Here is a 132,562-nt window from a genome sequence, read left to right on the forward strand (position 1 = left end):
ATTCATTGAGCTCGTCGAAGCCGTGCTACTGCTGCTGCAGTCAGCCAACAATGATTTGCAATTTTCTGAAATTGCTGCAGGCCTGCTGCTGCCTGGGTACGAGCTGAGCACCTGCTGCTGACGTCACTCACAATGCACTTTTGCAGCCAGACACGTGTGTTGTGCCTGAGTGTGTGACAGAGAACATCGTTTTTGTGTCATTTAGCGGGGAAAATGCGTTTTAGCGTTTGAGTCACTTTTCAAAAGTTGCTAAAGTTAAAAATACATTTTTTTTAAAGTAGCTAAATTTGTTGCTAGGTGCTGTTTGAAAAAAAAAAAGTTGCCAGGGTAGTCTGAAAAGTTGCTAAATGTAGCAACAAAATTGCTAAGTTGGCATCACTGATGATATCACTTCGGGAAACAACCCATAATTCAATTCACAATGATTGTACATCCGCTAAGAAAAGTCAACCAAAACTTAAAATAAACATTAATTTGGAGAAGTCAAAATACAACTGTAAGTAAAACCAAATGTAAATAAGTTAGACATTTTGCTACTAATGCACATGACGGTTCAAACACGTATCATAAAAGTAATGATGTTTTTGTTTGGTTAGCTTCTGGAAACGCTCACTTTCCCTGACATGACACATTTACCTGATATAGTCGGATGGCTAACATTCGATGTCTACAGATGCGTTGTCTTCTAGCCAAGATAAGAAATGCAATCATAATTTAAAAAAGGCACACACACACACACACACACACACACACACACACACACACACACACACACACACACACACACACACACACACACACACACACACACACACACACACACACACACACGATGACTGACAACACAACCGTGGGATGAACGAGTGACACATTTTCCGACCAAGAACGGTCCATTTATAAAAAATGTATTCATTCCATTATTCCCTCGCCCCCCTCGTGTCAACTCGTCAGACGTCATCAGAAGTGTCCACTTCATTTGGGGGCTGATGGGAGAAGGTGTCTTTTAAGTGTTTGGTAGGCCGCACTGGTTTTTCGAATGAGCAGCAGAAAAACAACGCTGCCAATCGGCGTGTTCAGTAGCTCTTTTAACAGTTATCTTTCGTTTTATGCCTGTGTTGTTACTATTATAATTAGACATGTACTAATGCAAATCTACACAGAGGTTGTAAAAGGTAGAAGGCCACAGAACTGATAGAATGGTTCCTTACCTGTGCTTCTCCAACTCATTATGGACTGTCCTGTGGGCATAGAAAAGCACAATTCATTATTAGTGAGTTTATAAAGCACTAAAGCATAAAGTCATTATCATGTTATTACGGATTAAAAACAAGTCTAACACACGTACATGTGACACAGTATTTCATGTTCATAATATAGCATTTTTAACAACAATAAGTAGACTAATCACACGTTCCTTAGTGCGACCAAACGATGAGCAGTCATACCCCGTCCCTAGCTAGCTGTCAGACAGACTAGTAGGTTCAGAGAGCCACACCCCGTCCCTAGCTAGCTGTCAGACAGACTAGTAGGTTCAGAGAGCCACACCCCGTCCCTAGCTAGCTGTCAGACAAACAGACTAGTAGGTTCAGAGAGCCACACCCCGTCCCTAGCTAGCTGTCAGACAGACTATTAGGTTCAGAGAGCCACACCCCGTCCCTAGCTAGCTGTCAGACAGACTAGTAGGTTCAGAGAGCCACACCCCGTCCCTAGCTAGCTGTCAGACAGACTAGTAGGTTCAGAGAGCCACACCCCGTCCCTAGCTAGCTGTCAGACAGACTAGTAGGTTCAGAGAGCCACACCCCGTCCCTAGCTAGCTGTCAGACAGACTAGTAGGTTCAGAGAGCCACACCCCGTCCCTAGCTAGCTGTCAGACAGACTAGTAGGTTCAGAGAGCCACACCCCGTCCCTAGCTAGCTGTCAGACAGACTAGTAGGTTCAGAGAGCCACACCCCGTCCCTAGCTAGCTGTCAGACAGACTAGTAGGTTCAGAGAGCCACACCCCGTCCCTAGCTAGCTGTCAGTCAGACTAGTAGGTTCAGAGAGCCACACCCCGTCCCTAGCTAGCTGTCAGACAAACAGACTAGTAGGTTCAGAGAGCCACACCCCGTCCCTAGCTAGCTGTCAGACAAACAGACTAGTAGGTTCAGAGAGCCACACCCCGTCCCTAGCTAGCTGCCAGACAGACTAGTAGGTTCAGAGAGCCACACCCCGTCCCTAGCTAGCTGTCAGACAGACTAGTAGGTTCAGAGAGCCACACCCCGTCCCTAGCTAGCTGTCAGACAGACTAGTAGGTTCAGAGAGCCACACCCCGTCCCTAGCTAGCTGTCAGACAGACTAGTAGGTTCAGAGAGCCACACCCCGTCCCTAGCTAGCTGTCAGACAGACTAGTAGGTTCAGAGAGCCACACCCCGTCCCTAGCTAGCTGTCAGACAAACAGACTAGTAGGTTCAGAGAGCCACACCCCGTCCCTAGCTAGCTGTCAGACAAACAGACTAGTAGGTTCAGAGAGCCACACCCCGTCCCTAGCTAGCTGTCAGACAGACTAGTAGGTTCAGAGAGCCACACCCCGTCCCTAGCTAGCTGTCAGACAGACTAGTAGGTTCAGAGAGCCACACCCCGTCCCTAGCTAGCTGTCAGACAGACTAGTAGGTTCAGAGAGCCACACCCCGTCCCTAGCTAGCTGTCAGACAGACTAGTAGGTTCAGAGAGCCACACCCCGTCCCTAGCTAGCTGTCAGACAGACTAGTAGGTTCAGAGAGCCACACCCCGTCCCTAGCTAGCTGTCAGACAGACTAGTAGGTTCAGAGAGCCACACCCCGTCCCTAGCTAGCTGTCAGACAGACTAGTAGGTTCAGAGAGCCACACCCCGTCCCGAGCTAGCTGTCAGACAGACTAGTAGGTTCAGAGAGCCACACCCCGTCCCTAGCAGCTGTCAGACAGACTAGTAGGTTCAGAGAGCTACACCCCGTCCCTAGCTAGCTCAGACAGACTAGTAGGTTCAGAGAGCCACACCCCGTCCCTAGCTAGCTGTCAGACAAACAGACTAGTAGGTTCAGAGAGCCACACCCCGTCCCTAGCTAGCTGTCAGACAGACTAGTAGGTTCAGAGAGCCACACCCCGTCCCTAGCTAGCTGTCAGACAAACAGACTAGTAGGTTCAGAGAGCCACACCCCGTCCCTAGCTAGCATGCTCTTCCTCTGTAGAGAGAGAGAGAGAGAGGAGAGGAGAGAGAATCGTTTCAATGCGACGTTGTGACATAAAGTCCTTACTTTGGGTTGCAGTTAAACTTATGTTTTCACAGACTATTGCCTTGGGAAATCAATGACAGGCAAAAATGTACAAATCAAATGTGATTGTAAACACGAAGTTCAATTTTAGGCGTTTGACTGATGCATTGTCAGGTTCTGCCTCTGGATAGAAAAGAACGAAGGGACTAGTTTTAATTGACACTCACAGAGCCTTCAGAAAGTATTGATACCCTAGACTTTGTCCACATCTTGTTGTGTTACAACCTGAATTTAAAATGGATTACATTTTTATTTTTGGGTCACTGGCTTAAACACAATATACCATAATGTCAAAGTGGATTTATGTTTTTAGACATTTTTTTAGATAAAAAATGAAAAAAATGAAATGTCTTCAGTCAATAAGTGTTCAACCCCTTTGTTATGGTAAGGAGCCTAAATAAGTTCAGGAGTAAAAATGTGCTTAACAAGTCACATAATAAGTTGTATGGACTCACTCTGTGTGCAATAATAGTGTTAAAACATGATTTTTTAATGACTACCTCATCTCTGTACTCCCACACACATACAATTATCTGCAAGGTCCCTCAGTCGAGCAGTGAATTTCAAACACAGATTCAACCACAAAGACCAGGGAAGTTTTCCAAATGCCTCGCAAAGAAAGGGACCTATTGTAGATGGGTAAAAACAATTAAAAGCAGACACTGAATATCCCTTTGGCTTTGAGCATGGTGAAGTTATTAATTACACTTTGGATTGGTGTATCAATACACCCAGTCACTATAAACACAGGCGTCCTTCCTAACTGAGTTACCGGAGAGGAAGGAAACTGTTCAGGAATTTCACCATGAATTAATTACAAAGCTAATGGTGACTTTTTAAAACAGTTACAGAGTATAATGGCTGTGATAGGAGAAAACAGAGGATGGATCAACAACGTTGTAGTTACTCCACAACACTAACCTAAATGACAGAGTGAAAAGAAGGAAGCCTATACAGAATAAAATTATTACAAAACATGCATCCTATTTGCATCAAGGCAATTAATAAATACATTAAAAAAATGTGGCAAAGCAATCCAATACAACACTGTCTTCTTGAAAATCTATGGCAAGACCTGAAAATGGTTGTCTAGCTATGATCAACAACCAATTTGAGAGAGCTTGAAGAGTTTAGAGAAGAATAATGGGCAAATGTTGCACAATCCAGGTGTGGAAAGCTCTTAGAGCAGGGTGTGAATTACGGGGAAGCCAGGGGGGGCAATCCAACAAAAACTTACTTTGGGGATGGTCTCTAAATAATGACATTTAACCATTCTCCTATTTATTTAAAATGCAGTGGTAAATATGTTTTATGTAACTATGAAACGAACACACCCACCTCTCTGTCATGGTTTAGCAAGACATTTAACCCTAATTGCTCCCTATAAATTACTTCGGATAAGAGAGTCTGCTAAATGACTAAAATGTAAAAGTTGAAACCATTTATTTCTATGTGGCTGCACAAACCGTCTCCTTGTCCACGAATGGTACTGCACTCAGTAGTGCTAAATTTGTGCTTCTACTGAGCTCCTTTAAAAGTATATATTTCAGTTTGAAATTCCTAATTTTCGCCATTTGTTTGCCATGCGTCCTTGATAAAAGATAGCCTCTGCCTTTATTCCAATGCATAGGATGTATCCAGTGATGTATAATTGTTTGCTTTTGTCAGTCAGCTGTATAGAGCGCTCATTGTTTTTTCAGGTGCACCATGGGTAATGGTCTGCTCCGTGCCATCCGTGACCAGCAGTAGTAGACCATTTATTTAGCTTGATTATTTTATATCAATATTTGTTTTATTTCCTGGATCAGCTGATGATGGTCACCAATATCACTAGACAACTAGCCTACAGCTAGACACCAATATCACTAGACACCAATATCACTAGACAACTAGCCTACAGCTAGACACCAATATCACTAGACAACTAGCCAACAGCGAGACACCAATATCATCAGACACCAATATCACTAGACAACTAGCCAACAGCTAGACACCAATATCACTAGACAACTAGCCTACAGCTAGACACCAATATCACTAGACACCAATATCACTAGACACCAATATCACTAGACAACTAGCCTACAGCTAGACACCAATATCACTAGACAACTAGCCTACAGCTAGCTAGACACCAATATCACTAGACACCAATATCACTAGACAACTAGCCTACAGCTAGACACCAATATCACTAGACTACAGCTAGACACCAATATCACTAGACACCAATATCACTAGACAACTAGCCTACAGCTAAACACCAATATCACTAGACAACTAGCCTACAGCTAAACACCAATATCACTAGACAACTAGCCTACAGCTAGACACCAATATCACTAGACACCAATATCACTAGACAACTAGCCTACAGCTAGACACCAATATCACTAGACACCAATATCACTAGACAACTAGCCTACAGCTAGACACCAATATCACTAGACACCAATATCACTAGACAACTAGTCTACAGCTAGACACCAATATCACTAGACAACTAGCCAACAGCTAGACACCAATATTACTAGACACCAATATCACTAGACAACTAGCCTACAGCTAGACACCAATATCACTAGACACCAATATCACTAGACACCAATATCACTAGACAACTAGCCTACAGCTAGACACCAATATCACTAGACACCAATATCACTAGACAACTAGCCTACAGCTAGACACCAATATCACTAGACAACTAGACTACAGCTAGACACCAATATCACTAGACAACTAGCCTACAGCTAAACACCAATATCACTAGACAACTAGCCTACAGCTAAACACCAATATCACTAGACACCTAGCCAACAGCTAGACACCAATATCACTAGACAACTAGTCTACAGGTAGACACCAATATCACTAGACAACTAGCCTACAGCTAGACACCAATATCACTAGACACCAATATCACTAGACACCAATATCACCAGACAACAGCTAGTCACCAATATCACTAGACAACTAGCCTACAGCTAGACACCAATATCACTAGACACCAATATCACTAGACAACTAGCCTACAGCTAGACACCAATATCACTAGACAACTAGCCAACAGCGAGACACCAATATCATCAGACACCAATATCACTAGACAACTAGCCTACAGCTAGACACCAATATCACTAGACACCAATATCACTAGACAACTAGCCTACAGCTAAACACCAATATCACTAGACAACTAGCCTACAGCTAGACACCAATATCACTAGACACCAATATCACTAGACAACTAGCCTACAGCTAGACACCAATATCACTAGACACCAATATCACTAGACAACTAGTCTACAGCTAGACACCAATATCACTAGACAACTAGCCAACAGCTAGACACCAATATTACTAGACACCAATATCACTAGACAACTAGCCTACAGCTAGACACCAATATCACTAGACACCAATATCACTAGACACCAATATCACTAGACACCAATATCACTAGACAACTAGCCTACAGCTAGACACCAATATCACTAGACAACTAGACTACAGCTAGACACCAATATCACTAGACACCAATATCACTAGACAACTAGCCTACAGCTAAACACCAATATCACTAGACAACTAGCCTACAGCTAAACACCAATATCACTAGACACCTAGCCAACAGCTAGACACCAATATCACTAGACAACTAGTCTACAGGTAGACACCAATATCACTAGACAACTAGCCTACAGCTAGACACCAATATCACTAGACACCAATATCACTAGACACCAATATCACTAGACACCAATATCACCAGACAACAGCTAGACACCAATATCACTAGACAACTAGACTACAGCTAGACACCAATATCACTAGACACCAATATCACTAGACCACTAGCCTACAGCTAGACACCAATATCACTAGACACCAATATCACTAGACAACTAGCCTACAGCTAGACACCAATATCACTAGACACCAATATCACTAGACACCAATATCACTAGACAACTAGCCTACAGCTAGACACCAATATCACTAGACAACTAGCCTACAGCTAAACACCAATATCACTAGACACCAATATCACTAGACAACTAGCCTACAGCTAGACCCCAATATCACTAGACACCAATATCACTAGACACCAATATCACTAGACAACTAGCCAACAGCTAGACACCAATATCACTAGACAACTAGTCTACAGCTAGACACCAATATCACTAGACACCAATATCACTAGACAACTAGCCAACAGCTAGACACCAATATCACTAGACAACTAGCCTACAGCTAGACACCAATATCACTAGACACCAATATCACTAGACAACTAGCCTACAGCTAGACACCAATATCACTAGACAACTAGCCTCCAGCTAAACACCAATATCACTAGACACCAATATCACTAGACACCAATATCACTAGACAACTAGCCTACAGCTAGACACCAATATCACTAGACACCAATATCACTAGACACCAATATCACTAGACAACTAGCCTACAGCTAGACACCAATATCACTAGACACCAATATCACTAGACAACTAGCCAACAGCTAAACACCAATATCACTAGACAACTAGCCTACAGCTAGACACCAATATCACTAGACAACTAGCCAACAGCTAGACACCAATATCACTAGACAACTAGCCAATAGCTAAACACCAATATCACTAGCCAACAGCTAGACACCAATATCACTAGACAACTAGCCAACAGCTAGACACCAATATCACTAGACAACTAGCCAACAGCTAAACACCAATATCACTAGCCAACAGCTAGACACCAATATCACTAGACAACTAGCCAACAGCTAGACACCAATATCACTAGACAACTAGCCAACAGCTAGACACCAATATCACTAGACAACTAGCCAACAGCTAAACACCAATATCACTAGACACCAATATCACTAGACACCAATATCACTAAACACCAATATCACTAGACAACTAGCCTACAGCTAGACACCAATATCACTAGACACCAATATCACTAGACAACTAGCCTACAGCTAGACACCAATATCACTAGACAACTAGCCAACAGCTAGACACCAATATCATCAGACACCAATATCACTAGACAACTAGCCAACAGCTAGACACCAATGCGCATCTAATCCATCCAACAAGTACACGTGTATGACAGCAGGCCTGTAGTTGACTCTTTCTGTTAGATTGTGCAATGGCATAGACCTACATTATTGTGGATTTGTTTTCACGGAGATGATTGGATTTTCGTTATTGTGCCCTAGCGGATTGACAAGTGAAGTTGACAGACAGAATAGAAAACGACCTCCGACATCCTCCTCGACAAGCGCTCCCTTGTTTTCCAGCGGCCTCGGTCGGAGCGGGGCGCGATTCTGACTTTCAATTATTCACAGCCTATTAATAGAACAGAGTTGATCGACTAATATTCTGGAAATATGAACTTTAACGATAATGTTTTTTTAAATCCAGAACATGGTTGTATTGACATCTAAAAAAGCCGTTTTTAAAGTTTTGTTCTTTATAATGAGATGATGTACCTACAGTATTTATGCATATTGAAACTGAAAAGAACTTCAAGAGAGAAATTGTTATGCCCAGTCAGTCATTTTGTCTTCTAATTAGAATTGTGTTTTTATATCAATAATTGTTCCACAGGTCTAGGACAGGTATCATCAACTAGTTTCAGCTGCTGGACGATTTTTTCTTGAGTAGAAGGTCGGGGGCCAGAACATAATTACAAATCATTTTTACACTGCAAATTGACCGCAAGAAACACAAACAGATATAATGTTTGACTAAAACATAATCATTTCAAACCTTGCTTACATTTGTATACATCCCTTGTCTATTATGCGTGGGAATACTTGGGAACCGATTTTTTAAATGAAAATCATTTGGGGCTGTTTTTACAGTCTTTTATGTCCAACAATGAAAGAAAAAAAAAATTCGCCAAAAACTTTGTTCTCCAAATGCAAAATTGAATGACCTTTAGGTACGGTATGTTCCCCACAGGGAACATATATGGCTGAGGGAACATAGGGCTGAGGAAACAAAAGGCCCAGGGAACATATAGGGCTGAGGAAACAAAAGTCCCAGGGAACATATAGGGCTGATGTAACATATAGGGCTGAGGGAACATAAAGCCCAGGGAACATAGACATGACCCAAACTCTATGGTTTGAACACTTGAGCAACTTTTCACAAGATTACAGTGGCATATTGAAACGCATATGCAAATGTATGGCTGCATCAATCTGAATTGTTATTTTCCAGTTTACATGCATATATTAGACAACATTTAGATATCTTAGACATATAATGCAATTCATATAATACCTGTCTAATAACATGACGTTGAATGATGTGGTAGCCAATCATTGATAGATTCATTATGCCAATAAATGCACTAATTTGTGGCCTGTAACCAGAGATTTTGTACAACATATTATATACTGTGTGACTAACCTGGAACGGTTGCCCTCACTCAACATGGCGACTGCTTAGCTTCATCACGGTGAAGCCATTTTGCCAGCACTATCTTTGACCTATGAACCCCCAGAGTGTGGCAGCGCACCGCCATATTGACTGTTGTCTTGACTGGAGAAGATAGGGAACATTTGTGATCCTAGAAGAATCGAAACCGTGCTTTTAGACATCTCTAAACTGGTGCAACCTTGGCCAAAGGATATATATCCGACACCTGCGTGATGGCGAGGAAGAAAAGCAAACAGCAAGGAGTCGGAAGCAAGGAGCTGGTGCCCGGACAACAGAGCATATCGAAGAGCCCCGTCTCTCCCGGAGATACAGCTGGCGGTGGTGGCGGAGATGCAGGGCTGGATAGACTGGCGGCCAGGGCGAATCAGGTAACTAGCCTAGCAAGCAGCGAAAACTACTAGCGGGCTAGTTAACAGGTTAGCTAACCTACCAATCAGTTAGAGCCATCCTGTATTTCTGCTCATTTCTTGGGGTTTTAGGTGGTTGATTGGGGGAATTCTAGCTAAGTTGCATAACTAGCTAGTGCTCCAGGTTTTGTATTTTTGTTACTTTACTATTTCTGATCGGGGCGGAATGATAGCTAGCTTCACTAGCATAATACATCATTAACATTTAGCCAGCGTTGTAAATTGCGCAAGTCGATAATAAAGACCCATTCGCATCAGTTTTAACCAACTAGGCTAGCTACAGTAACTAACGACATCCAGTCTGCATTTAGCCAACTAGGCTAGCTACTGTAACTAACAACATCCAGTCTGCATTTAGCTAAATAGGCTAGCTACTGTAACTAACGACATCCAGTCTGCGTTTAGCAAACTAGGCTAGCTACTGTAACTAACGACATCCAGTCTGCATTTAGCCAACTAGGCTAGCTACTGTAACTAACGACATCCAGTCTGCATTTAGCCAACTAGGCTAGCTACAGTAACTAACGACATCCAGTCTGCATTTAGCCAAATAGGCTAGCTGCTGTAACTAACGACATCCAGTCTGCATTTAGCCAACTAGGCTAGCTACTGTAACTAACGACATCCAGTCTGCATTTAGCCAACTAGGCTAGCTACTGTAACTAACAACATCCAGTCTGCATTTAGCTAAATAGGCTCGCTACTGTAACTAACGACATCCAGTCTGCGTTTAGCAAACTAGGCTAGCTACTGTAACTAACGACATCCAGTCTGCATTTAGCCAACTAGGCTAGCTACAGTAACTAACGACATCCAGTCTGCATTTAGCCAACTAGGCTAGCTACTGTAACTAACGACATCCAGTCTGCATTTAGCCAACTAGGCTAGCTACTGTAACTAACGACATCCAGTCTGCATTTAGCCAACTAGGCTAGCTACAGTAACTAACGACATCCAGTGTGCATTTAGCCAACTAGGCTAGCTACAGTAACTAACGACATCCAGTCTGCATTTAGCCAACTAGGCTAGCTACAGTAACTAACGACATCCAGTCTGCATTTAGCCAACTAGGCTAGCTACAGTAACTAATGACATCCAGTCTGCATTTAGCCAACTAGGCTAGCTACTGTAACTAACGACATCCAGTCTGCATTTAGCCAACTACGCTAGCTACTGTAACTAACGACATCCAGTCTGCATTTAGCCAACTAGGCTAGCTACAGTAACTAACGACATCCAGTCTGCATTTAGCTAAATAGGCTAGCTACAGTAACTAACGACATCCAGTCTGCATTTAGCCAACTAGGCTAGCTACTGTAACTAACGACATCCAGTCTGCATTTAGCCAACTAGGCTAGCTACAGTAACTAACGACATCCAGTCTGCATTTAGCCAACTAGGCTAGCTACAGTAACTAACGACGTCCAGTCTGCATTTAGCTAACTAGGCTAGCAACAGTAACTAACGACATCCAGTCTGCATTTAGCCAACTAGGCTAGCTACTGTAACTAACGACATCCAGTCTGCATTTAGCCAACTAGGCTAGCTACAGTAACTAACGACGTCCAGTCTGCATTTAGCTAACTAGGCTAGCAACAGTAACTAACGACATCCAGTCTGCATTTAGCCAACTAGGCTAGCTACTGTAACTAACGACATCCAGTCTGCATTTAGCCAACTTGGCTAGCTACAGTAACTAACGACATCCAGTCAGCATTTAGCCAACTATGCTAGCTACAGTAACTAACGACATCCAGTCTGCATTTAGCCAACTAGGCTAGCTACTGTAACTAACGACATCCAGTCTGCATTTAGCCAACTATGCTAGCTACAGTAACTAACGACATCCAGTCTGCATTTAGCCAACTAGGCTAGCTACAGTAACTAACGACATCCAGTCTGCATTTAGCCAACTAGGCTAGCTACAGTAACTAACGACATCCAGTCTGCATTTAGCCAACTAGGCTAGCTACTGTAACTAACGACATCCAGTCTGCATTTAGCCAACTAGGCTAGCTACTGTAACTAACGACATCCAGTCTGCATTTAGCCAACTAGGCTAGCTACTGTAACTAACGACATCCAGTCTGCATTTAGCCAACTAGGCTAGCTACAGTAACTAACGACATCCAGTCTACATTTAGCCAACTAGGCTAGCTACTGTAACTAACGACATCCAGTCTGCATTTAGCCAACTAGGCTAGCTACAGTAACTAACGACATCCAGTCTGCATTTAGCCAACTAGGCTAGCTACAGTAACTAACGACATCCAGTCTGCATTTAGCCAACTAGGCTAGCTACTGTAACTAACGACATCCAGTCTGCATTTAGCCAACTAGGCTAGCTACTGTAACTAACGACATCCAGTCTGCATTTAGCCAACTAGGCTAGCTACTGTAACTAACGACATCCAGTCTGCATTTAGCCAACTAGGCTAGCTACAGTAACTAACGACATCCAGTCTACATTTAGCCAACTAGGCTAGCTACTGTAACTAACGACATCCAGTCTGCATTTAGCCAACTAGGCTAGCTACAGTAACTAACGACATCCAGTCTGCATTTGCTTGTAGTAGTTAAGTGTCATCCGCAAGATTGACATTGTTGTAAGCGCCTGCCACAGACAAGTCGTAAAATGTTGCCATCTAATTTGTATCTAGCTTGTTAGCTCCTTGCTCGCGGTGCTATTGCAAGTTTGCTTACATTTAATCGCACTTAGCTAGTACATAATGTTTATGTGCCCCTGTGCTGTAACTACATGTTCTATTTAGTTGGCTAACAGACTACATCACAGGGGTATTCATCTGGCTAGCTGTAAATGGTTTTAACGTTTAGCAAGCACCATGCGTGGCTTGCTTTGTTATGTTTGCACTTTGCATGTGAGATCAGTGTCTAGTATTTGCGTACACTTTCTCTGCGCACATTTCTACTCTGAAGTGTCATATGCATGCGTCGAAGTTGTTACCTAAACATTTACATGGACGCCCTTGTAGGTGTATGGGGTTTTGTGGTCAACAAAGCTTTCTTTACCAGCGGACTACTAGCTAGTGTGGACCTGGGCCACGTTAAATCACTACAAACTTGCCACTGTGCAAGTGCCAAGCTGCCTCCATGACCAACTTTTACTTCCTCTTTGCAATACAGATGTTGTGATCGTTGTCAACATAGTCAGATCTTACTCCTGAAATTCTAGTCTGTTATTAAAAACCTGACCTTAGATCAGTGTCCAGGGGGCAACTTCATCATGCTCCATGTCCATCTCACTGACATCCACCTCTCCTCATATCCCATCCTTTCCCCCCCCACACCTAATCTTATTGATCAAATCCATCCTCCTCTCCCCCAGCCTCCTCTCCAACCCTCTCTTCCCCTTCTCTCTTCCTCTCCTGTCCTTCACCTCCTCCTCTCCGCTGCATTCCTAATATCACTGGCTCACCTCTCTGTTGCTCTCCCCCAGCCAAGGCACACCTGCTGTCTCCTGTGTCACCGTGAGTTTAAGGACTGGGGTGCGAGCTCTGCCAACGGTCTGCCTGGGGGCCACGAGGCGAAGCTAGCTGACGCTGTCCCAGCCCTGTCCCAGGCCCTGCTCCGAGAGGTGCCGGGCCAGAAGCTGTCCGACACCGTGCCTTCGCTGAGCCAGTCTCTACTGGGAGAGGTGCCGCTCTGGATCTGCCAGAGCTGCCGGAAGAGTGTTGAGGAAGAGGAGAGACAGAGCACCCAGGAAACGCCTGTACCGGTAAGAAGGGGAGGGGAGAGGAGGAGGTAGGGAGGAGGAAGGGGAGAGGAGGTGGTATGGGGAGAGGGTGGAAGATGAGGAGAGAATGAGCGCCCAGGAGACACCTTCACCGGAAGGAGAAGGGGGGGGAGACTGAGCTGGTAGGAGGTGGGGAGACTGAGCTGGTAGGAGGTGGGGAGACTGAGCTGGTAGGAGGTGGGGAGACTGAGTTGGTAGGAGGTGGGGAAAGTAGGGGGGGGAGACTGAGCTGATGGGGAAAGTAGGGGGGGACTGAGCTGATGGGGAAAGTAGGGGGGGGACTGAGGTGGGGAATGTAGGGGAGTGGAAGAGGAAGTTGAGTGAGAGGAGAAAAGGGAGGTGAGGAGACACTGCTGTATATGACAAGACCATGCATGCACCTCAAGCCTAGTATTAGCACTATCTACAGTTACGTTTTACATTACCCATGTTACAGCTTGCTAGCTATGGGTTGTGTTTATGGAAATGGCTGTTTTTCGGAAGGTCTTAAAAAAAAAAAAAAAAATACATTACAATAGTGTGTATGTTTGGTCACCTTATACGCCAACAAGCTGAAAGGCACTGGATTTGGTGGCGATGGAGACAGGCAGCTTTAGGACTGTTATCCTGTGGCTGTTTGTGGAGTTACGGTGCTCCACTCTGCATGACTAAATGAATACCACATCTAAGCATCCTGACATGAGATTAGTCTCTTCTAAAGCTGTTTGTTCTCTGTCAGACTTGGCCTTCTCTCGTCACAAGCAGAGCTAGTCTTATTCATGTGGATTCTGGAGAAAATATACTATTCGTCTCGAGGCGTTTTTTATGTCCGTATTTTAAATGCATTACAAATTGAGGAGATTGTTCTGTGCTCAAGGTAGTAGTGTTGTCAGTGACAGAACGGCCCATAGGGTTTGAGTAGAGGGTGACAAACCTTAAATGATCGACACCGACCTATCACTTATCAGAGGCGTTAAGCTGATATTGTTCGTTATGATAAGTAGCTCTATACTAGAGAAATGTAAACTTTTTTTTTCTTTTTTTTTTTAATGAAATAAGTTTGCTAATATGAGTGATTGTTAATGAGACAATGAATGACTACAGCTATCACACTGGTAGTATTACTAGTTCAAAAGGATTATATTAAAAACAACTGTGGGGCTCATTAGTGTTATATAAACTGTGGGGCTCAGTAGTGTTATATAAACTGTGGGGCTCAGTAGTGTTATATAAACTGTGGGGCTCATTAGTGTTATATAAACTGTGGGGCTCAGTAGTGTTATATACACTGTGGGGCTCATTAGTGTTATATAAACTGTGGGGCTCAGTAGTGTTATATAAACTGTGGGGCTCAGTAGTGTTATATACACTGTGGGGCTCAGTAGTGTTATATAAACTGTGGGGCTCAGTAGTGTTATATAAACTGTGGGGCTCAGTAGTGTTATATACACTGTGGGGCTCAGTAGTGTTATATACACTGTGGGGCTCAGTAGTGTTATATACACTGTGGGGCTCAGTAGTGTTATATAAACTGTGGGGCTCAGTAGTGTTATATAAACTGTGGGGCTCAGTAGTGTTATATAAACTGTGGGGCTCATTAGTGTTATATAAACTGTGGGGCTCAGTAGTGTTATATAAACTGTGGGGCTCAGTAGTGTTATATAAACTGTGGGGCTCAGTAGTGTTATATAAACTGTGGGGCTCAGTAGTGTTATATAAACTGTGGGGCTCAGTAGTGTTATATAAACTGTGGGGCTCAGTAGTGTTATATACACTGTGGGGCTCAGTAGTGTTATATACACTGTGGGGCTCAGTAGTGTTATATACACTGTGGGGCTCAGTAGTGTTATATAAACTGTGGTCTCAACGTCAACAGTGAAGAGGCGACTCCGGGATGCTGGCCTTCTAGGCAGAGTTCCTCTGTCCAGTGTCTGTGTTCTTTTGCCCATCTTAATCTTTTATTTTTATTGGCCAGTCTGAGATATGGCTTTTTCTATTGCAACTCTGCCTACAAGGCCAGCATCCCGGAGTCGCCTCTTCACTGTTGACGTTGAGACTAAGTTTTGCGGGTACTATTTAATGAAGCTGCCAGTTGAGGACTTGTGTGGCATCTGTTTCTCAAACTAGACACTCTAATGTACTTGTCCTCTTGCTCAGTTGTGCACCGGGGCCTCCCACTCTTTTTTCTATTCTGGTTAGACCAGTTTGCGCTGTTCTGTGAAGGGAATAGTACACAGTGTTGTACCAGATCTTCAGTTTCTTGGCAATTTCTCGCATGGAATAGCCTTCATTTCTCAGAACAAGAATAGACTGACGAGTTTCAGAAGAAAGGTCTTTGTTTCTGATCATTTTGAGCCTGTAATCGAACCCACAAATGCTGATGCTCCAGATACTCAACTAGACTAAAGAAGGCCAGTTTTATTGCTTCTTTAATGAGAACAACAGTTTTCAGCTGTGCTAACATCATTGCAAAAGGTTTTTCTAATGATCAATTAGCCTTTTTAAAATGATAAACTTGGATTAGCTAACACAACGTGCCATTGGAACACAGGAGTGATGGTTGCTGATAATGGGCCTCTGTACAACTATGTAGATATTCCATAAAAAATCTGCCGTTTCCAGCTACAATAGTCATTTACAATGTCTACACTGTATTTCTGATCAATTTGATGTTATTTTAATGGACAAAAAAAATGTGCTTTTGGAAAAAGGACATTTCTGAGTGACCCCAAACTTTAGAACGGTAGTGTAAACAGACATAAATAATGCAAATGAACTAACATATCTCGTTTCTCCTGTCTCCTCCTCTCCCAGGTACCAATCAGACAGCTCCAGTTAATGTAAATGAATAGCTTTGTGTCTTCTTCCATTTCTGCTCTGTCTACAGCATCAAATGTTAGTGGGGAAAGAAAGGTTATACCTAATCAACCATGTCCTGAACTAGCATCTTCTCTCTCTCTCTCTCTCCTCCCCCACAGGTTCCGTTGTCCCACTCATCGTCGTGTAAGGCTCAGAGTTGTGGGAATGGTTACCCAGAGCAGAGCTCCATAGACTGGGACCCATCTTCCTTCCTCTCAGCCCACAAACTTTCTGGTCTCTGGAACTCGGCTCACAGCAACGGAGGGATCCACTGCAATCACAGCACTGCCTCGCACGCACAGCAAGGTAAACACACCTCGACCCCACACCTCTCTGCTCGCGTCTCTCAAGGTTAAGTCATACACAGATGCAAACTACTGTAGACATTCATTATTTGACATGTTTTCAGTTCATTTACTTGAACAGAATTGTAACATTTGCAGACATTTACACTGACAAAATGGAGGAAACTGTACTCCAGGGTGTATCTACTGGCTACCTGGAAACAGAAACCTGTTACTCCTCTGAGTAAAACTTTCTTCAATCAATCAATCGATCAAATGTATTTATATAGCCCTTCTTACATCAGCTGATATCTCAAAGTGCTGTACAGAAACCCGGCCTAAAACCCCAAACAGCAAGCATTGCTGATGTAGAAGCACGGTGGCAAGGAAAAACTCCCTAGAAAGGCCAAAACCTAGGAAGAAACCTAGATAGGAACCAGGCTATGAGGGGTGGCCAGTCCTCTTCTGGCTGTGCCGGGGGGAGATTATAACAGAACATGGCCAAGATGTTCAAACGTTCATCTTCCTCCTTTTCATTATCCTTCCCTCCTCTGGTCCAATAGGAACAGGGGGACCAGCGTGTCACGAGAAGCGAGTCTCTCACGAGGCTCCCGGGAAATCTGCTAAAACACCTGGGGCCAAAGTGTGCCCCTACAGTCACCCTTCCCAGAATTCCAGTGGTTCGTCTCCCGGGAACCCGCTCTCTACCTCCGGGGACCTCTGTAAGACCACCCCAAAGCACTTCAAGACCATGTGCCGACGACCAGCTCCACCTGGTGAGATCTCTTTTTTTTCTTTTTCTTTTTTTCTCACAACCTTTTTTACGACACAGAGAATTCAAGACATACCGGCAACTAACCCCAATTACTGTTCACATGTCCTGTTGACAATAGTGCATTATTAATGCATATACACACGCAGATCTCAGGGAAGGATTGTGCCCATAGATTACACTTCTAGAGAGAAGCAGAGATATGGCCTACAGGTTATTAATCTAGAGAGAAGCAGAGATATGGCCCATAGATTACACCTCTAGAGAGAAGCAGAGATATGGCCCATAGATTACACCTCTAGAGAGAAGCAGAGATATGGCCCATAGATTACACCTCTAGAGAGAAGCAGAGATATGGCCCATAGATTACACCTCTAGAGAGAAGCAGAGATATGGCCTATAGATTACACCTCTAGAGGGAAGCAGAGATATGGCCCATAGATTACACCTCTAGAGAGAAGCAGAGATATGGCCTATAGATTACACCTCTAGAGGGAAGCAGACGTCTGTATCCACCGGGAATCACAACTATGTTTGTCCAATATCCCACTCAAGACTTTTGTCTCTCCTCCAGGCGAAGCATTCCACCCCAGCGACCACCACCAACACTCAGACCTGTCTGTCCCCCCCAACAGCCCCACTGGCCTCTCCTCCTCTCAGCATTCCTCTCTCCTGCCCCTCAAGCAGAGCTCTGGGGGGCAGCAGCACGGCCATGTCACATCGTCCTCCTCTCCCGGTCTAGCTGCTCACGCTCCCTTCTCCCCGCTGGTACCAAACCTCCACGTCCCCGCGGCAGGGGCCAAGCTGGGGGCCCTGGGTGGCCCTGACTGCCCGACAGCGGCCCTCCATAAGCCCTTGGCATGTAAGAACTCACACATTCCTCCTGTGAACGGTCAGCACAGCAAACTGGGCCCCTCCGTTATGGGCTGTAACCACCCCTGCAACGGCCACAGTGGGGGGGCGCTGCCCTCTTCTAACGCGGGACACCTGACCGCTGGGCAACACCTGACCGCTGGGCAACACCTGACCGCTGGGCAACACCTGACCGCTGGGCAACACCTGACCGCTGGGCAACACCTGACCGCTGGCGCCTGCAGGTTGGTAGTTTGGTAGATAGTTTCACTGGTAGGGTGATGTTTCTACGGTAGCGGGATTCCGTCAGTAGGGTGATGTTTCTACGGTAGCGGGGTTCCGTCGGTAGGTTGATGTTTCTACGGTAGCGGGATTCCGTCGGTAGGTTGATGTTTCTACGGTAGCGGGATTCCGTCGGTAGGTTGATGTTTCTACGGTAGCGGGATTCCGTCGGTAGGTTGATGTTTCTACGGTAGCGGGGTTCTGTCGGTAGGTTGATGTTTCTACGGTAGCGGGGTTCCGTCGGTAAGGTGATGTTTCTACGGTAGCGGGGTTCCGTCGGTAGGTTGATGTTTCTACGGTAGCGGGGTTCCGTCGGTAGGTTGATGTTTCTACGGTAGCGGGGTTCCGTCGGTAGGTTGATGTTTCTACGGTAGCGGGGTTCCGTCGGTAGGGTGATGTTTCTATGGTAGTGGGGTTCTGTCGGTAGGGTGATGTTTCTATGGTAGTGGGGTTCCGTCGGTAGGGTGATGTTTCTACGGGGTTCCGTCGGTAGGTTGATGTTTCTACGGTAGCGGGGTTCCGTCGGTAGGGTGATGTTTCTACGGTAGCGGGGTTCCGTCGGTAGGTTGATGTTTCTACGGTAGCGGGGTTCCGTCGGTAGGCTGATGTTTCTACGTAGCGGGGTTCCGTCGGTAGGTTGATGTTTCTACGGTAGTGGGGTTCCGTTGGTAGGTTGATGTTTCTACGGTAGCGGGGTTCCGTCGGTAGGGTGATGTTTCTACGGTAGCGGGGTTCCGTCGGTAGGGTGATGTTTCTACGGTAGCGGGGTTCCGTCGGTAGGGTGATGTTTCTACGGTAGCGGGGTTCCGTCGGTAGGTTGATGTTTCTACGGTAGTGGGGTTCCGTTGGTAGGTTGATGTTTCTACGGTAGCGGGGTTCCGTCGGTAGGTTGATGTTTCTACGGTAGCGGGGTTCCGTCGGTAGGGTGATGTTTCTACGGTAGCGGGGTTCCGTCGGTAGGTTGATGTTTCTACGGTAGCGGGGTTCCGTTGGTAGGCTGATGTTCCTACGGTAGCGGGGTTCCGGCGGTAGGCTGATGTTTTCATGGAATGTGCAGTAATAGACAGCTTGCCTAGTATAATGATATATACTGAATCAAAATATAAATGCAACCATTTCAAAGATTTTACTGGGTTACAGTTTGAAGTAAATTAGTCAATTGAAATAAATTCATTAGGCCCTAATTTATGGATTTCACATGACTGGGCAGGGGCATAGCCATGGGAGGGCATAGGCCCACCCACTGGGGATCCAGGCCCAGCCAATCAGAATGAGTTTTTCCCCACAAAAGGGCTTTATTACAGACAGAAATACTCCTTAGATAGTCCTGCAGGTGAAGAAGCTGGATGTGGAGGTCCTGGGTTGGCGTGGTTACACGTGGTCTGCGGTTGTGAGGCCGGTTGGACACACTGCCAAATTCTCTAAAATAACGTTTTATGGTAGAGTAATTAACATAAATTATCTGGCAACAGCTCTGGTGGACATTCCTGCAGTCAGCATGCCAATTGCACGCTCCCTCTAAACATGAGACATCTGTGGCGTTGTGAGACAAAACTGGACATTTCAGAGTGGCCTTTTTAGTGTCCCCCAGCACAAGGTGCACCTGTGTAATGATCATGCTGTTTTACACCCTAGAGTCGATTTCTGTGTCCTCTGAATGTCCCCCGGTACCATTTGGGAAAAATGAATTAGTATACTGTATATGGAGACTGTTTTAATGACCAATAAAGGATGAAATATCGCTGCTGCTCTAGAATCTAGGGATAAGACATGGTCGTGGTTCTACCTGTCATCACTGCTGATTTAAAAATGTCACCTCACTTAGCATGGTCTGTCTGTCTGTCTGTCTGTCTCTGTCTGCCTCTCTGTATCCTGTGTCCATGCTCCAGGGACCAGGCGTGTAAAGGACATAAGCTGTCTAACGGGGCAGGGGGGTTGTGTCACCCCCCTTCGGAGCTGGAGGAGGGAGAGGACGAGGACTCGAGTTCTGAGAGGAGCTCCTGTGCTTCCTCCTCAAACAACCAGAAGGATGGGAAGTACTGTGACTGCTGCTACTGTGAGTTCTTCGGACACAACGCGGTATGTATAGTAGTGATGGGAGGAAAAATACATACAGCTACGCATCAGCCATATCATACAGCTACACCTCGCTCCATATCATACAGCTACACCTCGCTCCATATCATACAGCTACGCATCAGCCATATCATACAGCTACACCTCGCTCCATATTATACAGCTACGCATCAGCCATATCACACAGCTACACCTCGCTCCATATCATACAGCTACACCTCGCTCCATATCATACAGCTACGCATCAGCCATATCATACAGCTACACCTCGCTCCATATCATACAGCTACACCTCGCTCCATATCATACAGCTACGCATCAGCCATATCACACAGCTACACCTCGCTCCGTATCATACAGCTGCACCTCGCTCCATATCATACAGCTACACCTCGCTCCATATCATACAGCTGCACCTCGCTCCGTATCATACAGCTGCACCTCGCTCCGTATCATACAGCTACACCTCGCTCCGTATCATACAGCTACACCTCGCTCCGTATCATACAGCTACACCTCGCTCCGTATCATACAGCTACACCTCGCTCCGTATCATACAGCTACACCTCGCTCCGTATCATACAGCTACACCTCGCTCCGTATTATACAGCTACACCTCGCTCCGTATTATACAGCTACACCTCGCTCCGTATCATACAGCTACACCTCGCTCCGTATTATACAGCTACACCTCGCTCCGTATCATACAGCTACACCTCGCTCCGTATCATACAGCTACACCTCGCTCCGTATCATACAGCTACACCTCGCTCCGTATCATACAGCTACACCTCGCTCCGTATTATACAGCTACACCTCGCACCGTATTATACAGCTACACCTCGCTCCGTATCATACAGCTACACCTCGCTCCGTATTATACAGCTACACCTCGCTCCGTATTATACAGCTACACCTCGCTCCGTATTATACAGCTACACCTCGCTCCGTATTATACAGCTACACCTCGCTCCATATCATACAGCTACACCTCGCTCCATATCATACAGCTACACCTCGCTCCGTATCATACAGCTACACCTCGCTCCGTATCATACAGCTACACCTCGCTCCGTATCATACAGCTACACCTCGCTCCGTATTATACAGCTACACCTCGCTCCATATCATACAGCTACGCATCAGCCATATCACACAGCTACACCTCGCTCCATATCATACAGCTACACCTCGCTCCGTATCATACAGCTACACCTCGCTCCGTATCATACAGCTACACCTCGCTCCGTATCATACAGCTACACCTCGCTCCGTATTATACAGCTACACCTCGCTCCATATCATACAGCTACGCATCAGCCATATCACACAGCTACACCTCGCTCCGTATCATACAGCTACACCTCGCTCCATATCATACAGCTACGCATCAGCCATATCACACAGCTACACCTCGCTCCGTATCATACAGCTACACCTCGCTCCATATCATACAGCTACACCTCGCTCCATATCATACAGCTACGCATCAGCCATATCACACAGCTACACCTCGCTCCGTATCATACAGCTACACCTCGCTCCGTATCATACAACTACACCTCGCTCCGTATCATACAGCTACACCTCGCTCCGTATCATACAGCTACACCTCGCTCCGTATCATACAGCTACACCTCGCTCCGTATCATACAGCTACACCTCGCTCCGTATCATACAGCTACACCTCGCTCCGTATCATACAGCTACACCTTGCTCCGTATCATACAGCTACACCTCGCTCCGTATCATACAGCTACACCTCGCTCCGTATTATACAGCTACACCTCGCTCCGTATCATACAGCTACACCTCGCTCCGTATCATACAGCTACACCTCGCTCCGTATCATACAGCTACACCTCGCTCCGTATTATACAGCTACACCTCGCTCCGTATTATACAGCTACACCTCGCTCCGTATCATACAGCTACACCTCGCTCCGTATTATACAGCTACACCTCGCTCCGTATCATACAGCTACACCTCGCTCCGTATTATACAGCTACACCTCGCTCCGTATTATACAGCTACACCTCGCTCCGTATTATACAGCTACACCTCGCTCCGTATTATACAGCTACACCTCGCTCCGTATCATACAGCTACACCTCGCTCCGTATTATACAGCTACACCTCGCTCCGTATCATACAGCTACACCTCGCTCCGTATTATACAGCTACACCTCGCTCCGTATCATACAGCTACACCTCGCTCCGTATCATACAGCTGCACCTCGCTCCGTATCATACAGCTACACCTCGCTCCGTATTATACAGCTACACCTCGCTCCGTATCATACAGCTACACCTCGCTCCGTATCATACAGCTACACCTCGCTCCGTATCATACAGCTGCACCTCGCTCCGTATCATACAGCTACACCTCGCTCCGTATTATACAGCTACACCTCGCTCCGTATCATACAGCTACACCTCGCTCCGTATTATACAGCTACACCTCGCTCCGTATTATACAGCTACACCTCGCTCCGTATTATACAGCTACACCTCGCTCCGTATCATACAGCTACACCTCGCTCCGTATCATACAGCTACACCTCGCTCCGTATCATACAGCTACACCTCGCTCCGTATCATACAGCTACACCTCGCTCCGTATCATACAGCTACACCTCGCTCCGTATTATACAGCTACACCTCGCTCCGTATCATACAGCTACACCTCGCTCCGTATTATACAGCTACACCTCGCTCCGTATTATACAGCTACACGTCGGTGCACCAAAACCTCAGTATTTCTCCATCTTCTTTTAGATATGGAGCCGATTTGTTTTCAGCACTTTTTAATTTTTTTTAATTTCCATGACTGATCAAAACTTGCTTTATCATGGCTCTCGTTATTCTGCAGCAGATACGTGTAGCGCGACTGCTGGTATTGTTTGCTTTAAATAATCAATACTAGAACAAATGATTATACTGTACAATAATAATAATAATAATAATATACAGAGAATTCGGAAAATAATTCAGACCCCTTGACTTTTTTTTGTTACAACCTTATTCTAAAAGGGATTATATCGTCGTCCCCCTCAATCTACACACACTACCCCATAAGGATGAAGTGAAAACAGGTTTTTAGAATTTTTTGCAAATGTATATAAAAAATACCTTATTTACATAAGTATTCAGACCCTTTACTATGAGCCTAAGTGCATCCTGTTTCCAGTGATCATCCTTGAGATGTTTCTACAACTTGATTGGAGTCCACCTGTGGTCAATTCAATTGATTGGTCCTGATTTGGAAAGGGACCGAGACAGGATTGTGTCGAGGCACAGATCTGGGGAAGGGTACCAAAACATTTCTGCAGCATTGAAGGTCCACAAGAACACAATGGCCTCCATTTTTTATATTTTTTTATTTTTTTCACCTTTATTTAACCAGGTAGGACAGTTGAGATAAGTTCTCATTTACAACTGTGACCTGGCCAAGATAAAGCAAAGCAGTGCGGCAGAAACAACAACAGAGTTACACATGGAATAAACAAGTGTACAGTCAATAACACAATAGAAAAAAAAGAAAGTCTATATACAGTGTGTGCAAATGGAGTGAGGAGGTAAGGCAATAAATAGGCCATAGTAGCAAAGTAATTACAATTTAGCAGATTAAACACTGGAGTGATAGATGAGCAGATGATGATGTGTAAGTAGAAATACTGGTCTGCAAAAGAGCAGAAAAGTAAATAAAAACAATACGGGGATGAGGTAGGTAGATTGGGTGGGCCATCATTCTTAAATGGATGAAGTTTGGAACCACCAAGACTCTTCCTAGAACTGGCCGCCCGGCCAAACTGAGCAATCGGGGGAGAAGGCCCTTGGTCAGGAAGGTGACCAAGAACACTATGGTCACTCTGACAGAGCTCCAGAGTTCGTCTGTGGAGATGGGAGAACCTTCCAGAAGGACAACCATCTCAGCAGCACTCCACCAATCATTCCTTTATGGTAGAGTGGCCAGACAGAAGCCACTCCTCAGTAAAAGGCACATGACAGCCGGCTTGGAGTTTGCCAAAAGGCACCTAAAGGACTGTGTCCTTGAGTGGCCCAGACAGAGGCCGGACTTGAACCCGATCGAACATCTCTGGAGAGACCTGAAAATATCTGTGCAGCGATGCTCCCCATCCAACCTGACAGAGCTTGAGAGGATCTGCAGAGAAGAATGGGAGAAACTCCCCAAATACAGGTGTACCAAACTTGTAGCGTCATACCCAAGAAGACTCGAAGCTGTAATCGCTGCCAAAGGTGCTTCCACAAAGTACTGAGTAAAGGGTCTGAATACTTATGTAAATGTTACATTTCAGTGAAGTTTTATTTATTTGCAAACATTTCTACAAACTTGTTTTCGCTTTGTCATTATGAAGGTATTGTGTGTAGATTGATGAGGGAAAACAACTATTTAAATCCATTTTAGAATTAAGGCTGTAACGTAACAAAATGTGGAAAAAGTCAAGGGGTCTGAATACTTTCTGAATTCCCTGTATTTGAATTGGAGCCAAAATAATACATTTCAGTGCGATTTATGAACCGTCAACAACAAATCCTTAAAGAAAAACATGAAAGAATGAGCTGTTTGATTTTGCTATATATATATATAGATATATATAGATAGATAGATGGCATGAGAGATGATTTGGTCATGCATCACAAATAACTGTAGAGATGCATCTAAAATAGTACAGTACTATTGTGCAAAAGCAAATAAAGTGACTGGGTAGTGTCATGTGTTGACTGCAACCTGGTGTTATTGAAGGCCCGGCTGGCAGTGGGGAAATGAGGATTTAATTCATATTGATATGAATGAATTTAACACTCTTTGACAAACGAACACAGAGATCACTAACACACACACAAACTACTAGGTCATCGCTCTTACCTTAGCTGAGGGCTCCATGGTGACGGCCATCTTGGATCCAGTGCTGGACACCAGATCCATGAGCCTGCCCATTCCCTTTCATCATCTAACCCTGAGGGAGAAAAAACATGTTTCAGCACTTTATCTTATTTATTTGGCTCTACAATAAAGTAAATTGTCACAGAGACCCCCAAAAAAAATGTTTTCACACACGAAGGTTTTCACTTCCTCTTCGTATCTGTCTGAATTAACATCAAATCAAATGTATTTATAAAGCCCTTCTTACATCAGCTGAAATCTCAAAGTGCTGTACAGAAACCCAGCCTAAAACCCCCAAACAGCAAGCAATGCAGGTGTAGAAGCTGCATGTGAAAGAAGCACGGTGGCTGGGAAAAACTCCCTAGGAAAAACTCCTGAGAAAGGCCAAAAACCTAGGAAGAAACCATGACCTTGTTAGCGAGCTCATTTGTTTTGTGGGATACAGGGATGATGAAATAGGCAGTGAAGCATTTAGGCTAACGTTTAGCTATAGCAGCTTGTCTTTAAACTTCTCTTCAATATAATACTGTCATTCCAGCAACAGCCTACCTTGAACAATATCAAATCAAATGTATTTATATAGCCCTTCTTACATCAGCTGATGTCTTAAAGTGCTGTACAGAAACCCAGCCTAAAAACCCCCAAACAGCAAGCGTTGCAGGTGTAGAAGCACGGTGGCTAGGAAAAACTCCCTAGAAAGGCCAGAACCTGGAAGGAACCTAGAGAGGAACCGGGCTATGAGGGGTGGCCAGTCCTCTTCTGGCTGTGCCGGGTGGAGAATATAACAGAACATGGCCAAGATGTTCAAACGTTCATAAATTACCAGCATGGTCAAATAATAATAAACTGGAGCAGCAGCACAGCCAGGTGGACTGGGGACAGCAGGTGGACTGGGGACAGCGGGTGGACTGGGGACAGCAGGTGGACTGGGGACAAGGAGTCATCATGCCAGGTAGTCCTGAGGCATGGTCCTAGGGCTCAGGTCCTCCGAGAGAAAGAAAGAAAGAAAGAAAGAAAGAAAGAGAGAATTAGAGAGAGCATATTTACATTCACACAGGACACCGGATAAGACAAGAGAATACTCCAGATGTAACAGACTGACCCTAGCCCCCCTGCACATAAACTACTGCAGCATAAATACTGGAGGCTGACACAGGAGGGGTCAGGAGAGAACAAAGTACAGGCAGGTAGTGAAGGCCTGATTTAGTTTAACTAATGTATTGTGTGACGGGGCTTACCAAAAAAAACTTCCAAAAGGACTTATTCGAGGTAGAAATGAGTTGGAGCACTCACCAAAAAAAAAGCTGAGCTAAAATCCCTCTGTTTTAGTTTACTACAATGTTCCCTCTACTTGGTGAAATGTGGACATCCTTCTGTGGTGACGAAGCGCAGGGAGGAATAGCGTAGTCTGTGGTTTTTATATCTTCTGCGATGCAAAGTTTCAGCTAAATAAATCAAAACAACATGGCTATTTATCTGAGAAGTCAGCTTCAACATGATTGATGACTAACTGAGAATAAATCAGTCCCTTCTTGTCCGGTGCACTCGTTCACCCCCCCTCGGAGACTAAATGTAGTAGATTGGTGTTGTTTTCTCCATCCAGGAAGGGAGCGAAGGCAAGTGGCCAGCGCCAGCAAGAAATGGGACGCGGCTCACAATGACAGATAGGATATTGATTACTTTGCTACCTGAAATCTAAAATAATTCAGTACTATTGCAATACTGTTAATGTATTTGGGATCACTTTTCATTTTGACCAGCTACCAACTAATCAAGAAATATCGGAAGAAAGAGTGAACCTCTTTATGAACGTTAGCTCTCCGTTTATGGTTACTGGTCGACCAAAATGAAAATCCGACCCCTTGTATATTGTTGATTTGTCAATGACAACTTTATACTACAACATTACTAACTAACTCGCTAATTTTCCACAAAAAAAAAAAAACACATTTTAGTTTACATTTTTGTTTTTTTCCCAATAATTTGTCAACCCAGGGGGTTCTCGTAGGCCCGTTTTGGAACATCGAAACGCAGTTTCGAATCGCATATGCAATCAGGATATCGTGAGGTCCCTGGCAATTCTCAGCCCTAATGTATAATATGGTCATTGATTGAAATAGCATTTAAAAGCACGAACAATATAAACATTGATTGACAAAAGTCATTTGACTGCTGTTACTGTGAATTCTTATGTCACAATGTGGTATGTCTCTTTAGTAATGGATTGTAATTGTAATAGCATTTATGAAGAACTTTTCACTTGGCCACGTTGTTCACGTTGGGGCAAAATGTAAACCCATTTGGTTGGGGCGGCAGGGTAGCCTAGTGGTTAGAGCGTTGGGTTAGTAACCGAAAGGTTGCTGGATCGAATCCCTGAACTGACAAGGTAAAAAAAAATCTGTCGTTCTGCCCCTGAACAAGGCAGTTATAACCCACTGTTCCCCGGGAGGCCGTCATTGTAAATAATAATTTGTTCTTAACTGACTTGCATAGTTAAATAAAGGATAATGAAATGTGAAATCCGGTGACCAGGGGTGGTCTAGCAGTCTAAGCTGCTGCCTGTGGACCACATGTACGATATACCGCTGCCAGCATGGGTTAGAATCCGACTCGCAGCTATTTCAGCACACTCTCTCCTACCTCTCATCTTGGTCTCTTTCTAGCCAATAAACATACAACAACAAAAATCTAAATCAGATTGTGGCTGTGTTTCAATCCACAAAGATGCTCCCTCCATTCTGCCGTCTTTTCCCCTAAATCTGAGATGGCTGGTTACTGTCACTCATGGGGGAGTGAACAAGGGCAAAGGAAGGCAGCAAGTCATTGAAATTTAAACGCATCCTATTAAAGAAGGATAATCTCATCCTCTGATCATGTCCTCTCCTCCCTCCAGCCCCCGGCGGCTCCGACCAGCCGTAACTACACAGAGATCCGTGAGAAGCTCCGGTCCCGTCTGACGCGTCGTAAGGAGGAGTGTCTTCCCCAGAGACGGGACTCCGACCCGACCGTGTCCACCTCCATCGACAACCGAGACGTGGACGAGCTGTTGGACTTCATCAACTCCTCAGAGCAGAAACCAGCCAACAGCGCTAAGGCTGCCAAGCGGGCACGCCATAAACAGAAGAAGAAGGTGATGTCAAATGACATGGTGGGAATACTCAGCAATACAGATCAGTTAATACATCTTAAAAGTATTTGTGTTTGGTGTTTGTTCAGAACATCTATATATGTATTTGTGTAAGTAGGACGTAATATTAGTAGTAATCGAATGTTTCTGTAGCGTTAGACAGCTTGATGTACAGGACACCCCCTGGACAGGACACTAGTCTATATCCTGTTTGTGTAGTGAGACAGCTTGATGTACAGGACACCCCCTGGACAGGACACTAGTCTATATCCTGTTTGTTTAGTGAGACAGCTTGATGTACCAGGACACCCCCTGGACAGGACACTAGTAGTCTATCTCCTGTTTTGTGTAGTGAGACAGTCTGTCTGTCTAATTTTATTTTTGTTTAACCTTGATTTAACGAGGCAAGTCCGTTAAGAACAAATTCTTATTTACAGTGACGGCCTCCTGTCTAACCGTCTGTCTGTCTCTCCCCACCTCAGGAGAAGCAGACCCAGGCGGGTAGTGGTGATGGTGAGGGCGCTGGTAGCGACCCCCCCTCCACCCCTCCAGAGCCCAGTGAGGACCCAGACCACCTCAGCCAGGAGGAAGAGGAGGAGGAGGAAGATGTGGACGGGGAGTACGGTGAAGGCCCGGAGGCTAGTCGGCTGCTGGAGTGGCCCCAGCTGGAACTAGAGAGGGTCAACTCCTTCCTGACTTCTCGGCTAGAGGAGATCAAGAACACCATCAAGGTAAGGATAGGTGCGTCCCAAATGGCTCCCTATTCCCTAAATAGTGCGCTACTTTTAACCAGGACCCCATGGGCAAAACTAATGCACTATATAGGGAATAGGGTGCCATCTGGGACTCATTTGATCATTGTCCATATTTAGGGCATTATAAAATCCGGAAAGCGGAAGGAATTCAACAAAAAAAAATTGATTGAATTTAGTAGGAAATCAACTATACTGAACAACAATATAAACGCAACATGTAAAGTGTTGGTTCCATGTTTCATGAGCTGAAATAAAAAGATCCCAGAAATGTTCCATACACACAAAAAGCTTATTTCTCTCAAATTTTGATGAAGCTGAGCAGCATTTCTGTCTGTAATAAAGCATTTTTGTGGGGAAAAACGTATTCTGATTAGCTAGGCATGGCTCCTCAATGGTTTGGCCTGGCTCCCAAGTTGGGGGGGCTCGACCCACCCACCCCCACCCATGGCTGCGCCCCTGCCCAGTCAAATGAAATCCATAGATTAGGGTCTAATGAATTTATTTCAATTGACCCGTTTCATAATATGAACTATAACTCAGTAAAATCTTTGAAATTGTTGCATGTCGCGTTTTTTAAAATATTTTCGTTCAGTATAAATGTATTGAATTTATTAGAAAATGTATTAATTTACCCAAGATTATGATAATTTAAATAAATATATAAATTCATCAGTGATGTGTTTTGTCCTTCAACTTTCTGAAGAGGCAACACCGGAAATGCCCGTCTGTTTTTCTACCACTTTGTGTAGCCGTTAGCGATGATGCGAATAATTTACCATCTCCTGGTAGATGGAAAGCCTTTCCCAAGAAACCTTCTCAATTAATGAAATGTTAACTACAACATCGTCTATGGACTACCTGGCAGAATGATACCATGATTATTTGCATCAATCCTGTGGTGATTTGTTTAGCAAACTCGGCAATCACACCAAAGATGTGGTCGATTTCCTCAGTGGTCTCCTGCCGTTGTTTTCAGTATCGTTGTGGATTTAGAACATCCAATTTGGTTGTTTTTCTATAAAGAAAGTGTGATTTTTGAGGGACTAAAGCCTGGAAAAATCTGAACCTTGGAAAAACTAAACGGATAAAATGGAATTAGGCGCAAAATGTAACCGATCATAATGAGCCCACTGATAACATGTAGTTATCACTAGTCTATGGCAGGGCCTATTGTATTGAGGCAGCTTGACACCCCCTGGACAGGACACTAGTCTATGGCAGGGCCTATTGTATTGAGGCAGCTTGACACCCCCTGGACAGGACACTAGTCTATGGCAGGGCCTATTGTATTGAGGCAGCTTGACACCCCCTGGACAGGACACTAGTCTATGGCAGGGCCTATTGTATTGAGGCGGCTTGACACCCCCTGGACAGGACACTAGTCTATGGCAGGGCCTATTGTATTGAGGCGGCTTGACACCCCCTGGACAGGACACTAGTCTATGGCAGGGCCTATTGTATTGAGGCGGCTTGACACCCCCTGGACAGGACACTAGTCTATGGCAGGGCCTATTGTATTGAGGCGGCTTGACACCCCCTGGACAGGACACTAGTCTATGGCAGGGCCTATTGTATTGAGGGGGCTTGACACCCCCTGGACAGGACACTAGTCTATGGCAGGGCCTATTGTATTGAGGCGGCTTGACACCCCCTGGACAGGACACTAGTCTATGGCAGGGCCTATTGTATTGAGGCGGCTTGACACCCCCTGGACAGGACACTAGTCTATGGCAGGGCCTATTGTATTGAGGGAGCTTGACACCCCCTGGACAGGACACTAGTCTATGGCAGGGCCTATTGTATTGAGGCGGCTTGACACCCCCTGGACAGGACACTAGTCTATGGCAGGGCCTATTGTATTGAGGCAGCTTGACACCCCCTGGACAGGACACTAGTCTATGGCAGGGCCTATTGTATTGAGGCGGCTTGACACCCCCTGGACAGGACACTAGTCTATGGCAGGGCCTATTGTATTGAGGCAGCTTGACACCCCCTGGGATAGGACACTAGTCTATGGCAGGGCCTATTGTATTGAGGCAGCTTGACACTTCCTGGGACAGGACACTAGTCTATGGCAGGGCCTATTGTATTGAGGCAGCTTGACACCCCCTGGACAGGACACTAGTCTATGGCAGGGCCTATTGTATTGAGGCAGCTTGACACCCCCTGGACAGGACACTAGTCTATGGCAGGGCCTATTGTATTGAGGCAGCTTGACACCCCCTGGACTGGACACTAGCCTATGGCAGGGCCTATTGTATTGAGGCAGCTTGACACCCCCTGGACAGGACACTAGTCTATGGCAGGGCCTATTGTATTGAGGGAGTTTATTAATGTCATCTAGTCTTTTAGGGGTGGTTTCTCAGACACAAATGAAGCATAGTCTTGGAGAAACCGGTCCATGAAACCGGTCCTTAATCTGTCCATTATATCAGTCCTTAATCTGTTAATATCAGTGTTTCAGAGAGTGTATACTCTCTGCAATCTGAGAAACAGTTGAACCCCTGATATAAGGCAGTTTAGTTGTTTTTAAATGTTGGTTTATTAAACTTATTGCCGCTTTTCTTCTCTTTTCTAAAATAAAAACGTTGACCTTTTGATCTTGCAGGACTCTATCCGGGCCTCGTTCTCCATGTACGACCTCAACCTGGATGTGAATGACTTCCCCAGAAAGGCTGCTACTCTGGAAGGCAACCATCTTCTCTCCCACCTCAACGGCTCTTCCTGCTCTGACCTGCAGCAGATAGACCTAGACCTTGCCCCTCTCTCCCTGGGTACCTTCAAGAGCCATCTGGACCTGGTCAGTGGCTGGGAGGAGGCCCATCCCCGAGACAACTCCCCCATCGGTCCCATCTCACCCCCGGCTTGTGCTACTGTACCTGGGGTAGGGGGACCATGGGCTGCGGTTGGTACTGGGGCGAAGGATGTTCAGAGGCTCCACACCACCCCCAGCCTTTCCAAGCTCTTCCGGGTGCGTTCCCCAGAGAGGTGCCCCTCTGCTAGGCCTGAGAATAAACACCAGGCCCCTGCTTCGACCCAGACCTCCACCACGGTGGCTAAGCCTAAAGATGAGACCCCAGTGGAGCCCAGGATCATTACTACCCCTACTCCTGGTGCTGGGGTTAATGCTGGAGCTGGCAGGAATATTACTACCCCTACTCCTGGTGCTGGGGTTAATGCTGGAGCTGGCAGGAATATTACTACCCCTACTCCTGGTGCTGGGGTTAATGCTGGAGCTGGCAGGAATATTACTACCCCTACTCCTGGTGCTGGGGTTAATGCTGGAGCTGGCAGGAACATTACTACCCCTACTCCTGGTGCTGGGGTTAATGCTGGAGCTGGCAGGAACATTACTACCCCTACTCCTGGTGCTGGGGTTAATGCTGGGGCTGGCAGGAATATTACTACCCCTATTCCTATGGCTGGCAGGAACATTGCTACCCCTACTCCTGGGGCTGGGGTTCATGCTGGGGTTGGCAAGCTGAAGAAGGGCAAGAAGCAGCAGCAACGGCAGGACCAGCTGCCTCCAGAACAGAACCAGACCAGACCCGGATCTAAAGCAGCTGCAGAATCTCAGAAAACTGGTTCCAACAGTTCTGATGCTGTGGGTTCTAAGGCTAGTTCTGGTTCCAAACCACCACCTCACTCAGCTGAGAGCCAGAGAACCGGGCCAAAGAGGGTAGAGGAGACCAGGCCCACCCGGCAGCAGGCCACCAACGGGACAGTGAGTAGCGCGGGTGCTCCCAGCACCCAAAGAGGGAAGGGGGAGGAGCAAGAGGCCAAAGGTCACTCTGTCACCTCAACCAATCACAACCAAGCCCAGCAGCAGCAGCAACCCAAGGGGAAGAATAAGAAGAACAAGAACAAGGGAGAGAAAACCAGCCGTAACATCGGTACGTTAGTTTAGATAACCCTCTAGTTGTGACTGTCTCTTGTGTTATACATGTTGTAGGAGGGGAGACATACCCTCTAGTTGTGACTGTCTCTTGTGTTATACATGTTGTAGGAGAGGAGACATACCCTCTAGTTGTGACTGTCTCTTGTGTTATACATGATGTAGGAGGGGAGACATGCCCTCTAGTTGTGACTGTCTCTTGTGTTATACATGTTGTAGGAGGGGAGACATACCCTCTAGTTGTGACTGTCTCTTGTGTTATACATGTTGTAGGAGGGGAGACATACTGTCTCTTGTGTTATACATGTTGTAGGAGGGGAGACATACCCTCTAGTTGTGACTGTCTCTTGTGTTATACATGTTGTAGGAGAGGAGACATACTGTCTCTTGTGTTATACATGTTGTAGGAGAGGAGACATACCCTCTAGTTGTGACTGTCTCTTGTGTTATACATGTTGTAGGAGGGGAGACATACTGTCTCTTGTGTTATACATGTTGTAGGAGGGGAGACATACCCTCTAGTTGTGACTGTCTCTTGTGTTATACATGTTGTAGGAGGGGAGACATACCCTCTAGTTGTGACTGTCTCTTGTGTTATACATGTTGTAGGAGGGGAGACATACCCTCTAGTTGTGACTGTCTCTTGTGTTATACATGTTGTAGGAGAGGAGACATACCCTCTAGTTGTGACTGTCTCTTGTGTTATACATTTTGTAGGAGAGGAGACATACCCTCTAGTTGTGACTGTCTCTTGTGTTATACATGTTGTAGGAGAGGAGACATACCCTCTAGTTGTGACTGTCTCTTGTGTTATACATGTTGTAGGAGGGGAGACATACCCTCTAGTTGTGACTGTCTCTTGTGTTATACATGATGTAGGAGGGGAGACATACTGTCTCTTGTGTTATACATGTTGTAGGAGGGGAGACATACCCTCTAGTTGTGACTGTCTCTTGTGTTATACATGTTGTAGGAGAGGAGACATACTGTCTCTTGTGTTATACATGTTGTAGGAGAGGAGACATACCCTCTAGTTGTGACTGTCTCTTGTGTTATACATGTTGTAGGAGGGGAGACATACTGTCTCTTGTGTTATACATGTTGTAGGAGGGGAGACATACCCTCTAGTTGTGACTGTCTCTTGTGTTATACATGTTGTAGGAGGGGAGACATACCCTCTAGTTGACTGTCTCTTGTGTTATACATGTTGTAGGAGGGGAGACATACCCTCTAGTTGTGACTGTCTCTTGTGTTATACATGATGTAGGAGGGGAGACATACCCTCTAGTTGTGACTGTCTCTTGTGTTATACATGTTGTAGGAGAGGAGACATACTGTCTCTTGTGTTATACATGTTGTAGGAGGGGAGACATACCCTCTAGTTGACTGTCTCTTGTGTTATACATGTTGTAGGAAGGGAGACATACCCTCTAGTTGTGACTGTCTCTTGTGTTATACATGTTGTAGGAGAGGAGACATACCCTCTAGTTGACTGTCTCTTGTGTTATACATGTTGTAGGAAGGGAGACATACCCTCTAGTTGTGACTGTCTCTTGTGTTATACATGTTGTAGGAGAGGAGACATACCCTCTAGTTGACTGTCTCTTGTGTTATACATGTTGTAGGAGAGGAGACGTCAGTGTGAATGATAAAGCGATCTGACAGCATGACCGTTCTTTGGTTGTGATGTTTCCGTCCCGTTTCTTTCTTCCCCAGACGATGTGTTTCTCCCTAAAGACGTCGACCCAAAAGAAATGGATGAGATTGATCGTGAGGTGGAATACTTCAAAAGGTAACGCTCAGCCTCTGTGACAATCCAAAAACATTTAGGGCAGCTTTACCAAACAGACGAGAGATTCATAGTCTAAGACTAAACTTTGTCTTTGTCTGGAAAAATGGCCCTTATTTTTTGTAATTTTTATTTTTATTTTTTTACGCCACCAGCCTCTTGTTCATTGAACCAGATAGTGATATGTCTCTCTCTCTCTCCCTCCCATCTCTCTCTCTCCCTCCCATCTCTCTCCCTCCCTCCCATCTCTCTCTCCCTCCCTCCCATCTCTCTCTCTCCCTCCCATCTCTCTCTCTCCCTCCCATCTCTCTCTCTCCCTCCCATCTCTCTCTCTCCCTCCCATCTCTCTCCTCTCTGTAGGTTTTGCCTTGATTCTGCTAAACAGACCCGCCAGAAGGTTGCAGTAAACTGGTCCAACTTTACCCTCAAAAAGGTTCCTTCCAACGCAGCCCAGTAACTGACTGGTTCTCGAATGCAGAACCCCCCCCCCTCAACATAACTATGTCCATACAACCATCGACGGCCTGAGGCCTTCTCTCATTCCCACTCCTCTTCTTTTTCCTCACCAAGCCAAGGGACCCTGGTGCAACACCATTTTTCCATTCAGGACTGCGATACTGCGTTGCTATTGGCTGACAGCCAGGGGATCATTCACACACGGGCGACTGAGACTAGACTCTGCCGTTTCGCAACGAGGGAGATGAGATCCAGGTTGAAACATGGAGAACTCGCACCCTTCTGTTTTATCGGATCTAATCTACTGTGTACTTCACTATGTAGTATGGAAAACAGTTACCTTATACAATAAAAAGTGTTTTTATTGCAATTGTGGCACATTTTAACATTGTTGAAAACCTCTTGTATTGTTATTGGTTGGATTTATTTGGTGCTTCTGTTCTCTGAAGGTACTGACCCCACGACCCCACGACCTGAGGTACCTTTAGTTTAGGGTCTCTCCCTCAACACACAACCCCCCCCCCTTGTCGATAGGCTCTGTTTTAGATGATTGAATCGCCTCTGAATTATTTTACAATGTTTTTAAGAAGGTTCCGATTATGGTATGGAGGACACAGGCATTTTTATTAAACTGTTAAAACGCAATATACTGTCATAGACACCGACACCATGTGTGGGCTGCTTATCTATACTGTCATAGACACCATGTGTGGGCTGGTTATCTATACTGTCATAGACACCATGTGTGGGCTGGTTATCTATACTGTAATAGACACCATGTGTGGGCTGGTTATCTATACTGTCATAGACACCATGTGTGGGCTGGTTATCTATACTGTCATAGACACCATGTGTGGGTTTGTATTATTTCAGCTTTTATTTCTTTCATCACATTTCCAGTGGGTCAGAAGTTTACATACACTCAATTAGTATTCGGTAGCATTTCCTTGAAATTGTTTAACTTGGGTCAAACGTTTCGGGTAGCCTTCCACAAGCTTCCCACAATAAGTTGGGTGAATTTTGGCCCATTCCTCCTGACAGAGCTGGTGTAACTGGGTCAGGTTTGTAGGCCTCCTTGCTCGCACACGCTTTTTCAGTTCTGCCCACAAATTTTCTATAGGATTGAGGTCAGGGCTTTGTGATGGCCACTCCAATACCTTGACTTTGTTGTCCTTAAGCCATTTTGCCACAACTTTGGAAGTATGCTTGGGGTCATTGTCAATTTGGAAGACCCATTTGCGACCAAGCTTTAACTTCCTGACTGATGTCTTGAGATGTTGTTTCAATATACCCACATAATTTTCCTCCCTCATGACGCCATCTATTTTGTGAAGTGCACCAGTCCCTCCTGCAGCAAAGCATCCCCACAACATGATGCTGCCACCCCCGTGCTTCACGGTTGGGATGGTGTTCTAAGGCTTGCAAGCCTCCCCTTTTTCCTCCAAACATAACGATGGTCATTATGGCCAAACAGTTCTATTTTTGTTTCATCAGACCAGAGGACATTTCTCCAAAAAGTATGATCTTTGTCCCCATGTGCAGTTGCAAACCGTAGTCTGTTTTTTTTTTGGAGCAGTTGCTTCTTCCTTGCTGAGAGGCCTTTCAGGTTATGTCGATATAGGACTCGTTTTACTGTGGATATAGATAATTTTGTACCTGTTTCCTCCAGCATCTTCACAAGGTCCTTTGCTGTTCTGGGATTGATTTGCACTTTTCGCACCAAAGTGCGTTCATCTCTAGGAGACAGAACACGTCTCCTTCCTGAGCGGTATGACGGCTGCGTGGTCCCATGGTGTTTATACTTGCGTACTATTGTTTGTACAGATGAATGTGGTACCTTCAGGCATTTGGAAATTGCTCCCAAGGATGAACCAGACTTGTGGAGGTCGACAATTTTTTTTTGGGGGGGGGTCTTGGCTGATTTCTTTAGATTTTCCCATGATGTCAAGCAAAGAGGCACTGATTTTGAAGGTAGGCCTTGAAATACATCCACAGGTACACCTCCAGTTGACTCAAATGATTAGCCTATCAGAAGCTTCTAAAGCCGTGACATCATTTTCTGGAATTTTCCAAGCTGTTTAAGGCACAGTCAACTTAGTGTATGTAAACTTCTGACCCACTGGAATTGGGATACAATGAATTATAAGTGAAATAATCTGTCTGTAAAAAATTGTTGGAAAAATGACTTGTGTCATGCACAAAGTAGATGTCCTAACCGACTTGCCAAAACTATAGTTTGTTAACAAGAAATTTGTGGAGTGGCTGAAAAACGAGTTTTAATGACTCCAACCTAAGTGTATGTAAACTTCCCACTTCAACTGTTCACTGTCATAGACACCACCACCATGTGTTTACATTTTTTATTATTTTTTTATTTTATTCCACCTCTATTTAATCAGGTAGGTTAGTTGAGAACAAGTTCTCATTTGCAACTGCGACCTGGCCAAGATAAAGCAAAGTAGTTCGACACATACAACAACAGAGTTACACATGAAATAAACAAACATACAGTCAATAATACAGTAGAACAGAAGTCTATATACAATGTGTGTAAACGAGGTGAGATAAGAGAGGTAAGGCAATAAATAGGCCATGGTGGAATAGTAATTACAATATAGCAATTAACACTGGAATGGTAGAATGTGCAAGTAGAGATACTGGGGTGCAGATAAAGATAAATAAATACAGTATGGGGATGAGGTAGATTGGATGGGCTATTTACAGATGAGCTATGTGCAGTGATCTGTGAGCTGCTCTGACAGCTGGTGCTTAAAGCTAGTGAGGGAGATATGAGTCTCCAGCTTCAGAGATTTTTGCAGTTCGTTCCAGTCATTGGCAGCAGAGAACTGGAAGGAGAGGCAGCCAAAGGAAGAATTGGCTTTGGGGGTGACCAGTGAAATATACCTGCTGGAGTGCGTGCTACGGGTGCGTGCTACATACTAGGGTATGTTTGGCAGCATGAGTGAAGGATGCTTTGTTGCGAAATAGGAAGCCGATTCTAGATTTAATTTTGGATTGGAGATGCTTAATGTGAGTCTGGAAGGAGAATGTACAGTCAAACCAGACACCTAGGTATTTGTAGTTGTCCACATATTCTAAGTCAGAACCGTCCAGAGTAGTCATGCTGGATGGGCGGGCGGGTGCGGGCAGCGATCGGTTGAAGAGGATGCATTTAGTTTTACTTGCATTTAAGAGCAGTTGGAGGCCACGGAAGGAGAGTTGTATGGCATTGAAGCTCGTCTGGAGGTTAGTTAACACAGTGTCCAAAGAGGGGCCAGAAGTATACAGAATGGTGTCGTCTGCGTAGAGGTGGATCAGAGAATCACCCGCAGCAAGAGCGACATCATTGATGTATACAGAGAAGACAGTCGGCCTGAGAATTGAACCCTGTGGCACCCCCATAGAGACTGCCAGAGGTCCGGACAACAGGCCCTCCGATTTCACACACTGAACTCTGTCTGAGAAGTAGTTGGTGAACCAAGCGAGGCAATCATTTGAGAAACCAAGGCTGTTGAGTCTGCCGATAAGAATGTGGTGATTGACAGAGTTGAAAGCCTTGTCCAGGTCGATGAATACGGCTGCACAGTAATGTCTCTTATCGATGGTGGTTATGATATCATTTAGGACCTTGAGCGTGGCTGAGGTGCACCCATGACCAGCTCAGAAACCGGATTGCACAGTGGAGAAGGTACGGTGGGATTCAAAATGGTCAGTAATCTATTTGTTAACTTGGCTTTCGAAGACCTTAGAAATTCAGGGTAGAATAGATATAGGTCTAAAGCAGTTTGGGTCTAGAGTGTCTCCCCCTTTGAAGAGGGGGATGACCGCGGCAGCTTTCCAATCTTTGGGGATCTCAGACGATACGAAAGAGAGGTTGAACAGGCAAGTAATAGGGGTTGCAACAATTTCGGCAGATCATTTTAGAAAGAGATGGTCCAGATTGTCTAGCCTGGCTGATTTGTAGGGGTCCAGATTTTGCATCTCTTTCAGAACATCAGCTATCTGGATTTGGGTGAAGGAGAAGTGGGGAGGTTTGGGCGAGTTGCTGAGGGGAGCGCAGGGCTGTTGACCGGGGTCGGGGTAGCCAGGTGGAAAGCATGGGCAGCCGTATAAAAATGCTTATTACCATGAAAGATGCTTTCCTAACTGCCCTGAAAAGTTGCATATCACGGGGGCTGTTATGGGTTGGTTATCTATACTGTCATAGACATCACCACCATGTGTGGGCTGGTTATCTATACTGTCATAGACACCATGTGTGGGCTGGTTATCTGTACTGTCATAGACACCATGTGTGGGCTGGTTATCTATACTGTCATAGACACCATGTGTGGGCTGGTTATCTATACTGTCATAGACACCATGTGTGGGCTGGTTATCTATACTGTCATAGACACCATGTGTGGGCTGGTTATCTATACTGTCATAGACACCATGTGTGGGCTGGTTATCTATACTGTCATAGACACCACCACCATGTGTGGGCTGGTTATCCACCCTGGTATTGTGCTCTCATGACCTCAATCGAACTGCTCTGATTGTGCCAACCTGTCCCCGCTGTATGACATCATAGGCTGAACCAACGCTGGTCATTCATTAACGGTTTGCAGTTAAAGATGGCGCCCTATTCTCGGGTTGCATCCCAAGAGCCCCATTGAGTAAGTCATGATGGCGTAGTTTATCAATGTTCTTCAAACTATGTAGGAATCAACAGCAGTGGAACCCCATGTATCAATAGATTCAATACCTCACGTTGTACAATGCTATTGATATTATTTTTTAAACAAAGATTTTTTTTTATCTGACTATTGTGTTTAACACTTAGAATCATATCTTTACAAGATGTGTTTTAAAATAATGTAGTGTATGTGAACACCTGCTCGTCAAACCTCTCATTCCAAAATCATGGGTTTTAATATGGAGTTGGTCCCCCCCTTTGCTGCTATAACAGCCTCCACTCTTCTGGGAAGACTTTAATATGGAGTTGGTCCCCCCTTTGCTGTTATAACAGCCTCCACTCTTCAGGGAAGGCATTAATATGGAGTTGGTCCCCCCTTTGCTGTTATAACAGCCTCCACTCTTCAGGGAAGGCATTAATATGGAGTTGGTCCCCCCCTTTGCTGCTATAACAGCCTCCACTCTTCTGGGAAGTCATTAATATGGAGTTGGTCCCCCCCTTTGCTGCTATAACAGCCTCCACTCTTCTGGGAAGTCATTAATATGGAGTTGGTCCCCCCCCTTTGCTGCTATAACAGCCTCCACTCTTCTGGGAAGGCTTTCCACTAGATGTTGGAACATTGCTGCTATAACAGCCTCCACTCTTCTGGGAAGGCTTTCCACTAGATGTTGGAACATTGCTACAGGGGGACTTGCTTCCATTCAGCCACAAGAGTATTAGTGAGGTCACTGATGTTGGGCGATTAGGCATGGCTCACAGTCGGCGTTCCAATTCATCCCAAAGGTTTTTGATGGGGTTGAGGTCAAGGCTCTGCAGCCCAGTCAAGGTCTTCCACACCGATCTTCACTAACCATTTCTGTATGGACCTCGCTTTGTGTACGGGGGCATTGTCATGCTGAAACAGGAAAGGGCCTTCCTCAAACTGTTGCCACAAAGTTGGGAGCACAGAATTGTCTAGGATGTCATTGTATGCTGTAGCGTTAAGATTTCCCTTCACTGGAACTAAGGGGCCTGAACCATGAAAAACAGCCCCAGACCATTATTCCTCCTCCACCAAACTTTACAGTTGGCACTGTGCATTCTGTCAGGTAACGTTCTCCTGGCATCCTCCAAACCCAGATTCATCTGTTGGACTGCCAGATGGTGAAGCGTGATTCATCACTCCAGAGAACGCGTTTCCACTGCTCCAGAGTCCAATGGCGGCGAGCTTTACACCACTCCAGCCTCTCCTGTGCTGACGTTGCTTCCAGAAGCAGTTTGGAACTCGGTAGCGAGTGTTGCGACCGAGGACAGATGACTGTTACGAGCTACGAACTTCAGCACTCGACGATACCGTTCTGTGAACGTGTGTGGCCTACCACTTTGCGGCTAAGTCGTTGTTTCTCCTAGACACTTTCACTTCACAATAACAGCACTTACAGTTGACCCGGGGCAGCTCTATCAGGGCAGAAATTTGACGAACTGACTTGTTGGAAAGGTGGCATCCTATGACGGTGAGCTCTAAAGTAGGGGCCATTCTACCGTCAATGTTTGTCTATGGAGATTGCATGGCTGTGTGCTCGATTTTATACAACTGCTAGCAACGATGTGTCTGAAATAGCTGAATCCAGTTGGACTGTCTACATACCTTTGGCCATTTAGTGCATCTCCCATTGGTTGTTGGTGACGTTTCTGCTATCAGAGATTATATCTCCCATTGGTTGTTGGCGATCTAGCTGCTATCAGAGATGATATCTCCCATTGGTTGTTGGCGATCTAGCTGCTATCAGAGATTATATCTCCCATTGGTTGTTGGCGATCTAGCTGCTATCAGAGATTATATCTCCCATTGGTTGTTGGCGATCTAGCTGCTATCAGAGATGATATCTTCCCCCATGGTGGTCTGTGATATAGTTCTGTACTGTGGCCATGTTCTCAACATTATATGCATCTCAAACGACACCCTATTCCCGATTTATTTTTATTTTTTATAGTGCACTACTTTTGACCAGGCCCCATTGGGTAGGGCACTATATGGGGAATAGGGTGCCATTTGGGATGTTGCCCATGGCTGCCTCATACTGTTGTTTTGATCACTCACCTCCCTGCTGATACAGGATTGTATTCATTAGGTCTCAAACGGAAGACAACAGACGACTTGGACTTGTCCAATAATAACCGACTGGTTTTGTTTTCAGTTGAAAAATGTCCTCAATCATCACCTGATCTCAATGTTTGTACATGAAATAAGTGATTGTAGGGCCTTTTACACACATCTACAATGATGACCTGTCTCTCTGAGGATGGGTGAAGATTTCAACCATTATGATGACCTGTCTCTCTGAGGATTTCAACCATAATGATGACCTGTCTCTCTGAGGATGGGTGAAGATTTCAACCATAATGATGACCTGTCTCTCTGAGTATGGGTGAGGATTTCAACCATAATGATGACCTGTCTCTCTGAGGATGGGTGAGGATTTCAACCATTATGATGACCTGTCTCTGAGGATGGGTGAGGATTTCAACCATAATGATGACCTGTCTCTGAGGATGGGTGAAGATTTCAACCATAATGATGACCTGTCTCTGAGGATGGGTGAGGATTTCAACCATAATGATGACCTGTCTCTCTGAGGATGGGTGAGGATTTCAACCATTATGATGACCTGTCTCTCTGAGGATTTCAACCATACTGATGACCTGTCTCTGAGGATTTCAACCATAATGATGACCTGTCTATCTGAGGATGGGTGAGGATTTCAACCATAATGATGACCTGTCTCTCTGAGGATTTCAACCATTATGATGACCTGTCTCTCTGAGGATGGCTGAGGATTTCAACCATTATGATGACCTGTCTCTCTGAGGATGGGTGAGGATTTCAACCATAATGATGACCTGTCTCTCTGAGGATGGGTGAGGATTTCAACCATAATGATGACCTGTCTCTCTGAGGATGGGTGAGGATTTCAACCATTATGATGACCTGTCTCTCTGAGGATGGGTGAGGATTTCAACCATTATGATGACCTGTCTCTCTGAGGATGGGTGAGGATTTCAACCATTATGATGACCTGTCTCTCTGAGGATGGGTGAGGATTTCAACCATTATGATGACCTGTCTCTCTGAGGATGGGTGAGGATTTCAACCATGATGACCTGTCTCTCTGAGGATGGGTGAGGATTTCAACCATTATGACCTGTCTCTCTGAGGATTTCAAACATATTGATGACCTGTCTCTCTGAGGATTTCAACCATAATGATGACCTGTCTCTCTGAGGATGGGTGAAGATTTCAACCATAATGATGACCTGTCTCTCTGAGGATGGGTGAGGATTTCAACCATTATGATGACCTGTCTCTCTGAGGATTTCAACCATACTGATGACCTGTCTCTCTGAGGATTTCAACCATACTGATGACCTGTCTCTCTGAGGATGGGTGAGGATTTCAACCATTATGACCTGTCTCTCTGAGGATGGGTAAGGATTTCAACCATAATGACCTGTCTCTCTGAGGATGGGTGAGGATTTCAACCATAATGATGACCTGTCTCTCTGAGGATGGGTGAGGATTTCAACCATTATGATGACCTGTCTCTTTGAGGATGGGTGAGGATTTCAACCATTATGATGACCTGTCTCTCTGAGGATGGGTGAGGATTTCAACCATTATGATGACCTGTCTCTCTGAGGATGGGTGAGGATTTCAACCATTATGATGACCTGTCTCTCTGAGGATGGGTGAGGATTTCAACCATTATGATGACCTGTTTCTCTGAGGATGGGTGAGGATTTCAACCATTATGATGACCTGTCTCTCTGAGGATGGGTGAGGATTTCAACCATGATGACCTGTCTCTCTGAGGATGGGTGAGGATTTCAACCATTATGACCTGTCTCTCTGAGGATTTCAACCATAATGATGACCTGTCTCTCTGAGGATTTCAACCATAATGATGACCTGTCTCTCTGAGGATGGGTGAGGATTTCAACCATAATGATGACCTGTCTCTCTGAGGATTTCAACCATACTGATGACCTGTCTCTCTGAGGATGGGTGAGGATTTCAACCATTATGACCTGTCTCTCTGAGGATGGGTAAGGATTTCAACCATAATGACCTGTCTCTCTGAGGATGGGTGAGGATTTCAACCATTATGACCTGTCTCTCTGAGGATGGGTGAGGATTTCAACCATTATGATGACCTGTCTCTCTGAGGATTTCAACCATGATGACCTGTCTCTCTGAGGATGGGTGAGGATTTCAACCATAATGATGACCTGTCTCTCTGAGGATGGGTGAGGATTTCAACCATAATGACCTGTCTCTCTGAGGATTTCAACCATTATGACCTGTCTCTCTGAGGATGGGTGAGGATTTCAACCATTATGATGACCTGTCTCTCTGAGGATGGGTGAGGATTTCAACCATTATGATGACCTGTCTCTCTGAGGATGGGTGAGGATTTCAACCATAATGATGACCTGTCTCTCTGAGGATGGGTGAGGATTTCAGCCATAATGACCTGTCTCTCTGAGGATGGGTGAGGATTTCAACCATTATGACCTGTCTCTCTGAGGATTTCAACCATAATGATGACCTGTCTCTCTGAGGATTTCAACCATAATGATGACCTGTCTCTCTGAGGATTTCAACCATACTGATGACCTGTCTCTCTGAGGATGGGTGAGGATTTCAACCATTATGATGACCTGTCTCTCTGAGGATGGGTGAGGATTTCAACCATAATGATGACCTGTCTCTCTGAGGATGGGTGAGGATTTCAACCATAATGACCTGTCTCTCTGAGGATTTCAACCATTATGACCTGTCTCTCTGAGGATGGGTGAGGATTTCAACCATTATGATGACCTGTCTCTCTGAGGATGGGTGAGGATTTCAACCATTATGATGACCTGTCTCTCTGAGTATGGGTGAGGATTTCAACCATAATGATGACCTGTCTCTCTGAGGATGGGTGAGGATTTCAGCCATAATGACCTGTCTCTCTGAGGATGGGTGATGATTTCAACCATTATGACCTGTCTCTCTGAGGATTTCAACCATGATGACCTGTCTCTCTGAGGATTTCAACCATAATGATGACCTGTCTCTCTGAGGATTTCAACCATACTGATGACCTGTCTCTCTGAGGATGGGTGAGGATTTCAACCATGGTTAAAATAATTCATAATTCTCTGACCCTTCTGGGGTCATACACCTCAGTAAGAACTTCTGCTGTCACTCCATATTTGATTCTGCAGTCCTGAACTTAGATGTGTTCCCTTTCTGATCACAAAACGATCGCTAGTTGAAGTGATGTTACGAAGGAAGTGGTGCTTCGATGTTTAAAGGGTTTCCGTCTTATGTTTTATTTTTGGTTTTCTTTTTTCTTCCCGAAAATCTGTAACTGAAATTTTTGTATCCAGGTTATATTCAACTAGAAGACATTATCTGAAATGTGTGGAATGTAGATGTTTACTATACCATTAATGTAGGCCTAAGCCAAGTTGACTTCTTTTCTGTTATTTTTTTATTATTCTCTTTTGATACTGTGAAAACCTTTTCATTCAGAAAGATTAAAACATTGCCGTTTTGACAAAATAAAGTGAGGTGTTTTGCTTTCCGAGTGGTTTTAGGCTAAGGTCTCATGATATGATGCATCATGTAGGTCCCACTGTAGCTCAGTTGGTAGAGCATGGTGTTTGCAACTCCAGGGTTGTGGGTTCGATTCCCACGGGGGCCAGTTAAAAAAAAAAAGTAATAAAATGTATGCACTCTATTGTAAGTCGCTCTGGATAAGAGTGTCTGCTAAATGACTAAAATGTAAACAATACATTTGTTTCAGAATTATCTAATATCGATAAAGGTTATTTACAACCAAAGTCATCATGTTAAAGTCCAGACTAGCAGAGGATGGTAGACACGGGAGGGCCAGACTTGGTCTAACTGACACCAGCTTTCCATGTCTTCCCGACATTGAGTAACCACCCTCATGACTACACAAACTTCTTACTCCAGCCATATAGAATGATTGAGGCCTCTTGAGACCATAAGGCTGTTTTTGAGGGCTTCTACCATTTTAAAGTAGTCCACTGAGTGGGACTCCAACTTTTTTGGTTGATTCCATGACCTTTATGAAATGAGTTACCTCAGCAGTCGGTTAACATAACCTTTATGAAATAATGAAGCCTTTGTGTTTTTTTTTATTATTACATAAATTCTTATTTTCAGTGTTTATCAACAAAAAAAAACTACAAAAACGCCATTCATTTTCCTCATAGCCTTTGTCCAACGAAACAATGCGGAGTTAATGCCTACTCACAGCCGCCATAAGAGGAAGTACGGTCTATTGGGATGCCACAGATGGTACAATGAGCCAGATGTATCACCGGATGTATAAATCTGAAGCATCCGGTTGGCGTCTCCACTCACCCCCAAATATGGTGATGAGAGGAAGCCCAGTGGCCGGCAGAGGGCGAACATGGATTTTGGCTTACATTCTGCTCATTTATGAAACATTTTAATGTCAATACAGTTTTCTGTTCCAAAAACTAGAATATGTTACGAACACAGTGGACTAAGTTTTGTATACTTTACCCTTTGCCAAAGTTTCAACAAATGTGCGTTGTTTAGGAGTGGAAGGGAGAATTTAGTTATTGCACTTCAAGCTCATGGACATGAACTAAGACAGAGCAACCGGAAGAATTCAGTTTGAGTTGTCAGGCAAGGACAGACCAAAGGCAGTACAGTATGAATTTAGGTTAAAACTTGTTCTCCAATAAAAATCCCCGATCACACTTGTAGGTATGTCATGGCGAATTTCCCAGTTAAAGGTTAAATTAAAAATGTAAAAAATCAGGGTCCAAAGATTATAGATATACTGACAAGATACATGTCTCTTCGCCCGAACAATGGGAGTCGTTGTTCACAAAGCAGCACGGCGGGTAGTCCAGTGGCGGATACGTCTCATTATTGTAAACTTATTTTGAATATTCGGTGAAGGTTGTGACGTCCACCGCCTGTATTGAATGTATAGAGAAGTTACTAGCTTCATGACATGCATAGCCTGGAGATATAACGCTTTTTTCTCTCTCTCTCTCTCAAAGTTGCCAGAATGTCACATTTTTATAAATACACTCGTAACAACTTAAGAATGACAAAACTTCAACTCGATCAAATAAACCTCACGTAGCAAATAAGCCACTACAATTTTTTGTTGTTTACACTCTCATTGACCTCCATACAAAAACTAGATGTTTTGCTGGGCGAAAAAAAAACGACACGTTGGATGGAAACAGATTTTCCGTCGAGTTTTCTTCCTCTGTCAGATGTGCAGTCCGTTAAATCGTTAAAACCCTCTGGATTTAGATACTCTGCGGTCAGACTGCACAAAGCGAAGATTTTTTTTCTTCGGAAACGTTTTTGACGCTGGTTGGATTTGTCGTTCCCTGCTCGCCGTACACAAACATTCTGACTACGTCTTTAGTGTTTTCTTACAGCGCAAACCTGAGGTATATTTTCATGTATTTGGGGAAATAAAGTTGACCAAAGTAGCCTTTAACAGGCTACAGTAGCAACTCATAACATAACACAATAAAATGGAGACAGAACACCGGTCTAAAAAGGTAGGTGATGTTAAAAATAAACCTAGCTAGCATTGTTAGCACACTATCTAGCTTGCTAGCTAGCATAGATCCCGTTGTAACTAACCCATTCATAGACGCTAGGCTCATTTTAAATCACATTTTATTTCTCACATACACATGGTTAGTAGATGTTAATGCGAGTGTAGCGAAATGTTTTAGTAGCCAAATATACTTATTAACTAACTTACTCTATTCATCTGTGATGTTGCTTTGTATTTTGTTTGCTAACTAGCTTATCGTTTAGTTAGGCAGCTGAATAAACCACTTTCTTTGTAATTGTTGGTGTACTTTTGTTTCCACAGAGATCCTATGGGGAGGAGGAGAAGTCTGGATCCGATCATCCATCTGAAGAGGATGACTATGTCCCATACGTACCAGTCAAAATCAGAAAGCATAAAATGGTAAACACATTTTTTACATTTAAAAAAACAACAACATTTTTTGTCATTTTAGCAGACGCTCTTATCCAGAGCGACTTACAGTAGTGAATGCATACATTTCATAAAACATTTTCCGTACTTGTCCCCCGTGGGAATCGAACCCACAACTCTGGCGTTGCAAACACCATGCTCTACCAACTGAGCGTGTGTGTGGTGTGTGTGTGTGTGTGCGCCGCTGACAGACTTAAATTAGCTTTGACTGGGCAGTGTCAGAATGATTTGTACTGTAGATCCACCAAACACAATGACCCATAACTTTCCTCGCTTCCGTCTCTCCCTCCCAATCAACCCCGTCACTCTGTGCCCCCAGCAACTGAAGATGCTGCGTCTCCGAGGGAAGGTAGTAGAGGAGGAGCAGAAGGATAGTGGAGGAGAGCAGAGAGATGAGGACGAGGGTCTGGGACCACGCTCTAACGTCTCCCTGCTGGATCAACACCAGGTCCTCAAGGAAAAGGCTGAAGGTAAGTGGTACAGTGGCAGTTTGAAATGTAATCATTTCACAGTTAGAATTGGAATGATCATTGTTCAGTGTGGTGAATTATGGGTTTTTTATCCATGGGTAGTAGAAAACAGAAGGTATACCAGTTATGCATTCTAAAATGTATCATGATCTTGACTTGTCTTTTTGTTAAATGCTAAAATATGTCTGTTCATGTCCACAGCTCGTAAAGAGTCAGCCAAGGAGAAGCAGCTGAAAGAAGAACAGAAGATTCTGCAGAGTGTGGCAGAGGGAAGAGGTAATATATGTTACTGTACATACTGACCCTGACCCTACAGAGGTAATATATGTTACTGTACATACTGACCCTGACCCTACAGAGGTAATAGATGTTACTGTACATACTGACCCTGACCCTACAGAGGTAATATATGTTACTGTACATACTGACCCTACAGAGGTAATAGATGTTACTGTGCATACTGACCCTACAGAGGTAATAGATGTTACTGTACATACTGACCCTACAGAGGTAATAGATGTTACTGTACATACTGACCCTACAGAGGTAATATATGTTACTGTACATACTGACCCTGACCCTACAGAGGTAATAGATGTTACTGTACATACTGACCATACAGAGGTAATAGATGTTACTGTACATACTGACCCTACAGAGGTAATAGATGTTACTGTACATACTGACCCTACAGAGGTAATATATGTTACTGTACATACTGACCCTACAGAGGTAATAGATGTTACTGTACATACTGACCCTACAGAGGTAATATATGTTACTGTACATACTGACCCTACAGAGGTAATAGATGTTACTGTACATACTGACCCTACAGAGGTAATAGATGTTACTGTGCATACTGACCCTACAGAGGTAATAGATGTTACTGTACATACTGACCATACAGAGGTAATAGATGTTACTGTACATACTGACCCTACAGAGGTAATAGATGTTACTGTACATACTGACCCTACAGAGGTAATATATGTTACTGTACATACTGACCCTACAGAGGTAATATATGTTACTGTACATACTGACCCTACAGAGGTAATAGATGTTACTGTACATACTGACCCTACAGAGGTAATAGATGTTACTGTACATACTGACCCTACAGAGGTAATAGATGTTACTGTACATACTGACCCTACAGAGGTAATAGATGTTACTGTACATACTGACCCTACAGAGGTAATAGATGTTACTGTGCATACTGACCCTACAGAGGTAATAGATGTTACTGTACATACTGACCCTACAGAGGTAATAGATGTTACTGTACATACTGACCCTATCACTGTCAATGGGCCACTGTTGTTCTAGTTCAGATTCACTTCAAGGGTGGACGACAACAGGCTGTGTTGCAGGCTTTTATTCCAGCCCAGCTCTAATCGTTTGTTTCTCTTTCAGCTCTCATGTCGGTGAAGGAAATGGCTAAAGGCATCATCTATGACGACCCCATCAAAACAAGGTGTGAGTCCAGATTCTAGAGGGCGACTGATAAGGGGTTTACTTTGTGGTAAATTACACCGTTTTTTGACAGTACCTACCACACACCGGAAAAAGCTAAATCTGATTTGTTTTTCTGGGCTTGTTATTTGATGTGTTTCATGTCATGCTGAAGGTGGCGAGACCATTTCCCAATCAGAGTTAATATAGCATAGCTTGACATGTGTAGTCCTGTTGGTTGGCTATGCGGTACATCCAGTAACAATACATTCTATACTGAACTAAAATACAAACGCAACATGCAACAATTTCTAAGATTTTACAGAGTTACACTTCGTATAAGGAAATAAATTCATTAGGCCCTAATCTATGGATATCACATGACTGGGCAGGGGCTCAGCCATGGGTGGACCTGGGAGGGCATAGGTCCACCCCCTGGGGAGCCAGGCCCAGCTAATCAGAATGACTTTTTCTGCACAAAAGGGGCTTTATTACTGACAGAAATACTCTTCAGCGCCTCTCCTCAGTCGATCCCGCAGGCGAAGAAGCCGGATGTGGAGGTCCTGGGCTGGTGTGGTTACACGTGGTCTGCCGTTGTGAGGCAGGTTGGACACTGCCAAATTCTCTAAAATGATGTTGGAGGCGGCTTAAGACGGCTTATAGTAGAGAAATTAACATTGAATTATCTGGAAGCAGCTCTGGTGGACGTTCCTGCAGTCAGCATGCCAATTGCACACTCCCTCATAACTTGAGATGTCAGTGGCGTTGTGCTGTGTGACAAAACGGCACTTTTTAGAGTGGCCTTTTATTGTCCCCAAGCACAAGGTGCACCTGTGTAATGATCATGCTGTTTAATCAGCTTCTTGATATGACTCACCTGTCAGGTGGATGGATTATCTTGTCAAGGGAGAAATGCTCACTAACAGGGATGTAAACAAATTGGTGCACAACATTTTAGAGAAATAAGATTTATCTGCGTAATGGAACATTTCTGGGATCTTTAATTTCAGCTCATGAAACATGGGAACAACACTTTACATGTTGTGTTTTATATTGTTGTTTAGTGTAAAATGTGCCGTAAAGATAACATTATTATTGTTTATAGTTGGTTGGCTCCACGGTACATCCTGAACATGCCCCCTGCGAGACACGACCGCGTCAGGAAGAAGTACCACATCCTGGTCGATGGTGACGGTATCCCTCCGCCGATCAAGAGCTTCAGGGAGATGAAGTTCCCACAGGGTGAGAGACACACACACACACACACACACACACACACACACTAAGTTCCCACAGGGTGAGAGAGACACCACACACACACACACACACACACACACACACACACACACACACTAAGTTCCCACAGGGTGAGAGAGACACCACACACACACACACACACACACACACAGTTCCTACAGGGTGAGAGAGACACTGGACACACAGACACTTTCAACTTTCATTAAAAACCTAGTTTTTTTTGTTTTGCACCCTTTTTATTAATAAAGTGGTGATATGTTTTTGTCGTGGTTAAAAATGATTGACTAGTAATTCTTTCTCCAACCCTCTTTTACTATGTGTTCGCAGCAATCTTGAAAGGTCTGAAAAAGAAGGGCATTGTTCACCCTACACCCATTCAAATCCAGGGGATTCCAACCATGTAAGTACAGTAATAAACCACTGACGTTACCCTCGTTGCTTATGATGTGTTAGTTCAGTAATAAACCACTGACGTTGCCCTCGTTCCTTATGATGTGTTAGTACAGTAATAAACCACTGACGTTGCCCTCGTTCCTTATGATGTGTTAGTACAGTAATAAACCACTGACGTTGCCCTCGTTCCTTATGATGTGTTAGTTCAGTAATAAACCACTGACGTTGCCCTCGTTCCTTATGATGTGTTAGTACAGTAATAAACCACTGACGTTGCCCTCGTTCCTTATGATGTGTTAGTACAGTAATAAACCACTGACGTTGCCCTCGTTCCTTATGATGTGTTAGTGCAGTAATAAACCACTGACGTTGCCCTCGTTCCTTATGATGTGTTAGTACAGTAATAAACCACTGACGTTGCCCTCGTTCCTTATGATGTGTTAGTACAGAAATAAACCACTGTCGTTGCCCTCGTTCCTTATGATGTGTTAGTGCAGTAATAAACCACTGACGTTGCCCTCGTTCCTTATGATGTGTTAGTACAGTAATAAACCACTGACGTTGCCCTCGTTCCTTATGATGTGTTAGTACAGTAATAAACCACTGACGTTGCCCTCGTTCCTTATGATATGTTAGTACAGAAATAAACCACTGACGTTGCCCTCGTTCCTTATGATGTGTTAGTGCAGTAATAAACCACTGACGTTGCCTTCGTTCCTTATGATGTGTTAGTACAGTAATAAACCACTGACGTTGCTCTCGTTCCTTATGATGTGTTAGTACAGTAATAAACCACTGACGTTGCCCTCGTTCCTTATGTGTTAGTACAGTAATAAACCACTGACGTTGCCCTCGTTCCTGATGATGTGTTAGTACAGTAATAAACCACTGACGTTACCCTCGTTCCTTATGATGTGTTAGTTCAGTAATAAACCACTGACGTTGCCCTCGTTCCTTATGATGTGTTAGTACAGTAATAAACCACTGACGTTGCCCTCGTTCCTTATGATGTGTTAGTACAGTAATAAACCACTGACGTTGCCCTCGTTCCTTATGATGTGTTAGTACAGTAATAAACCACTGACGTTGCCCTCGTTCCTTATGATGTGTTAGTTCAGTAATAAACCACTGACGTTGCCCTCGTTCCTTATGATGTGTTAGTTCAGTAATAAACCACTGACGTTGCCCTCGTTCCTTATGATGTGTTAGTACAGTAATAAACCACTGACGTTGCCCTCGTTCCTTATGATGTGTTAGTTCAGTAATAAACCACTGACGTTGCCCTCGTTCCTTATGATGTGTTAGTACAGTAATAAACCACTGACGTTGCCCTCGTTCCTGATGATGTGTTAGTACAGTAATAAACCACTGACGTTGCCCTCGTTCCTTATGATGTGTTAGTACAGTAATAAACCACTGACGTTACCCTCGTTCCTGATGATGTGTTAGTTCAGTAATAAACCACTGACGTTGCCCTCGTTCCTGATGATGTGTTAGTACAGTAATAAACCACTGACGTTGCCCTCGTTCCTTATGATGTGTTAGTTCAGTAATAAACCACTGACGTTGCCCTCGTTCCTTTTGATGTGTTAGTACAGTAATAAACCACTGACGTTGCCCTCGTTCCTTATGATGTGTTAGTACAGTAATAAACCACTGACGTTGCCCTCGTTCCTTATGATGTGTTAGTACAGTAATAAACCACTGTTGCCCTCGTTCCTGATGATGTGTTAGTACAGTAATAAACCACTGACGTTGCCCTCATTCCTGATGTGTTAGTACAGTAATAAACCACTGTTGCCCTCGTTCCTGATGATGTGTTAGTACAGTAGTAAACCACTGACGTTGCCCTCGTTCCTTATGATGTGTTAGTACAGTAATAAACCACTGACGTTGCCCTCGTTCCTTATGATGTGTTAGTACAGAAATAAACCACTGACAGCGTTGCCCTCGTTCCTGATGATGTGTTAGTACAGTAATAAACCACTGACGTTGCCCTCGTTCCTTATGATGTGTTAGTTCAGTAGTAAACCACTGACGTTGCCCTCCTTCCTTATGATGTGTTAGTACAGTAATAAACCACTGACGTTGCCCTCGTTCCTTATGATGTGTTAGTACAGTAGTAAACCACTGACGTTGCCCTCGTTCCTTATGATGTGTTAGTTCAGTAATAAACCACTGACGTTGCCCTCGTTCCTTATGATGTGTTAGTTCAGTAATAAACCACTGACGTTGCCCTCGTTCCTGATGATGTGTTAGTACAGTAATAAACCACTGACGTTGCCCTCGTTCCTGATGATGTGTTAGTACAGTAATAAACCACTGACGTTGCCCTCGTTCCTTATGATGTGTTAGTACAGTAATAAACCACTGACGTTGCCCTCGTTCCTTATGATGTGTTAGTACAGTAATAAACCACTGACGTTGCCCTCGTTCCTTATGATGTGTTAGTACAGTAATAAACCACTGACGTTGCCCTCGTTCCTTATGATGTGTTAGTTCAGTAATAAACCACTGACGTTGCCCTCGTTCCTTTTGATGTGTTAGTACAGTAATAAACCACTGACGTTGCCCTCGTTCCTGATGATGTGAACATGATTCCTGGCGATACAAAGCTATACGATGTTTAACTGGTTTCTCATTGGTTGTCTTCGCTTCTCTCTCCGTTACTGTAAAGCTCTAAAACAGTTCTAGTTAAAAGGGCTATATCAATACGCTGTGATTGGTTGGTTGGCTATATCAATACGCTGTGATTGGTTGGTTGGCTATATCAATACAATGTGATTGGTTGGCTATATCAATACGATGTGGTTGGTTGGCTATATCAATACAATGTGATTGGTTGGTTGGCTATATCAATACAATGTGATTGGTTGGCTATTACGATATGATTGGTTGGCTATATCAATACGATGTGATTGATTGGTTGGCTATATCAATACGCTGTGATTGGTTGGCTATATCAATACGCTGTGATTGGTTGGCTATATCAATACGCTGTGATTGGTTGGTTGGCTATATCAATACAATGTGATTGGTTGGTTGGCTATATCAATACAATGTGATTGGTTGGTCGGCTATATCAATACAATGTGATTGGTTGGTTGGCTATATCAATACAATGTGATTGGTTGGCTATTACGATATGATTGGTTGGCTATATCAATACGATGTGATTGATTGGTTGGCTATATCAATACGCTGTGATTGGTTGGTTGGCTATATCAATACGCTGTGATTGGTTGGTTGGCTATATCAATACGATGTGATTGGTTGGTTGGCTATATCAATACGCTGTGATTGGTTGGTTGGATATATCAATACGATGTGATTGGTTGGTTGGCTATATCAATATGATGTGATTGGTTGGTTGGCTATATCAATACGATGTGATTGGTTGGTTGGCTATATCAATATGATTGATTGATTGGTTTCCTCTGTATCTCTGTGTGTGTTCAGTCTCTCAGGCCGGGATATGATCGGTATCGCCTTCACAGGGTCAGGGAAGACTCTGGTGTTCACCCTTCCCATCATCATGTTCTCTCTGGAGCAAGAGAAGAAACTGCCCTTCTGTAAGAGTGAAGGTCCCTACGGTCTCATCATCTGTCCCTCAGTAAGTCCTTCACACTGTAATGTTATGACAGAGGTTAGAGAAGAAACTGCCCTTCTGTAAGAGTGAAGGACCCTGATCTGCTCATGAATGCTTTCTCTTCCGTAGAAGATACATTTGACTGGTGAAAGATGAGGTTTCAAACCTGGTTTGGATTCTGATGTTCCTCTCCCTACAGAGAGAGAGCTGGCTAAACATGTCCCTCTCCTCTCCCTACAGAGAGAGAGCTGGCTAAACATGTCCCTCTCCTCTCCCTACAGAGAGAGAGCTGGCTAAACATGTTCCTCTCCCTACAGAGAGAGCTGGCTAAACATGTTCCTCTCCCTACAGAGAGAGCTGGCTAAACATGTTCCTCTCCCTACAGAGAGAGCTGGCTAAACATGTTCCTCTCCCTACAGAGAGAGCTGGCTAAACATGTTCCTCTCCCTACAGAGAGAGCTGGCTAAACATGTACCTCTCCCTACAGAGAGAGCTGGCTAAACATGTACCTCTCCCTACAGAGAGAGCTGGCTAAACATGTGCCTCTCCCTACAGAGAGAGCTGGCTAAACATGTTCCTCTCCCTACAGAGAGAGCTGGCTAAACATGTTCCTCTCCCTACAGAGAGAGCTGGTTAAACATGTTCCTCTCCCTACAGAGAGAGCTGGCTAAACATGTTCCTCTCCTATCCCTACAGAGAGAGCTGGCTAAACATGTTCCTCTCCTCTCCCTACAGAGAGAGCTGGCTAAACATGTTCCTCTCCTCTCCCTACAGAGAGAGCTGGCTAAACATGTTCCTCTCCTCTCCCTACAGAGAGAGCTGGCTAAACATGTTCCTCTCCCTACAGAGAGAGCTGGCTAAACATGTTCCTCTCCCTACAGAGAGAGCTGGCTAAACATGTTCCTCTCCCAACAGAGAGAGCTGGCTAAACATGTACCTCTCCCTACAGAGAGAGCTGGCTAAACATGTTCCTCTCCCTACAGAGAGAGCTGGCTAAACATGTGCCTCTCCCTACAGAGAGAGCTGGCTAAACATGTTCCTCTCCTATCCCTACAGAGAGAGCTGGCTAAACATGTTCCTCTCCTATCCCTACAGAGAGAGCTGGCTAAACATGTTCCTCTCCCTACAGAGAGAGAGCTGGCTAAACATGTTCCTCTCCCTACAGAGAGAGAGCTGGCTAAACATGTTCCTCTCCCTACAGAGAGAGCTGGCTAAACATGTTCCTCTCCCTACAGAGAGAGAGCTGTCTAAACATGTTCCTCTCCCTACAGAGAGAGCTGGCTAAACATGTTCCTCTCCCTACAGAGAGAGAGCTGGCTAAACATGTTCCTCTCCCTACAGAGAGAGCTGGCTAAACATGTTCCACTCCCTACAGAGAGAGCTGGCTAAACATGTTCCTCTCCCTACAGAGAGAGCTGGCTAAACATGTTCCTCTCCCTACAGAGAGAGCTGGCTAAACATGTACCTCTCCCTACAGAGAGAGCTGGCTAAACATGTTCCTCTCCCTACAGAGAGAGCTGGCGAAACAGACCCACACCATCATAGAATACTACTGTAAGCTGCTGGAGGAAGAAGGGGCTCCACATATGAGATCAGTCCTGTGTATAGGAGGCATGTCTGTCAAAGACCAGATGGAGGTGGTCAAACAGTAAGTACTCTCAACCAGTCAGTCAACTAGTCAGCCAGCCAGTCAACTAGTCAGCCAGCCAGTCAGCCAGTCAGTCAACTAGTCAGCCAGCCAGTCAGTCAACTAGTCAGCCAGCCAGTCAGCCAGTCAGTCAACTAGTCAGCCAGCCAGTCAGCCAGTCAGTCAACTAGTCAGCCAGCCAGTCAGTCAACTAGTCAGCCAGCCAGTCAGTCAGTCAGTCAACTAGTCAGCCAGCCAGTCAGTCAGTCAACTAGTCAGCCAGTCAGTCAGTCAACTAGTCAGCCAGCCAGTCAGCCAGTCAGTCAACTAGTCAGCCAGCCAGTCAGTCAACTAGTCAGCCAGCCAGTCAGTCAACTAGTCAGCCAGTCAGTCAACTAGTCAGCCAGTCAGCCAGTCAGTCAACTAGTCAGTCAGCCAGTCAGTCAACTAGTCAGCCAGCCAGTCAGTCAACTAGTCAGCCAGCCAGTCAGCCAGTCAGTCAACTAGTCAGTCAGCCAGTCAGTCAACTAGGCAGTCAGCCAGTCAGTCAACTAGTCAGCCAGCCAGTCAGTCAACTAGTCAGCCAGCCAGCCAGTCAGTCAACTAGTCAGTCAGCCAGTCAGTCAACTAGTCAGCCAGCCAGTCAGTCAACTAGTCAGCCAGTCAGTCAACTAGTCAGTCAGCCAGCCAGTCAGTCAACTAGTCAGCCAGCCAGTCAACTAATCAGTCAGCCAGCCAGTCAACCAGCCAGTCAACCAGCCAGCCAGTCAGTCAACCAGCCAGCCAGTCAGTCAACCAGCCAGCCAGTCAACCAGCCAGCCAGTCAACCAGCCAGCCAGTCAGTCAACTAGCCAGTCAGTCAACCAGCCAGCCAGTCAACCAGCCAGTCAACCAGCCAGTTAGCCAGCCAGCCAGCTAGTCAGCCAGCCAACCAGCCAGCCAGTCAGCCAGCCAACCAGCCAGCCAGTCAGCCAGCCAACCAGCCAGCCAGCCAGTCAGCTAGTCAGTCAACCAGCCAGTCAGCTAGTCAGCCAGCCAACCAACCAGCCAGCCAGTCAGCCAGCCAGTCAGCCAGCCAGCCAACCAGCCAGCCAACCAGCCAGCCAACCAGCCAGTCAACCAGCCAGTCAGCTAGTCAGCCAGCCAGTCAGCCAGCCAGTCAACCAGCCAGTCAGCCAGCTGTGTGAGGGCCAGTTTGACCTCTGACCCTGTTGAACCCGGTGTTTTGTAGCGGCGTCCACATGATGGTGGCGACCCCCGGCCGTCTGATGGACCTGTTACAGAAGAAGATGATCAGTCTGGATATCTGTCGTTATCTGGCTCTGGACGAGGCTGACAGAATGATAGACATGGGCTTCGAAGAAGACATCAGAACTATCTTCTCCTACTTTAAGGTATGGATATAAACTGGTTTAAACCAGTTGGATATAAACTGGTTTAAACTAGAGCTCGACCGATTAATCTGAATGGCCGATTAATTAGGGCCGATTTCAAGTTTTTATAACAATCTGTAATCGGTATTTTTGGACACCGATTTAAAAAAATATATATATTTTTTTAAAATATATATATTTTTTTACACCTTTTATTTAACTAGGCAAGTCAGTTAACCTCTTGAGGACCCCTTCGAGATAAAATCTCGTTAACGGGATTGGTTGGACAACAACCAGTGAGAGAGCACGGCGCGAAATTCAAAAAAATAATCTCTAAATTAAAATTAAAGTATTATACGGCATTTTAAAGATACTCTACTCGTTAATCCAATCACCTTGCCCGATTTCAAAAAGGCTTTACAGTGAAAGAAAAACATTTAGATTATTTTAGGATAGCACTTCAGCAAAAAAAAAAAAGCAATTTTCCAAGCACGGATAGCCGTCACAAAACCAGATATACAGCTAAAATTAAGCACTAACCTTTGACAATCTTCATCAGATGACACTCTTAGGACATCATGTTAGACAATACATGCATTTTTTGTTAGATCAAGTTCATATTTATATCCAAAAACCCATTTTTTTACATTGGCGCGTGACGTTCAGAAAATGTTTTCTCCCCATAACAGCCGGTGAATAGGCACATTAATTTACAGAAGAACTCATAAACGTTGACAAAATTTATAACAATTATTTAAAGAATTAGAGATAATCTACTCCTTTATGCAACCACTTTGTCAGATTTCAAAATAACTTTACGGAAAAAGCACATTGTTAAATATTCTGAGTACAGAACTTAGCCTTCAATGCTAAGCTATAGCCTACAACCACAGCGTCGACAAATCTCTAAAAATATGTTCGAAATATTTTCTTACCTTTGCTGATCTTCAGCGGAATGCACTCGGAAGGGCTCCCACTTCCACAAGAAATGTTAATTTGTTCTGCAAAGTACATAATTTATGTCCCAATACGTCCGTTTTGTTGACCCATCCAGAACACTTTATAATGCCATGTGGCGTGGACGCAAATCCATAGACGAAATGTTCAAAAGTTCCATTACCGTTTGTAGAAACATGTCAAATGATGTTTACAATCAATCCTTTAGGGTATTTTTTTACGTAAAATTGCGATAATTTTACAACCGGGCAATAGGTATTCATCCCATAAGAATAATAACAAACAGCGAAGTCACATGCACGCGCGTCACGAGACACCTGTCCTCAGACTGGCCAGTGATTGACTGAGCCACAATTTTCTGCCCGGTAACAGGTGACGGATGAAACCAGTTCCTAAAGATTGTTGACAGCCAATGGAAGAGTTAGGAGGTGCAACGTAAATCCTATGTCACTGTAGTTTTTCAAGGGATTCAAAAGAAAAACAAAATTTCTAATTTCTCCCACTTCCTGATTCAATTTTTGTCACTTTTTTTTGCCTGCCATATGAGTTCTGTTATACTCACAGACACCATTCAAACAGTTTTAGAAACTTCAGAGTGTTTTCTATCCAAATCTACTAATAATATGCATATTCTATTTTCTGGGCCCGAGTAGTAACCTGTTTGAATTGGGTACGTTTTTCATCCAGCCGTGAAAATACTGCCCCCTAGCCCCTCTAGTTTAAACCAGTTCTGGACACGAGGGGGCATTTTAACCCCAGATCGCTCCTGAACACATTACAACATATCACTGTTTGCGTGTAGTGACGACTAGTGGTATGTTTTCTAACTGAACCAAACAGCAATGCTTTTAACATCACCCTTCATACCTCAACTAACCGGTGCCCCTGCACATTGACTCTGTACCAGTACCCCCCTGTATATAGCCTCCACATTGACTCTGTACCGGTACCCCTTGTATATAGCCTCCACATTGACTCTGTACCGGTACCCCCTGTATATAGCCTCCACATTGACTCTGTACCAGTACCCCCTGTATATAGCCTCCACATTGACTCTGTACCGGTACCCCCCTGTATATAGCCTCCACATTGACTCTGTACCGGTACCCCCCTGTATATAGCCTCCACATTGACTCTGTACCGGTACCCCCCCTGTATATAGCCTCCACATTGACTCTGTACCGGTACCCCCCTGTATATAGCCTCCACATTGACTCTGTACCGGTACCCCCCTGTATATAGCCTCCACATTGACTCTGTACCGGTACCCCCTGTATATAGCCTCCACATTGACCTCTGTACCGGTACCCCCCTGTATTTAGCCTCCACATTGACTCTGTACCGGTACCCCTGTATATAGCCTCCACATTGACTCTGTACCAGTACCCCCTGTATATAGCCTCCACATTGACTCTGTACCGGTACCCCCTGTATATAGCCTCCACATTGACTCTGTACCGGTACCCCCCTGTATATAGCCTCCCATTGACTCTGTACCGGTACCCCCCTGTATATAGCCTCCACATTGACTCTGTACCGGTACCCCCCTGTATATAGCCATCCACATTGACTCTGTACCGGTACCCCCTGTATATACCTCCACATTGACTCTGTACCGGTACCCCCTGTATATAGCCTCCACATTGACTCTGTACCGGTACCCCTGTTATAGCCCCACATTGACTCTGTCCCAGTACCCCCTGTATATAGCCTCCACATTGACTCTGTACCAGTACCCCCTGTATATAGCCTCCACATTGACTCTGTACCGGTACCCCCCTGTATATAGCCTCCACAATTGACTCTTGTACCGGTACCCCCCTGTATATAGCCTCCACATTGGAATCTGTACCAGTACCCCCCTGTAATATAGCCTCCACATTGACTCTGTACGGTACCCCCCTGTATATACCCTCCACATTGACTCTGTAACGGTACCCCCTGTATAATAGCCTCACATTGACTCTGTACCGGTACCCCCCCTGTATATAGCCTCCACATTGACTCTGTACCGGTACCCCCCTGTATATAGCCTCCACATTGACTCTGTACCAGTACCCCCTGTATATAGTCTCCACATTGACTCTGTACCGGTACCCCCACCCCTGTATATAGCCTCCACATTGACTCTGTACCAGTACCCCCTGTATATAGCCTCCACATTGACTCTGTACCGGTACCCCCCTGTATATAGCCTCCACATTGACTCTGTACCGGTACCCCCCTGTATATAGCCTCCACATTGACTCTGTACCGGTACCCCTGTATATAGCCTCCACATTGACTCTGTACCGGTACCCCCTGTATATAGCCTCCACATTGACTCTGTACCGGTACCCCCTGTATATAGCCTCCACATTGACTCTGTACCGGTACCCCCTGTATTGTTATTGTTATTTTACTGCTGCTCTTTAATTATTTGTTACTTTTATTTTCAATTTTTTTACTTGTATATTTTTTACTTAACACTTAACTTCTTAAAGCATAGTTGGTTAAGGATATGCATGTAAGCATTTCACTGTAAGGTACGTGTAACAAATTTGATTTGATTTGCAGGGCCAGAGACAAACTCTTCTGTTTAGTGCCACCATGCCCAAGAAGATCCAGAACTTTGCCAAGAGTGCCCTGGTCAAACCCATCACCATCAACGTGGGCCGGGCCGGCGCTGCCAGCTTGGACGTCATTCAGGTACAACACACCAGCAGAAAAATAATTAATCCGTCCCAAATACTGTAGCACCCTCTTCCCTATATAGTCCACTGCCTGGTCAAAAGTAGTCCACTGCCTGGTCAAAAGTAGTGCACTATATGGGGAGTAGGGTACAATTTGGGACGCATTCTGATTTTTCATTTTTCAAGCAGGTTTTCACAGGAATATCGTAAATGAAATAGGTTTGTGTACTTTTAACACTGACTGCATATTGACTTTTTGAGATATATATATATTAAAATGTTTACATTGATTGTTTTTACATTTGCATTTAATTTCAGGAAGTGGAGTATGTGAAGGAAGAGGCTAAGATGGTTTACCTGCTGGAGTGTCTACAGAAGACTCCTCCTCCGGTTAGTAACCAACCCCTCCTCCTAGTAACCAACCCCCCCTCCTCCTCCGGTTAGTAACCAACCCCTTCTCCTCCTCCGGTTAGTAACCAACCCCTCCTCCTAGTAACCAACCCCCCCTCCTCCTCCGGTTAGTAACCAACCCCTCCTCCTAGTAACCAACCCCTCCTCCTCCTCCTAGTAACCAACCCCTCCTCCTCCTCCTCCGGTTAGTAACCAACCCCTCCCCCTCCTCCGGTTAGTAACCAACCCCTCCTCCTCCTCCTCCTAGTAACCAACCCCTCCTCCTCCTCCGGTTAGTAACCAACCCCTCCTCCTCCTCCTAGTAACCAACCCCTCCTCCTCCGGTTAGTAACCAACCCCTCCTCCTCCTCCGGTTAGTAACCAACCCCTCCTCCTCCTAGTAACCGACCCCTCCTCCTCCTCCGGTTAGTAACCAACCCCTCCTCCTCCTAGTAACCAACCCCTCCTCCTCCTCCGGTTAGTAACCAACCCCTCCTCCTCCTAGTAACCAACCCCTCCTCCTTCTCCGGTTAGTAACCAACCCCTCCTCCTCCTAGTAACCAACCCCTCCTCCTCCGGTTAGTAACCAACCCCTCCTCCTCCTCCTCCGGTTAGTAACCAACCCCTCCTCCTCCTCCGGTTAGTAACCAACCCCTCCTCCTAGTAACCAACCCCCCTCCTCCTCCGGTTAGTAACCAACCCCTCCTCCTAGTAACCAACCCCTCCTCCTCCTCCTAGTAACCAACCCCTCCTCCTCCTCCTCCGGTTAGTAACCAACCCCTCCCCCTCCTCCGGTTAGTAACCAACCCCTCCTCCTCCTCCTCCTAGTAACCAACCCCTCCTCCTCCTCCGGTTAGTAACCAACCCCTCCTCCTCCTCCTCCTAGTAACCAACCCCTCCTCCTCCGGTTAGTAACCAACCCCTCCTCCTCCTCCGGTTAGTAACCAACCCCTCCTCCTCCTAGTAACCGACCCCCTCCTCCTCCTCCGGTTAGTAACCAACCCCTCCTCCTCCTAGTAACCAACCCCCTCCTCCTCCTCCGGTTAGTAACCAACCCCTCCTCCTCCTAGTAACCAACCCCTCCTCCTTCTCCGGTTAGTAACCAACCCCTCCTCCTCCTAGTACCACCCCTCCTCCTCCGGTTAGTAACCAACCCCTCCTCCTCCTCCTCCGGTTAGTAACCAACCCCTCCTCCTCCTCCGGTTAGTAACCAACCCCTCCTCCTCCTAGTAACCGACCCCTCCTCCTCCTCCTCCGGTTAGTAACCAACCCCTCCTCCTCCTAGTAACCAACCCCTCCTCCTTCTCCGGTTAGTAACCAACCCCTCCTCCTCCTCCTCCGGTTAGTAACCAACCCCTCCTCCTCCTCCGGTTAGTAACCAACCCTCCTCCTCCGGTTAGTAACCAACCCCTCCTCCTCCTCCGGTTAGTAACCAACCCCTCCTCCTTCCTCCGGTTAGTAACCAACCCCTCCTCCTCCTCCTCCGGTTAGTAACCAACCCCTCCTCCTTCTCCGGTTAGTAACCAACCCCTCCTCCTTCTCCGGTTAGTAACCAACACCCCTCCTCCTTCTCCGGTTAGTAACCAACCCCTCCTCCTCCTCCTCCGGTTAGTAACCAACCCCTCCTCCTCCTCCTCCGGTTAGTAACCAACCCCTCCTCCTCCTCCTCCGGTTAGTAACCAACCCCTCCTCCTCCTCCTCCGGTTAGTAACCAACCCTTCCTTTTGCTAATTTTATTTCTGGTTAGTGCTGTTTTTTCACTCTACCACGTGACATGGTAATGACTTGTACTAGTTAACTTCACGTTTCCACTCAGGTTAGTCCGTAGATGGGTCAAACACAGTACTAGTTAAAGGTGGAGGTCAAACGCAGTACTAGTTAAAGGTGGAGGTCAAACACAGTACTAGTTAAAGGCAGAGGTCAAACGCAGTACTAGTTAAAGGTGGAGGTCAAACACAGTACTAGTTAAAGGCAGAGGTCAAACGCAGTACTAGTTAAAGGTGGAGGTCAAACGCAGTACTAGTTAAAGGTGGAGGTCAAACACAGTACTAGTTAAAGGTGGAGGTCAAACACAGTACTAGTTAAAGGTGGAGGTCAAACGCAGTACTAGTTAAAGGTGGAGGTCAAACGCAGTACTAGTTAAAGGTGGAGGTCAAACGCAGTACTAGTTAAAGGCGGAGGTCAAACGCAGTACTAGTTAAAGGCAGAGGTCAAACGCAGTACTAGTTAAAGGCAGAGGTCAAACGCAGTACTAGTTAAAGGCAGAGGTCAAACGCAGTACTAGTTAAAGGCAGAGGTCAAACGCAGTACTAGTTAAAGGCAGAGGTCAAACGCAGTACTAGTTAAAGGCAGAGGTCAAACGCAGTACTAGTTAAAGGCAGAGGTCAAACGCAGTACTAGTTAAAGGCAGAGGTCAAACGCAGTACTAGTTAAAGGCAGAGGTCAAACACAGTACTAGTTAAAGGCAGAGGTCAAACACAGTACTAGTTAAAGGCAGAGGTCAAACACAGTACTAGTTAAAGGCAGAGGTCAAACACAGTACTAGTTAAAGGCAGAGGTCAAACACAGTACTAGTTAAAGGCAGAGGTCAAACACAGTACTAGTTAAAGGCAGAGGTCAAACACAGTACTAGTTAAAGGCAGAGGTCAAACACAGTGCTAACTAAAGGCAGAGGTCAAACACAGTGCTGGTTAAAGGTAGAGGTCAAACACAGTGCTAACTAAAGGTAGAGGTCAAACACAGTGCTAACTAAAGGCAGAGGTCAAACACAGTGCTGGTTAAAGGTAGAGGTCAAACACAGTGCTAACTAAAGGTAGAGGTCAAACACAGTGCTAACTAAAGGCAGAGGTCAAAGTTAGAGGTCCTCTGCCTTTGGTTTGTACTGTGTGACCTCTTTCTTTTGTTAGTAGTGTCTGTTTGACCTTTAGTTAGTACTGTCTGTTTGACCTTTAGTTAGTACTGCCTGTTTGACCTTTCTACCTCTGGTTTCTTTATGCGTAGTTAGTATTTTTAGCTGTTCTGTTTCCTCTCTTGCCCAGGACAAGGTCATGTTAATATACTAAACGTACTGTTGTTTAATCAGAAGCTAAGATGGGAGTGTTGTTTAATCAGAAGCTAAGATGGTAGTGTTGTTGTGTGTTGTTTAATCAGAAGGTAAGATGATAGTGTTGTTGTGTGTTGTTTAATCAGAAGCTAAGATGGTAGTGTTGTTGTGTGTTGTTTAATCAGAAGCTAAGATGGTAGTGTTGTTGTGTGTTGTTTAATCAGAAGCTAAGATGGTAGTGTTGTTGTGTGTTGTTTAATCAGAAGCTAAGATGGTAGTGTTGTTGTGTGTTGTTTAATCAGAAGGTAAGATGGTAGTGTTGTTGTGTGTTTAATCAGAAGCTAAGATGGTAGTGTTGTTGTGTGTTGTTTAATCAGAAGGTAAGATGGTAGTGTTGTTGTGTGTTGTTTAATCAGAAGGTAAGATGGTAGTGTTGTTGTGTGTTGTTTAATCAGAAGCTAAGATGGTAGTGTTGTTGTGTGTTGTTTCATTAGAAGGTAAGATGGTAGTGTTGTTGTTTAATCAGAAGCTAAGATGGTAGTGTTGTTGTTTAATCAGAAGGTAAGATGGGAGTGTTGTTGTGTGTTCTTTAATCAGAAGGTAAGATGGGAGTGTTGTTGTTTAATCAGAAGGTAAGATGGGAGTGTTGTTGTGTGTTCTTTAATCAGAAGCTAAGATGGTATTGATGGTGTTGTTCTCTGTCTCCCAGGTGTTGATGTTTGCCGAGAAGAAAGCAGACGTGGACGCCATTCATGAATATCTCCTACTGAAAGGAGTGGAGGCTGTGGCTATCCACGGAGGAAAAGGCAAGATCACTAACCCCTCCTAGTTCTCCTACCTCAACCCTAACATGTCCCCTGCCCTAAACATTGTGCCCTAGTGCTGAAAGGAGTGTAGGAAATGGTTAAGACTACCTAAATAAAGGGGGTGCTATTTCATTCCCGCTCTGCTATGTGTTTCCAGACCAGGAGGAGCGCACCAAGGCCATCGAGGCCTTTAAGGAAGGGAAGAAGGACGTGTTGGTAGCTACTGATGTGGCGTCTAAAGGTCTGGACTTCCCTGCTATACAGCACGTGGTCAACTATGATATGCCAGAGGAGATAGAGAACTATGGTAAGACTTCACATCTCAATCAATCAACTGTTTTTACTATTTGACATTTGAGTCATTCAGCAGACGCTCTTATCCAGAGCAACTTACAGTTACCACAATGTGCTTCAGAGTAACCTGGCCTAGAGAGAATGTAACCTGGCCTAGAGAGAATGTAACCTGGCCTAGAGAGATGGTAACCTGGCCTAGAGAGATGGTAACCTGGCCTAGAGAGATGGTAACCTGGCCCAGAGAGATGGTAACCTGGCCTAGAGAGAATGTAACCTGGCCTAGAGAGAATGTAACCTGGCCTAGAGAGATGGTAACCTGGCCTAGAGAGATGGTAACCTGGCCTAGAGAGATGGTAACCTGGCCTAGAGAGAATGTAACCTGGCCTAGAGAGATGGTAACCTGGCCTAGAGAGAGAGGGTAACCTGGCCTAGAGAGAGAGGGTAACCTGGCCTAGAGAGAGAGGGTAACCTGGCCTAGAGAGAGAGGGTAACCTGGCCTAGAGAGAGAGGGTAACCTGGCCTAGAGAGAGAGGGTAACCTGGCCTAGAGAGAGAGGGTAACCTGGCCTAGAGAGAGAGGGTAACCTGGCCTAGAGAGAGAGGGTAACCTGGCCTAGAGAGATGGTAACCTGGCCTAGAGAGAGATGGTAACCTGGCCTAGAGAGAGATGGTAACCTGGCCTAGAGAGAGATGGTAACCTGGCCTAGAGAGATGGTAACCTGGCCTAGAGAGAGAGGGAAACCTGGCCTAGAGAGAGAGGGTAACCTGGCCTAGAGAGAGATGGTAACCTGGCCTAGAGAGAGATGGTAACCTGGCCTAGAGAGAAATGGTAACCTGGCCTAGAGAGAAATGGTAACCTGGCCTAGAGAGAAATGGTAACCTGGCCTAGAGAGAGGGTAACCTGGCCTAGAGAGAGAGGGTAACCTGGCCTAGAGAGAGAGGGTAACCTGGCCTAGAGAGAGGGTAACCTGGCCTAGAGAGAGATGGTAACCTGGCCTAGAGAGAGATGGTAACCTGGCCTAGAGAGAGATGGTAACCTGGCCTAGAGAGAGAGGGTAACCTGGCCTAGAGAGAGAGAGAGGGTAACCTGGCCTAGAGAGAGAGAGGGTAACCTGGCCTAGAGAGAGAGAGGGTAACCTGGCCTAGAGAGAGAGAGGGTAACCTGGCCTAGAGAGAGAGAGGGTAACCTGGCCTAGAGAGAGAGAGGGTAACCTGGCCTAGAGAGAGAGAGGGTAACCTGGCCTAGAGAGAGAGAGGGTAACCTGGCCTAGAGAGAGAGAGGGTAACCTGGCCTAGAGAGAGAGAGGGTAACCTGGCCTAGAGAGAGAGAGGGTAACCTGGCCTAGAGAGAGAGGGTAACCTGGCCTAGAGGGAGAGGGTAACCTGGCCTAGAGAGAGAGGGTAACCTGGCCTAGAGAGAGAGGGTAACCTGGCCTAGAGAGAGAGGGTAACCTGGCCTAGAGAGAGAGGGTAACCTGGCCTAGAGAGAGATGGTAACCTGCCTAGAGAGAGAGGGTAACCTGGCCTAGAGAGAGAGGGTAACCTGGCCTAGAGAGAGATGGTAACCTGGCCTAGAGAGAGAGAGAGATGGTAACCTGGCCTAGAGAGAGGGTAACTTGGCCTAGAGAGAGGGTAACCTGGCCTAGAGAGAGATGGTAACCTGGCCTAGAGAGAGAGAGAGAGAGAGAGGGTAACCTGGCCTAGAGAGAGAGAGGGTAACCTGGCCTAGAGAGAGAGATGGTAACCTGGCCTAGAGAGAGAGAGAGAGGGTAACCTGGCCTAGAGAGAGAGAGGGTAACCTGGCCTAGAGAGAGATGGGAACCTGGCCTAGAGAGAGAGGGTAACCTGGCCTAGAGAGATGGGAACCTGGCCTAGAGAGATGGGAACCTGGCCTAGAGAGATGGTTACCTGGCCTAGAGAGGGAGATGGTAACCTGGCCTAGAGAGAGAGGGTAACCTGGCCTAGAGAGAGAGTACATGTTACCCCATTTCTTCTCATGTTAATCTGCTCATATCTCCCCTCAAGTGCACGATATTGTTACCCCTAAATCTCATGTATTCCCTCTCTATAATCAGACTGTGTTGTTTTGTGTTCCAGTCCACAGGATTGGTAGAACCGGTCGATCAGGGAAGACTGGGATCGCCACCACTTTCATCAACAAAGGCTGTGGTAAGAAACAAGCCACGTCCGGAGATGCAACCTCTCTTATCATCACTCAGTGCCTGGGCTTACCTCCACTGTACCTGCACCCCACCATGGAGGTTAACCCAGGCCCTGCGTGTTCCCAGGCGCTCTCATTTGTTGACTTCTGTAATCGAAAAAGCCTTGGTTTCATGCATGTTAACATCAGAAGCATCTTCCCTAAGTTTGTTTTATTCACTGCTTTAGCACACTCCACCAACCCGGATGTCCTTGTCGTGTCTGAATCCTGGCTTAGGAAGGCCACCAAAAACCCTGAAATTTCCATCCCTAACTATAACATTTTCCAACAAGATAGAACTGCCAAAGGGGGCAGAGTTGCAATCTACTGCAGAGTTAGCATGTAGAGTTCTGTCATGCTATCCAGGTCTATGCCCAAACAATTTGAACTTCTACTTTTAAAAATTAATTTCTCCAGAAATAAGTCTCTCACTGTTGCTGCCTGTTATAGACTCCCCTCAGCTCCCAGCTGTGCCCTGGACACCATATGTGAATTGATTGCCCCCCATCTAGCCTCAGAGTTTGTTCTGTTAGGTGACCTAAACTGGGATATGCTTAATACCCCAGCCATCCTACAATCTAAGCTAGATGCCCTCAATCTCACACAAATTATCAAGGAACCCACCAGGTACAACCCCAAATCCATAAACACGGGCACCCTCATAGATATCATCCTGACCAACCTGCCCTCTAAATACACCTCTGCTGTTTTCAACCAGGATCTCAGCGATTACTGCCTCATTGCCTGCATCCGTTATGGGTCTGCGGTCAAACGACCACCCCTCATCACTGTCAAACGCTCCCTAAAACACTTCAGCGAGCAGGCCTTTCTAATCGACCTGGCCCGGGTATCCTGGAAGGATATTGACCTCATCCCGTCAGTCGAGGATGTCTGGTAGTTCTTTAAAAGTAATTTGCTCACCGTCTTAAATAAGCATGCCCCTTTCAACAAATTTAGAACCAGGAACAGATATAGCCCTTGGTTCACTCCAGACCTGACTGCCCTTGACCAGCACAAAAACATCATGTGGTTTTCTGCATTAGCATCGAATAGCCCCCTTTATATGCAACTTTTCAGGGAAGTCAGGAACCAATACACGCAGTCAGTCAGGAAAGCAAAGGCTAGCTTTTTCAAACAGAATTTGCATCCTGTAGCTCTAACTCCAAAATCTTTTGGGACACTGTAAAGTCCATGGTGAACAAGAGCACCACCTCCCAGCTGCCCACTGCAATGAGGCTAGGAAACACTGTTACCACCGATAAATCCACGATAATCGAAAATTTCAAAAAGCATTTCTCTACGGCTGGCCGTGCTTTCCACCTGGCTACCCCAACCCCGGCCAACAGCGCCGCCCCCCCACAGCTACTTGCCCAAGCCTCCCCAGCTTCTCCTTCACCCAAATCCAGATAGCAAATGTTCTGAAAGAGCTGCAAAACCTGGACCCGTACAAATCAGCTGGGCTAGACAATCTGGACCATCTCTTTCTAAAATTATCCGCAGCCGTTGTTGCGACCCCTATTACTAGCCTGTTCAACCTCTTTCGTATCGTCCGAGATCCCTAAAGATTGGAAAGCTGCCGCGGTCATCCCCCTCTTCAAAGGGGGAGACACTCTAGTCCCAAACTGCTTTAGACCTATATCTATTCTACCCTGAATTTCTAAGGTCTTCGAAAGCCAAGTTAATAAACAGATCACTGACCATTTCGAATCCCACCGTACCTTCTCGGCTGTGTAATCCGCTTTCCGAGCTAGTCATGGGTGCACCTCAGCTACGCTCAAGGTCCTAAACGATATCATAACCGCCATCGATAAAAGACAGTACTGTGCAGCCGTCTTCATCAACCTGGCCAAGGCTTTCGACTCTGTCAATCACCGTATTTTTATCGGCAGACTCAACAGCCTTGGTTTCTCAAATTATTGCCTTGCCTGGTTCACCAACTACTTCGCAGACAGAGTTCAGTGAGTGAATTCGGAGGGCCTGTTGTCCGGACATCTGGCAGTCTCTATGGGGGTGCCACAGGGTTCAATTCTCAGGCTGACTCTTTTCTCTGTATATATCAATGATGTCGCTCTTGCTGCTGGTGATTCTCTGATCCACCTCTACGCAGACGACACCATTCTGTATACTTCTGACCCTTCTTTGGACACTGTGTTAACTAACCTCCAGATGAGCTTCAATGCCATACAACTCTCCTTCCAGGGCCTCCAACTGCTCTTAAACGCTAGTAAAACCAATTGCATGCTTTTCAACCGTTCGCTGCCCGCACCCGCCCGCCTGCCCGACTAGCATCACTACTCTGGACGGTTCTGACCTAGAATATGTGGACAACTACAAATACCTAGGTGTCTGGCTAGACTGTAAACTCTCCTTCCAGACTCATATTAAACATCTCCAATCCAAAATCAAATCTAGAATCGGCTTTCTATTTCGCAACAAAGCCTCCTTCACTCATGCTGCCAAACATACCCTCGTAAAACTGACCCTCCTACCGATCCTCGACTTTGGTGATGTCATCTACAAAATAGCTTCCAACACTCTACTCAGCGAACGTGATGTAGTCTATCACAGTACCATCCGTTTTGTCACCAAAGCCCCTTATACCACCCACCACTGCGACCTGTATGCTCTAGTCAGCTGGCCCTCGCTACATATTCGTCGCCAGGCCCACTGGCTCCAGGTCATCTATAAGTCTATGCTAGGTAAAGCTCTGCCTTATCTCAGCTCACTGGTCACTATAGCAACACCCACCCGTAGCATGCGCTCCAGCAGGTATATCTCACTGGTCATCCCCAAAGCCAACACCTCCTTTGGCCGCCTTTCCTTCCAGTTCTCTGCTGCCAGTGACTGGAACGAACTGCAAAAATCACTGAAGCTGGAGACTTACATTTCCCTCACTAACTTTAAACATCAGCTACCTGAGCAGCTAACCGATCGCTGCAGCTGTACATAGCCCATCTGTAAATAGCCCATCCAACTACCTACCTCATCCCCATATTGTTTTTATTTACTTTGCTGCTCTTTTGCACACCAGTATTTCTACTTGCACATCATCATCTGCTCATCTATCACTCCAGTGTTAATCTGCTAAATTGTAATTACTTCGCTACTATGGCCTATTTATTGCCTTACCTCCTCATGCCATTTGCACACACTGTATGTAGACTTTCTTTTTTTCTATTGTGTTATTGACTGTACACTTGTTTATTCCATGTGTAACTCTGTGTTGTTGTTTGTGTCGAACTGCTTTGCTTCATCTTGGTCGCAGTTGTAAATGAGAACTTGTTCTCAACTGGCCTACCTGGTTAAATAAAGGACTTGTTCTCAACTAGCCTACCTGGTTAAATAAAGGACTTGTTCTCAACTAGCCTACCTGGTTAAATAAAGGACTTGTTCTCAACTGGCCTACCTGGTTAAATAAAGGACTTGTTCTCAACTGGCCTACCTGGTTAAATAAAGGACTTGTTCTCAACTGGCCTACCTGGTTAAATAAGGAAGCAAGCCACCACTTGATTCTCTACATTTAGCCATGGTTTTGGTTTCCATGGTTTTGGTTTCCATGGTTTTGGTTTCCATGGTTTTGGTTTCCATTGCATGTTCTGGAGTTTGCATCCATGGCGTCTTAAAACAGATTTGTAGAGAAAACACCTGTCTGATGCCCTGGGTTGTAACTGAAAATGTAAAAATAATAATAATTTACAAGAGAAAATGAAAATGATGCTTGGATAAGTCCAGGTAATCCCTCGCTATTGCAGTCCTTTTTTTTCTTTTGGTTCTTATTGAACACAACCCTGAAATCTTCCCTTCCTATAGATGAGTCGGTGCTGATGGATCTGAAGGCCCTGCTGATAGAAGCCAAGCAGAAGGTTCCTCCTGTTCTACAGGTCTTGCAGACAGGAGACGAGACCATGCTGGATATCGGAGGTAATGCGCACTCTCCTTTCTGCTACTTACTCTCCCTCCTTCCTTTCTCTCACGCTCTCTCTCTTTCTCTGTCGATATATATTTCTCTCTCTGTTATATATTTATAGCTCTCTCTCTGTTGATATATACAGTTGAAGTCAGAAGTTTACATACGCCTTAGCCAAATACATTTAAACTCCGTTTTTCACAATTCCTGACATTTAATCCTAGTAAAAATTCCCTGTCTCAGGTCAGTTAGGATCACCACTTTATTTTAAGAATGTGAAATGTCAGAATAATAGTAGAGAGAATGATTTATTTCAGCTTTTATTTCTTTCATCACATTCCCAGTGGGTCAGAAGTTTACATACACTCAATTAGTAATTGGTAGCATTGCCTTTAAATTGTTTAACTTGGGTGAAACGTTTCGGGTAGCCTTCCACAAGCTTCCCACAATAATTTGGGTGAATTTTGGCCCATTCCTCCTGACAGAGCTGGTGTAACTGAGTCAGGTTTGTAGGCCTCCTTGCTCGCACACGCTTTTTCAGTTCTGCCCACACATTTTCTATAGGATTGAGGTCAGGGCTTTGTGATGGCCACTCCAATACCTTGACTTTGTTGTCCTTAAGCCATTTTGCCACAACTTTGGAAGTATGCTTGGGGTCATTGTCCATTTGGATGACCCATTTGCGACCAAGCTTTAACTTCCTGACTGATGCCTTGAGATGTTGCTTCAATATATCCACATAATTTTCCTCCCTCATGACGCCATCTATTTTGTGAAGTGCACCAGTCCCTCCTGCAGCAAAGCACCCCCACAACATGATGCTGCCACCCCCGTGCTTCACGGTTGGGATGGTGTTCTTCGGCTTGCAAGCATCCCCCTTTTTCCTACAAATATGACGATGGTCATTATGGCAAAACAGTTATATTTTTGTTTCATTAGACCAGAGGACATTTCTCCAAAAAGTACAATCTTTGTCCCCATGTGCAGTTGCAAACTGTAGTCTGGCTTTTTTATGGCGGTTTTGGAGCAGTGGCTTCTTCCTTGCTGAGCGGCCTTTCAGGTTATGTCGATATAGGACTTGTTTTACTGTGGATATAGATACTTGTGTACCTCTTTCCTCCAGCATCTTCACAAGGTCCTTTGCTGTTGTTGTGGGATTGATTTGCACTTTTTGCACCAAAGTACGTTCATTTTTAGGAGACAGAACGCGTCTCCTTCCTGAGCGGTATGATGGCTGCGTGGTTCCATGGTGTTTATACTTGCGTACTATTGTTTGTACAGAAGAACGTGGTACCTTTAGGTGTTTGGAAATTGCTCCCAAGGATGAACCAGACTTGTGGAGGTCTACAATTGTTTTTCTGAGGTCTTGGCTGATTTATTTTGATTTTCCCATGATGTCAAGCAAAGGGGCACTGTGTTTGAAGGTTGGCCTTGAAATACATCTACAGGTACACCTCCAATTTACTCAAATGATGTCAATTAGCCTATCAGAAACTTCTAAAGCCATGACATCATTTTATGGAATATTCCAAGCTGTTTAAAGTCACATTCAACTTAGTGTATGTGAACGTCTGACCCACTGGAATTGTGAAACAGTGAATTATAAGTTAAATAATCTGTCTGTAAACAACTGTTGGAAAAATGACTTGTGTCATGCACCAAGTAGATGTCCTAACCGACTTGCCAAAACTATAGTTTGTTCACAAGAAGTTTGGAGTGGTTGAAAAACTAGTTTTAATGACTCCAACCTAAGTGTATGTAAACTTCCCACTTCAACTGTATTTGTTTCTCTGTTTCTGTTGAGATATATATATATATATATCTCTGTCTCCGTTGAAATATTTCTCTTTCTGTTGAAATATTTCTATCGGTCTGCTTCTGCTGCTTCTCTATCCCTCATTTCTCCTTTTCTGTTCACAGAAGTTACTTTTTTTATTTTTTTATAGTTTATTGCTGTAAATATGATTTAGTAGCCCAGATGTCTGCCATGTCTTGGCTTGGTTCCTCCTCCATTCTAACCTACCAGTTTGTTGTTGTTGCTACTGTTCCCCAGGAGAGAGAGGCTGTACATTCTGTGGTGGTCTTGGTCATCGTATCACCGACTGTCCCAAACTGGAGGCCATGCAGACCAAACAGGTCACTAATATTGGACGTAAAGACTACCTGGCACACAGCTCCATGGACTTCTGAATTTACTTCACGGAATACTCGGAATACTGTCACCTGGTTTGTTATGCCAGGTACAATGGTTCGACCAATTGGGATTGTCCCCTAAAGGATTGTTCCAAGTGCACGTCAAATAGTATTTGACATATGATTTTCACCCAGCAGGTCTGTTTTGATATACATCATGATTCTGTGAGACTGACATGGTTGTGATGACCTAGCTTCTCAGAGCATTCATGGAATAGAGGAAGTAACATGTATTTTTATTGTTGCCCAACCTTGTCCCCGGGGCTGGGTTTAGACAGAAACGCTCTGTATGTATAAAAGGTTGAACTATTTTTGTGCAACTCTCTATTTCTCTTATCTGTTTTATTATTTTCTGTTTTTGTATTAAAAATTACATTTCTCTGCAACGTTAATAAATCAATTTTACGAACCACATCAGACTTACCACTGTGCTCATTTTTTATGGACAGTGGAACGATTTAGTAACTTCGGATTGTAGAAATGTGTGTTGAAATACCGCGGCGTTCGATAGAATTACCTTCAGAAAGGGAAGTACGAGTGTCTTCCGTAACCATGGTGAAAACGATACGAATTTTTACATTGTGGCTTAGAATGAGTTGAATTATCGCAGTACACTCTGTTACGATCTGTTTTAATTTATCAAATATAAATACTTTTTTTTTTTAAATTATTTCGCATTTCTTTCTGCTGGTGCATGTAAAAAAACAAATGTAAAAAAAAGTCAGATGGAAAGAAAATATCTTTCTCTGGTAAATGACGTGTTGTAGAAGGGAAGGAAGAAAACTAGACCACTTCTGATCTGTAGGTTCACTATCGCCTCAGACTGCTGTGTTGACGTCGCTGGAACACAGCTGCAGTGGAGAGACAGGGGGAAGGGACTTGACTGTCAGTCGGTAGAGGTGCGAGTAACCACATTAACACAGACTGTGGAGGGTGCTGAACTCTGAGGTGCTGGTGGATAACCTAACTAACAGAAACTAGAACAAAGACTACAGAGTTTTACTAGAGGATAACCTAACAGAAACTAGAACGAAGACTGCAGAGTTTTACTAGAGGATAACCTAACAGAAACTAGAACGAAGACTACAGAGTTTTACTAGAGGATAACCTAACAGAAACTAGAACGAAGACTACAGAGTTTTACTAGAACATAACCTAACAGACAGAAACTAGAACGAAGACTACAGAGTTTTACTAGAGGACAACCTAACTAACAGAAACTAGAACAAAGACTACAGAGTTTTACTAGAGGATAACCTAACAGAAACTAGAACGAAGACTACAGAGTTTTACTAGAGGACAACCTAACTAACAGAAACTAGAACAAAGACTACAGAGTTTTACTAGAGGATAACCTAACAGACAGACTTGAGAGAGTACGTAGGCTACACTAGGGTGGAGGTCAAGGACTGTTTGATTATTTCACACACACAGAGAGAGAGAGAAGATGGAGGTTGTTTTCAAGGAGGGGATGCTCTACCTTAAGGGAAACAAGTTTGGAAAGGTGAGTGTTTTTACATAGATGCTGTATATTTGCAGGACTTTTACTCAACTGAGCTAATCGATGATCGTCTTTACTAATGTCGGAAGAAATATTGAAGGCTATTCTCATCTGATTACAAATTCAAGTGACGTTTATGAAAGTCTTACAACACTTATAAGAATAATTCATCATGATTGACTGCTGTATCCGTCCGCCACAGAAAACGTGGAGGAAAATGTGGATGGTTCTTTACCCCCCTAGCGTTTTTGGCATCGGTCGAGTCGAATTTTACGACATCCTTGACGGAGGCCACACAACCACCGGCTCCAAATCCAAGTCCGCCCAGAGTAGGAAGATTGTTCAGCTGTGCGACTGCCTCAGTGTTACCCTGGCCCCAGAGGAGAGCTACCCTCCAGCTCTACCTAACGATGGTATGGTGTTTTTAGTCCAGGACTAGGCTTAATCTGTCCATGAAACCGGTCCTTAATCTGTCCATTATATCGGTCCTTAATCTGTTAATATCAGTGTTTCAGAGAGTGTATACTCTCTGCAATCTGAGAAACAGTTGAACCCTTGATTTTAAGGCAGTTTATCTGTTTAAATATTGGTTTATAAAATTTATTTGCCTGCTTTAATTCTTTTTTAATTTTTTCCTGAAATAAAATTGTTGACCTTTTGACCTACGTCCTCCAGACTGTAGAGCGTTCGACCTGAACACGACACAGAGGAGATACATCCTGGCCTCGGAGAACTACCATGACTGGGTGGGGGCGCTCTGCCAACTAGCCTTCCAGGTAGGGGCCGTATGTGTTTATAACCTTCCAGGAATGGGCCGTATGTGTTTATAACCTTCTAGGAAGGGGCCGTATGTGTTTATAACCTTCCAGGAATGGGCCGTATGTGTTTATAACCTTCTAGGAAGGAGCCGTATGTGTTTTTAGCCTTCCAGGTAGGGGCCGTATGTGTTTATAACCTTCCAGGAATGGGCCGTATGTGTTTATAACCTTCTAGGAAGGGGCCGTATGTGTTTATAACCTTCCAGGAAGGGGCCGTATGTGTTTTTAACCTTCCAGGAAGGGGCCGTATGTGTTTATAACCTTCCAGGAAGGGGCCGTATGTGTTTATAACCTTCCAGGTAGGGGCCGTATGTGTTTTTAACCTTCCAGGTAGGGGCCGTATGTGTTTTTAACCTTCCAGGTAGGGGCCGTATGTGTTTTTAACCTTCCAGGAAGGGGCCGTATGTGTTTTTAACCTTCCAGGAAGGGGCCGTATGTGTTTATAACCTTCCAGGTAGGGGCCGTATGTGTTTATAACCTTCCAGGTAGGGGCCGTATGTGTTTTTAACCTTCCAGGAAGGGGCCGTATGTGTTTATAACCTTCCAGGTAGGGGCCGTATGTGTTTTTAACCTTCCAGGTAGGGGCCGTATGTGTTTTTAACCTTCCAGGAAGGGGCCGTATGTGTTTTTAACCTTCCAGGAAGGGGCCGTATTTGTTTATAACCTTCCAGGTAGGGGCCGTATGTGTTTTTAACCTTCCAGGTAGGGGCCGTATGTGTTTTTAACCTTCCAGGAAGGGGCCGTATGTGTTTATAACCTTCCAGGAAGGGGCCGTATGTGTTTATAACCTTCCAGGAAGGGGCCGTATGTGTTTATAACCTTCCAGGTAGGGGCCGTATGTGTTTTTAATCTTCCAGGAAGGGGCCGTATGTGTTTTTAACCTTCCAGGTAGGGGCCGTATGTGTTTATAACCTTCCAGGTAGGGGCCGTATGTGTTTATAACCTTCCAGGAAGGGGCCGCATGTGTTTATAACCTTCCAGGAAGGGGCCGTATGTGTTTATAACCTTCCAGGAAGGGGCCGTATGTGTTTATAACCTTCCAGGAAGGGGCCGTATGTGTTTATAACCTTCCAGGAAGGGGCCGTATGTGTTTATAACCTTCCAGGTACACAGGGAGGAGGGGACTAGATAAATAGCCAGTATGACATTTATTTCTATTATTATATTTCTATATATTTTTTTAATAAAAGGTGAATTGATTATGTATTCATAAAACAACATTAGAAGGGACTTGTATTCAGTGGCGGTTCTAGACCATTTCAACTGGGGGGGGGGGGGCAAGCTGGGGCCAGTTGTACTGTTAGAGGGGCCAAGTTACATTAGACGTTATTGTTGTCATATCGTTTTGCATGTGGTACGATACTGTTGTGTTCCGCCTAAAGCCGTCCCTCTAGAAAATGTGTGGGTTAAATTAGTGTTCCGCGTTGCCGCTGTCTAATAACAGATGTTAAAAAAAAGAACGATAGCAAAAATTTGTTATGTAAAAATTATTTCATACTCCACATTTAGGGGGGGGCCACAAGGGGGTCCAAAATTGTTGTCACGGGGCACTGCCCCCCCCCCCCAAAAGAACCGCTAGTGCTGTATTCATAAGACACCATTAGAAGGGGCTTGTAGTGTTTGTCTCTCTGGTAGCTCAGCCTGTAGCAATGGCACCCTATTCCCTACAGGGCGCCCTATTCCCTACAGGGCACCCTATTCCCTACAGGGCACCCTATTCCCTACAGGGCGCCCTATTCCTTGTACTTCACTCATTTTGACCAGGACCCAATAGGGAGCCATTTTGACCAGGACCCAATAGGGAGCCATTTTGACCAGGACCCAATAGGGAGCCATTTTGACCAGGACCCAATAGGGAGCCATTTTGACCAGGACCCAATAGGGAGCCATTTTGACCAGGACCCAATAGGGAGCCATTTTGACCAGGACCCAATAGGGAGCCATTTTGACCAGGACCCAATAGGGAGCCATTTTGACCAGGACCCAATAGGGAGCCATTTTGACCAGGACCCCAATAGGGAGCCATTTTCAAGCAAACCCACTGGCAACAATGAGGAAGTAGTCCGGTTAACAACAGTTAGTCACCTCCTTACTTCTCCTTCTCTTTACTGCTGCTTACACAAACCCTGTATCCCTCCCCTAGCTTCCTGTCACACCCTGTCTCCTTCCCCCGAGCTTCCTCTCAAACCCTGTCTCCCTCCCCCAAGCCTGTCTCTCCTCCCCTCCCCCTAGCCTCCTCTCAAACCCCCTCTCTCCTCTCCCTAGCCTGTCTCTCCTCCCCTAGCCTGTCTCTCCTCCCCCTAGCCTGTCTCTCCTCCCCTAGCCTGTCTCTCCTCCCCTAGCCTGTCTCTCCTCCCCCTAGCCTGTCTCTCCTCCCCCTAGCCTGTCTCTCCTCCCCTAGCCTGTCTCTCCTCCCCTAGCCTGTCTCCCCTCCCCCTAGCCTCCTCTCAAACCCCCTCTCTCCTCTCCCTAGCCTGTCTCTCCTCCCCTAGCCTGTCTCTCCTCCCCCTAGCCTGTCTCTCCTCCCCCTAGCCTGTCTCTCCTCCCCTAGCCTGTCTCTCCTCCCCTAGCCTGTCTCCCCTCCCCCTAGCCTCCTCTCAAACCCCCTCTCTCCTCCCCTAGCCTGTCTCTCCTCCCCTAGCCTGTCTCTCCTCTCCCTAGCCTCTCTCCTCCCCTAGCCGCTCTCATCTCCCCTAGCCTGTCTCTCCTCTCCCTAGCCTGTCTTTCCTCCCCTAGCCTGTCTCTCCTCCCCCTAGCCTGTCTCTCCTCCCCTAGCCTGTCTCTCCTCCCCTAGCCTGTCTCTCCTCCCCTAGCCTCTCTCCTCCCCCTAGCCTCTCTCCTCCCCCTAGCCTGTCTCTCCTCCCCTAGCCTGTCTCCCCTCCCCCTAGCCTCCTCTCAAACCCCCTCTCTCCTCCCCTAGCCTGTCTCTCCTCCCCTAGCCTGTCTCTCCTCTCCCTAGCCTCTCTCCTCCCCTAGCCGCTCTCTCCTCCCCTAGCCTGTCTCTCCTCCCCTAGCCTGTCTCTCCTCCCCTAGCCTGTCTCCTCCCCCTAGCCTCTCTCCTCCCCCTAGCCTCCTCTCAAACCCTGTCTCTACTCCCCTAGCCTCTCTCCTCCCCCTAGCCTCTCTCCTCCCCCTAGCCTCTCTCCTCCCCCTAGCCTCTCTCCTCCCCCTAGCCTCTCTCCTCCCCCTAGCCTCTCTCCTCCCCCTAGCCTCCTCTCAAACCCTGTCTCTACTCCCCTAGCCTGTCTCTCCTCCCCTAGCCTGTCTCTCCTCCCCTAGCCTGTCTCTCCTCCCCTAGCCTGTCTCTCCTCCCCCTAGCCTGTCTCTCCTCCCCTAGCCTGTCTCTCCTCCCCTAGCCTGTCTCTCCTCCCCCTAGCCTGTCTCTCCTCCCCTAGCCTGTCTCTCCTCCCCTAGCCTGTCTCTCCTCTCCCTAGCCTCTCTCCTCCCCTAGCCGCTCTCTCCTCCCCTAGCCTGTCTCTCCTCCCCTAGCCTGTCTCTCCTCCCCTAGCCTGTCTCTCCTCCCCCCTAGCCTGTCTCTCCTCCCCTAGCCTGTCTCTCCTCCCCTAGCCTGTCTCTCCTCCCCTAGCCTGTCTCTCCTCCCCCTAGCCTGTCTCTCCTCCCCCTAGCCTCCTCTCAAACCCCATATCCCTCCCCCTAGCCTGTCTCTCCTCCCCCTAGCCTCCTCTCAAACCCTGTCTCTCCTCCCCCCTAGCCTGTCTCTCCTCCCCCCTAGCCTGTCTCTCCTCCCCCTAGCCTGTCTCTCCTCCCCCTAGCCCATCTCCCTCCCCCTAGCCCATCTCCCTCCCCCTAGCCCATCTCCCTCCCCCTAGCCGCCTCTCTAACAGTCATAAAACTAACTGGGCTCGTATACATCTAGGGTCATCTCCTCCCCTTTCCATGTAATCATACTGATTATGATTATAAAGATAAACTGGTCGTAGATCAGAACGGTTACTCCTTATCGTGTAATCTAACGTTTACAATGCTCTGCCGCTTGACGAAGACTTCTGTGGAATCAGAACAATAATCTGTATGTCTGGGCCTCTCATTCATATATCTGAGCATTTTGTTTTAGCCCAACACTGGTATTCTCTAGTATCATAAAACCCTCCTTTTGTTCTGCTGCAGAAAGAGTCTGGACACACAGAGACCAGAGAGAAGGAGAGAGGAGGTGGGGTGGGGATACCCATGGAGGAGAATGAGCTGTATGCTACCTGGAAGACAGGTACATAGAATACACACCCACCCATACACCCACACACACCCACACACCCACACACACACACCCACCCACCCACAAACCCACACCCACCCACCCACCCACCCACCAACACACCCCACACACCACCCCCCCTCACATATAGTGTATACACTATTTATACAGCAGTATGTGGATTTAGCTATTTCAGCCACACCCGTTGCTGACAGGTGTATAAAATTGAGCACACCGCCATGCAATCTCCATAGACAAACATTGGCTGTAGAATGGCCTTACTGAAGAGCTCAGTGACTTTCAACGTGGCACCGTCATAGGATGCCACCTTTCCAACAAGTCAGTTCGTCAAATTTCTACCCTGATAGAGCTGAACCGGTCAACTGTAAGTGCTGTTATTGTGAATAGGAAACATCTAGGAGCAACAACGGCTCAGCCGCAAAGTGGTAGGCAACACAAGCTCACAGAACGGGACCACCGAGTGCTGAAGCGTGCAGCGCGTAAAAATCGCCTGTCCTCGGTTGCAACACATACTACCAGTTTAAAACTACCTCTGGAAGCAACATCAGCACGAGAACTGTTCCTTGGGAGCTTCATGAAATGGGTTTCCATGGCTGAGCAGCCGCACACAAGCCTAAGCTCACCATGCGCAATGCTAAGCGTCGGCTGGAGTGGTGTAAAGCTCACTGTCATTGGACTCTGGAGCAGTGGAAACGCCTTCTCTGGAGTGATGAATCACGCTTCACCATCTGGCAGTCCGACTGATGAATCTGGTTTTTGGCAGATGCCAGGAGAACCCTACCAGCCCCAATGCATAGTGCCAACTGTAAAGTTTGGTGGAGGAGGAATAATGTTTTTCATGGTCCGGGCCCCTTAGTTCCAGTGAAGGGAAGTCTTAACGCTACAGCATGGTTTGTTGAGATCGGTGTGAAGGAACTTGACTGGCCTGCACAGAGCCCTGACCTCAACCCCATCGAACACCTTTAGGATGAATTGGAACTAGGGCTGTTGTAGTGACCGTATTACCGCCACACCCAGGATCGTTTAGTCACAGTAATTAGTCTTCTCCAAGCTCTGATGCTGCTGCTTGTCATTAGTAGCCTACCAAACTAGACAACTGCCTGGTACTCAACCCTCTTGTTGTTCCTCTAATCTCTCTGACATCAATGCAAATGAAATCGAAAATCTAATCAAACGCATCATGAGAGCCTATGAGCTCATGTTGCACAACATTTCTATAGGCTACGCAATTGCGGTAGAAAACAGAGTAATGGCCTCTAATAAAAAGAGGAGGATCCCGTCAGCTTTCTACAGGCTAGGCCTACTATATTTATTTCTCAACTTTCCTAATATTAAGCACATTGCTTTGCAACAGGAGTATAGCCTACCTGGCTGTCATGAAAATGAACCAGAGGGAAAAGCACCCTCCATTCGCTATTTAAGTTCATAGATGACATGTATTTTTTCCCAGCTGCCCCTGTTTTGATACAGGTGCATGATAAATGGTCCATTCTAAATCAAAACAAATTTCACATATTATTTAGTATATGGAAAAACAATATTAAATCAAGAATAGTCTGATGGGGGACAATATTAGCCTATCACTTGTGAATTATGTATTATCACTTGTGAATTATTTATTATCACTTGTGAATGGGTCCTGAGATCCTCAAAAGGTTCTACAGCTGCAACATCGAAAGCATCCTGACCGGTTGCATCACTTCCTGGTACGGCAATTGCTCGGCCTCTGACCGCAAGGCACTACAGAGGGTAGTGGGTACGGACCTGTACATCACTGGGGCTAAGCTTCCTGCCATCCAGGACCTCTACACCAGGTGGTGTCAGAGGAAGGCCCTAAAAATTGTCAAAGACCCCAGCCACCCCAGTCATAGACTGTTCTCTCTACTACCGCATGGCAAGCGGTACCGGAGTGCCAAGTCTAGGACAAAACGTTTTACCCAAGCCATAAAACTCTTGAACAGGTAATCAAATAGCTGTGTGCCCTCCCCAACCCCTCTTTTTACTCTGCTGCTACTCTCTGTTTATCATATATGCATAGTCACTTTAACTATACATTCATGTACATACTACCTCAATTGGGCCGACCAATCAGTGCTCCCGCACATTGGCTAACCGGGCTATCTGCATTGTGTCCCTCCACCCACCACCCGCCAACCCCTCTTTTACGCAGTCACTTTAACCATATCTACAGTGATGGAAAAAATTATTTCATCCCCTGCTGATTTTGTACGTTTGCCCACTGACAAAGAAATGATCAGTCTATAATTTTAATGGTAGGTTTATTTGAACAGTGAGAGACAGAATAACAACAACAAAAAATCCAGAAAAACGCATGTCAAAAATGTTATAAATTGATTTGCATTTTAATGAGGGAAATAAGTATTTGACCCCCCTCTCAATCAGAAAGATTTCTGGCTCTCAGGTGTCTTTTATACAGGTAACAAGCTGAGATTAGGAGCACACTCTTAAAGGGAGTGCATAATTTCAGTCCTTCATGGCGTAGTGTCAATCTCCCTCGGCGATTATTCGCAAATGGAAGAAACACAAAAGAACTGTCAATCTCCCTCGGCCTGGGGCTCCATGCAAGATCTCACCTCGTGGAGTTGCAAAGATCATGAGAACGGTGAGGAATCAGCCCAGAACTACACGGGAGGATCTTGTCAATGATCTCAAAGCAGCTGGGACCATAGTCACCAAGAAAACAATTGGTAACACACTACGCCATGAAGGACTGAAATTCTGCAGCGCCCGCAACGTCCCCCCTGCTCAAGAAAGCACATATACATGCCCGTCTGAAGTTTGCCAATGAACATCTGAATGATTTAGAGGACAACTGGGTGAAAGTGTTGTGGTCAGATGAGACCAAAATGGAGCTCTTTGGCATCAACTCAACTCGCCGTGTTTGGAGGAGGAGGAATGTTGCTATTACCCCGAGAACACCATCCCCATCGTCAAACATGGAGGTGGAAACATTATGCTTTGGGGGTGTTTTTCTGCTAAGGGGACAGGACAACTTCACCGCATCAAAGGGACGATGTACCGTCAAATCTTGGGTAAGAACCTCATTTCCTCAGCCAGGGCATTGAAAATGGGTCGTCGATGGGTATTCCAGCATGACAATGACCCAAAACACACGGCCAAGGCAACAAAGGAGTGGCTCAAGAAGAAGCACATTAAGGTCCTGGAGTGGCCTAGCCAGTCTCCAGACCTTAATCCCATAGAAAATCTGTGGAGGGAGCTGAAGGTTCGAGTTGCGAAACGTCAGCCTCAAAACCTTAATGACTTGGAGAAGATCTGCAAAGAGGAGTGGGACAAAATCCCTCCTGAGATGTGTGCAAACCTGGTGGCCAACTACAAGAAACGTCTGACCTCTGTGATTGCCAACACGGGTTTTGCCACCAAGTACTAAGTCATGTTTTGCAGAGGGGTCAAATACTTATTTCCCTCATTAAAATGCAAATCATTTTATAACATTTTTGACATGCGTTTTTCCACATTTTTTTGTTGTTATTCTGTCTCTCACTGTTCAAACAAACCTACCATTAAAATTATAGACTGATAATTTCTTTGTCAGTGGGCAAACGTACAAAATCAGCAGGGGATCAAATACTTTTTTCCCTCACTGTATGTACATACTACCTCAATCAGCCTGACTAACCAGTGTCTGTATATAGCCTCTCTACTGTATATAGCCTCTCTACTGTATATAGCCTCGCTACTGTATATAGCCTCGCTACTGTATATAGCCTCTCTACTGTATATAGCCTCTCTACTGTATATAGCCTCTACTGTATATAGCCTCGCTACTGTATATCCTCTCTACTGTATATATTCTCTCTACTGTATATAGCCTCGCTACTGTATATAGCCTCGCTACTGTATATAGCCTCTCTACTGTATATAGCCTCTCTACTGTATATAGCCTCTCTACTGTATATAGCCTCGCTACTGTATATAGCCTCGCTACTGTATATAGCCTCTCTACTGTATATAGCCTCTCTACTGTATATCCTCTCTACTGTATATAGCCTCTCTACTGTATATAGCCTCTCTACTGTATATAGCCTCGCTACTGTATATAGCCTCGCTACTGTATATAGCCTCGCTACTGTATATCCTCTCTACTGTATATAGCCTCTACTGTATATAGCCTCGCTACTGTATATAGCCTCTCTACTGTATATAGCCTCTCTACTGTATATAGCCTCGCTACTGTATATAGCCTCGCTACTGTATATAGCCTCTCTACTGTATATAGCCTCTCTACTGTATACAGTCTCTCTACTGTATATATCCTCTCTACTGTATGTAGCCTCTCTACTGTATATAACCTCTCTACTGTATATAGCCTCTCTACTGTATATAACCTCTCTACTGTATATAGCCTGTCTACTGTATATAGCCTCTCTACTGTATATAGCCTCTCTACTGTATGTAGCCTCTCTACTGTATGTAGCCTCTCTACTGTTTTTCACTGTCTTTTTACTGTTGTTTTATTTCTTTACTTACCTATTGTTCATCTAATACATTTTTTGCACTGTTGGTTAGAGCCTGTAAGTAAGCATTTCACTGTAAGGTCTACTACACCTGTTGTATTCAGCATTTCACTGTAAGGTCTACACCTGTTGTATTCAGCATTTCACTGTAAGGTCTACAACTGTTGTACTCGGCGCACGTGACAAATAAACTTTGATTTGATTTGAATGCCTTTTTTTTGCCACATGTTCGAACCATAGTCTCACCCCTCATGTATCCTAGCCCATAGGCCTGTATGTTTTAATAAGGTTAGTAGCCCATAGTCCTATATGTTTAATAAGGTTAGTAGCCCATAGTCCTATATGTTTTAATAAGGTTAGTAGTCCATAGTCCTATATGTTTAATAAGGTTAGTAGCCTATAGTCCTATATGTTTTAATAAGGTTAGTAGCCCATAGTCCTATATGTTTTAATAAGGTTAGTAGCCCATAGTCCTATATGTTTAATAAGGTTAGTAGTCCATAGTCCTATATGTTTAATAAGGTTAGTAGCCTATAGTCCTATATGTTTTAATAAGGTTAGTATCACCCCTCATGTAGCCTAGCCAATAGGCCTATATGTTTTAATAAGGTTTGTATCACACCTAAAGTGGCTAAATAACCAATTAAAATGAAGCACATTAATTTGCTTTACAACGGGTGTAGAGCCTAACTGACATATATAAGCAGCGTGAGTTTCAACTTTGGGGAAGATCATTTTCACCATAAAAATGCTCCTTTATAATAAAAGCATTACATGTATAATTGCATAAGTGGGCGCTGTTGATAATGGTGTTGATAATGGTGTTTTCATAACCCCTTTAGTGGGTAGCTGTTGATAATGGTGTTGATAATGGTGTTTTCATAACCCCTTTAGTGGGTCGCTGTTGATAATGGTGTTTTCATAACCCCTTTAGTGGGTCGCTGTTGATAATGGTGTTTTCATAACCCCTTTAGTGGGTTGCTGTTGATAATGGTGTTGATAATGGTGTTTTCATAACCCCTTTAGTGGGTCACTGTTGATAGTGGTGTTTTCATAACCCCTTTAGTGGGTTGCTGTTGATAATGGTGTTGATAATGGTGTTTTCATAACCCCTTTAGTGGGTAGCTGTTGATAATGGTGTTGATAATGGTGTTTTCATAACGCTTTAGTGGTCGCTGTTGATAATGGTGTTTTCTCGTTAATGGAACGTTCAGTTTACAACCTACTACCATGTGCACATTGCTGCGTTTATAATGTGAAGAAATAGCCTAATAGTTTATCAACATTTTAATCTAAATGTTCTGATCTCTTACGTCAGGTCATTGCTTATAAAAATGTTTTTTTGATGCTAGTGGTTGTATTAATTTGGGATATATCGCATCCTACAACTGTCCCAAACGGTTTGGAATATGTATTTCTCGCACAGAATAGAATAAGTCGGATTTTGTACTATGGAGGATAGTAGATTGACATAGGCTAGTGCTTTTGCTGTTCGTTAGGCCTACTCATCTTGTTGACTGACGAAAAGTAAATGTGGACAGTTCTTCTAATATCTTAAACTATGAGGAATTGGACAAGGACGCACGCTGATGAATCCCGGATGTGTCCGTTTTAATTTGCAGCCGTTGAGAAAGACCCGATCGTGACCGAGAGCCGTTTCGGGGATTGCGCAGCACACTCCGGGGAAAGGGCGCAATGCAGCACTCCGTCCGCGAAAGGCATGGATTTAGTGTCGCCCACAGCCACATCAGGACCTGCTAAATGAACTAGTGTAGCCCACAGCCATATGGCACAGCCAGATCAGGACCTGCTAAATGAACTAGTGTAGCCCACAGCCACATCAGGACCTGCTAAATGAACTAGTGTAGTCCCACAGCCACATCAGGACCTGCTAAATGAACTAGTGTAGCCCACAGCCACATCAGGACCTGCTAAATGAACTAGTGTAGCCCACAGCCACATCAGGACCTGCTAAATGAACTAGTGTAGCCCACAGCCACATCAGGACCTGCTAAATGAACTAGTGTAGCCCACAGCCACATCAGGACCTGCTAAATGAACTAGTGTAGCCCACAGCCACATCAGGACCTGCTAAATGAACTAGTGTAGCCCACAGCCACATCAGGACCTGCTAAATGAACTAGTGTAGCCCACAGCCACATCAGGACCTGCTAAATGAACTAGTGTAGCCCACAGCCACATCAGGACCTGCTAAATGAACTAGTGTCGCCCACAGCCACATCAGGACCTGCTAAATGAACTAGTGTCGCCCACAGCCACATGGCACAGCCACATCAGCCACATCAGGACCTGCTAAATGAACTAGTGTAGCCCACAGCCACATCAGGACCTGCTAAATGAACTAGTGTAGCCCACAGCCACATGGCACAGCCACATCAGGACCTGCTAAATGAACTAGTGTAGCCCACAGCCACATCAGGACCTGCTAAATGAACTAGTGTCGCCTCACAGCCACATCAGGACCTGCTAAATGAACTAGTGTAGCCCACAGCCACATCAGGACCTGCTAAATGAACTAGTGTAGTCCCACAGCCACATCAGGACCTGCTAAATGAACTAGTGTAGCCCACAGCCACATCAGGACCTGCTAAATGAACTAGTGTAGCCCCACAGCCATATGGCAAAGCCACATCAGGACCTGCTAAATGAACTAGTGTAGTCCCACAGCCACATCAGGACCTGCTAAATGAACTAGTGTAGCCCCACAGCCATATGGCACAGCCACATCAGGACCTGCTAAATGAACTAGTGTAGCCCACAGCCACATCAGGACCTGCTAAATGAACTAGTGTAGCCCACAGCCACATCAGGACCTGCTAAATGAACTAGTGTAGCCCACAGCTACATCAGGACCTGCTAAATGAACTAGTGTAGCCCACAGCCACATCAGGACCTGCTAAATGAACTAGTGTAGCCCACAGCCACATCAGGACCTGCTAAATGAACTAGTGTAGCCCACAGCTACATCAGGACCTGCTAAATGAACTAGTGTCGCCCCACAGCCACATCAGGACCTGCTAAATGAACTAGTGTCGCCCACAGCCACATCAGGACCTGCTAAATGAACTAGTGTAGCCCACAGCCACATCAGGACCTGCTAAATGAACTAGTGTAGCCCACAGCCACATCAGGACCTGCTAAATGAACTAGTGTAGCCCACAGCCATATGGCCTAGCCACATCAGGACCTGCTAAATGAAGTAGTGTAGCCCACAGCCACATCAGGACCTGCTAAATGAACTAGTGTAGCCCACAGCCACATCAGGACCTGCTAAATGAACTAGTGTAGCCCACAGCCACATCAGGACCTGCTAAATAAACTAGTGTAGCCCACAGCCACATGGCACAGCCACATCAGGACCTGCTAAATGAACTAGTGTAGCCCACAGCCACATCAGGACCTGCTAAATGAACTAGTGTCGCCCACAGCCACATCAGGACCTGCTAAATGAACTAGTGTCCCCCACAGCCACATCAGGACCTGCTAAATGAACTAGTGTAGCCCACAGCCATATGGCACAGCTACATCAGGACCTGCTAAATGAACTGGTGTAGCCCACAGCTACATCAGGACCTGCTAAATGAACTAGTGTAGCCCACAGCCACATCAGGACCTGCTAAATGAACTAGTGTAGCCCACAGCCACATCAGGACCTGCTAAATGAACTAGTGTAGCCCCACAGCCATATGGCACAGCCACATCAGGACCTGCTAAATGAACTAGTGTAGCCCCACAGCCACATCAGGACCTGCTAAATGAACTAGTGTCGCCCACAGCCACATCAGGACCTGCTAAATGAAATAGTGTAGCCCACAGCCACATCAGGACCTGCTAAATGAACTAGTGTAGCCCACAGCCACATCAGGACCTGCTAAATGAACTAGTGTCGCCCCACAGCCACATCAGGACCTGCTAAATGAACTAGTGTAGCCCACAGCCACATCAGGACCTGCTAAATGAACTAGTGTAGCCCACAGCCATATGGCACAGCCACATCAGGACCTGCTAAATGAACTAGTGTAGCCTACAGCCACATCAGGACCTGCTAAATGAACTAGTGTAGCCCCACAGCCATATGGCACAGCCACATCTGGACCTGCTAAATGAACTAGTGTAGCCCACAGCCACATCAGGACCTGCTAAATGAACTAGTGTAGCCCACAGCCACATCAGGACCTGCTAAATGAACTAGTGTCGCCCCACACCCACATCAGGACCTGCTAAATGAACTAGTGTCGCCCCACAGCCACATCAGGACCTGCTAAATGAACTAGTGTAGCCCACAGCCACATCAGGACCTGCTAAATGAACTAGTGTAGCCCACAGCCATATGGCACAGCCACATCAGGACCTGCTAAATGAACTAGTGTAGCCCCACAGCCATATGGCACAGCCACATCTGGACCTGCTAAATGAACTAGTGTAGCCCACAGCCACATCAGGACCTGCTAAATGAACTAGTGTAGCCCACAGCCACATCTGGACCTGCTAAATGAACTAGTGTCCCCCACAGCCACATCAGGACCTGCTAAATGAACTAGTGTAGCCCACAGCCATATGGCCTAGCCACATCAGGACCTAACATAAGGAGATCTCAGCAGATATAGCAGCAAAGGGGGGACCAACTCCATATTAATGCCCATGATTTTAGAATGAGATGTTGAACGAGCAGGTGTCCACATACTTTTGGTCGTGATGTGTAGATACGGTACATCTTGGCAATGCTTTCCAGACCCTCCCCGCTACTGTTACTGTGTGTTGTTATCACAGTAATCTGTCCTGTAAGCGCTGAGTGTTTCGAAACAGGACACAGTATGGCCCAATGGAACAGAGAAGGATGAGACTGCTATTTTAGAAGAACTAACGCAGAACGATAAGGCCTTGTAAAAAATAAAGAATTCATGATAAATAAATGATGGATGTTTTCTAGGGAGATATCAAATTCTATTGGTCACATACACATGGTTAGCAGATGTTAATGCGAGAGTACCGAAATGCTTGTGCTTCTAGTTCCAACAGTGCAGTAATATCTACAAATAATCTAACAATTCCACAACAGCTACCTTATACACACACATCTAAAGGGATGAATGAGAATACAATGGCTTGCGAAAATATTCACCCCCCTTGGCAATTTTCCTATTTTGTTGCCTTACAAACTGGAATTAACATTTCTTTTTGGGTGGGTTTGTATCATTTGATTAAACAAACAAGAAATAAGACAAAAAAACTGAACTTGAGCATGCGTAACTATTCACCCCCTCAAAGTTAATACTTTATAGAGCCACCTTTTGCAGCAATTACAGCTGCAAGTCTCTTGGGATATGTCTCTATAAGCTTGGCACATCTAGCCACTGGGATTTTTGTCCATTCTTCAAGGCCAAACTGCTCCAGCTCCTTCAAGTTGGATGGGTTCCGCTGGTGTACAGCAATCTTTAAATCATACCACAGATTCTCAATTGGATTGAGGTCTGGGCTTTGACTTGGCCATTCCAAGACATTTAAATGTTTCCTATTAAACCACTCGAGTGTAGCTTTAGCAGTATGCTCAGGGTCATTGTCCTACTGGAAGGTGAACCTCTGTCCCAGTCTCAAATCTCTGGAAGACTGAGACAGGTTTCCCTCAAGAATTTCCCTGTATTTAGTGCCATCCATCATTCCTTCAATTAAGACCAGTTTCCCAGTCCCTGCCGATGGAAAAACATCCCTACAGCATGATGCCGCCACCACCATGCTTCACTGTGGGAATGGTATTCTCGGGGTGATGAGAGATGTTGGGTTTGCGCCAGACATAGCGTTTTCCTTGATGACCAAAAACTACATTTTAGTCTCATCTGACCAGAGTACCTTCTTCCATATGTTTGTGGAGTCTCCCACATGCCTTTTGGCGAACACCAAATGTGTTTGCTTATTTTTTTCTTTAAGCAATGGCTTTTTTTCTAGCCACTCTTCCGTAAAGCCCAGCTCTGTGGAGTGTACGGCTTAAAGTGGTCCTATGGACGGATAACCCTGTAGGAGATGGATCTTTGGTCTCTTTGTTGCCTCTGATTAATGCCCTTCTTGCCTGGTCCATGAGTTTGTTGTGGTGCCATATTCTTTCCATTTTTTAATAATGGATTTAATGGTGCTCTGGGGGTTGTTCAAAGTTTCAGATATTTTTTTATAACCCAACCCTGATCTGTACTTCTCCACAACTTTGTCCCTGACCTGTTTTGAAAGCTCCTTGGTCTTCACGGTGCTGCTTGCTTGGTGGCGCCCCTTGCTTAGTGATGTTGCAGACTCTGGGGCCTTTCAGAACAGGTGTATATATACTGAGATCATGTGATAGATCATGTGACACTTAAATAAAGTCCACCTGTAACTAATTATGTGACTTCTGAAGGTAATTGGTTGCACCAGATCTTATTTATGGGTGTCATAGCAAAGGGGGTGAATACATATGCACACACCACTTTTCTGTTTGTAATAAAAAAAATGTAACAAGTAATTTTTTTCACTTCACCAATTTGGACTATTTTAACGAGGTGAGACCAAGTCATTGTTTTACAAGCCACAAGTAAGTCTCAAGTCTCAAGTCTTAGCACTCAAGTCCCAAGTCAAGACAGGCAAGCCCAAGTCAAGACAGGCAAATCCGAGTCAAGTCTCAAGTCCTAAACTTTGAGTTTCGAGTCCTAAACAAGTCATAATGTGCTCTTCACCAAATGTAATACCATTTCATATTTTTAACAAGAGTAATAGTTAGTATATTACATTTACGCAAATCATGAATGCTTTTAAAAAAATATCTATATACACTGCTCAAAAAAATAAAGGGAACACTTAAACAACACAATGTAACTCCAAGTCAATCACACTTCTGTGAAATCAAACTGTCCACTTAGGAAGCAACACTGATTGACAATAAATTTCACATGCTGTTGTGCAAATGGAATAGACAACAGGTGGAAATTATAGGCAATAAGCAAGACACCCCCAATAAAGGAGTGGTTCTGCAGGTGGGGACCACAGACCACTTCTCAGTTCCTATGCTTCCTGGCTGATGTTTTGGTCACTTTTGAATGCTGGCGGTGCTTTCACTCTAGTGGTAGCATGAGACGGAGTCTACAACCCACACAAGTGGCTCAGGTAGTGCAGCTCATCCAGGATGGCACATCAATGCGAGCTGTGGCAAGAAGGTTTGCTGTGGCTGTCAGCGTAGTGTCCAGAGCATGGAGGCACTACCAGGAGACAGGCCAGTACATCAGGAGACGTGGAGGAGGCCGTAGGAGGGCAACAACCCAGCAGCAGGACCGCTACCTCCGCCTTTGTGCAAGGAGGAGCAGGAGGAGCACTGCCAGAGCCCTGCAAAAATGACCTCCAGCAGGCCACAAATGTGCATGTGTCTGCTCAAACGGTCAGAAACAGACTCCCTGAGGGTGGTATGAGGGCCCGACGTCCACAGGTGGGGGTTGTGCTTACAGCCCAACACCGTGCAGGACGTTTGGCATTTGCCAGAGAACACCAAGATTGGCAAATTCGCCACTGGCGCCCTGTGCTCTTCACAGATGAAAGCAGGTTCACACTGAGCACGTGACAGACGTGACAGAGTCTGGAGATGCCGTGGAGAACGTTCTGCTGCCTGCAACATCCTCCAGCATGACCGGTTTGGTGGTGGGTCAGTCATGGTGTGGGGTGGCATTTCTTTGGGGGGCCGCACAGCCCTCCATGTGCTCGCCAGAGGTAGCCTGACTGCCATTAGGTACCGAGATGAGATCCTCAGACCCCTTGTGAGACCATATGCTGGTGTGGTTGGCCCTGGGTTCCTCCTAATGCAAGACAAAGCTAGACCTCATGTGGCTGGAGTGTGTCAGCAGTTCCTGCAAGAGGAAGGCATTGATGCTATGGACTGGCCCGCCCGTTCCCCAGTCCTGAATCCAATTGAGCACATCTGGGACGTCATGTCTCGCTCCATCCACCAATGCCACGTTGCACCACAGACTGTCCAGGAGTTGGCGGATGCTTTAGTCCAGGTCTGAGAGGAGATCCCTCAGGAGACCATCCGCCACCTCATCAGGAGCATGCCCAGGCGTTGTAGGGAGGTCATACAGGCACGTGGAGGCCACACACACTACTGAGCCTCATTTTGACTTGTTTTAAGGACATTACATCAAAGTTGGATCAGCCTGTGGTGTGGTTTTCCACTTTAATTTTGAGTGTGACTCCAAATCCAGACCTCCATGGGTTGATCAATTGATTTCCATTGATTATTTTTGTGTGATTTTGTTGTCAGCACATTCAACTATGTAAAGAAAAAAGTATTTAAGATTATTTCATTCATTCAGATCTAGGATGTGTTATTTTAGTGTTCCCTTTATTTTTTTGAGCAGTATATTTATTACTTTACAAATAAACGTTATATTTCCATGGAAATACATGGGTAGCCATGAGAAAGACCCCCTTTTCCTTCTCTCTCTCTCTCTCTCTCTCGCTCTCTCTCTCTGTGTGTGTGACAGCGGGAGAGGCGTGGTAGGCTGGGTCGGGTCGTGTGGGGTGGTGGTTGCATATAAATACATCACCTACAACAGCCTTTGCCGTGTAGAATAGAGACTCGAGTACAGATCTATATATTGCATTTCTATCTGGAAGACTGTATGTGAATGCGGTGCCTCAGATGAAGTAAGCCGCCGTTCTTCATTATCAGCGGAGAAATCTCAAAACTGCGGGGGACAGCAGAGAGGGGGATGGTGGCACAAATCAGAGGTTCAAGCACTCGCCGTAATCAACAGGTTAGGAAGAGTACACAACTATTTGAGGAGGCACTCTGCCACAAATGTGCTCATTTGATCTTGTCCAGCTCCAAACAGCGTGGTGGCGAGTCTAATCTGGGTAAGCAGTGAGTAGCGCACATAACAATACAGGCTCCAGACATCACAAGCCAGGCAAAAAAAGAAACTCATGAAACAAGTTACACACACTCATAAACACACAACTTCGTGTGATGGATCGCTGTCGGCTATATTAGCGTTCTTTGTGCAGCTTCAAAATGGCGAACAAAGTTGGATATTGTTGCGTCTACATCTGTAATTTTCTTCCCGCATATTTTGCAAATTGCAATCCGTTTTTTGTTGATACAGCGTCGTCTTTATATCCGAAAATAATAATTTTGAGGGTATCATCTTTCCAATGGCTTCCATTTGAATTCATCCGCAGACGTTCCTCTGCACTGACACGCACATTTTGATTGGCCGCTGCCCGATTCAAACTGTAATCCGTTAAATGAAGAGTTGATGCTCAGACCACTTTTTTTAATAGCATCATTTTTAATATTTGGGCTTCAGGGAGGGTATCAAGTCAGGTCGAGTCATAAGGCTCAAGTCCAAGACAAGTCACGAGTCATTGGTGTTAAAGTCAAAGTCTAGTTGCAAGTCATCATATTTGTGACTCGAATCCAAGTCATGTGACTTGAGTCCACACCTCTGCTATTTTGTGTGTCCATTACATGAATTCCAGATAAAAATCTATTTAAATTACAGGTTGTAATGCAACAAAATAGGAAAAACGTAGAGGGGGATGAATACTTTTGCAAGGCACTGTATGTACATGTAAGTATATGGATAAGCGATGACCGACCGATCAAATACAGTATATACATGTGATATGAGTAATGTAAGATATGTGAACATTATTAAAGTGGCATTGTTTAAAGTGACTAGTGATCCATGTATTAAAGTGGCCAGTGATTGGGTCTCCATGTACAGTGAGGGAAAAAAGTATTTGATCCCCTGCTGATTTTGTACGTTTGCCCACAAACAAAGAAATGATCAGTCTATAATTTTAATGGTAGGTTTATTTGAACAGTGAGAGACAGAATAACAACAACAAAAAATCCAGAAAAATGCATGTCAAAAATGTTAAAATTTGCATTTTAATGAGGGAAATAAGTATTTGACCCCTCTGCAAAACATGACTTAGTACTTGGTGGCAAAACCCTTGTTGGCAATCACAGAGGTCAGACGTTTCTTGTAGTTGGCCACCAGGTTTGCACACATCTCAGGAGGGATTTTGTCCCACTCCTCTTTGCAGATCTTCTCCAAGTCATTAAGGTTTCAAGGCTGATGTTTGGCAACTCGAACCTTCAGCTCCCTCCACAGATTTTCTATGGGATTAAGGTCTGGAGACTGGCTAGGCCACTCCAGGACCTTAATGTGCTTCTTCTTGAGCCACACCTTTGTTGCCTTGGCCGTGTGTTTTGGGTCATTGTCATGCTGGAATACCCATCCACGACCCATTTTCAATGCCCTGGCTGAGGGAAGGAGGTTCTCACCCAAGATTTGACGGTACATGGCCCCGTCCATCGTCCCTTTGATGCGGTGAAGTTGTCCTGTCCCCTTAGCAGAAAAACACCCCCAAAGCATAATGTTTCCACCTCCATGTTTGACGGTGGGGATGGTATTCTTGGGGTCATAGGCAACATTCCTCCTCCTCCAAACACGGTGAGTTGAGTTGATGCCAAAGAGCTCCATTTTGGTCTCATCTGACCACAACACTTTCACCCAGTTGTCCTCTGAATCATTCAGATGTTCTTTGGCAAACTTCAGATGGGCATGTATATGTGCTTTCTTGAGCAGGGGGGACCTTGCGGGCGCTGCAGGATTTCAGTCCTTCACGGCGTAGTGTGTTACCAATTGTTTTCTTGGTGACTATGGTCCCAGCTGCCTTGAGATCATTGACAAGATCCTCCCGTGTAGTTCTGGGCTGATTCCTCACCGTTCTCATGATCATTGCAACTCCACGAGGTGAGATCTTGCATGGAGCCCCAGGCCGAGGGAGATTGACAGTTCTTTTGTGTTTCTTCCATTTGCGAATAATCGCACCAACTGTTGTCACCTTCTCACCAAGCTGCTTGGCGATGGTCTTGTAGCCCATTCCAGCCTTGTGTAGGTCTACAATCTTGTCCCTGACATCCTTGGAGAGCTCTTTGGTCTTGGCCATGGTGGAGAGTTTGAAATCTGATTGATTGCTTCTGTGGACAGGTGTCTTTTATACAGGTAACAAGCTGAGATTAGGAGCACTCCCTTTAAGAGTGTGCTCCTAATCTCAGCTCGTTACCTGTATAAAAGACATCTGGGAGCCAGAAATCTTTCTTATTGAGAGGGGGTCAAATATTTATTTCCCTCATTAAAATCCAAATCAATTTATAACATTTTTGACATGCATTTTTCTGGATATTTTTGTTATTCTGTCTCTCACTGTTCAAATAAACCTACCATTAAAATTATAGACTGATAATTTCTTTATCAGTGGGCAAACGTACAAAATCAGCAGGGGATCAAATACTTTTTCCCCTCTACCGCTATGGGCCCGGCTCTGTCAGCAGCCCTATACAGGCAGGAGAGATCTCAGAGGCTCAGACACACAGGAGAGAAAGGTTTCTGCATCAGCAGCCGCTGCCTTATCCAAATGTGTTTCATTTCAAAGTATTTTGTTTAGTGTCATTCTGTTGACTTCCCTGACAAGCTGGAGACTGCAGAAAATAATAGTTGTTGTGCAAATCATTTGAATCATCTTGTGACTTTTGTGTTTAATCTATTTATATGCTTTTTATTCAAATAAATACGTTTTTTTTTGACTAGTCAGCATGTTAGAGTTTTGTGTTACAGACTTTGTGTAGGAACTAATCCTTACTTGAGATACAGTAAGAGCTACATAAATCTCCATGTATGAATGTTGAACCTTAACGAATCTCAAGTTAACATCGTTAGCGTGACGTTAAAACATCTTTCCTCCTCCCCCTCCCCTCTTCCTCCTGCTGCTCCTCCCAGCCCAATACCAGGTGACAGTTAAGACCAATGAGGCGTCAAGGAGATGTCAGCTGACAGGAAGTTACCTCCTCTTGCCAGAACGAGACGCCTTATTGCTCCAGGACCTCCAGACTGGTGCGACCGTCTACTGCTGGCCCTACCACCTCCTACGACGCTTCGGACAGGTCAAGGTAAAGGGTTAGTGGTCATGTCCAGTAGATTTCAGCTAGAGTTGTGTTGTATCTACTTTAATCACTAGAATTGTGTTGTGTTGTTTCCACCATAATCACTAGAGTTGTTGTTTCCACCATAATCACTAGAGTTGTTGTTTCTACCATAATCACTAGAGTTGTGTTGTTTCTACCATAATCACTAGAGTTGTGTTGTTTCTACCATAATCACTAGAGTTGTGTTGTGTTGTATCATAATCACTAGAGTTGTGTTGTGTTGTGTTGTTTCCACCATAATCACTAGAGTTGTGTTGTTTCTACCATAATCACTAGAGTTGTGTTGTTTCCACCATAATCATTAGAGTTGTGTTGTTTCTACCATAATCACTAGAGTTGTGTTGTTTCTACCATAATCACTAGAGTTGTGTTGTATCATAATCACTAGAGTTGTGTTGTTTCTACCATAATCACTAGAGTTGTGTTGTTTCTACCATAATCACTAGAGTTGTGTTGTCTACCATAGTCACTAGAGTTGTGTTGTTTCTACCATAATCACTAGAGTTGTGTTGTGTTGTATCCACCATAATCACTAGAGTTGTGTTGTATCTACCATAATCACTAGAGTTGTGTTGTGTTGTTTCTACCATAATCACTAGAGTTGTGTTGTATCCACCATAATCACTAGAGTTGTGTTGTATCTACCATAATCACTAGAGTTGTGTTGTGTTGTTTCTACCATAATCACTAGAGTTGTGTTGTTTCTACCATAATCACTAGAGATGTGTTGTTTCTACCATAATCACTAGAGTTGTGTTGTGTTGTATCCACCATAATCACTAGATTTGTGTTGTTTCTACCATAATCACTAGAGTTGTGTTGTGTCTATCATAATCACTAGAGTTGTGTTGTATCTACCATAATCACTAGAGTTGTGTTGTTTCTATCATAATCACTAGAGTTGTGTTGTGTCTATCATAATCACTAGAGTTGTGTTGTGTTGTGTTGTATCCACCATAATCACTAGAGTTGTGTTGTTTCTATCATAATCACTAGAGTTGTGTTGTTTCTACCATAATCACTAGAGTTGTGTTGTCTACCAAAATCACTAGAGTTGTGTTGTGTTGTTTCTATCATAATCACTAGAGTTGTGTTGTTTCTACCATAATCACTAGAGTTGTGTTGTATCTACCATAATCACTAGAGTTGTGTTGTGTTGTTTCTATCATAATCACTAGAGTTGTGTTGTTTCTACCATAATCACTAGAGTTGTGTTGTATCTACCATAATCACTAGAGTTGTGTTGTGTTGTATCTACCATAATCACTAGAGTTGTGTTGTTTCTACCATAATCACTAGGGTTGTGTTGTTTCTACCATAATCACTAGAGTTGTGTTGTTTCTACCATAATCACTAGAGTTGTGTTGTTTCTACCATAATCACTAGAGTTGTGTTGTATCCACCATAATCACTAGAGTTGTGTTGTTTCCACCATAATCACTAGAGTTGTGTTGTTTCCACCATAATCACTAGAGTTGTGTTGTTTCCACCATAATCACTAGAGTTGTGTTGTTTCTACCATAATCACTAGAGTTGTGTTGTTTCTACCATAATCACTAGAGTTGTGTTGTTTCTACCATAATCACTAGAGTTGTGTTGTTTCTACCATAATCACTAGAGTTGTGTTGTTTCTACCATAATCACTAGCTGTGTTGTTTCTACCATAATCACTAGAGTTGTGTTGTTTCTACCATAATCACTAGTTGTGTTGTATCATAATCACTAGAGTTGTGTTGTTTCTACCATAATCACTAGAGTTGTGTTGTGTTGTATCCACCATAATCACTAGATTTGTGTTGTTTCTACCATAATCACTAGAGTTGTGTTGTATCCACCATAATCACTAGAGTTGTGTTGTTTCTATCATAATCACTAGAGTTGTGTTGTGTTGTGTTGTTTCCACCATAATCATTAGAGTTGTGTTGTTTCTACCATAATCACTAGAGTTGTGTTGTTTCCACCATAATCACTAGAGTTGTGTTGTTTCTATCATAATCACTAGAGTTGTGTTGTTTCTACCATAATCACTAGAGTTGTGTTGTGTTGTTTCTACCATAATCACTAGAGTTGTGTTGTTTCTACCATAATCACTAGAGTTGTGTTGTATCTACCATAATCACTAGAGTTGTGTTGTTTCTACCATAATCACTAGAGTTGTGTTGTGTTGTTTCTACCATAATCACTAGAGTTGTGTTGTTTCTACCATAATCACTAGAGTTGTGTTGTATCTACCATAATCACTAGAGTTGTGTTGTTTCTACCATAATCACTAGAGTTGTGTTGTTTCTATCATAATCACTAGAGTTGTGTTGTATCCACCATAATCACTAGAGTTGTGTTGTATCTACCATAATCACTAGAGTTGTGTTGTTTCTACCATAATCACTAGAGTTGTGTTGTTTCTATCATAATCACTAGAGTTGTGTTGTATCCACCATAATCACTAGAGTTGTGTTGTATCCACCATAATCACTAGAGTTGTGTTGTATCCACCATAATCACTAGAGTTGTGTTGTATCCACCATAATCACTAGAGTTGTGTTGTATCTACTTTAATCACTAGAATTGTGTTGTTTCTACTTTAATCACTAGAATTGTGTTGTTGTTTCTACCATAATCACTAGAGTTGTGTTGTTTGTACCATAATCATCAGTCCCTCCAGGATTTTGCGGCGGCAATATGCAATAATTTAGTCCAATTTGTCACAAAAATGTGCTGACGAGGAATAAGAGTTTATTGCCTTGTGGCTTGACTGAACCATATTATGCGGTAAATGTGTGGTGATCCGTCAATTTTCAGCAATAATATTGTGATTATTTGACTGTGATTGGTCAATCCTGGAGGGACTGAGTAACCTTGTGTTGTGTGTGTGATTGACAGGGGGGCTTCAGCATCGAGGCAGGCCGTCGCTGCAGCTCGGGAGAGGGTCAATTCACCTTCCTGTCTAAGCATGCTCCTCAGATCTACAAGGCCATGGAAGATGCTCTTACCCTGCACAGCGAGATGGAGAATGAAGACACCAAAACCTCTATCCAGCCTCCTAGCAACTCATCCTCTCCACAACTTCCTCATTCTTCCTCCTCTCCTCATCCTTCTTGTAATACCTCCTCCTCCTCTTCCCATCACCCTCCTATCAAACACAGAGTCCACACCCACCCCCGCACTGACCTATCAGACAGACCCGCTGCCCCTCCTCTACCAATGAGAAACAACCTCTTACCCAGCCCTCCAATCATATCTCCTGTTACTGAACAGGTTCCGGGGCCTGAGCCAATGGCTAACTCTGATTGTGATCTGTATGCCACTATAGAGGACCACCTACTCCCCAGAATGAAGCACCCGCCAGCCCCACTCAGGATGCAGCACAGCCTGCATCTCTATGATGAGGAAGAGGAGGAAGAGAGGTGTCACTCCCTGGATACTGTCGACCTGAACAAACTGAGGCTGGGTACAGGGGTGGGGGTGGGAGAGGGGTCTACTTATTATAACCTGAGAAGGGGTATTACTGGGAGGGCGGAGGAGGAAGAGGAGGATGAGGAGGAGGAGGAGAGGTGTCACTCCCTGGATACTGTTGACCTGAACAAACTGGGGCTGGGTACAGGGCTGGGGGTGGGGGTGGGAGAGGGGTCTACTTATTACAACGTGAGAAGGGGTATTACTGGGAGTGCAGAGGAGGAAGAGGAGGAGAGAGAGAGGGAGAGTATGGTGGGTAGCTCACAGTGTATCTATGCTTTAGTGAGCAAGCCCTCTGAGACCCAGCCACTGCCTCTGGTCCGGTCCTTGCCTCAACCCCAAACCCAGTCCCGGTCTATGCCAAACCTCTCCCGCCTGCAGGCCCAGGCCCAGCTACAGGGGGAAGTGGAGATGGGCTCGGGGTGCTCCATCACACCCATCCAGGACCCTATCAGTTTTAAACAGAAGCTCTCTGACATCCTGGGTAAAGATCTGGCTAAGTTTCAGCAGCCCCAGCAGCCCTTACCCCCCCTGGCCACAGTGACACCAAGAGGCAATGGATACTAATATCTACCGTTACTGAAAGACTGTGACTGTTATACCAGCTCTATCAGAACTAGAAGACATGAGGAGGTGACTTTGGGTGCCTGAAGAACTGCCAGTATTAAAAGTGCACAATTGAATCAAAAGTGTATTGTGTGCATTTGTAAATTGCATTTATTTCAGCATTTAGCCTAGAAATCCCTCCAACCTCTCTACACCCCCTGGTCCCTGTGAAGCCAAAAGACTGTGGCTGTAATTATCATTACTAGGACTCTATCCCTACCGAATCTCATCTACCCAGAACAATATCATGTCAGTTATGTAGTCTGTCCACAAACCATGCTATGAGAGAAAGAGACCAACCAGGGGTATTCAAAATATAGGATTCCATCAAATGTGTTGTCTGTGCATTTGTAAATTGCATTTTTATTTCAACATTTACATATTACGGATGTATCTCTTGCATTAAATTAAAATATATTGTACATGTTGAGTCGAATAAGAGAAGGTTATACATTTAATTCCCATGCCAATAAAGTCCTTTGAATATACAGTGTTGAAGCTGTTGAAATTAAATCAGACAGAGTGAATTATTCTGGAAAATTTAGAAGAAAAAAAAAGTTCTAAATATTTATCTACCAATAACAAAAAAAATATTTCCCCCCCTCCATCAAAAACTATTCTCGGAAGAAAACAAATAACAATACATTAATCTCAAAGTATTTTTGTTTATATATTTTTTAAAATTATTATTAGATATGCGTGCAATCAGACCGTGAAACCAAATGTTCCAGATGTATTTAGTCAATAAAGTGCAAGAAAGGAAAGAAAGTCCCTATTATCAGGTCCTTGTTTAAATACATAACGAAGTCTTCAATACCCCACAATAGGCTAGGTCTTTTTTATTTATTTTACAGTGTTCATATCTAATAAATAAATATGGTATGATGAAACAGCCCTCCCTATGAGTAAAAAATACACATTTTCAAACGTCTTGTGCCCACTGGGATATTCGTGTTCTTGTCTAAACGTAGGCTAGACTACCGTTTTAATCTAACCGTTTTAATCTAACCGTTTTAATCTAACCCAGAACGTTAATCAACTTTTCAAGATACAAGCAGAGTTTGGGGAACATTTGAATTCCAGTCAATTCGGGAAAGTAAACCGAAATTCTGATGCCACAATGTTTCCCATTGGCAAGCATTGGAATTTCAGTGTACTTCCTGAATTTAAAATGGAATTGACCCCAACCCCCCGGATGTCCATTTATAATAAATAAATATGGCATGATGAGACAAGTGTTATGGTCTAAATGTAGCCGAGAGTAGGACTAGACTACAGTCTCAATCTAAACCAGAATATTATTCAACATTTCAAGGTGGGGTTACGTGGCTCTATTTTGGTGTCCGTTATTGTCTTCTAAAACACAAGACTGTTTCATTTTTTTTATAGAAACTATCTCCGTATGAAAACCAATCCTAAAAGAGGTCTTGTTGTGACCTTTAGACTCTAAATTGTCACCGTCTGCCGGCCTGTCCGTCCTCAAAGTCACTGTAATGCGACGACTCCCCATCGCTCCCGTTAGAAGTGTTGGACACCCTCTTATTCCCCGATCCTAGATCAGATTTAGGCGCAGACAGAATGATGAGGTGACCGACGGGGCCATTGTTCTCCTGATCTCCGACCAGTCTCTTGTTCTGAGGCTGCTGGGAGAGGGAGTCCTGCAGGGTGTTGCTGATCCCAGTCATCCCGCCACCACCACCCCGCAAGGGCTCTGGAGAGAGAGACCCCAGAAGGTTCCTCCTAGCCGGGATAAGGTGGTCTATGTCTGGTGAGGCGCATCCACTCCGTGACCCTCGCCGACCCTCTGGTTTCACCACCCCGGTAAGCAGCGCCGAAAGTTCCTGAATGTAAATCTGAGCCATCTGGAGAGTATCATACTTTGACAATTTATTATTATCGGACGGAATCACGCTCCGCAACGTGTCAAACGCCTTGTTCAGTCCGTGCATTCTCCGTCTCTCCCGGGCGTTAGCCGCGACTCGCCGGTGTTTCTGCGGGCCCGGGTGGTGGCCCTGCTGCGTACCGTTTCCTCCTTCTCCCTGGTCCCCAGGTACTGTATCCAGGTCCATCTCTATCGTGACACCACTGTCCGTTAGTTTACTCACCGACATGAGTTTCTCCAGTGAGAGATCCATGGAGCCGCTGTGCGCGTAATGGCCCGTATCTCTGGTTGAGTATAGAGACTGTCCTCCTGGAGATGGTACCCTGGTTCTGGATGCGAGAGGATCCACTTTAGACTGTTGTATCAGGGGGGAGTCCTCGGTTGTGTAGTCTGTCCAGCCGGACAGTTCTGTTTTAGCTGTCATAACGGCTACAGACTTCCACGACTTGGTTGGAGAGGTACGTATGGTAAGTTATTTCGCTCTTTCTTAGATAATCAATATTTGGAAAGTGTCTTGAATATTCAGCGGTAAGATTTAGTTGAAGAGTTAGGAGTTTCAGAGGAACAAAAAAAAAATGAACTAAAAAAAAAAAGATGAGAAAATCCACCAAAACCAGGTTTGGACAGACTGTCTATCTTCAATGACCAAGGACGGCGCTAACAGTTGACTCACTTGTGCCACAATCTCCTGGTTGTCACCTCTGGATCCTGGCGGATCCTTCAGTACCCCATCCCCCTCCACCCAACCCCGCCCTAGGAGACACCCAGGTTTGGACGGCACGGCCAATGGCGAGGGTTGCCTCAAAAAACAAAAGAAAACAATTCGGTCAATCTAAACTTTCTTTTTTTTTCTTCTGCAAATATTGTGCGTTGTAACTCAATCCTGTTGTTGTTGACATTTGGCTTCACTTGTCATCCGAGGTAATTCATTATTCTAAAGACGTTTCGTTTATGTCTTGGGAGAAAATAGTTTTATTTTTCATTTAACTTTTAAAATAGTTATTCGATTCCAGAAAATATTGGGGGACATTTAGGCCTCGTAAAAAATAAACAAATGATTTATGTTTATCGAATACACATTTTTTCTAAGCGCTACTTTTTGGAGTCTTGTCAGTTTCACCTATAAACAGATACATTATGTATATGAATAGTACAACCAATACACGACTCCGTGAGGGTGGAATAATCGCCTTGTCATCTCCCCAATACTTCATCTGAATATTGATCTTCCTCTAGTTTGTGTTGCTGCCAACATCAGTTGAAAACTTACCCCCACATCCTTATCCCTTAAACAATATAATTTAGAGCAGATAAGCAACGGAATTGGCTCGGGAGAAGCAGACTCATAGAAGGACAACTGACATACGTAGCAGAGTAATATATGTTGTAGTTTGTTCTCAAATAAACAGTAAAAGTTGACAATCTCTGTGGATTATTTGTGTAATAAAAGTGGCCAGGTGGTAGACAGGGAGATGGACACACCTGTCTCCGTCACTGCCCGGATCACTGATAACAGATATGTCTGACTACTGGGCTGGTAGGTATAACCACAGCTATGAATAATATATAGGAGTCAATACAGGGCTGGTAGGTATAACCACAGCTATGAATCATTTAGTAGTATAGGAGTCAATACAGGGCTGGTAGGTATAACCACAGCTATGAATCATTTAGTAGTATAGGAGTCAATACAGGGCTGGTAGGTATAACCACAGCTATGAATAATATATAGGAGTCAATACAGGGCTGGTAGGTATAACCACAGCTATGAATCATTTAGTAGTATAGGAGTCAATACAGGGCTGGTAGGTATAACCACAGCTATGAATCATTTAGTAGTTATAGGAGTCAATACAGGGCTGGTAGGTATAACCACAGCTATGAATAATATATAGGAGTCAATACAGGGCTGGTAGGTATAACCACAGCTATGAATCATTTAGTAGTATAGGAGTCAATACAGGGCTGGTAGGTATAACCACAGCTATGAATCATTTAGTAGTATAGGAGTCAATACAGGGCTGGTAGGTATAACCACAGCTATGAATAATATATAGGAGTCAATACAGGGCTGGTAGGTATAACCACAGCTATGAATCATTTAGTAGTATAGGAGTCAATACAGGGCTGGTAGGTATAACCACAGCTATGAATCATTTAGTAGTTATAGGAGTCAATACAGGGCTGGTAGGAATAACCACAGCTATGAATCATTTAGTAGTTATAGGAGTCAATACAGGGCTGGTAGGTATAACCACAGCTATGAATAATTTAGTAGTTATAGGAGTCAATACAGGGCTGGTAGGTATAACCACAGCTATGAATCATTTAGTAGTTATAGGAGTCAATACAGGGCTGGTAGGTATAACCACAGCTATGAATAATATATAGGAGTCAATACAGGGCTGGTAGGTATAACCACAGCTATGAATCATTTAGTAGTATAGGAGTCAATACAGGGCTGGTAGGTATAACCACAGCTATGAATCATTTAGTAGTTATAGGAGTCAATACAGGGCTGGTAGGTATAACCACAGCTATGAATCATTTAGTAGTATAGGAGTCAATACAGGGCTGGTAGGTATAACCACAGCTATGAATAATTTAGTAGTATAGGAGTCAATACAGGGCTGGTAGGTATAACCACAGCTATGAATCATTTAGTAGTATCGGAGACAACAGGTGAAAGTATTAATATATTCTCACTGCTGACTGTTTGTCACTCTGTATAAAAAGTGTCTGATAATGACTGAAATGTCAAACATCCGTGATGGTGCTGAAGATAATGTCGATGACAGATAATGCATTTATTTACCCCAATGGTGATAATCATTATGACGATGAGGAAGAGACAATCGCCATCTTCATCCTCCTCCTATAGGCCAATCAGAACCATCCTACTCCACCATCGCTGTCTGCTCCATCTGTTCTACTGTATTTCATTGATTACATTTCAACAGATAGAACAGTCCATGGCTCCCTAGTCAGCTTCATAACATCTCATAGCGGCACTTTGAGTAAAGTGAAACCTCCTCACTCAGTCTACCTATCAGCTGGTGTTTCCTCTCGTTCTCTCTCTCTTTCTCTCTCTGTCTCTCGCACCCTCTGTCTCTCGCACCCTCTCTCTCTCGCACCCTCTCTCTCGCACCCTCTGTCTCTCTCTCTCTCTCTCTCTCTCTCTCTCTCTCTCTCTCTCTCTCTCTCACCCTCTCTCTCTCTCTCTCTCTCACCCTCTCTCTCTCTCGCTCCTTCTGTCTCTCGCACCCTCTCTCTCTCTCACCCTCTCTCTCTCGCACCCTCTGTCTCTCGCACCCCCCCCCCTCTCTCTCTCTCTCTCTCTCTCACCCTCTCTCTCTCTCTCTCTCTCTCACCCTCTCTCTCTCTCTCTCTCTCACTCCCTCTCTCTCGCTCCCTCTCTCTCGCTCCCTCTCTCTCGCTCCTTCTGTCTCTCGCACCCTCTCTCTCTCGCACCCTCTCTCTCTCGCTCTCTCTCTCTCTCTCTCTCAACGGCCCTCATCTGACGGAAGACTCCCTTGGAAAGATGCGAGGCATCAGAGCCCTTGAGAGTTGCTGACTGGGTAATATGATTGATGATGACTGTGCCTATTTGACCTCCATATAACGCTAAGTGATAAGGTGGGATAGGCTACTGTGGAGCCAGTCCTCCCCAATTAAGGTGCCACCAACCTCCTCTGGTGGTCACTGCATCAAGGAAACAAACACAACCAAAAAACACATAAAACATGTAGCCTCTAGAATACAGTCTAATAGGTTATAAAACATACAGCCTCTAGAATACAGTCTGATAGGTCATAAAACATACAGCCTCTAGAATACAGTCTAATAGGTTATAAAACAAATACAGTTGAAGTGGGAAGTTTACATACACTTAGGTTGGAGTCAATAAAACTTGTTTTTTCAACCACTCCACAAATTTCTTGTTAACAAACTATAGTTTTGGCAAGTCGGTTAGGACATCTACTTTGTGCATGACACAAGTAATTTTTCCAACAATTGTTTACAGACATATTATTTCACTTATAATTCACTGTATCACAATTCCAGTGGGTCAGAAGTTTACATACACTAAGTTGACTGTGCCTTTAAACAGCTTGGAACATTCCAGAAAATGATGTCATGGCTCTAGAAGCTTCTGATAGGCTAATTGACATCATTTGAGTCAATTGGAGTTGTACCTGTGGATGTATTTCAAGGCCTACCTTCAAACTCAGTGCCTCTTTGCTTGACATCATGGGAAAATCAAAAGACATCAGCCAAGACCTCAGAAAACAAATTGTAGACCTCCACAAGTCTGGTTCATCCTTGGGAGCAATTTCCAAACACCTAAAGTTACCACGTTCATCTGTACAAACAATAGTACGCAAGTATAAACACCATGGGACCACACAGCCGTCATACCGCTCAGGAAGGAGAGGCGTTCTGTCTCCTAGAGATCAGTGTACTTTGGTGCGAAAAATGCAAATCAATCCCACAACAACAGCAAAGGACCTTGTGAAGATGCTGGAGGAAACCGGTACAAAAGTATCTATATCCACAGTAAAACAAGTCCTATATCGACATAACCTGAAAGGCCGCTCAGCAAGGAAGAAGCCACTGCTCCAAAACCGCCACAAAAAAGCCAGGCTACGGTTTGCAACTGCACATGGGGAAAAATATGGTACTTTTTGAAGAAATGTCCTCTGGTCTAATGAAACAAAAATATAACTGTTTGGCCATAATGACCATTGTTATGTTTGGAGGAAAAAGGGGGAGGCTTGCAAGCCGAAGAACACCATCCCAACCATGAAGCACGGTGGTGGCAGCATCATGTTGTGGGGGTGCTTTGCTGCAGGAGGGACTGGTGCACTTCACAAAATAGATGGCATCATGAGGGAGGAAAATTATGTGGATATATTGAAGCAACATCTCAAGACATCAGTCAGGAAGTTAAAGATTGGTCGCAAATGGGTCTTCCAAATGGACAATGACCCCAAGCATACTTCCAAAGTTGTGGCAAAATGGCTTAAGGACAACAAAGTCAAGGTATTGGAGTGGCCATCACAAAGCCCTGATCTCAATCCTATAGAAAATTTGTGGGCAGAACTGAAAAAGCGTGTGTGAGCAAGGAGGCCTACAAACCTGACTCAGTTACACCAGCTCTGTCAGGAGGAATGGACCAAAATTCACCCAACTTATTGTGGGAAGCTTGTGGAAGGCTACCCGAAACGTTTGACCCAAGTTAAACAATTTAAAGGCAATGCTACCAAATACTAATTGATTATATGTAAACTTCTGACCCACTGGGAATGTGATGAAAGAAATAAAAGCTGAAATAAATCATTCTCTCTACTCTTATTCTGAAATTTCACATTCTTAAAATAAAGTGCTGATCCTAACTGACCTGAGACAGGGAATTTATACTAGGATTAAATGTCAGGAATTGTGAAAAACTGAGTTTAAATGTATTTGGCAAAGGGGTATGTAAACTTCCGACTTCAACTGTAGCCTCTAGAATACAGTCTAATAGGTTATAAAACATATAGCCTCTAGAATACAGTCTAATAGGTTATAAGTTTAACACAAGGGAAAGTTTATGCCAGAGACATTTTTCGTGGCCAATGTTTTTGTGTTGTGTTTGTGTGTGTTCACATGCGCCCTGTGTGTGTGTGTGTGTTTTCTTGCGCTGTGTGCACGGGCACGGATGTTTACGTGCGTGTGCATGACAGGCGGTAGGCCTGTATTTTAGAGAAACTCCCCCCAGCCAGCGGGCTAATGAGACCAGTAGTCCGGCCTGAACAACAAGCAGGCACGCTCCTTCCACCCGGGGAGCCCATTCACTCTGCCTATTCATGAATATTTCATCTCTCCGGGCGAGGCCCTCCTCACCGCCAGGTCGCAACAGCCTGCAGACCTGCCGAAATGTGGGCTGAGGCGCCCGGCTACACTCCCCATCTGCCGCCGGGAGACGCCGAGGGAGGCCGAGGGAGGCGGAGACCACGGGAGGTCAGAGGAGAACATTACAGAGGTCAATTTTTAGAAGACGGGGTGAAATATGATCGCGAGTCAAAACACAGGGGGGGGGGGGCCCTCTAGTCCCAAAACCCTAACAGCAAGCCCCACCCCTACCTACACCCTAACAATAACCCCCAATTCCAGTAAGACGCCAACCCGCTTCAATAACTTTTATCAGAGTTTATCTTCTATCCCTTGGCCGTAAGACTGTTAAAAAGCTAACAACGACTGCTGCTCTCCTTTTCCCACAGATTATCCATACTGACTCTATGCCCATCCAGAGGACTCTACCCACTCAGACACAACCTACGCTGCTGCTACAATGATTATTGATTTGATTTATTACTCCATTAGCAGCAGTTCAATGATCATTGATTTCCATTAGTATCTATCTATTTATCCTGCTACTGGTCACTAGTACGCCTGTTAACATGTATATATTACCATTAGTATATTACCAATAGTATGTATATATTACCATTAGTATATTACCAATAGTATGTGTATATATTCCTACTACAAGTCACTTTATACGCATAAACCCACATCAACCACTCCAGGACCCCTGGACATTGAATAAGGTACTGACCCGTCTATACAACCACTCCAGGACCCCTGGACATTGAATAAGGTACTGACCCGTCTATACAACCACTCCAGGACCCCTGGACATTGAATAAGGTACTGACCTGTATATACAACCACTCCAGGACCCCTGGACATTGAATAAGGTACTGGTACTGACCTGTATATACAACCACTCCAGGACCCCTGGACATTGAATAAGGTACTGACCCGTCTATACAACCACTCCAGGACCCCTGGACATTGAATAAGGTACTGACCCGTCTATACAACCACTCCAGGACCCCTGGACATTGAATAAGGTACTGACCTGTATATACAACCACTCCAGGACCCCTGGACATTGAATAAGGTATTGACCCGTCTATACAACCACTCCAGGACCCCTGGACATTGAATAAGGTACTGACCCGTCTATACAACCACTCCAGGATCCCTGGACATTGAATAAGGTATTGACCCGTCTATACAACCACTCCAGGATCCCTGGACATTGAATAAGGTACTGACCCGTATATACAACCACTCCAGGACCCCTGGACATTGAATAAGGTACTGACCTGTCTATACAACCACTCCAGGACCCCTGGACATTGAATAAGGTACTGACCCGTCTATACAACCACTCCAGGACCCCTGGACATTGAATAAGGTACTGACCCGTCTATACAACCACTCCAGGACCCCTGGACATTGAATAAGGTACTGACCCGTATATACAACCACTCCAGGACCCCTGGACATTGAATAAGGTACTGACCCGTCTATACAACCACTCCAGGACCCCTGGACATTGAATAAGGTACTGACCTGTCTATACAACCACTCCAGGACCCCTGGACATTGAATAAGGTACTGACCTGTATATTTGACATTTGAGTCATTTAGCAGACGCTCTTATCCAGAGCCAACCATATACAACCCCTGGACATTGAATAAGGTACTGACCCGTCTATACAACCACTCCAGGACCCCTGGACATTGAATAAGGTACTGACCCGTATATACAACCACTCCAGGAGCCCTGGACATTGAATAAGGTACTGACCCGTCTATACAACCACTCCAGGACCCCTGGACATTGAATAAGGTACTGACCCGTCTATACTTGAATTTTCGTGTTTCTTTAACTCTCATCGTAGTTGTAGTGTGGTTTCTATTGTTTTTATATATTATTATAATCACTGTATTGTGGGAAAGAGCTCTCAAGGTAAGATTTTCTCAGTACTGTTTTACGCCTGTTTATCCTGTTCATGTGGGGCCGTGCGTAGGAAATGTACGTCTTCCCTACGTTCGTCTTTCCATACTTCTCAGTCGTTGGTATTCAGACTTAACTTATACAGGTGCCTAAAAGGCTTTTGCAGGTGTGGTTACCCATGCCCGGGCTGAATACATTCAGTTTTCATTTACTAGAGCTTTCAGTAGATGTATCTAAAACCAATCGCTTTAAAAAATATATATTTTAAAAACCTTTAAGTAGAATTTACTGATCAAACTCACTAGACTATATGGAGAGAACGGGTTCACAATATTTGGGGATCAATTAAAGAAAGCCATCTAAAATATATAGTCATACAGTGAGGGAAAAAAGTATTTGATCCCCTGCTGATTTTGTACGTTTGGCCACTTACAAAGAAATGATCAGTCTATAATTTTAATGGTAGGTTTATTTGAACAGTGAGAGACAGAATAACAACAAAAATATCCAGAAAAACGTTATAAAATGATTTGCATTTTAATGAGGGAAATAAGTATTTGACCCCTCTGCAAAACATGACTAAGTACTTGGTGGCAAAACCCTTGTTGGCAATCACAGAGGTCAGACGTTTCTTGTAGTTGGCCACCAGGTTTGCAAACATCTCAGGAGGGATTTTGTCCCACTCCTCTTTGCAGATCTTCTCCAAGTCATTAAGGTTTTGAGGCTGACGTTTGGCAACTTGAACCTTCAGCTCCCTCCACAGATTTTCTATGGGATTAAGGTCTGGAGACTGGCTAGGCCACTCCAGGACCTTAATGTGCTTCTTGAGCCACTCCTTTGTTGCCTTGGCCATGTGTTTTGGGTCATTGTCATGCTGGAATGCCAATCCACGACCCATTTTTAATGCCCTGGCTGAGGGAAGGAGGTTCTCACCCAAGATTTGACGGTACATGGCCCCGTCCATCGTCCCTTTGATGCGGTGAAGTTGTCCTGTCCCCTTAGCAGAAAAACACCCCCAAAGCATAATGTTTCCACCTCCATGTTTGACGGTGGGGATGGTGTTCTTGGGGTCGTAGGCAGCATTCCTCCTCCTCCAAACATGGCGAGTTGAGTTGATGCCAAAGAGCTCCATTTTGGTCTCATCTGACCACAACACTTTCACCAGTTGTCCTCTGAATCATTCAGATGTTCATTGGCAAACTTCAGACGGGCATGTATATGTGCTTTCTTGAGCAGGGGGACCTTGCGGGCGCTGCAGGATTTCAGTCCTTCACGGCGTAGTGTGTTACCAATTGTTATCTTGGTGACTATGGTCCCAGCTGCCTTGAGATCATTGACAAGATCCTCCCGTGTAGTTCTGGACTGATTCCTCACCGTTCTCATGATCATTGCAACTCCACGAGGTGAGATCTTGCATGGAGCCCCAGGCCGAGGGATATTGACAGTTCTTTTGTGTTTCTTCCATCTGCGAATAATCGCACCAAATGTTGTCACCTTCTCACCAAGATGCTTGGCGATGGTCTTGTAGCCCATTCCAGCCTTGTGTAGGTCTACAATCTTGTCCCTGACATCCTTGGAGAGCTCTTTGGTCTTGGCCATGGTGGAGAGTTTGGAATCTGATTGATTGCTTCTGTGGACAGGTGTCTTTTTTACAGGTAACAAGCTGCGGTTAGGAGCACTCCCTTTAAGAGTGTGCTCCTAATCTCAGCTCGTTACCTGTATAAAAGACACCTGGGAGCCAGAAATCTTTCTGATTGAGAGGGGGTCAAAGACTTATTTCCCTCATTAAAATGCAAATCAATTTATAACATTTTTGACATGCGTTTTTTAAATTTTTTGTTGTTGTTATTCTGTCTCTCACTGTTCAAATAAACCTACCATTAAAATTATAGACTGATCATTTCTTTGTCAGTGGGCAAACGTACAAAATCAGCAGGGGATCAAATACTTTTTTCCCCCACTGTTTTTGTCTCTGTTTCAACACCAATTGGTAGTTAAAAAAAAAATTACTCTGCTCTCGCATATTATTTAAGGTTAGATTAAGTTTAGGTATTAAATGCTAATTCTGAAGGTTAGACATTAACTCAAAATGGTTAAGGTAAAGGGTAGAAGGTTTGGGATAGGCTTAAAACAAAAAATATCCAAAACAACTTTCTACAGCTGGATTGGAATTTGTAACGTTTGGAAGAGGCAGATGCTTACGCCCGTCTACAACGCCCCTAACCGACGCTTAGTTGAAGGTAACAGCACTTACTGTTGCCCCTAGACATAATATAAGAGTGTGAGCGATGCTGTAGCACATAATAATGAGGGAATTTATCATTGTAAACTGTTCTGTTCCTGCCTAATAACTGATCAATTAGCTCCGCTACCACAGATAACATCGATCTTCTCTAAAGTTAATGAGACTGATACATTTTGGTTAATTTGGTCTAAACCTGGTGTTTAGATATCACCCGTAACATATCTCCCACCTTCTCTACCCCATGTCATCTCTGTAGCTCGGGGTGGAAGTGGTTAATGATAGGCTAGAGACATAGAACAAGGGGTGTACAAAAAAAATGCATGAAATTAAATGTATGCATTCACTACTGTAAGTCGCTCTGGATAAGAGCGTCTGCTAAATGACTAAAATGTAAATGTAATGTAAAATGGGTGTAGTTGTATGGTCAGCCCACTGTTGTTCCCTGCACCTCAGACAGGGAGACCCTGTTGTTCCCTGTACCTCAGACAGGCAGACCCTGTTGTTCCCTGTACCTCAGACAGGCAGACCCTGTTGTTCCCTGTACCTCAGACAGGCAGACCCTGTTGTTCCCTGTACCTCAGACAGGCAGACCCTGTTGTTCCCTGTACCTCAGACAGGCAGACCCTGTTGTTCCCTGTACCTCAGACAGGCAGACCCTGTTGTTCCCTGTACCTCAGACAGGCAGACCCTGTTATTCCCTGTACCTCAGACAGGCAGACCCTGTTGTTCCCTGTACCTCAGACAGGCAGACCCTGTTGTTCCCTGTACCTCAGACAGGCAGACCCTGTTATTCCCTGTACCTCAGACAGGCAGACCCTGTTGTTCCCTGTACCTCAGACAGACAGACCCTGTTGTTCCCTGTACCTCTGTGATATTGTCTATTGTGTGAAAAGTGGAAGCATTTGATTGTTTAACGAGTCTTTAATTAAAAGAGAGTCAGGAAGGAGATAGAAACAATGCAGGTGCGCACGCCTGGGCGGCTGGCTGGTGTAGTGTGGTTGGCAAGGTCCTCTCTAGCTCGGTTCCACTGCACCGGGAGAAAGGAGCTGTCTCAGAAGGTAAGGTAGGTCTGTTCACGGTCCAATTAACGAATTAGGCTACTCTGTTGCGTAATTAGGCCTGGTACACCTGCAGTCAATCTTTAATGCAAAGCAGCTAAACCAATATTAAATAAAGCAAATTAACACCTTGAATATTCAAATCATAAAACAACATTAATTGAAAAAACTTAAATGGAAATTAATTTAATCCAGTTGAAAGAAAATAGTTTAGTTTATGTTTATTATAATTTGTATTTATTTCTCTCTGTCTCTCATGTGAGGAGTGGGGTCATAATGAAGTCGGCCTATTTGAATCGTACAAGCGAGATTAGTTGAATCAACTAACGAATTTCAAGAGGAATGTGCTGATGATTTAAAGTTTTTAATAAGCAAATAACTACATTTAAGTACATTTCATTTGATTCCCCCCTTTTTTTTAATGCACTTTTCTCTCTAGTGTGTTCTGACATTGTAAGCATGAGATTTAGCATGTTACTGTCACACCCTGACCTTAAGAGTTCCTTTTTATGTCTCTATTTTGGTTTGGTCAGGGCGTGAGTTGGGGTGGGCATTCTGTTCTATTTTCTGTGTTTGGTATTTCTTTGTTTTGGCCTGGTATGGCTCTCAATCAGGGACAGCTGTACTTCGTTGTTGCTGATTGGGAGCCATACTTAGGTAGCCCTTTTTCCCCACCTGTCCTTGTGGGTAGTTAACTTTGTTTTGTGGCACTTTGCCCTGTAAGCTTCACGGTCGTTTTGTATTGTTTATTGGTTTTGCTGGCGACATTCAAATAAAGAGGAAAAATGTACGCTAACCACGCTGCACCTTGGTTTACTTCATCCGACGATCGTGACAATTACTCACCCGTCTATTCATTTGGGGTGACATGGTGATCTAACGTTTTGACAAATGAAAATATTCTCACTCATCCATAATAATCTTATGATGTAGACTAGCCTATTCTCCGTGTATCTGCAAGCTGTTGGTTAGAGCTCACATGTCAAGACCAGAGTAGACACAAAGAAAATGTGTTTTCCTCTCCACCAGTGGTGTTTCCACCAAATCGTGTTGCAGATTTTAAAATAAGGAGTGAGTGATGAGGTAGTGCACACAAAATTAACTTTTTTTTTGCTTCAAGGAAAACTTTCAAAATACAGAAATCTGGTCTGTATGATCCATTTTACATCATATGATACAAGATTTCTGTATTTTTTGGAAAGTTACATATCTTGAAAACTTGATCGCTGACATGCAAAACATTTGAGGACTATGTCAACAATGGACTAATGAAATACCAAACTATGTTTTTTAGGTGGAGTTTTCCTTTAAGTTTTCATTAACCGAATGAAAATCGTAGCCTAATTTAAAACTGCATGGTTTCCATAGCCGTAGTGGAAGGACCACACACCATGTGATCGTGTGACTAAGTTCACGTCCATACGATGGTTATGATATAAGTATTTACACATAAAGGCATTTCCACTGCCATTTCTCTCGCATAATTAATTTTACCAACACAAAAAGATCCCACCATGTTGAATGAATAAATTATCTCTCAGCATTTATAAAAATGTACTGAAACTTTCCAAGATTTAAAAAAAATGTATTTATAAGGTATTAGTTTACGAGACTAAAAACGGTGGATGGAAACGTGGTTATTGTGCATCATTCCATTGTTAGTTGACCTTTCTTTCCTCTGTCTCGTTCCTGCGGTTGTTCGTGAGGATCGCTAGCTATAGTGGACCGTATCAGGCTAACGTATAACCAGCTGTGTAATAATCTGGGACATGAAGCCTATTGGAATCATTATGGAACTCAGACCACACATAGCACTCTCAACCTGAAACCTGGAACACGGTTCACAATGATTGGACCATTGTCATCACAGTTCAATGATTAGTGAGGATCAGGGTACAGTTACAGGACTACTGTTTAACCCCTATTACAGCTCCATGATTAGCTTTATAGGACTACTGTTTAACTCCTATTACAGCTCCATGATTAGTGAGGATCAGGGTAGATTTACAGGACTACTGTTTAACCCCTATTACAGCTCCATGACTAGTGAGGATCAGGGTAGAGTTATAGGACTACTGTTTAACCCCTATTACAGATCCATGATTAGTGAGGATCAGGGTAGATTTACAGGACTACTGTTTAACACCTATTACAGTTTTCTCACCTTCCAATATTTAATGGATTGAACAATTGAATATGTCAACTTTTAGGATGAATCAAACCACTGTACTTTTGATTCACCAATATATTTCATGTGTAAAGGCTCTCCAAAACAGTTTAAAAAAAATTTTTTTTATTATTCTTAAATACTTTCCTATCCCTAAACAACGTGGAGTCAACAATGCCTAAAACTGAACAACTTCCAAAATCTGAGGTTTGAGAAACACGGATGAATATCTAGTTCTGACGTGAGACAGAGCTGATAGCAGCAAACCAGCGTTTGGATTAGATAAATAATCTATGTCTCAATTTAAAGTAGGTAAAGACGTAATGAATGAATTAAACCTGCGTTTGAGAAAGATATATTATTAAGAGTAATAGTACATTCCAAGCGTTCCACTAATAGACTAAAGCTTTTCATTTAAGGCCTTTAATTTAAGATCAACCCTGAATATTCAAGTCTTCACGGTGAGGCGGTCTGGTCACGTTCTGGCCGTGGTCTGGCCGCGTTCTGGCCGCGGTCTGGTCGCGTTCTGGCCGCGTTCTGGCCGCGGTCTGGTCGCGGTCTGGTCGCGTTCTGGTCGCGTTCTGGTCACGGTCTGGTCGCGGTCTGGTCGCGGTCTGCGGGTTGTGAAGGTAATGGAGAGAGTTATGACGTGTCACTGTATGTTCATAGCTAAACTAAGTGAAGACTTCAAGTTAGCCAGAGATATTCTGTAACAAGGGCCACTGGGCTGTCTGATCTGTTGCGATCTGCAGGGGGTGTGTGTGTCTCTGTGGTGTGTCTGTCTCTCTCTATGTGTGTGTGTGTGTGTGTGTGTGTGTGTGTGTGTGTGTGTGTGTGTGTGTGTGTGTGTCTCTATGGTGTGTCTGTCTCTCTCTGTGTGTATGTGTGTCTGTGTCTCTATGGTGTGTCTGTCTCTCTCTCTCTCTCTCTCTCTCTCTGTGTGTGTGTGTGTGTGTGTGTGTGTGTGTGTGTGTGTGTGTGTGCACAGCAGGCAGAGGTAAACATGTTTACTTACTTACAACTTTGAGACAAAAAAAACTAAAACAATCTCCAGCAAAAAAAAAAACACATATCCTAAAGGTGTTGTGTTTCCTTCAGATCGATTTAACTAACAACCTAAATACAGATTCAGGACACAGCACTACGTTGCTTTTTCTATCCAGGAAATAACTAGGAACCAAAAAATGCCTCTTAATTAATATACACTTCTGTTCTGTAAAATACATTACACATTAAACACATTACACTGTTTATATACCGCTCTGTATAACTCTAAACACGTATCTAATCTATGACAATAGAGTTGGAGAGAGAGAGAGACACGGTTGGAAGCCAGTTAACTAAAAGAGCTTCTATTGTCCCACGCCAGCATATGGCAGATAGAAGAACGCAGCTAGAACCAGCCCACCCTCAAACACACCACAATACCAGAGACGCTGTAGCTGCCAGGGAATACAATACACACAGGAGAATACAAAAGAATAGATATACTTTAATTAACATTTTGATGGCTGTATGGCTACTTCCAGGATAAATAATGTATATATTATCCAAAGACTGGACATATGATCATGTAGCATGACTTTGTGGATAAGTGCAGTGTGATTCTGAAACATTTAAAACACAATTGGTTATATCTCTAAATATTTTTTCTATGTATAAATACAGTATGATATTTCTCTTATAGGCCTGCAGGAGATTTAAGAAGGCTATTGACTCAGTTGAAACAAAATGACTTTCACCTGTCATTTCATTCCGTTCCACTAGATGGAGCCAACACAGCATCTCTGCATCAGGTCCTCTGATCACATGAGAAGACCAGCCCTGAATATTCAACTCCATGAGGTTTATGTTTTCAATCAACTCCTTATCAAAACTGTTATTCAATACAAATCATGTCATGCTTCAAACCATTTTACATGATTATTGTGTGAGAGATTGGTGGTTCTGTCCCGGGGACAAAGAACGAGTGCGTTCCAAGGGGACCCTTATTTCCTTTCTAGTATACTGCTTTTGACCAGGGCCCTTTAGGCTGTAGTCAAAAGTAGTGCCCTCTTTAGGGAATAGGGTGTCATTTGGGACTCTCCCTGGGTCTGAAAGGCATTCAGCAGGAGACTGACTATCATCTGGAGACGATGACAAACAGATACAGCCATTTGTTGACAAACAGATACAGCTATTTGTTGACAAACAGATACAGCCATTTGTTGACAAACAGATACAGCCATTTGTTGACAAACAGATACAGCCATTTGTTGACAAACAGACACAGCCATTTGTTGACAAACAGACACAGCCATTTGTTGACAGACACAGCCATTTGTTGACAAACAGATACAGATATTTGTTGACAAACAGATACAGATCTCTCTCTCTCTGTGTGTGTGTGTGTGTGTGTGTGTGTGTGTGTGTGTGTGTGTGTGTGTGTGTGTGTGTGTGTGTGAGATAGATAAAGTTGTATCATCATCAAGTCCTCTTGAATTCATGGGATTATTCTGTACATGCCAAGCTGCTTGTCAGACACCATCCTATCTCTGAGTCCCCAATGACACCCTATTCCATATATAGTGTTTCTGACCAAGGCCCTTAGGGATTTGTACAATCTCTGACAGACAGGGAGTGTGTATGTGGAGCTCACGGGTCCTCTGAAGGAGAGAGGAGAGGACGGGGTAATCTCTAACAGCATGTGGAGCTCACGGGTCCTCTGAAGGAGAGAGGAGAGGACGGGGTCCTCTGAAGGAGAGAGGAGAGGACGGGGTCCTCTGAAGGAGAGAGGAGAGGACGGGTCCTCTGAAGGAGAGAGGAGAGGACGCGTCCTCTGAAGGAGAGAGGAGAGGACAGGGTCCTCTGAAGGAGAGAGGAGAGGATGCGTCCTCTGAAGGAGAGAGGAGAAGGGGGAAGTGTAGCTAACTCCTCCTTTCTAAAGGACGGTGGAAAAGGGAGAGACATTTACAACACATGGACACTTTCACCGAGGCTGAATCAAAAGTACTGTAAAAAAAAAAATACTCAGATCGTTTCGAAGCATATGTTATCGCTAGGTACAAATCCCATGACAAAGTACAGGGAGCTAGCGAATCGTTTTAACAGTTTATGACTGGGCTTCGTCTGCTTGTGAAAGACTGCGATTATGCAAACAAAGATGAGATGGTCAGGGAACGTGTTATACAGTCGCCGCGAGTGAGAGAGAAACCTTTAAAATGTTGGGTCTGAGCTAACGATGGACAAAGCTATCGACATAGCCAGGTTTCACGAGCTAGCACAGGCTCAGATTAAAACCATTTCGGGCAGCGGCAGGACGCGCATCACGTTAACACGCAGACATCAAAGCACATCTCTGATGCCCAGAGAGTGAGCTTCAGAACAGAGAGAGACAGAACTCCAAAACAGAGCGACACAGACTTTGGATACAAAGTGCATGGCGAACAGGAAAATTGCAGTGTACAGTGGCTTGCGACCACTGTACACTGGCCACCACCATGCTTCACTGTGGGGATGGAGTTCTCGGGGTGATGAGAGGTGTTGGGTTTGCGCCAGACATAGCATTTTCCTTGATGGCCAAAAAACTCAATTTTATTCTCATCTGACCAGAGTTCCTTCTTCCATATATTTGGGGAGTCTCCCACATGCCTTTTGGCGAACACCAAACATGTTTGCTTATTTTCTTCTGGCCACTCTTCCGTAAAGCCCAGCTCTGTGGAGTGTACTGCTTAAGTGGTCCTATGGAAAGATACTCCAATCTCCGCTGTGGAGCTTTGCAGCTCCTTCAGGGTTATCTTTGGTCTCTTTGTTGCCTCTAATTAATGCCCTCCTTGCCTGGTCGGTGAGTTTTGGTGGGCGGCCCTCTCTTGGCAGGTTTGTTGTGGTGCCATATTCTTTCCATGTTTTAATAATGGATTTAATGGTACTCCATGGGATGTTCAAAGTTTCAGATATTTTTTTGTAACCAACCCTGATCTGTTCTTCTCCACGACTTTGTCCCTGACCTGTTTGGAGAGCTCCTTGGTCTTCATGGGGCCGCTTGCTTGGTGGTGCCCCTTGCTTAGTGATGTTGCAGACTCTGGGGCCTTTCAGAACAGGTGTATATATACTGAGATCATGTGACACTTAGATTGCACACAGGTGGACTTTATTTAACTAATTATGTGACTTCTGAAGGTAATTGGTTGCACCAGATCTCATTTAGGGGCTTCATAGCGAAGGGGTGAATACATATACACGCACCACTTTTCCATTCACATTTTAAAAACATTTTTTTTAAAACAAGTTATTTTTTTCATTTCACTTCACCAGTTTGGACTATTTTGTGTATGTCCATTACATTAAATCAAAATAAAAATATATTTAAATTACAGGTTGTAATGCAACAACATAGGAAAAACACCAAGGGGGGAATGAATACTTTTGCAAGGCACTGTACTAAATGTGGAAAATGAAATCACTTTGCAAAAGTGTGGAGAGTTTTCCGTTGGAAAAACAGTGAAGATAAAATGTCAATCAAAGAGTCAAATGCTGATGAACTGGTGATTCAGTGACCCAGGAAAAGTAATATCAGAGACAGAAGGTAGGAACACTGGTGCATGAGTGAACGTTCCTCTGAATGAGTACCGCACGTGACACAGCTACAGCCCACCACATGCAGACTGACTGGTTACAGGTGGTGAACAGCTCACAGTAAAAAGTCACAGCCACTTTCAAATGAAAATGCAAGAAAAATGACATGATGTTGGACTTTTACATCGTTGACACTAATGCACCTGCAGTACTAGGACCAGTGGAGACTGATAATGGACCACATCAAGATAGTGTTATCAGGGACAGCACCAGTGGAGACTGATAATGGACCACATCAAGATAGTGTTATCAGGGACAGCACCAGTGGAGACTGATAATGGACCACATCAAGATAGTGTTATCAGGGACAGAACCAGTGGAGACAGATAATGGACCACATCAAGCTAGTGTTATCAGGGACAGCACCAGTGGAGACAGATAATGGACCACATCAAGATAGTGTTATCAGGGACAGCACCAGTGGAGACTGAGAATGGACCACATCAAGATAGTGTTATCAGGGACAGCACCAGTGAAGACAGATAATGGACCACATCAAGATAGTGTTATCAGGGACAGCACCAGTGGAGACTGATAATGTCACCCCTGTGGTCTACCCACTGAGAAAGATTCCCCTTGCTCTCCGTGCCCATCTGAAGAAAGAGTTGGAGAGCATGGAGTAATCTGACATCGTCACCAAGGTTACAGAACCGACAGATTGGGTAAACGCGTTAGTGGTGGTGGAGAAACCATACACAGGCAAGCTCTGAGTATGTTTCAAGATACTTGAACATGGCTATCAGAAGCCACAATTATCCCTTTACCGACGCTAGATGGCATCATACACAAGCTAGCGGGAGCACACTACTTCAGTGTCATGGACACCAGATCAGGCAACTGGGCTATCAAGCTCACAGAAGAGTCATCTAAGCTCACAACATTCAACACACCGTTTGGACGCTATAGGTATCGACGCCTGCCTTTGGGATTATCTCAGCCCAAGATGAGTTTTAGCTAAAGATTGATGAGATGTATGAAGTCCTCAACGGAGTTGTGGCAATTATGGACGACATCCTTGTCTACGGTCGAACCAAAGAAGAACACGACAGTAACCTCTGTGCGATGCTGCCCTCGGTCCCGAGAGAGAGAGGAGTGTGACGGAACACAGTTGGCGCTACAGAGGTCAGCTATTTCGGACGTCATCTCACAGTGAATAGAAATCAAGATCCACAGAAGATCTCAGCCATAAAGGAGATGGAGCCACCAAAGAACCGCACAGAGCTGGAAACATGCTACTCAGCCAAGAAGCACCCAGCTTCTCCAATGCTAACGCACCCCTGCGTCAGCTGCTACAGCAGTCCAGTGAGTTCCTCTGGGACAAGCAACACAACATTTCTTTTCAGAAACTGAAAGACTTGGTCACGAGAGGACCAGAACCAATACTTGCCTACTACGACCCCAACAAAAAAAGCTTGGACTCCAAGTGGATGCGTCCATGTACACACTCTCCAGGAAGTTTCTTACCTACAAGGACAGCAGCCTCAGTGAAGGTATGGATGCAGGTGCACGCTGTGTACTGTACAGCAACTTATCCGTTAGTGACACAAAACTGAAGGAGATCTGAGCAGAAAACAGAAAAAGACACACATCTCACACAGCTGAGGAAAGTCATACAGGATGCATGGCCTGAGGAGAGGAGAGTTCTGGAACCATCGTGATGAACTATCACAGATCAACGGAATCATTTTCAAAGGAGAGCCAATCAGCATTCCTATCAGTCTCAGAGAGGAGATTTTGACAAAGATCCATGCTGGACACATGGGCATGGAAAAGTTTAAACAGAGAGGACAGTGTTGGTAAATGCCCCACCTGTCTTGAACGACCCCCCCCCCCCAAACACCCCTACCTCAGTCTCTTTGAGTAGCGCAACACTCCAGTTGATAAGTTCAAATCACCAGTCCACAATCATCTCCTTTGTCTTGATTATGTTGAGGGAGAGGTTGTTGTCCTGGCACCACACTGCCAGGTCTCTGACCTCCCGATAGTCTGTCTCATCGTTGTCGGGGATCAGGCCTGCCACTGTTGTGTCATCGGCAAACTTAATGATGGTGTTGGAGTCGTGCCTGGCCGTGCAGTCATGAGTGAACAGGGAGTACAGGAGGGAACTGAGCAAACACCCTTGAGGGGCCCCAGTGTTGAGGATCAGCGTGCCGGATGTGCTGTTACCTACCCTTACTACTTGGGGAGGCCCGTCAGGAAGTCCAGGATCCAGTTGCAGAGGGAGGAGTTTAGCCCCAAGGTCCTTAGCTTAGTGATGAGCATTGAGGGCACGATGATGCATTTTCATATAGGTGTTCCTTTTATCCAGGTGGGAAAGGGCAGTGTGGAGTGCAATAGAGAGTGCATCATCTGTGGATCTGTTGGGGCGGTATACAAATTGGAGTGGGTCTAGGGTTTCTGGGATAAGGGTGCTGTTGTGAGCCATGACCAACCTTTCAAAGCACTTCATGGCTACAGACGTGAGTGCTATGAGTCGGTAGTCATTTAGGCAGTTTACCTTAGTGTTATTGGTGACAGGCACTATGGTGGTCTGCTTGAAACATGTTGGTATTACAGACTCAGACAGGGAGAGGTTGAAAATGTCAGTGAAGACACTTGCCAGTTGGTCAGTGCATGCTCGGAGTACACGTCCTGGTAATCCGTCTGATCCTGTGGCCTTGTGAATGTTGACCTGCTTAAAGGTCTTACTCACATCGGCTGCAGAGAACGTGATCACACAGTCGTCTGGAACAGCTGATGCTCTCATGCATGTTTCAGTGTTACTTGCCTTGAAGCGAGCATAGAAGTAATTTAGCTCGTCTGATAGGCTCATGTCACTGGGCAGCTCTCGGCTGTGCTTCCCTTTGTAGTCTGTAATGGTTTGCAAGCCCTGCCACATCTGACGAGAGTCAGAGCCGGTGTAGTACAATTCAAACTAGGTCCTGTATTGAAGCTTTGCCTCTTTGATGATTCGTCGGAGGGCATAGCGGGATTTCTTATAAGCTTCTGGGTTAGAGTCCTGCTCCTTGAAAGCGGCAGCTCTACCCTTTAGCTCAGTGCGGATGTTGCCTGTAATCCATGGCGTCTGATTTGGGTATGTACGTAGAGTCACTTTGGGGACGACGTCGTTGATGCAATTATTATTGATTGATGTGGTGTACTCCTCAATGCCATCAGAAGAATCCCGGAACATATTCCAGTCTGTGCTAGCAAAACAGTCTTGTAACATCTGCTTCATTTGACCACTTTTTTTATTGACTGAGTCACTGGTGCTTCGTGCTTTACTTTTTGCTTGTAAGCAGGAATCAGGAGGATAGAATTATGGTCAGATTTCAATTATGGTCAGATTTGCCGAAATGGAGGGCGAGGGAGAGCTTTGTATTACATTTACATTTTAGTCATTTAGCAGACGCTCTTATCCAGAGCGACTTACAGTAGTGAATGCATACATTTCATACATTTATTTATTTATTATTATTTATCTTTTGTACTGGCCCCCTGTGGGAATCGAACCACACAACCCTGGCGTTGCACACACCATGCTGGCGTTGCAAACACCATGTTCTACCAACTATGCATCTCTGTGTGTGGAGTAAAGGTGGTCTAGAGTTTTTTCCCTCTGGTTGCACATTCAACATGCTGGTAGAGATTTGGTAAAACAGATTTAAGTTTCCCTGCATTAAAGTCTCCGGTCACTAGGAGTGCCGCCTCTGTATGAGCTTTGTTTGCTTATGGCCATATACAGCTCATTGAGTGCGGTCTTAGTGACAGCATCGGTCTGTGGTGGTATGCAGACAGCTACGAAAAATACAGATGAAAACTCTCTAGGTAGATAGTGTGGTCTACAGTTTATCATGAGATACTCTACCTCAGTCGAGCAAAACATAGAGACTTCCTTAGATATTGTGCACCAGCTGTTGTTTACAAATATACATAGTCCGCCACCCCTTGTCTTACCAGAGGCTGCTGTTCCTGCCGATACAGTGTAAAACCCAGCCAACTGTATATTATCTTTGTCGTCGTTCGGCCACGACTCGGTGAAACGTAAGATTTGACAGTTTTTAATGTCCCGTTGGTAGTTTAATCTTGCTCATCGGTCATCAATTTTATTTTCCAATGATTGCAAGTTGACCAATAGGACAGATGGCAGTGGGGGTTTTACTCGCTCGCCTACGAATTCTCAGAAGGCAGCCCGACCTCCGCCCCCTTTTTCTCCACCTTCTCTTCATGCAAATGTCGGGGATTTGGGCCTGTTCCCAGGAAAGCTGGATATCCTTCACGTCGGACTCATTAAAGGAAAAAGTTTCTTCCAGCTCCTGGTGAGTAATCGCTGTTCTGATGTCCAGAAGTTATTTTCAGTCATAAGAGACGGTAGCAGCAACATTATGTACAAAATAAGTAAAAAAAAACTAAAAAATTCCCCCCCCTCATTATTTTAAGACATGAAGGTCAGTCAATCCGGGAAAATGTCAAAAACTTTCTTCAAGTGCAGTTCCATAAACCATCAAACCCTGGAATGAGTAGGTGTGTCCAAATGTATTCAGTTCAAAAAGGTGACAAGTCTAATGGTCACTTTCTGGTGACTGTAGTCGCATTCTTACGAGATACCTTAGATATTTATCTAGGTTGGGGCAAGAAATTCAATTTTTTTCAGAATACTAATGACCCTGTTAAAAATCCAGTATGTGGTTCTCGTATGGCGTCATTTCCTTCTCACAATTCGAAGGTGCAGGGCGGCATGTCGAGAACGTGGATAATTATGATGAGTGCAGGTGGAGAGATCACTTGAGATTTCAGATTAAAAAAAAATCTCAAGGGCGCAGAGGATCATGTTGAGGAGCTGAGAGAGTGTAAAGAGCTCAGACAAAAATGTTGTGAAAGTGGAATTGAGTGCAAGAAATTAAGTGTTGCGCACGCATCTCCCTGCTCACGGTATACTTTCCTGCTCTCTCAAAATTCTTCTTCTTCTTTGGTATAATGGCGTTCGCAACAATATGTGCATTCCGCCACGTACTGTACAGGTGGATAGTAAGGATCCAAAAAGGAAAAAAACAAAAATTCCATACAAACTATCAGTAACGAAATGTTAATTAGACTAAAATCAGCTGTTCTGTTTTAATCAGGTCTCTACACAGGCTCAGAAGGCATCAGTAGTACTTGCAGTGATTCTGCCGTTAAGTCTTGAAGGCACAAAACCTTCTCGGCTGCAGATGGAATGATATCCAGCTTCTTGGACTTTTTGGACACTTGTGCAGTACAATTAATAACTGTGGATATAAATGCTACAAAATAAATAAAAAAATTCACCATAAGTTTTATCCAGATCACTTGATTGAAGTATAACATTTGCAACTGGTTGTGGTGCATCCACCGTCATGTCTTCTTCAGAACTGTGGCGTCTTGCCCCTTTAATGCTCTTCACCGCCTCCACATAGAAGATTTGCTTTACAGCCCTGATCCTTGACACCGCAACCTCTTTCACCCTAACAGGGCAGTCAGGGAATTGTGGGAAATATGATCGCTACCACAGTTGCAACATTTTACATTCAAAAAGACTCTTCAATAACATATTCCTTCTGTCTGCAAACACTTGACACATGGCCAAACTTTTTTTTACACATCTTGCATTGCATTTGGATTTGCACGAACGCTCTTACAGCGTTTCTTATATATCCCAACTTTACAGAGGGTGGTAAATTCTCATCAAACATCAATAATAGAAGATATACTTTGATCCTTTCCCCCAATTCTCCATACAGGTCAATCCACATGCATGAACTACTTCTGGAATTTCTTTTGACTAAGGTATTGATTAACAATGTCCAACGGGACGCCAGAAATAACACCTTTTACCGGTGCTCTGCTCCGAAAATCAAAGCTGTTCACTTCATGCGTTGATATTTTCGCAAGCCATTTATCTATAAAGATTATACAATGGCCCATAAGTAGCTAGTTAGCTCATTTACACATAATAGGATCATGGTCTGGGTATTGTGTCAGTTTCAATGCACCTGATGGATGATTCTAGCTTCCAGTTGAACCTGCTTGCATGATGGATGATTCTAGTTTCTAGTTGAAACTGCTTGCATGATGGATGATTCTAGTTCAAACTGCTTGCGTGATGGATGATTCTAGTTTCTAGTTGAAACTGCTTGCGTGATGGAAAATTCTAGCTTCTAGTTGAAACTGCTTGCATGATGGATGATTCTAGTTCAAACTGCTTGCGTGATGGATGATTCTAGTTCAAACTGCTTTCATGATGGATGATCCTAGCTGAAACTGCCTTGCAAAGAGCTAACTTCCACCATCAGCCGATTTCATAAATATAGCTACCTAATGATTTTGTAACAGAAAAACAATATATTTGCTAGCTATATTTTAGACTTGCTACTGACTATTGAACACTTTTTGCCAAACGAGTTTGTTCCCCTGATTGTTTATTGATGAATTGGTAACTGAAAAAGTAGAAAATAGGCTGTTGTTTTGGTTTGGCTGATAAAAGAATAGACTTGTACACATTAGAATTGTATTAGTTAGCTAAGCTACTTGTTCATGTTTTTGTTGTTATTGCATTTCAGGTGGCGAGGGAGTAAAATCACTAGAGCATGCTGACAGACCAGGAAGACAGCTGTTGTTACACAGCAGAGGTATTATAGTCAAATGCTTATGAACTGAATATTGTGTGAATTGCCCATTTAAAATCATTAGCACTAACAAAAGGGTTGGATTGTTCAGCAACGTGAGTGGTGAATGCTAACAGGGCTTTGGTGATGGAAGGTCTGTCTCAGAGGTGACTATGAATCTGTTATAAGCTTCTCCCATACATTGCATTATATACCCAGAATCTAATTCACCTGATACGGGTTTCACCCAGACAAATATAAGGTGCACACCTCTTTTGCCCCTGGTAACTCTTCCCCCTGTTGATCACAGGAGTAATGAAGCCCTCACATGTGACCTCCCACTGGCCCAGGGTCTCCAGTATTCAGGGTCTCCAGTATTCAGGGTCTCCAGTATTCAGGTTACTCCAGTATTCAGGTTACTCCAGTATTCAGGGTCTCCAGTATTCAGGTTACTCCAGTATTCAGGTTACCCCAGTATTCAGGGTCTCCAGTATTCAGGGTCTCCAGTATTCAGGTTACTCCAGTATTCAGGGTCTCCAGTATTCAGGGTCTCCAGTATTCAGGTTACTCCAGTATTCAGGGTCTCCAGTATTCAGGGTCTCCAGTATTCAGGTTACTCCAGTATTCAGGTTACCCCAGTATTCAGGGTCTCCAGTATTCAGGTTACTCCAGTATTCAGGTTACTCCAGTATTCAGGGTCTCCAGTATTCAGGTTACTCCAGTATTCAGGTTACTCCAGTATTCAGGTTACTCCAGTATTCAGGGTCTCCAGTATTCAGGTTACTCCAGTATTCAGGTTACTCCAGTATTCAGGTTACTCCAGTAATTCAGGTTACTCCAGTATTCAGGTTACTCCAGTATTCAGGGTCTCCAGTATTCAGGTTACTCCAGTATTCAGGTTACTCCAGTATTCAGGTTACTCCAGTATTCAGGGTCTCCAGTATTCAGGTTACTCCAGTATTCAGGTTACTCCAGTATTCAGGTTACTCCAGTATTCAGGGTCTCCAGTATTCAGGTTACTCCAGTATTCAGGTTACTCCAGTATTCAGGTTACTCCAGTATTCAGGGTCTCCAGTATTCAGGTTACTCCAGTATTCAGGTTACCCCAGTATTCAGGTTACTCCAGCATTCAGGTTACTCCAGTATTATGGGTCTCCAGTATTCAGGTTACCCCAGTATTCAGGTTACTCCAGTATTCAGGTTACTCCAGTATTCAGGTTACTCCAGTATTCAGGGTCTCCAGTATTCAGGTTACTCCAGTATTCAGGTTACTCCAGTATTCAGGTTACTCCAGTATTCAGGTTACTCCGGTATTCAGGTTACTCCAGTATTCAGGTTACTCCAGTATTCAGGTTACTCCCAGGTTACTCCAGTATTCAGGTTACTCCAGTATTCAGGGTCTCCAGTATTCAGGGTCTCCAGTATTCAGGTTACTCCAGTATTCAGGTTACTCCAGTATTCAGGTTACTCCAGTATTCAGGGTCTCCAGTATTCAGGTTACTCCAGTATTCAGGTTACTCCAGTATTCAGGGTCTCCAGTATTCAGGTTACTCCAGTATTCAGGTTACCCCAGTATTCAGGTTACTCCAGTAATTCAGGTTACTCCAGTATTCAGGGTCTCCAGTATTCAGGTTACTCCAGTATTCAGGTTACTCCAGTATTCAGGGTCTCCAGTATTCAGGTTACTCCAGTATTCAGGTTACCCCAGTATTCAGGTTACTCCAGTAATTCAGGTTACTCCAGTATTCAGGGTCTCCAGTATTCAGGGTCTCCAGTATTCAGGTTACTCCAGTATTCAGGTTACTCCAGTATTCAGGTTACCCCAGTATTCAGGTTACTCCAGTAATTCAGGTTACACCAGTATTCAGGTTACCCCAGTATTCAGGTTACCCCAGTATTCAGGTTACTCCAGTATTCAGGTTACTCCAGTATTCAGGTTACTCCAGTATTCAGGGTCTCCAGTATTCAGGTTACTCCAGTATTCAGGTTACCCCAGTATTCAGGTTACTCCAGTAATTCAGGTTACTCCAGTATTCAGGGTCTCCAGTATTCAGGGTCTCCAGTATTCAGGTTAATCCAGTATTCAGGTTACTCCAGTATTCAGGTTACCCCAGTATTCAGGTTACTCCAGTAATTCAGGTTACTCCAGTTTTCAGGGTCTCCAGTATTCAGGTTACTCCAGTATTCAGGTTACTCCAGTATTCAAGTTACTCCAGTATTCAGGTTACTCCAGTATTCAGGTTACTCCAGCATTCAGGTTACTCCAGTATTCAGGTTACTCCAGTATTCAGGTTACTCCAGTATTCAGCGTCTCCAGTATTCAGGTTACTCCAGTATTCAGGTTACCCCAGTATTCAGGTTACTCCAGTAATTCAGGTTACTCCAGTATTCAGGGTCTCCAGTATTCAGGGTCTCCAGTATTCAGGTTACTCCAGTATTCAGGTTACTCCAGTAATCAGGTTACTCCAGTATTCAGGTTACTCCAGTATTCAGGTTACTCCAGTATTCAGGTTACTCCAGTATTCAGATTACTCCAGGAACCATGTTTTTGGTGTATAGGGCTTCTCCTCTAATGATTTGAGTATTAATTCTTCAAATAGTATCGGTAGGGGGCCCAGCGCCTAAGGAGATGGACCTATAACCGAAAGGTTCGAATCCCGGTCCAGGCGCTGGAAAAAAGGAGGTAATTGATCTGGCAACTGGGTTCACATCCTAAAGATATACCCTTACTGTTGGGGCCTTGAGCAAAGCCATTGACATCACAAAATGCTCTCCATCCACGGCCACTGCAGCTTGACCCTGTGCTCGTCTTAACTGTGAGTGATGTGTGCCGTCATGCCTTACTGACATGGAGTGCTCCATGTTCCTGCTGGTAGCAGGCCTTAACCTCGATGCAGGAAAAATGCCCTGCCTTGGAGTATGATCACATTTATCTCCATCAGACTCCTTGGAAATCAGATGACAAAAGAGCATGGTCCCATTGCATTGTAGTCAAGACAGCCACAGTTTACACAGGAGTGTACAGGTTTAGCATTTCCCAGCACTAACACTTCACTCAACTAATTGTGGTCTAAATTGACGACCATTATTATTTTTAATTAAATGTTTGTACTCGGCAGCTGTCACAACTTCCACCGAAGGTGGCTCCTCTCCCTGCTCGGGCGGCGCTCGGCGGTCGTCGTCGCCGGCCTGCTAGCCGCCACCGATCCATTTTTCCTTTTCGTTTGTGTCTGTCTGTTTTTCACACCTGTGTTCATTTAGTTGTTTCCGGGTGGGTTTATTTACACCCCGCTGCCTGCTAGTCTTTGTGCGGGATTGTTTGTATGTTTACTACGTTAGGGGTGCGTGTCTGCACCACAGGGTTTTCGCTTCTTTCGGTAGTGTTTCCGTTTCGAGATTTTGTTTAGGAGTCGAGGTTTCTCCTCCGTGTGTGATGAGTTTCCCTGTGTGTGGCGACTTCGTTTTTGTGCGGTTTTTCCCTGATGTTGTTACTGAGTCGGGACTACAATAATAAATGTTTGTGCCACTGGAACTTCCTTGCTCTCCTGCTCCTGATTCCTGCACCTCCCTCCTACTAGGAGGCTAACGTAACAGCAGGAATGAAAACGTGGCCACAGTTCAGTCTCTTTAGGATCCAGGAATTTCTCAAAATCGGCAGGTTTTCCAGAAATCCTGGTTGTAGAATTCGAGATTTCTTGCTTATTCACTCACGATTCTGAGAATATTCCCACCAG

The 132,562-nt window shown here is 44.7% G+C and overlaps 4 protein-coding genes and 1 long non-coding RNA gene across 7 annotated transcripts; 3 read left to right on the forward strand and 2 right to left on the reverse strand.

Moving 5' to 3' along the window:
* Positions 1–9,835: 9,835 nt before the first annotated feature.
* On the forward strand, positions 9,836–36,602 carry fam193b (family with sequence similarity 193 member B). 3 transcript variants are annotated; one of them, XM_029720211.1, is made up of 12 exons: positions 9,836–10,128; positions 13,625–13,903; positions 16,879–17,065; positions 17,607–17,819; positions 18,390–18,912; positions 20,839–21,028; positions 28,829–29,083; positions 29,545–29,793; positions 32,426–32,930; positions 32,982–33,710; positions 35,429–35,504; positions 35,862–36,602. In XM_029720211.1, the coding sequence occupies exons 1-12, from the start codon at positions 9,973–9,975 to the stop codon at positions 35,956–35,958; spliced, it is 3,459 nt and encodes a 1,152-aa protein (XP_029576071.1). In that variant the 5' UTR covers positions 9,836–9,972; the 3' UTR covers positions 35,959–36,602. The 3 variants fall into 3 exon arrangements, with proteins under 3 accessions (XP_029576071.1, XP_029576051.1, XP_029576060.1); XM_029720191.1 differs by having other exon boundaries at positions 32,426–33,710; XM_029720200.1 differs by having other exon boundaries at positions 28,829–29,065; positions 32,426–33,710.
* Positions 36,603–47,709: 11,107 nt separating this feature from the next.
* Positions 47,710–75,741, forward strand: ddx41 (DEAD (Asp-Glu-Ala-Asp) box polypeptide 41). Its single transcript, XM_029720241.1, has 17 exons — positions 47,710–48,249; positions 48,573–48,671; positions 49,021–49,171; positions 49,373–49,447; positions 50,591–50,651; positions 51,735–51,871; positions 52,214–52,286; positions 55,739–55,892; positions 57,380–57,516; positions 58,727–58,889; positions 62,382–62,513; positions 62,816–62,887; positions 66,640–66,736; positions 66,894–67,043; positions 69,127–69,198; positions 73,040–73,150; positions 75,190–75,741. The coding sequence occupies exons 1-17, from the start codon at positions 48,223–48,225 to the stop codon at positions 75,324–75,326; spliced, it is 1,848 nt and encodes a 615-aa protein (XP_029576101.1). The 5' UTR covers positions 47,710–48,222; the 3' UTR covers positions 75,327–75,741.
* A 513-nt stretch (positions 75,742–76,254) lies between these two features.
* Positions 76,255–76,741, reverse strand: LOC115166352 (uncharacterized). Its single transcript, XR_003870311.1, has 3 exons — positions 76,685–76,741; positions 76,391–76,586; positions 76,255–76,296 (listed from the first exon to the last, which is right to left on the reverse strand). It is a non-coding gene; the product is annotated as an uncharacterized LOC115166352 (long non-coding RNA).
* Positions 76,691–102,978, forward strand: dok3 (docking protein 3). The gene is made up of 6 exons (XM_029720249.1): positions 76,691–76,833; positions 77,033–77,243; positions 77,506–77,606; positions 81,777–81,873; positions 98,201–98,370; positions 101,287–102,978. The coding sequence occupies exons 1-6, from the start codon at positions 76,777–76,779 to the stop codon at positions 102,424–102,426; spliced, it is 1,776 nt and encodes a 591-aa protein (XP_029576109.1). The 5' UTR covers positions 76,691–76,776; the 3' UTR covers positions 102,427–102,978.
* Positions 102,979–103,851: 873 nt separating this feature from the next.
* atoh1b (atonal bHLH transcription factor 1b) lies at positions 103,852–105,077 on the reverse strand. The gene has a single exon (XM_029720263.1). It carries the CDS (start codon positions 104,769–104,771, stop codon positions 103,920–103,922), a length of 852 nt encoding a protein of 283 aa, XP_029576123.1. The 5' UTR covers positions 104,772–105,077; the 3' UTR covers positions 103,852–103,919.
* Positions 105,078–132,562: the final 27,485 nt, after the last annotated feature.

Source organism: Salmo trutta, chromosome 3, assembly GCF_901001165.1.
Source record: "Salmo trutta chromosome 3, fSalTru1.1, whole genome shotgun sequence".
Lineage (NCBI taxonomy): Eukaryota > Metazoa > Chordata > Actinopteri > Salmoniformes > Salmonidae > Salmo > Salmo trutta.

Bases quoted from the DNA above. Each gene is read 5' to 3' on its own strand.
- fam193b (XM_029720191.1), top strand. From the start codon at position 9,973: ATGGCGAGGAAGAAAAGCAAACAGCAAGGAGTCGGAAGCAAGGAGCTG. The intron at 17,820-18,389 runs GTGAGATCTCTT...TCTCTCCTCCAG, and splicing joins CCGACGACCAGCTCCACCTG to GCGAAGCATTCCACCCCAGC. The intron at 33,711-35,428 runs GTACGTTAGTTT...TTTCTTCCCCAG, and splicing joins GAAAACCAGCCGTAACATCG to ACGATGTGTTTCTCCCTAAA.
- atoh1b (XM_029720263.1), bottom strand. From the start codon at position 104,771: ATGACAGCTAAAACAGAACTGTCCGGCTGGACAGACTACACAACCGAG.
- dok3 (XM_029720249.1), top strand. From the start codon at position 76,777: ATGGAGGTTGTTTTCAAGGAGGGGATGCTCTACCTTAAGGGAAACAAG. The intron at 77,244-77,505 runs GTATGGTGTTTT...TACGTCCTCCAG, and splicing joins TCCAGCTCTACCTAACGATG to ACTGTAGAGCGTTCGACCTG. The intron at 77,607-81,776 runs GTAGGGGCCGTA...GTTCTGCTGCAG, and splicing joins TCTGCCAACTAGCCTTCCAG to AAAGAGTCTGGACACACAGA.
- ddx41 (XM_029720241.1), top strand. From the start codon at position 48,223: ATGGAGACAGAACACCGGTCTAAAAAG. The intron at 57,517-58,726 runs GTAAGTACTCTC...GGTGTTTTGTAG, and splicing joins CAGATGGAGGTGGTCAAACA to CGGCGTCCACATGATGGTGG. The intron at 62,888-66,639 runs GTTAGTAACCAA...TCTGTCTCCCAG, and splicing joins TACAGAAGACTCCTCCTCCG to GTGTTGATGTTTGCCGAGAA.